At 35.7% G+C, this 141,297-nt stretch overlaps 16 protein-coding genes and 1 non-coding gene across 43 annotated transcripts in view; 7 read left to right on the top strand and 10 right to left on the bottom strand.

Annotated features, from left to right (window-relative positions):
- The window catches only part of LOC112733632 (probable methyltransferase PMT11), a 4,293-nt gene extending 903 nt beyond the window's left edge, over window positions 1–3,390 (bottom strand). Inside the window, exons 1-7 of the mRNA XM_025782665.3 lie at window positions 2,414–3,390; window positions 2,054–2,203; window positions 1,685–1,955; window positions 1,379–1,489; window positions 1,086–1,245; window positions 350–607; window positions 111–233 (exon numbers count right to left, since the gene is read on the bottom strand). Coding sequence (XP_025638450.1) covers window positions 111–233; window positions 350–607; window positions 1,086–1,245; window positions 1,379–1,489; window positions 1,685–1,955; window positions 2,054–2,203; window positions 2,414–3,016 — 1,676 coding nt within the window. The 5' untranslated portion in view covers window positions 3,017–3,390. The remainder of the gene's footprint in view (window positions 1–110; window positions 234–349; window positions 608–1,085; window positions 1,246–1,378; window positions 1,490–1,684; window positions 1,956–2,053; window positions 2,204–2,413) is intronic.
- A 5,509-nt stretch (window positions 3,391–8,899) lies between these two features.
- On the top strand, window positions 8,900–11,595 carry LOC112733633 (BTB/POZ and MATH domain-containing protein 3). Its single transcript, XM_025782666.2, has 4 exons — window positions 8,900–9,475; window positions 9,723–10,068; window positions 10,380–10,656; window positions 11,099–11,595. The coding sequence occupies exons 1-4, from the start codon at window positions 9,111–9,113 to the stop codon at window positions 11,314–11,316; spliced, it is 1,206 nt and encodes a 401-aa protein (XP_025638451.1). The 5' UTR covers window positions 8,900–9,110; the 3' UTR covers window positions 11,317–11,595.
- Window positions 11,596–26,109: 14,514 nt separating this feature from the next.
- Window positions 26,110–31,660, top strand: LOC112733630 (ultraviolet-B receptor UVR8). 2 transcript variants are annotated; one of them, XM_025782664.3, is made up of 11 exons: window positions 26,110–26,842; window positions 27,696–27,769; window positions 27,856–27,940; window positions 28,116–28,247; window positions 28,424–28,648; window positions 28,730–28,969; window positions 29,362–29,405; window positions 30,042–30,224; window positions 30,447–30,537; window positions 30,873–30,916; window positions 31,108–31,660. In XM_025782664.3, exons 1-11 carry the CDS (start codon window positions 26,647–26,649, stop codon window positions 31,228–31,230), a joined length of 1,437 nt encoding a protein of 478 aa, XP_025638449.1. In that variant the 5' UTR covers window positions 26,110–26,646; the 3' UTR covers window positions 31,231–31,660. The 2 variants fall into 2 exon arrangements, with proteins under 2 accessions (XP_025638449.1, XP_025638448.1); XM_025782663.3 differs by having other exon boundaries at window positions 30,417–30,537.
- A 2,587-nt stretch (window positions 31,661–34,247) lies between these two features.
- On the top strand, window positions 34,248–36,775 carry LOC112733629 (wall-associated receptor kinase-like 20). Its single transcript, XM_025782662.3, has 3 exons — window positions 34,248–35,092; window positions 35,220–35,279; window positions 35,461–36,775. Exons 1-3 carry the CDS (start codon window positions 34,306–34,308, stop codon window positions 36,522–36,524), a joined length of 1,911 nt encoding a protein of 636 aa, XP_025638447.1. The 5' UTR covers window positions 34,248–34,305; the 3' UTR covers window positions 36,525–36,775.
- A 1,421-nt stretch (window positions 36,776–38,196) lies between these two features.
- Window positions 38,197–42,011, top strand: LOC112733628 (mannose-1-phosphate guanylyltransferase 1). 3 transcript variants are annotated; one of them, XM_025782661.3, is made up of 5 exons: window positions 38,197–38,610; window positions 40,021–40,162; window positions 40,563–40,625; window positions 40,717–40,956; window positions 41,030–42,011. In XM_025782661.3, exons 2-5 carry the CDS (start codon window positions 40,052–40,054, stop codon window positions 41,699–41,701), a joined length of 1,086 nt encoding a protein of 361 aa, XP_025638446.1. In that variant the 5' UTR covers window positions 38,197–38,610; window positions 40,021–40,051; the 3' UTR covers window positions 41,702–42,011. The 3 variants fall into 3 exon arrangements, with proteins under 3 accessions (XP_025638446.1, XP_072068716.1, XP_072068717.1); XM_072212615.1 differs by having other exon boundaries at window positions 38,274–38,610; window positions 40,030–40,162; XM_072212616.1 differs by having other exon boundaries at window positions 38,359–38,610; window positions 40,036–40,162.
- A 286-nt stretch (window positions 42,012–42,297) lies between these two features.
- LOC112733627 (histone acetyltransferase type B catalytic subunit) lies at window positions 42,298–45,525 on the bottom strand. Its single transcript, XM_025782660.3, has 9 exons — window positions 45,204–45,525; window positions 44,642–44,751; window positions 44,481–44,549; window positions 44,295–44,333; window positions 44,136–44,212; window positions 43,891–43,990; window positions 43,677–43,758; window positions 43,415–43,575; window positions 42,298–43,283 (listed from the first exon to the last, which is right to left on the bottom strand). The coding sequence occupies exons 1-9, from the start codon at window positions 45,322–45,324 to the stop codon at window positions 42,621–42,623; spliced, it is 1,422 nt and encodes a 473-aa protein (XP_025638445.1). The 5' UTR covers window positions 45,325–45,525; the 3' UTR covers window positions 42,298–42,620.
- A 14,721-nt stretch (window positions 45,526–60,246) lies between these two features.
- On the bottom strand, window positions 60,247–61,047 carry LOC140177744 (uncharacterized). Its single transcript, XM_072210901.1, has one exon. It carries the CDS (start codon window positions 61,045–61,047, stop codon window positions 60,247–60,249), a length of 801 nt encoding a protein of 266 aa, XP_072067002.1.
- Window positions 61,048–68,444: 7,397 nt separating this feature from the next.
- LOC112733624 (delta-1-pyrroline-5-carboxylate synthase) lies at window positions 68,445–74,240 on the bottom strand. Its single transcript, XM_025782656.2, has 20 exons — window positions 74,035–74,240; window positions 73,833–73,904; window positions 73,615–73,718; window positions 73,384–73,486; window positions 73,085–73,246; window positions 72,370–72,647; window positions 71,971–72,121; window positions 71,695–71,859; window positions 71,518–71,595; window positions 71,121–71,210; window positions 70,791–70,877; window positions 70,578–70,664; window positions 70,321–70,417; window positions 70,118–70,221; window positions 69,956–70,031; window positions 69,623–69,773; window positions 69,408–69,476; window positions 69,220–69,286; window positions 69,064–69,134; window positions 68,445–68,812 (listed from the first exon to the last, which is right to left on the bottom strand). Exons 1-20 carry the CDS (start codon window positions 74,092–74,094, stop codon window positions 68,734–68,736), a joined length of 2,151 nt encoding a protein of 716 aa, XP_025638441.1. The 5' UTR covers window positions 74,095–74,240; the 3' UTR covers window positions 68,445–68,733.
- Window positions 74,241–75,975: 1,735 nt separating this feature from the next.
- Window positions 75,976–79,121, bottom strand: LOC112733623 (uncharacterized). The gene is made up of 6 exons (XM_025782654.3): window positions 78,862–79,121; window positions 78,701–78,740; window positions 78,509–78,598; window positions 77,731–77,896; window positions 76,776–77,040; window positions 75,976–76,381 (listed from the first exon to the last, which is right to left on the bottom strand). Exons 1-6 carry the CDS (start codon window positions 78,916–78,918, stop codon window positions 76,190–76,192), a joined length of 810 nt encoding a protein of 269 aa, XP_025638439.1. The 5' UTR covers window positions 78,919–79,121; the 3' UTR covers window positions 75,976–76,189.
- Window positions 79,122–80,213: 1,092 nt separating this feature from the next.
- LOC112733622 (folylpolyglutamate synthase) lies at window positions 80,214–86,501 on the bottom strand. Of its 22 annotated transcripts, none has more exons than XR_011869998.1 (17): window positions 86,291–86,501; window positions 86,178–86,206; window positions 85,898–86,019; window positions 85,729–85,794; window positions 85,309–85,418; window positions 84,988–85,048; window positions 84,261–84,344; window positions 84,092–84,148; window positions 83,918–83,978; window positions 83,453–83,499; window positions 83,019–83,096; window positions 82,432–82,596; window positions 81,725–82,325; window positions 81,466–81,640; window positions 81,187–81,339; window positions 80,925–81,079; window positions 80,214–80,696 (listed from the first exon to the last, which is right to left on the bottom strand). XR_011869998.1 is itself a non-coding variant. In XM_025782647.3 (17 exons), the coding sequence occupies exons 1-17, from the start codon at window positions 86,413–86,415 to the stop codon at window positions 80,637–80,639; spliced, it is 1,743 nt and encodes a 580-aa protein (XP_025638432.1). In that variant the 5' UTR covers window positions 86,416–86,501; the 3' UTR covers window positions 80,214–80,636. The 22 variants fall into 22 exon arrangements, 4 of the variants coding, with proteins under 4 accessions (XP_025638432.1, XP_025638433.1, XP_025638434.1 ...); XR_011869997.1 differs by having other exon boundaries at window positions 80,925–81,076; XR_011869995.1 differs by having other exon boundaries at window positions 80,925–81,102; window positions 81,562–81,640.
- Window positions 86,502–97,822: 11,321 nt separating this feature from the next.
- Window positions 97,823–98,389, top strand: LOC140177743 (uncharacterized). The gene has a single exon (XM_072210900.1). The coding sequence runs from the start codon at window positions 97,823–97,825 to the stop codon at window positions 98,387–98,389; it is 567 nt and encodes a 188-aa protein (XP_072067001.1).
- A 631-nt stretch (window positions 98,390–99,020) lies between these two features.
- LOC140177742 (uncharacterized) lies at window positions 99,021–99,848 on the top strand. The gene has a single exon (XM_072210899.1). The coding sequence runs from the start codon at window positions 99,021–99,023 to the stop codon at window positions 99,846–99,848; it is 828 nt and encodes a 275-aa protein (XP_072067000.1).
- Window positions 99,849–114,316: 14,468 nt separating this feature from the next.
- LOC112733618 (protein DA1-related 2) lies at window positions 114,317–117,409 on the top strand. The gene is made up of 12 exons (XM_025782641.3): window positions 114,317–114,648; window positions 114,841–115,007; window positions 115,087–115,174; window positions 115,256–115,376; window positions 115,484–115,619; window positions 115,711–115,794; window positions 115,877–115,996; window positions 116,074–116,286; window positions 116,385–116,447; window positions 116,543–116,658; window positions 116,732–116,790; window positions 116,880–117,409. Exons 1-12 carry the CDS (start codon window positions 114,597–114,599, stop codon window positions 117,215–117,217), a joined length of 1,557 nt encoding a protein of 518 aa, XP_025638426.1. The 5' UTR covers window positions 114,317–114,596; the 3' UTR covers window positions 117,218–117,409.
- Window positions 117,410–117,515: 106 nt separating this feature from the next.
- LOC112733617 (protein NRT1/ PTR FAMILY 5.6) lies at window positions 117,516–120,207 on the bottom strand. Its single transcript, XM_025782640.3, has 4 exons — window positions 119,924–120,207; window positions 119,632–119,849; window positions 118,888–119,432; window positions 117,516–118,447 (listed from the first exon to the last, which is right to left on the bottom strand). The coding sequence occupies exons 1-4, from the start codon at window positions 120,069–120,071 to the stop codon at window positions 117,616–117,618; spliced, it is 1,743 nt and encodes a 580-aa protein (XP_025638425.1). The 5' UTR covers window positions 120,072–120,207; the 3' UTR covers window positions 117,516–117,615.
- Window positions 120,208–124,033: 3,826 nt separating this feature from the next.
- LOC112733616 (protein NRT1/ PTR FAMILY 5.6) lies at window positions 124,034–127,032 on the bottom strand. Of its 2 annotated transcripts, none has more exons than XM_025782639.3 (4): window positions 126,330–127,032; window positions 126,004–126,221; window positions 125,297–125,838; window positions 124,034–124,986 (listed from the first exon to the last, which is right to left on the bottom strand). In XM_025782639.3, the coding sequence occupies exons 1-4, from the start codon at window positions 126,466–126,468 to the stop codon at window positions 124,140–124,142; spliced, it is 1,746 nt and encodes a 581-aa protein (XP_025638424.1). In that variant the 5' UTR covers window positions 126,469–127,032; the 3' UTR covers window positions 124,034–124,139. The 2 variants fall into 2 exon arrangements, with proteins under 2 accessions (XP_025638424.1, XP_025638423.1); XM_025782638.3 differs by having other exon boundaries at window positions 125,297–125,841; window positions 126,330–126,600.
- Window positions 127,033–127,547: 515 nt separating this feature from the next.
- On the bottom strand, window positions 127,548–129,363 carry LOC112733619 (ras-related protein Rab2BV). 2 transcript variants are annotated; one of them, XM_025782642.3, is made up of 3 exons: window positions 129,159–129,363; window positions 128,795–128,996; window positions 127,548–128,213 (listed from the first exon to the last, which is right to left on the bottom strand). In XM_025782642.3, coding segments are annotated over exons 1-3 (693 nt in total). In that variant the 5' UTR covers window positions 129,161–129,363; the 3' UTR covers window positions 127,548–127,724. The 2 variants fall into 2 exon arrangements, with proteins under 2 accessions (XP_025638427.1, XP_025638428.1); XM_025782643.3 differs by having other exon boundaries at window positions 129,071–129,240.
- Window positions 129,364–132,124: 2,761 nt separating this feature from the next.
- LOC112739506 (small nucleolar RNA R71) lies at window positions 132,125–132,228 on the bottom strand. The gene has a single exon (XR_003170441.1). It is a non-coding gene; the product is annotated as a small nucleolar RNA R71 (small nucleolar RNA).
- Between the last annotated feature and the right edge of the window lie 9,069 nt (window positions 132,229–141,297).

Genomic DNA, 141,297 nt, shown 5'->3' with positions numbered 1-141,297 from the left:
ATTTGGGAGAATTGATATAGAGGCTCTTTCAGTACATGGAATTGGGAAACCTCAGTACTACAAGGTGAACATTTGTATTTAATATATCTTAAGTAAGTTTTGTTAAATACCAGTCATGCATAACTCCCATCAATCCACGGTCGTAGATAACTGGCAAGGTATTTGTGCTACTAACAGGAACAACATTCATAACCCAGCAGTCAAATTTCCGACTAATCAATGCTGCTGCAAACCTGAGAAAGCACTCAAATATATTGAAAATAAAAATTAGGAACTACCAAATACTAGAGCAATTAGGAATAACTACATGTCTATTCATAAAAAGAAAATAAAACGATAGAAAAATTACCCTCCAAATCCAGCTCGCATGTCCATAACATTTCTCATTCTCATCTCTTTCCAGCGTAAAGTATCAACATATTGTCCTATTATCTCATTCCAATATTTCGACTCTGCCTTAAAAAGCTCTGCTCTGGATGTGAAGGCATCAAATTTTATGCTTTGAAGCCTATCAGGCGGAGTTTGCAAACGAGCAGGCCATTCTGTAACATTTGTTCCATAGCCATTCTTAGGTAATCGAGAGATGCATGCTTTTAGATTAACATACCTACATAAATTAAGTAATGAAATTACCAATAATGAGTCATTAAGAACCAAAAATGTTATTTGGACAACCATTGAAAGCTCTCTACACCAACCAACTTTTAGTTGGTAATTCATGCAAATAGTTTGCAGCTTGCATTCGAAAAATTGGAAACTGCCAAAAAGTTTCTAATTTCTGGAAAGCAAGAAAAAATAAAGTTGTGAGAGAAGATGAGTGTGACACACACCATAATTGCTCTAATATCAACAACTTTTAGTTGTCCAAATAACATTGTAACATTATCCAAACAATCAAAAGTTGTTCTACATCAACCCTTTGAGTGCAATTATGGTGTGGGTCTCATTCACACTCTCAAGTTTGGGGTGTTTGAGCCTACATATTGGCAAATTGCATTTATTTTCTACTCTCTGATTCTATCTCGCAGAGCTCTAACAAACATATAATAATCATAACGAAGATCAAGATGGCTTCAACACAATACCAAACATTGTCTGGGTCGTCACGTGGGTCACACAGTGGAGGTTTAGTCCCTTCCTCGCGGTTTAGATAGCAGCTATTGTTAGAAGGTTTCTGCCATACTGCAATATACCCATCTTTTTTCAAAAAATTCCAGCAGAGTCGAGTAGTAAGATTAAGCATCTCTGGAGATAACAAAAACCCAAGTTACGCACATGATAGGCACAGACAGCATTCTTAATAATAAAGAAAGACTTAAGCAAATCCTAGCAAGTTATTTACTGTACAACTCTGTTCAATCTAAATGTGTAACTATACCTTCCCATTGTTCTTCTAAAGCTTCCTCATGTTTATAAACTGGCTGGGCAGCCCAGACAAAGTACCCTCCTCCTCTTAGCATCCTATCAACTTCAGCTAGCAATATCCCATCTTCAACACAAAGTAAAATAAAGTGTTAAGGCTCATAACATAAATAAAGGCATTTGCTATCATAAGCAAGAAAACTAGCATATCAACATGCACTCAACTGGTTGATTAGCTGTTATATATGCTCCTGTTCATAATATTTTGCTTCTCGTTATTACCAAGAACTATTGCACATTGTAAAAGAGAGGAAAACCATACCATCCCTTGTCCAGTTAATTCTACAGCGTGAACAATGTATCAAGTCAAAAGCTTGACTTGGATATAACAACCGTCTAGTAGCAAACACCGATGCCATTGCTGGCACACCACGCTCAAGAGCAAATTGGATCTGATTCTCATGAACATCTTTGGGAGCTACAGACATGGTGAGGACATTCCGTGACAGTAAATATGCGCCAAAGCTAGCTACACCACAGCCAACATCAAGAACAACCCGTATATGCCGACCAAAAGTAATTTCAGGGATCATCTAACAAAACAGAAAAAATCCTGATGTTCAGCATCGAGTTACCTATACTGTCTAAAAAGAAGAATTGGCGAAACCAAATTATATACACATAGAAAAACCTTAGCAATGTGGTCCAGGTATTCATTTGCCCCATGGATAAATTGCGTACCACCTCCTGGAAATTTGAACTTGTCTTTGTCTCTGGAAATCCAGTTTTGGCCACCTTTGTCTTCTACAAGACGATTGTGAGGAACATTATTGAACCATACCTACACCAGCCAGAAAGAGAAAGAAACAACAAAAACCTATCCATGTATCAGTAATAACAACGTATTTACACAAACTTAATAACACATTTAAAGAAATGCCATTGAAAATAGAAAAAGAAATCCTTCAATCTTAACTCAACTAAAAACAATAAAGAGAACTTATTTTTAAGCATTCATTTCTTGAGAAATTAAAACAGAATAGCAAGGAACCTCGTCTCGGCTTTGGGGCCATGGAATTGGGGTACGGTACCCTTTGGGTGCAGGAACCAAGCAATTCAACCCACGACCTTTTTCGGGGCAATAGCGCTGGAACCTCTCTCCTTTCTCAGTGGAAGGAAGCTTCTTAATCGCTTCCTCGTTATCCAAACACGGTATATACTCGCTCATGTTCCGCGGGCACAGACCAAACCTCTTGATCACGAATCTCGTAGAAGAACCACCACCGCCGCCGCCGCCGTCGTCGTCCTCAGTAGAGGCAACCTCCGTCTCGTTCACCCACTCATTCCCCACCTCGAAATCCTCCGACATGGTCCCATTCTCGCTCACGATCCCGAATTTCTTGACCTCCGGCTGCGGCGATTCTAGGGCTACTTCCGGCGGTGGTTGGAAATCGTTGATGAGGGCGGAGACGTTGAATTGTTTGTCGAAATTGGGGGATGTGGAAACAAGGCGGTTGGGGTTAGGGTCTGAAAAGAAGACGAGTTGTTGGTAGCCATCGGACCAGTGCATTCCCAAGTAGAAGAATGTGACGGCGATGAAGAGAGAGCCGATGATCTTCAATGCAAGGGAACTTCTCAGCAGATCCAAGCTCATTTTGGATCCACCAATATTGGGTGTGTCTCAAAACTCCTTCTTTTTCTTTTCTCTGTGGCTTTGTGATTGTGCCAGAGCTTATTACAACAGAAGAAGAAGAAGAAGGGTGACTAAGAATTTTTGTTTGTGCCTCGCGGACATTGATAATGACATGATTTAGATTTACATTACAGCTACTACATTTTGTACACGCTTCTCAGATCCGCTTTGTATCACAATATCAGTATCACCATTACCCTCGCATTACCAAAAATAATAATAAAATAAAATAGAAAAGAATATTTAATTTTTGTAATTAACTTTTTACTATTGAGTGTTAGAACTTAGAACACCTAATTGTTTCCTAAATCAAATGTAGCCTTCTCTCAACATTTTGCAGGATTCTACTTGCCCTTTGTCATTCAAGTGTCTCATGTTTTGTTGTTAGGTTTCATCTCGACACCCTCATCACTGATTATTTGGATAAAATGTGCTAAATTTGATTAGTTTGTGTAGATAGCTCTAAAACTAACAGAGAAGAATAGGAACTAGGAAGAAAATAACATAATTCAACATGAGTCAATTTGGTTTAATCCAAACTGGAATTGGCTAGTTTTTTGTTAAGATAGTCTAATGATTCAAATCTCTCTTTAAAATGCTTTTCTTGTGTTTAATTTACTGATTAGATCAGGTGGATCTTAATCACCAAATATAAAAAAGTGCATGATGCATTATTGCTAACAACACACATTGCTGAAAAGCTTCTTGTACTAATGTATCAAACATATAATTTGCACCTCTTTTTATCCATTCAAACTGGAATTTATTCCGTTAAAATATTTAGAATTAGATCTTCATTATATATACTAGCGGCTCACCAGGCACTAGTGCCTGTTGAGCCGCTTTTCTATTGAGTTTAAGAAATTAATTTTATATTTTTATTTTAAAATTATAAATTTAATAATAATTAAAAATAAATTATAAAAAATAAAATATCTTAAATTATTTAACATATAAAATATTAAAAAAACAAATTTAAATTAAAAAATAAAATTAAAAAATATTAATTTGCTATTATCTGTAATAAAATTAATAAAAAATTTATTGATATTATTTAAAGATTAGTTATTTATAAATATTATTAAATTTATTTATTTTTTCAATCCTATTTAATTAGAAGCAAATTTAAAAATTTATATCCAAAACATTTTTTATCTTCATCCATAATTCTAATAGATAAAAAATTATATTTTTTTAATTTTATCTTGAACCTCTTTAATTATCATTAATTTTATTCTTTTTAAGATTATTAATTTTTATTTTAATTATATTATCTCATCATATTATACACTATCGTTTCTCTTATCATTATTATTATGTTGCCTTTTTTTTTTATTCATCCCAATCGCAATTAATTATCACCGTATCATTATTCCAACTCTCATTTTTGTTTATCACTCTTATCTATAACTACCATGGTGTTAACTTTTGAGTTATTACAAATTTGCTAAAGGAATTTTTTTCTTCTTTGATTTAGATATCTAGATGTATACTTATTATATAGATCCTTATTATTTTTCAGACTTATTTGTTAAGTCATATTTTATTGCTTTCAGACAAAATTTAAGATATCAATGATTCAGATTTTTTTGTTTATCAAATTATAAAATTTGTCAACAATTATAAAAAAATAATATCAAATAGTTTATATCTTCTTAAAAGAGTAATATTATATGAACACTACTATTTTAGTTACTATTAACATATACAATTGAATATAAAAATATTACATTATTATTGAACATTTCCCCTATTCTTAACACTTATTTGTAATAATTCTTAATCTTTCTCTAAATCTAATATGTCAACTTCTATGTCTCTAACTAATAAAATTTTTAAGATTTTCATAAAATTTCATTTAATTTCAAAATAAAATTGTAATTTTTATATTGTTATTTTTTCTAATATTTTCAGAAAATTAATTTTTATGCTTTTTAAATTATAAATTTGAGATAAAAAATAAAAATTTTAATAAATAATAAATTATTAATAAATAAAATAAAAATTTTATATGTTATTTATTTTTTAATGTATAGAATAATAAAATTTAAATTAATTTAAGTATGATACTAAAATTATTATGTTATTTTTATATGTAACAATTAAGATAAAGATTTATAAATATTTATAAATTTATTTATTTTTTTAATCTTATTTAATTTAAAGCAGATATAAAAATTTAAATTTAAAGAATTTTTTTCTCGCATAATTTTAATTGCTTTGTTTTATTTTATATTCAATATGTTAAATTATCTTTTGTTTCATTATTTTTTTAAAAAAATTAGTTTTATTTTTATTATTTTTTACCATTCTCCATACACATATTTATTATTATTTTCTTAATTAAGTGAAATAAAGATAGGGAGAGAGTACTACATGTACTCCATAGAATAAAGAAAAAAGACAACATGAGTAGAAGTTATGTGTAGAATAAAAAAGTAACTATAAAAAGAACAAAGGAAAATTAATTAATAATTATATTTTTGACCAAATTTTAAGACGAAAATTATATTAAACACTATTTATCAATAAAATTAAGATAGAAAAGTAAAAATTGGACACTAAAATCTCCTATTCCCTTTATATATTGTTATAGATATTTAATTTAAAGTACATTAAGATATTATAATAATATCTATAACAATATTATTTAGGACAATTATGGAAGGTTTATCGAATCAAAACTTAAGAAAAAATAAATTATTATTATTTAAATAAATATAAATATACAGAATTCTTACCTATATTTGGATCATTCCGTCTATTTGGACCAACTTCACTGTTATTATTAGTATCTGAATATTTAGAAAATTTATTATTAGCATGAAAATATATTGTAAAAGGTAATTCATATTAAATGATATACTAACTACATAAATTTATTAATGGATGTATAACGCACGTCTGGCAAGGTATTGCTGCCTCTGTTCTTCGCTCATGTTTTGTCTTTGTCGCCAGACATAGTCTTGCCAAGTCGGTCCACCACTTCCATTGGTATACTGTCAACGGTAATTAATCAAAACAAACATATAAACATAGTTTCACACTTTTATTTAATGACGAAAAAGAAATTATATTAGATGAAATGAGAAAAATGCATGAAAAGATGGATGAGAAATGAAGTTTTTCTAGTAAAAGCAACGTGAAGTGAGAGAGAATAAGGGAAGAAAGAGATAATTATTATAGAAGTTACGTGGAATTATAAAATAAGAGAGAACGTGAATGAAAATGAGGTAGTGAGAGTATTGTAATGCGAAATAACTAACGTGGGCTAGGTTATTAAGAAGGATAAAAATGAAAAAAAAGTTTTGGACACCAAAACAGGTTTTGCCATTATATATTGTTATAGATTATTATATTACCTTGTTCTCCTTTCTCGTTTTTTCTTTTTCCTTCCATATTCTCTTCTGACCGTCCGTAATTAATTATCACCAAGTATTATTATTGCAAATTTTAATTTTGTCTATCACTTTGATTTATAACCATCTATTCCGTTAACTTTTATGAGTTGTTGAAGTTTTGCTAAAAAAAGTAAGACATAAAGCATTTAATTTTATATTTAATTTTTAAAATTTTTAATTTTTAATTTTTTAAATATTTTATTTTTATTTTTTAATTTTATATTTAATTTTTTAAATATTTTTAATTTCATTATTTTTCTAAATTATTAACTTATAATTTTTATTATATCCCCTTACTATATCAAACACTATTCTTTCTCTTATTATTATTCTCTATACACATACCTATCATTGTCTAATCGCTGTTATCATATTACTTTGTTCCTTCTCGTTTTTTCTTCTCCTTCCACCGTCTCTTCACCCCATCGTAATTAATTATCACTATTTATATGTTACATCTTTTATATGTTAATCAAATAACCAGTGCCATATGCCAAACAAATGATATTATAGAAGTCAAAATAAATTATATTTTTGTAATATAATTCATTTATTTTAGTTTAATTTAAAAATAAATATTCATGTACTCAAATTTTAAATATAATATTCTATATAATTAATAATTTAAAAATTAAAAAAATAATATTATCACATATGAAGTAATTTAAAAATCCTTAAATTTAACAAAATATTAGACTTTTTCAATTCATCATTGATAGATACAGACATATTTAAAAAAAATACATATAATTTGAAAAAAATTAGTTCTTCCTTGATAAGAAAAAAAGATAAAACACTATCTTTTGTACGTGAAATATTGGAACAAATTAAAAAAAAAGTAAAAGAGCCATGAAAATATTAATTAGATAAGTAAATTAAAGAGAAAAAAAATATAGGTAGAAGTTATACGTGAACATAATAACTGCAATAAAACTAAATAAAATTTGTAACGATGGATGTGACGAAATCGATAGCGTTGAAGGTAAAAAAATAATGGCAGCAAGAGAAATATAACAAAGTGTATTAGGAGGTAAAAAAAAACCAGTAAAATAGATGAAATTATAAAAAAAATAAAAAAGATATATATTTTTTATGATTAAAAAAAATTTAATAGAATAATTAGAATGAGGCTAAACTAATGGACAGACCATCAGAGTACAGTACTCACAGGTATACTTAAAACAACACTATACAAACAAAGACTAATATAGAATTAAACAAAACATAATTTAAATGAATACCTCCCAATATAATAAGATCTATACAAAAAAAATATTTATCACCACTGATTAAACACTTGTTGGCTTCTAATTATTTTTTTATTTCATATATGGCCACGAAAATAAATCTTTTGACATCGTCTTTACCTAGTTTAAGATGTCAAAAAAACTCATTTAAATAATTGTGCGGTACAGAGAAGAGTTTATAAGATAAAGAAGAATCAGACAAAAAAAAAGAGAGATCGTGGGAGTAAAGAATTGAATAGAAGTTACGCGTGAGTTTTTGTTGTATAATATTTTTGAATTATGTTAGTAGGGTTAAAACAGGAAATAGAAAATTGGACACCAAACCTCCATGTTTTGGCATTATATATTGTTATAGATAAAACAGAAATTCATATAAAATAAACTAAAAGTAAGAGAAAAAAACTTACATATGTGTGTCCTGCCAAGAAACCAACTAAGATATAATTAATAGTTAATTAGTTGAAAAACAGGTCTATTAACAAAAAAATAATAACTTCTCACTATCTTAATTTTTTGAATTTTAAAACTAAAAATAAAAAGAATTGATTTGAGTTAGTTTATATGGCTCCCTAAATTTTTTCTATGTATAATTTGCATTTTAAAATCTAAAAAAAAAAAGACTTTTACCAAAAGAGACATATTAAATTAAATTATTTAAATGCAAAAATTTTATTTTTTTGCTTAACTCTTAATTAAATATGAAGACTGAATTTGTATAGACAATGAGATAAGAATACAAAGATATAAAATTATATTTAATAGATAAAATATAAATATATAAATTTTATCTTGAGATATTAAATTAATATATTTTATATATTTTTTGTTAATATTTCTTATTAAAAAAATACAAAGACACAAAATATATGAATAAAAAATAAAATTTATTTTTTTATTATTTCTATTAATTTTTTATAATTGTATATTTTATCATTATTTTTTTCTTAAACTTTTATATAAGAAATATAGAATAAATTAAACTTGATAATTTATTCTTTCTTACATTTAGTTTATTAATAAATAAAATATAAGATCACAAGTGTTTAGCTTTTATTTAAGACAAAAAAATTTAAATTAAATTATTTTATTAGTCTTTGGAACGTTACTAAATTTATAATTAAATCTATATTATTTAAAAACTTCCAATTGAATTTTTACATTATTTTAAATTTTATAATTAATTTATTATCGTGAAAAAAAAAAGATTATGTTCGAAAGAAACAGACGGGAGGGAAAGAGAATGAATGATTGATACATGATGATTCTTCCGTTTCTCTCGGTTCCCTCTCTGCATCAGTTTCTATATCCGGCGTCAGTTACTTGGCCCAAACTAAATTGATTTAATTTGTTAACACAAGGTCGGTTAGGGGAGAACGATTCATACCTCAATTCTCTTCCCACTGCACCATGGAGTCGTCGTGGTCGTGGTCGCGGTCGATCACCGAGACTGTGAACGGGTCCCACCAATTCACTATCAAGGGTTACTCCTTGGCGAAAGGGATGGGTCCGGGCAGGCACATTATGAGCGGCACCTTCAACGTGGGTGGTTATGATTGGGCCATATACTTCTACCCTGATGGCAAGAACCCTGACGACAATTCCATCTACGTTTCGGTCTTCATAGCACTGGCCAGCGAGGGAACCGATGTCAGGGCGTTGTTCAAGCTCACGCTGCTCGATCAGACCCAGAACGGGAACCATAAAGTGCACAGTCATTTCGATCGCCCACTAGAGAGGGGCCCTTACACCATCAAGTACAGAGGCAGCATGTGGTACTGCTTTCTTGGATTTCTTTTCACTGTTTATGTATTTGAACACATGAATTTGGGGTTTACACATTTGAACTTAGTGAGTGGTATCTGACATTGGGTTTGAGCGAGAAAAATGTCTCCCATGGAAGCAATGTATCAATATTTATTCTTCATTTTGATGGGGAGGGGGTGGGAGTGGGTTGAAGGTTTTTGTTGTCTCTTATGCCCTTAGCATTTATTTCATTTGGCTTTTGTTGGTTCATTTCAGGGGTTACAAACGATTCTTTAAAAGAGCGTTACTGGAAACATCAGAATATCTGAAAGACGATTGCCTTATCATGCAATGCACTGTAGGTGTTGTGAAAACCCGTCTTGAGGGTTTTAAACCGGGGCTCATTGTGCCATATTCAGACATGGGCCGAGACTTTAAGGACTTGTTGGAGTCCGAAATTGGTTTTGACATAGTTTTCAAGGTCAAGAGTGAAAGCTTCAAAGCTCATAAGTTGATACTTGCTGCCCGATCTCCTGTCTTCAGAGAGCAGTTTTCTGGAGGAGTTGGGGATCCTAGCATAGATGAAATAGTGGTTGATGATATTGAGCCTTTTGTCTTCAAGGTAATTACTCCCATTTGTGAATTGTGATATCTGAACTTTGGTGAAATTTTTATCATTCTTATGGTATAACTGTGTAAGAAATGGTCTTCTCACCCCATATCTGAACTGTGAATCCTTAAGTATCATTAGCATTATTTTTTGATAATATATTTCTTTGCAAATCTTTAACCCAGTTGTGCCTGCTTTTGTTTGTGAAGCATTATTCTGTTATTTTATCTGCCTGCTGAACTTCTGGCTGAATACTCATTTTTCTTTCATTATTTTGTGTTATGTTCTGGCCAAGTGAATATTCATTTTATCTAGTTTTTCAGGCAATGCTTCTCTTCATTTACACAGACAAACTTCCTGAGATGTCCGATATTATGGGCTCAATAAATATGTGCTCGTGTACTGTCATGGTGCAGAATCTGTTAGCTGCTGCTGATCTCTATAATCTTGATCGTCTAAAACTACTGTGTGAATCAAAATTGAGTGAAAAAATCAACACTGACACTGTTGCCACAACACTTGCCCTGGCTGAGAAACATCATTGTCCGCAGCTTAAGGCGATCTGTTTAAAATTTATTGCAAATCCAGTAAACATAGGAGGTGCGTACTATTTTAGAAGTTCTATGGTTTTTAAACTTCAATATTTTTTCAGCATAAACTCTATTGCCCTCATGATGCTTTCTAGCACATCCTACACATTTTGTGTTTTAAAGTTGTTTTGGTAGATATTTGGTATGCTTTATGGTCAAATACCATAATGAATGGCGAGACTGTCATAGAGTTTCTAAGGTACTTTAGCGGAAAGAATCGTTCAAATGTCATTCTTTCCCCTTTTCATGCATTTCTTATAGTTGGAAGATTAAACATTTGAAGTAACAGTCATTCAATTCTCTATTTGGATGCTACACATTGAACAGAGAAAAATTCAATGTGTGATCTAAGAATATGGACAGCCACTTATTTTTCAATTTGTGCATTTTGTGGAAGCCCTCATATATTCCACTTTAAGACTCAGTCGTGTATTGTTTTATGTTGTGTGCAGTGGTAATGCTGTCGGAAGCTTTTGAACATTTGAAAGAAGGTTACCCTAAGATGCTGTCGGAATTGCTCAAGACATTTGCAGCAGGAGATGATAATTCAAGCCAGCCATCAAGCAGGAAAAGAAGTGGCAGCAGAATACACCGGCAAGATTTTGTGGATGGTGCTCCTGCTGAATCTGTTAATCCAAATGGCAGGTCTCTCAGGAGGCGTACATGGTGATAGAGTAAAAACCCTGAATGGAAGTGCAATATAGCTATGGAACTTTGCATGTGAATATGAGTGAATTCATCATTTCGTTTCACCTGCTCCTATATATAGCTCTCTCTTGAGTCTCAAGTATTTGGCCTTGACAACATTTTGAATGGTAGTTTGACATTAGATCATATCAGTTCTAGTGTAGGGTATAATACTATAATCATGTTTGATGTCTTTAATAAAAAATAAATAGGTATATATTGAAACCATTGAATTTAATCTACCATGATAGACTTTTTTTTACTGGTCGTTCTTACCTGCCTCTGGTGTATATCGCTATTATACAAATTGTCTTAAGATTATAAACAGGGCTAGTGGTCGAATTAGTCCTTGAAAGATGGGTTATTCTTTAAATTTGTCCATAAAAAAATTTATCAATCAAATTAATCCTTCAAACATTACAAATTAATCATTTTTGTCCTTCTGTCACTCAATTAATAATTTCCATCAACGATTGATGATATAAAACATTAACTTATAACATACATAACACCTATCTTATCTAATTAGACTTTGAACAAATATGTTTATGAAAATCTATCAATATTTATTTTTCTAATTATATTAACCATAATTCTAATATAACATAACCACACTAAATTAATAAATTTTCATAAATATATTTATTCAGTGTTTAATTAGATATTCTAAGTGTCATGTATGATGTAAGTTAATATTTCATGTCATCAATCATTGACTAAAACTATTAATTAAGTGATTGAATGATAAAAAAAGATTAATTTATAATTTTTGAATGACCAATTTGATAGATAAAGTCCTTTAAGGATAAATTTAAAGAACGAACATCTTTTAAGAACTAATTTGATTATTAATATATTGCAAGCAATTATTGGTTATGTTGATTATTAATCTATTGCAAGTAATTATTGGTTATGTAGAAGCATCTTCAGATAGATTCCTTCCTCCTCAAGGAAGAATTATTTTGCCTTACACAATCTTGTTGGGAACATGAGAGAAGAAAAGATGCAAGATAAAAATAAAAGAGAAAATGATAAATAGGTCTCTGACCTTTTTTTCTGTAGACATTTTCGTCCCTAATTATTGAAAAATACATTTAAATTCCTGACGTTCTTAAAAGTTGGACAGATCAGTCCCTCCGTCCAAATGTCTCCGTCAGACCTAACGGAAAAGTCTGACGTGACTCCCGTAATGCTTGTCACGTGTACGCGTGGGTCACGCGTACGCGTCGCCTAACAGACTTTCCTTTCACGTGTACGCGTCGCCACAAATTTAGCAAATCCTCATTTTTTCATGAATTCTTCACTGTGCATGCCTTTTTTTTTTCAATTTCTTTCAAGTAATTCTTGCCTTCAAAACTTTAAATCACTCAAACAAACATACCAAGGCATCGAATGGGAGAAAAGTAAATTAAATTTAGCAATTTAATAGCCTAAAAAATATGTTTTCAATCATTAAGCACACTTAGGAGAAATTCATAAAACCATGATATTTTAGTGAATAAATGTGAAAAAAATTGATAAAATCCACCAAATTCAATACAATATAAACCATAAAATTGTGGTTCATCAACTTTCCCACACTTAAACATTAACATGTCCTCATGCTAAACTCTTGTGGTTCATAAACTAATATGCAAAATGCATCTACCTACTTGGTTAAAAATGAATCAATCTCTAAGAACATATATGAACAAGTAGGGCTAAGATAGTATGATGATTTTTGAATTCCACTAATTCAAATCTCAAAATGAAGTATAAATATACTTGCAAGAAGAAAGCTCGTGAAAGTAAGGAACAATGAATTGAGCATTGAACCCTCACTGGAAGTGTTTGCACTCTAATATCTCTAGTGTTTAAGGGTCGATTCTCTCAATTCTCTACTAATCTTGCTTTCTAAGGCTTGCTCTTCTTCTACCAATCAACATATATATAATGCATGGATACACATATCAAGAGGTCTTTTCAAGGGTTGTAATGAGGTTATGGCTAAATTTAATTTATTTTTCTCCCATTCGATACCTTAATATGTTTGTTTGAGTGATTTAAAGTTTTGAAGGCAAGAATGGCTTGAAAGAAATGGGAAAAAAACATGCAAAGTGGAGAATTCATGAAGAAATGAGGATTTGCTGAATTCATGGCGACGCGTATGCGTGAAAGGGAAGTCTGTTAGGCGACGCGTATGCGTGAAAGGGAAGTCTGTTAGGCGACGCGTACGCGTGACAAACATTACAGGAGCCACGCGCCAGACTTTTTTGTTGGGTCTCACAGAGGCATTTAGACGGAAGGACTGATCCATCCAACTTTTAAGAACGTCAAGAATTTAAATGTATTTTTCAATGATTAAAGACAAAAATGTCTGCAAAAAAATATCAAAAACCTATTTGTCCTCGTCTCGAAATAAAATAATAACTGAAATAAAAATATTAGTGCCCGCACGACAAAAATTTAAAATTTAACTTGGTAATTTTAGTCTGAATAATTGGTATTCCATAAAAGAATAAAGTAATAAATAAAAGTCCCCTTCAATTGAAATGAAGTCGTTAAAGTTTGTTGGCATAATTGTGCACTATCACCGAGCACATGATCAGTTGGGCAACAAATAGCGACGTACGTCAATTTACCCTTAAACTTAAAAGGATGATTGATTTATATAATGAAATTAAATTATTATTATCTGGTAATGTGCGTTGTCAACTTGTCATTGTCATTCTATGAACCAAAACCCCATCTGAAAATGAAAGTTAATGTAAGCTACATGATGCGTCAACTTAAATAATCCTAATGAAAAGTACTTCATAATGTTGAAATGAATTTCTCGGCAAATAATAGAAGCTAATAATAACTAATTTGGGTTGATCGAGTGATCACCTCACTTGTTCACTTAAGTAAGTGTTGGGGATTCAAATTTCATTTTGTGCATGCAGTAATTTATTGGCCAGCCACAACCTCTTATCACTAACAGATGTAGTAGATGAGTTTTGTGAGACAAATAAAAAATGTGTATCCACAAGCAATCTTGACCGCAAGTTCGAATTTTAAGGATGTAACTCTTGTCACAATATAGTATAACCTTGTGCTTCTTCAATTCAATAATGGGAAATAATCTCGTATACATCCACCTCTTGACACACACAAGCTTGTTGGTTGGGTAAAGAAAAATCCTATCCTATAAAAATGACAACTTTAACGATGAATAATTAAAAGTTTCAGTTTATAATACCCTAAAATTTATACTCGCATTCATATTATGAAATAAATTTATTTATTTTTAACTTTTAAATATAATATATGTTAATATTTATCAAATAAAAAATAATAATATCACATGATAATTTATTATTTATTGTTCTTATAATAGAACTTATTACAACATCTTGAAAACATCTCATAATTGTATAAACACTTAAAAAATTAACTAAATTAGAGAAATACAGAAATATGTTAACAGTGATGGTTGTTTTTAATTAATATATATTATATATATTTTTTATTATTAAAATCAATGATTAAAACTAATGGAATAGCGATAGCGATGTTTCTACTTGAAATTCTTTCAAGAGAATATTATATAATACATTTTAATTATTCAATTAATAATATATAAAAAATTCCACGAAATATACAAGTTATTAAACGATACACGGAAGACTTTATCAAACAAAATAATTGACAGGCATTAACAATAACAAGTGATAAGATGACACGAACACACACTAAAATGGACCCTTTGGGGTTACGTCAACCACATCCAATCCACACGATCTCACTCTCACACCCACCTAAAACACATTGACCCCATCCAATGATTGTCAACAAAAACATCCAACGGTTCTAGCTGCCTTATAACTTGCACTAACTACTCCATACAACACCAAGAACCACCAATTTATCATGGGCCCGACCCCATCAAATAATTACCCTGCCATTCTCAACCACAGGGCTTAGTTACAGAGCCTCCTCTTTTCATGGGCCCATACCGTACACTAATTCGTCATTAGAAGGTGTGTGTTTTTTATTTTTTGGGTCACGGGCTCTCGGTTGTTATAGAGGAGGTGGTTAGTTAACACCCATGCCATGTGTTGTAGTTGTAGTGTGTTTTGCTTTCGGCCACAAAAATTATTTGTGGCTAATAAAGAGTGACGTAGCTGCACGTTTTATTGGGCATGGTACTTGGGCCGAATTTCCAATATGGATCCAATTGGTGGAAATGCAGGCCAACTTAGAATTCTGTGACTCTGAGGATCCAATTTCTTTATTAAATTTATGAATTTAATAACAGAATTTTTTTATTTAAATTAAATAAATATAAAAATTACGGAAATATATATAATATAGAGTAATTATTCAAATACACAAGGTACTATATCTCAGATACTAAGAGAAAAATTAAAAAATACGCACATCTTAGATGCTGTAACCCGCATTACGCATTTGAGCGTATTTAGGATACGAAGACCCTAATAAGTGTTTAAACGCATTTCAGTTGTTCAATACCCATTTTTCCATCTTGCGTCACAGAATGGGGTTTGAGTACTCGAAATATGCACATATTTAAATTTTTTTCTTAATACTTGAAGATGTAGTATGTTGTGTATTTAGATAATTACTCTATATTTTATATATTTTTGTAAATTTTATATTTATTTAATTTAAATAAAAGAAATCGTTTAATAGTTTTCTAAAGAAAATTCGTACTAATTGAAATTATGTGATTATAGCTTACATGTCAATGTCATTATCTAAGTCTCTTTATTCAAATGGCGGTGGACTGATGGTGACATATCTAAATAATGTCTCTAATTACTGATTAGATTCTTTTGGGCGTTATTGTTTATAGTATTATCAGCAGGTGAATTTGTTATGTACATAGAGATATTGAATTTATAAACAAGGTATTAATTGAAGTTGATTAAAATAAATCGTAAAGATTCTAGATGGAGACTATGTGCTACTATACTCCTTGTTGACAATTCTACTTTTCAGTTAACTATGTATTTGATTTACTAATAAAAACATTATTTTACTAAAAAAGTAGTTGCCATAGCAGACATTATTAGAAAGTAAAAACATTGATAAAGTTTTTAAAAATGCTATTTTTGCACCTAAAATTAATCATTAAAATTAATTATTATGTATAAATATATGTGTAGTTAAATTTATTTTTAATGTATATTTTATATTTTAATATTTATTCTACATTAATAATTAATTTTAATGATTAATTTTGGTATATATTTAGCATTATTGAGAATTAATACACCAATGGCATTTTTTACAATTTTTCCATTGAAGTGTATTCCATTTTGATGTTAACTTCTGGTTGTGGTTGGTGATTAAAACCTTTGATGATGACCTGAAATCGTTACACAACCAAGCCTTAAATAGCTTTCTTGGTTGTACCTCAAGTCACAAGAAATGGGAATAATGTTGTTTGAACATTAAAAATTAGAATAAAGTATTATTTTTGTCCCCAACGTTTGGGGTAAGTCCTATAATTGTTCCTAACGTTTCATTCGTCCTATTTACGTCCCCAACGTTTCAAAGCTGATTCAATGTGATCTTCCCGTTAATTCCATTGACGGAATACTAACGGAGCTGCCTACGTGGCTAACTTTGTCTACTGTGGCAAACATTTTTCTTTGTGACCGTTACTGAGAAATTAAAAAAAAAGGAAATACTAATTTAAAAGGGTGAACCCTAATTTGAGAATGCCCCTCTTGAGCTTCTTCTTCTCACCATCGCCGTCTCTGTTGCAGTCGTGGGTGACTCCATGGCTTCGCAGGGCTCCCAGGCGGTGCGTAGTAGCAGTGCTTCGGGTCGAAACAGCAGTCAAGGAAGGCGACGGAGAACAACTTGTTATTGTGGGGAGAGGCCAGTGCTTGCGACTTCATCAACGGCAGAGAATCTTGGACGGAGGTTTTAGGGCTGTGTTAACTATGGGGTAAGTAGAAAATGTAATTGATGGGGGTGAATGTTGTTTGATTATCTGATTAAAATTTTGTTTTGGTTTGGTCTAGATTGGAGAAGAGTGTGGGTACTTTGTGTAGGCGGAAAAGGAGCCAGAAGTTGCTCGATTGAAAAGAAAAATCACAGGCTTGAAGGGTAAAGTGAAAACAGTTGAGAGGATGTTGACAATGGCAGTAGCAGTTGCTCTGGTTGGATGGACATATGCTATGATTTTATTGTGTGAAAAATTGTCATTGACAAGAAATAGGAGGTTTTTTCTGCAATAAGACTGCAGAACATAGTCGCTAGTGTAATGTCTTGGCAATATGTTGTATGTATTTTGGGGTGTGGCTGTAGGGATTGAGTTGGATCAAATGTAAGTTGTTGATTGCATGATTTTGAATAAAACTTCATTGTTGCCCAATTTTATGTGTTCAATTTACATTGTCATGTAACATTATTGAAGTAACTATCTGCTGATATGATTAAATGAGACAGTGACCCAGCAATAACATAAAGGATTAACCTTAACATTAGGCCTATTTAGGCAATAATTCAGAACTTAACCAACATAGATGTTATGTAGATGTCAAACAACTGAAAATATAAATCAACCTAGATGCTAAACATTGTTTTTGAAGTAGCAGCACCTCCAGATACAAAAAGTGAAACCAACAACCATAGTTTGTAACATGATACAAAATGCAAAATACAAAAAGCATCACAAGTCATAGAAATTCACAAGTGTCAGTAAATCACTCCACATTCTTCCATGCTGTTGGTGGAATCTTGGCCCTGAACCTAAGCTGGGACTGGGTGACCTTCTTCACTGGGCTTGGCAGAACCCTTGGAGTTGTTGGGGGCTGGTGCAGAAGCAGTTTGTGAATGATCCACTTTAGCCCTTTTCGAAAAAGCTTGTGATTGCTGGGAGCTGGCAGCTGACTTTCTCTTTGGGTGTGAGGATGGTTTGTTATTGTTTCCCTTTTGCTTCCTATTTTCACTCTCAGTAGTCTTACTAGAAGCTGTCTTAACAAAGAGTCTGACACTTTTCTAACCCCTCTCCGTGACCTCCCCTTTGAAGTAGAATTAGCAGCAATGTTAACCTGCGCACAAAACAGAGCAGCAAATAATTGAATGACCAAAATGATGAAGACACAAGTAAGCACAACAACAAATTATGAATGAGATAGTCTTACAGCAGGAGTTGGGGTGACTTTGCACTTCTTTGGACAACTCCTTTTGTTATGACCAGAGCATAAACAATAGGAACACTTTTGTTGCTATCCTTCACGAGACAGTCCAAACCTATTTGATTGCTCATCAGCAGCTCGTGTCCTCTTCTTCTTTGGCCTTCCAATAGGTTTTCTATAAGTGGGAGGCAACACATCATCGAATTGAGTTCTGTCCCAGAGGTTGGGTCCATTAACAGGGAACACAACATGTTGGTAGCAGAAGATGTATGCAGCCTTCTTATAGTAGTCAGCCACATAGGTATCGACGTTGAAGCACATTTTTCTTATACAAGTCATCGCATGTGCACAAGAAATCCCAAACAGTTGAAACTTCCTACACGAGCACTCGTGATTCCTAAGATCCACCACAAATTTTTTCTTCCCCCCTGAATGCTAACCACCTCATATCTATCACGTCCAGCATACACACTCACCCAATTCCCACTTAGTTCAGCTTGTTTTTCTACTTTAATTCTAATACGTGGTAACACATCTCTGTTGTAAGGCATTATCCTATCCCTATTGTCAGCACAGCGTTTCGTTATATAAACCCGGATATCCTCTATCATAGTCACTATTGGCTTCTCCCTAGCCTCAACCAGAACAGAATTAAACACTTCACACATATTGTTAACTAAACTGTCACACCTAGGTCTACACACAAACCTATGACGACACCAGTATTTTGTCGGTATCTCCATTAGATAGTTGTATGCTCCTTGATCCACCTTTTGTATCTCACTCAATATCTTCAACTGGATCCCTAGATATCTCTTTTTGAAATTTGCATACAGATGTCTAACACAAAATCTATGGTCAATCCCAGGCAGAAACTCCTCAAAAGTTGGCACTAAACCCTGTTATGAATACACAAAGGACGAGTATAGATTATTCAATGCTAACTACAATACTTGTACATTAAGGGGTAGAGAAAAAGACATGTACCTTCTGTTGGTCAGACATGAAGGTGCAGGTCCTGATCTTGTCAACTCCCAGTTCATCACATAGATGCTGGAGAAACCATGTCCATGAGTCCTTCGTTTCAGCTTCAATAACTGCGTATGCTATCGGCAGGATTTGATCGTTTGGGTCCCAACCTATTGCAGTTAGGAGCCAGCCTCCATATGGTGTTTTCAGAAAACAGCCGTCCAACCCAATCATTGGCCTGCAAGCCATGAAACTCCTCCTACAGGCATCTAACATCACATAGATCCTCTCGAATCTGGGTCTTAAATTTACCCCTGGCACTGGTCTTTCAGAAGCAAACTTAGGAGGCCTCTGGACTTTCAAATGCACTGATGACCCAGGGTTAGTCTTAAACAACTCATGGCAGTAGTCATACAACCTTCTATACTGCTCTATGTATGTCCCCTGCACCTCATCCAGAGCAAACTGTCTGACCCTGGAAGCCTTAGATTTGGTCAACTCCACATTCCACTTTGTGTATGCTTTCCTCATTAGTGTGGTTAACTTAATCTTCGGGTTCTCAGCAATTTTGTTCAGAAAAACTTTACTCAGCCACTTTGCATGCATGATTCCAATCTTCAACTCCCTGGAGCAGTTGTGCTTGTTGTTACAGCTCTTCAACTGCCAGCTTCGCTCATGCTTCATCTTTCCACAGTATGCGTACCACTCACAGCCCTCCACACACTCCACTTTAACCCTCTTCAGATCCACCTTAGAGAATCTAAGACTCCTTCCACTACTGACAGCATATGCAGTGGCACATTCTTTGAACTCCTCTCTTGACACATACAAGGTTCCCACCTCCCACTTGTATTCACTCATGTTCTTCAAGGGCCTGTGAATCGGGTACCTCTTTCCCATGTAATCTTCATCATCACTCAATGGAATATCTAGAAAATTCTCACTATTGTAACCTGCATCCTTATCACCAAATCTCCCTACAATTTTTTCGTTTCCAACATTTGGTGCAGCTAGTTGTGAAGATTGACCCTGTGACTGACTAGGTATAGACTCTTTTTCCCCCTCTTCCGTGATGTTCACATCAACTAACCCTTCAGCACCCTCCCTGTCATCATCACTGTCACCAAAGTCAAGACTATCAAGACTGTGATATGATGCATTCTTAGCAATTGAATCAGAACTCCATGAACTTTCACTCCCCCTAGGTTCATAGTCATCATCATCAGAGGTCTCACTAAACTCCTCCTCTTCTTCAACAGCAGCACAACCCCTACCATCCTCACATGATCCCTCACTAATGGATCCAACCTCATCCACTTCAGTGGGCCCATCAGTAGCTGCCTTTGACCCAAGCCCAACAACTAGGCCTTCATACACAACAATTGGGCCAGGCCCAGCCTTATCACTTCTTTCAGCAGGAGCAGTAATTTGCCCAGCCTGCACATCTTCTCCCACTTCACTTGTCTTGTGAACAACATAAACCTCAACCATATCATCCTTCACCTCAATTCTTGCCATATCCATTGCATCTTTGTCATTTTAAAGCATGGTCAATCCTTTCTCTAACCCAGCATTCACAGCTTTATACCACATCGCAGCGATATTCTTTTTCAAATATCCCTATCTACTCACTATTTCATACACCTCAATCAAACTCCATTCATCCTCATCACAGTAGTCTACAATGGACGTCTCCCTACCCAAATACCTAACAGCACCTCCTGTAAGCCGAAACCTCCCTTGGTGATAAATTTTTACACTAAAGTTACTCATGTCTTCCGCTACTTTTCCTATTACAAGTTTCAAAAATCATAAAACCACAGTAATCAATGTGAAGGGCAGAAAGTGTAAATCAAAACATTAAACTTACATCAATAACCCCAAACCCCAACAGCAACAACATAACGACCACAGAAATCCTATGCATACTCATCTTTACTTGCATGAACTATTCCCTTCAAATGAAAATAAAACATTGATTCAACATACCTTTTCATTCTGTGCCGTTTCAAAGTTCTTGGTACCACCAACACGGGGCAATGCTGTTCTGTGTAGGGAATATAGACCACACCAACCCGCTTCAATCCGTCTTCTTCCTTAGTAATCGAGGGCGAAGAACATGCGATCAAAAATCGATAGGGTTCAGGGACTGTGGGTTGAATGTGAAGTGTTACGTTTTTTGTTCCTCTCCTCTGATTGCAAGCGTTTCGTATGGTTAAAGAAAACATTACGCACGAAGGGAAACTCGTGTCAATACACACGTTTGGGGTTACCAACGTGTCCTGTCCACGTAGGCAGCTCCGTTAGTGTTCCGTCAGTGGAGTTAATGGGAGAATCATATTGAATCAGTTTTAGAACGTTGGGGACGTAAATAGGATGAATGAAACGTTAGGGACAATTATAGGACTTACCCCAAACGTTGGAGACAAAAATAATACTTTACTTTTAAAAATTATTATATAACATTTATAATGTATAGTTTAAATAAGATCATAGAATATTAGAATTGAAATAACACAAGTATGCCATCAAAATTTAGAAATTTATAAAATATATATCGATACAAAATACGAATAGTCCAAAACACTTTAAGAAGCCATAATGCTAGAAAAATAATAATTTAAAATGATTTTATTTAATTTAATATCTATAATAATTAAGGAATATAAAATAAAATACCTTAAGATTGTTTTATCCTATTTTTTATTGTCAGACAAACATGTTTATTTAAGGAGTATTCATATGTGTATGACATCTTTATCAACTAATTAACAATTATTCCATTCTCAAACTACCAAACTATTTGTTGACCTTTATTTAATGGAGTTTAGAGAAGGGGTTGGAAAAGTAATATCAACGTAAGTGTCACGAGATCTTTTGAAGCAATGAGAGTTGGAGGACCTCACAAAAAAGTAAAGGATTTTGTGCTTGGAACTCTCACAGACGGATTGTGAAAGTGAAAAATGATGAAAACCACTCACAAGTGTTATGTTTGTTCATATAAAGTAGTTCGTAGAGTTGGTGGAGCATGGTTAAATATGAAAAAGGCAGAGGGTAAAAGGAAAAGTCAAAAGTTAATTAGAGCATATGCTCAAAACGGCTTAATGTACCAAAATTTCCTTACAAGAAGGGAAACTAAAAATGGAATTATTAGAGAGCAAGAGAAAATTGGCTTTATGTGTCAGGGGGTGTTTACCTATATTTTTCATTTCTAGTACTATTTGAACGCAATAATAGCCCATTATACTTTTCAACGGACGTACTTTAATATCAACGGAAAAAAAAAAGATGGTAATAAAAACGATATAACAATATCATATAAAAAGAAAAATATATATAATGTTGTACTGGATGTTTCCGGTACGGGTTGAGAGATGGATCGAGAACTTGCGGGTCGAAGCGGATGCCGGATTATTTGACTGGAGCAATTGGGGGTGGTACCTGCAAAGACACTCCTACGCTCAAGTCAGAATGGATCTGAGAGGTATAAGGTGTGTAGAGTGAATGACATACCTAAAGGGGCCTGGAGCTCCCCTTTATATAGGTGATGAAGATAAGGGAGGTATTTGAATTTGATTGTTGGTTAGAAGCTCTAGTGAGCCGGTCTCGGACCTTCTAGAAGGGCGAAGCGGGTCGAACCCGAATAACTGAATTCAGAAACTGTTCCAGGTGTGGGATCCGTGGGCCGAATCCGTAACAAATGTATATGTATATCTAAGATGTGTATCCAATGCAAAGTACACCAACATGTAATTTTATAAAAATATTAAAAAGATAATAGAAAATTAACTCAAATAGTCTAATAAAATTATATTATTTAACATTATTTTTTAATTATTGTTTATTTTATTTTATATTTTTAATCATTATTAGAATATATAATTAAATAATATCAAATATAATAAATATATACTTACGAAGGTTACATACATAAAATTTAATAATTTTAGATTATAGTCTTCCGAATATTAAAGTAAATAAAAATTATAAGTTTTATTAAAATCATATTGTTTACCCATTATAAGAGAATTCTTTTATTATTTTCAATTCTGAATTTTTATTTTGTTTTTTTATTAAAATCAAATTCGATCAAATTAGTTACTTTAAAAGATAACTACTTAATTTTTTTTATTATATTACTTATTGAACTAATAAAATAAAACACATCTCACATGAGACATAATATAATTTTTTTTTACGCCACAATCATATGCCTTTTTCCCTTGTAAATTCTCTTTGTAAAGTGAGAATATTATTCGATTTTTCTATGAAACTTTTTTGGATATCCGAATGGAATATTTCGATTAAGCTGAGAAAACTATCGTATCAAGAGCTAATATATATTGGTATTTCCTCTTACGTAGCTCTCTTTATGTTTGTTTGGTAAATACCAAACAATTAAACATCAAAGTTATCGTTTAAACCTCTCGTGTATTCAAAGTTACAGTTTTTCATGATCTATAAATCATACGTTTAGCTTATAAAATGTGTTTTTGAAACTTTATATACCTAATTCTTAATTTATCTTGTCTGATTATATGTCTAACGTAAAAGTTTTGAATATATATATAAGACAATCAGACTCACTTATTAAAAAAATATTATTTACTTTCTTGAAAATAGAACATTCTGGTGTTTTCCTGATGTTGGGTCAATTTGTTAAGAAGAGTTGAAATTAATGAAGACTCAATTTATCACTCAAATGTGTTTTCCTAGTATATTTTGTCACTCAATTTTTTAAATTAAAAATGCACTAACAAGTAATAATATTTTATAGTTAATAAAAATTCAAAGATTAGAGATAATGTATCATAGCAGAAAAAAAAAATTTATCAAATGCTGGATGAGTAATTAGTAAAAAAATGATTTTTTTATGGCACATATAACAATGAGTAAATTATGAAATACAAACAAAGATAAAATAAAATAGAAAAGAATAGAATTGTGTTTTTTTAATAAATTAAAAAAATATTCACCACCATATAATTGATGGTGGGTATATAACTATTATTAGACAATAAATATAAAAAAATATTAATAGAAATATTAGATTTGATATTAAAATAAAATATATTATCAATGAATAAAATTATGAAATTTAAAATCAAATTAAAACATTTAAGTGTTAGATATTTTATAAAATTCGTAATTTACGTACCTCCAACCATTATCAATAAATTGTTTAATTTAATTTAAAATTTTCAATTCTTGAATTATACAGTCAGATAGAATCAATGTGTGTTTTTTTTTTTGTTCCATGATCATAATTGGGAACCCAAATTTTATAAAGTTTATGATGAATAGTCGTATTCTTTCCATCAAAGAACAGACCAACTGCTAATATAATTAATGAATAATTACAACACCATCCAAACTAATTTCTATATTAACAAATTGGACTACAATTAGAATAAAAATTCTAACATTAAGATCAGAAGAAAATGAAAAAAAAACTTTTTGATAAATAACATTCAAATATTAACGTGATAATAAATTAAATAATTAATATAATAAATCAATTATATATAATTGCTTAGTTCAACGAAGTAAGTTAAATATATAAAAAATATCTTATAAATATGTCATTTAAAAATGATAACATTTTTAAGAATTACTAATTAAAATATATAAGACAAAAAAATAATGCAAATTAAAACAAAATTAATTCATATTCATGTCAAATGAAATCATTAATGTAATTTATTGGTTATAGTTAATATAGTCAAACAATATATTAAACAATAATAATTAATAAGATTAAATAAAATATTAAATAATTTGATATTTATCTTAATTAAATAAAATAAATAATTAATTATGTCATTCTTAAAAATTGTTAATTAAAATATATAAAACAAAAAATTTAATGTAAATTAAAATAAAATTAATTAATTTATTTCAGTTAAATTAAATAATTAATGTAATTGAGTAATTATAGTTAATGTAATCAAATAAAATATTAAATAATATGATATTTATTTTAATTAAATTAATTAATTAATTAATTAATTAATTAATACATTTAAATGAATTAAATAAAATAAATTAAAAAATATATTAAAAACATGCTGCGAAAGAATTCGATTTTAATAATATATAATAGATAATAGATATAATAGATGTATATACTAACTATAATTACTTGCCTAAATAAATAAAAATTACTTGTCCTTGTAGATAATATAGACACGAAGGTTGACAAAAATCCATGTTACCAATAAGATCGAAAAGAAAGAAAAGATGAACTAGTGGCCGGTTGAATAAAATTTGGATACGTAATAAAGTAATGGCTCACTTTTCAAAATGAATTTCGCATACATGCACACCATTACACCAATCAAATTAGCACAAATTGTTTTTTATTTAGTTATCACCAACTAACTCCTCCCATACGGAACACTATATTTTGGTTAATCAATTTTGATTAGCAAATCTAATTGTCCACATTTCAACCATCTTTGTCACCCTATTATAACACCAATAACAAAACCCTTCAAATATTTGTCAAACTTATCAAAAATTAAAAATTAAAATTTAATTTTTAAAATATAAAAATAAATAATTATTAAATATTAAAATTTATCATAAAAAATAAATTAAACAAAAATTACACACGGCCGAATTCACCCCCTTTCCGTTAGTTGAAAACTTAAAATTCCAAACATCATTTCACACATCAACATATCACATCGCGTAAATCAGTCCCAAACCATTTTCACATTGCCGTAGAGACACACACGTTCATGACGTGTTGCTTTTCTGGAGTCGACACGTGGAAACTCATAATGATTGGAGACACCATGAGGGCCCAACACGTGGCCAAAACAGAAGCAGACACCGTAGCTGCTGTTTGAAGGGAGAGAATGAACAGAGGAAAAAGAAAATAAAGCAGAGCTTCCAGAAAGTTCCGCCGTACTCGTGGCTAGAAACTGCCGAATCAAGTAGTGGCTAGAAATATGCCATGTGTACTTGGCACCACGTGAGCATCCAACGTGGCACCCGCATTCTCGCGGAAAATGATACGCCCCCTTTTATGCACCAAGCTGAGCGAAAGCAAAAAGATTAGGGCACTTTCCGCCACTCCAAAAATCGCATTTTTTTGGAGAGCTTACCAAACGGAAACACCCATAACCAAAAGAATAAGAATAGCACCGTAATCTGAGGGGTAAAAAGTTTGGAACTTTGTTGCATTGGGTGTGTGATTCGCCATGAATGGCGAGGGGAGCGAAGCGGCATTGGAAATGGTGGCGAAGGATAGGTTGGTGTACATGTGGGGTTACCTGCCGGGAGCTCTGCCGCAGAGGACGCCGCTTTTGACGCCGGTTCTTGCCAGGGTTCCAGCACCCGGTCACTCCTGGAGGGATGTTTGCGGTGGTGGTTGTGGATTCGCTATGGCCATTTCCGGTGATTCACCTTTTTTATTAAAAAAAAAAAAAGAAAATTCTTTATTTTGTTGTTTCGAAACCTCTTTTTATTAGTATTATTTTGAGTTTTCGTTGTTGGTTGGAATTCGAGAATTAAGCTTAATCACTTTTCTTTTCTTTCGCGGGGGGGTAGTGGATTTTTGTTTTAAAGTTCAAGTTGTGGAAGGAACCGATAATCCATTGAATTTCCTTTATTTATTTATTTTTTGGGTCTGCTACTTTATTTATGTTCTTAAAAAGTCTTGAATGTTGCGTTTTTCATTTTCCATTTCGACGAAAGTAGAAGAAACTCAACTTACTGAACTTGGTTCAGTGGACTAAGCTTGACTAAGCTGATGCTGATGATGTTATCAGTGAATTGCCTTTTTCTTTTAATTTGCTAGCAACCCAAGTTGTGTTTTTTAAAATCAAAGAATTTTTCTCTCTGTTACCAGCAAACACAGTTTATTGATTTGTCTATTTACAAATTTCTGTTTGAACTTTCAATCTTGTTATTTGCTCCAGCTACACCATAAGCTAGTCTTTTTCCTTTCCTTGTTATTTTGTTAGATTGTTGAAACTTGAGGGACAGAGTTTTACCCTCTTCGTATTTGTTTTTCTTTTAAAGAGAAAATATATTTATCAATTTCTTCTCCATTTACTCTCCGATGGAATACATTGTTGTTCTTACTTCTTTATGTTGCTGTCATAATCAACTAAACTCTATTTGTTTGTTTTTATTTGTGAGATGATTGTATTCGTAATTTACTTTTAGTTTTTGTATATTTGCTTAAATGATTTATCATTGCTCTTATTTTATTTATTTATTTATTTTTAATTCTTTCCTTAATCAGATTCTGGAAAGCTCATAACATGGGGTTCAACAGATGACTTAGGTCAAAGCTATGTTACATCTGGGAAGCACGGGGTAATGCATAACCATGACACTGTTCTCCTGCAGTCTTTGTTGCTTCTTTGTTAGTCAACTAACATTTTCTTGTTTTTCTGCAAAAGGAAACTCCAGAGCCTTTCCCTCTTCCGCCTGAAGTGTCTATTGTAAAAGCTGCTGCTGGATGGGCACATTGTGTTTCTGTAACAGGTAACTTTGATCTCCCTTGTTTTGCTGGGACTGAAATAGAATGAGTAAAGGAACATTGAATGTGTAGTATTATGTCGTTGGAGTGGAGTAAAACTGGGGCTAAAGTTACACATGAATCGATTCATGTGTAAATTTAACCCTCATTACAAACACATCCTTTGATGTTTCTTTGCAGAACGTGGAGAAGTTTACACATGGGGATGGAAGGAGTGTATTCCCTCTGGGAAGGTATTTGGTGAACCATCAACTGGGGTAAGTCCTGAAAAAGATGTAACTGGAAGGCAGAGTTCATTTGTGACGGAGCAAGGTATGTTTGATCTTTCTTGAAATGGCCTAATAGTGGGGGCGGCAGGGGACTGCAGCTATGTAGGATAGAATGTTTGCAACCAAAAGAAAGAAGAAAAGAGTGTTGCCTTTTACAATGAGCAAAGAAGGATACTTAGCCTTTATCTGTCTTACTGATGTAGAGTGGTTTTGCTACAGTGAGCCCTCGGTCTCAAGGCTCAAAATCTACTGGTGGAACTGCCTCCAGTACCAGTGGAGAAGAAACTACAAAGCGAAGGAGAGTATCTTCAGCAAAGCAAACAGCTGAAACATCATCTTCTGGTGATGATGTTCTGACTGCATTGCCATGTCTTGTTACACTTAACCCAGGGGTGAGGATAGCAAGTGTTGCAGCTGGTGGACGCCATACCCTAGCATTGTCAGGTATTGATTTCATTATGGACAATCTATAAACCTATGCCAAAATATTGCACATCATTTATTCTAATTTTCTGGAAGTTACAGATATGGGACAGGTGTGGGGTTGGGGCTATGGAGGTGAAGGGCAGCTTGGTTTGGGTTCCAGAATACGTATGGTGTCCTCTCCTCATCTTGTTCCTTGTATTGATTCCTCTCCTTATGGTAAAGATAGATTGTCATCGCTGGCTCGTGGGAGCATGGGTTCGGAGGGACATAACTTTAGAGTTCCTGGAAGTTATGTTAAGGGAATTGCCTGCGGAGGTCGACACAGTGTGGTAATCACAGGTACTTGTGTCTGTCTATTCATTGTCACACGTGAAACCAGAAGAGAGAATATCCAGATGCATCATATATGATGCAATTTGCCTAGCTGGTATCAGGATTGGTTGCTTGAAGGTGTTTTTAGAAAAGGAAAATTAACAGATGCTACAATCAGACTAGGAATTGTATTATTTGATGAGATGAAGAAACATTATGCTTAGATTGGTCCATGAATTTGGGAAACATCTATAACGTCTATATATGGCATGTCATTCTTAATACCAGATTAAGAGTTGGATAGTTACAATACAACTTTCTTAGTTTCTTATTTTCTTAAGTTAAAAATTTTCTCATTTTTTGGGTCCTCCATAATTCAGATATACTGATATTCCAATGTTTGTCTATTCAATATGCAGATGCTGGAGCGGTGCTTGCTTTTGGTTGGGGACTTTATGGACAGGTAATTTAAAATGATCTATGGATATCATTGGAGCTTTTGGTTGCGTATCCTAAATGGAAGTGAATTATATCTAAATACCTGTGCATTCCCTTTTCGTTCAGTAAAAAATTGTTAAGGTTGTTCATAAATAAATTCTTATGTCTTCTAACCCATGGTAAGCTTGCTTGGTTTAATATTAGACAGTGTTTTCATCCGTCTAAGAGCAGCATATGTGATTTTCACCTCCTCGAGGCCTCGAAAAGATATATAAACAAAAAAGACAATTTATTGATTGGGATACGTGTTTTCTTGATATGTGATGTATCACTATCAGCCACAGGAGTTGCACCTTCCCTTCGATAGCTGCTCTTAGGTGTTGAATACTCCCATGCACTTCCTTTCCACAAGATTCTAACCAAACTAAGCCAAAAATCTATTCATGTACGCCAGTGTTTTCATATTATCAACTGTTAACCTTCTTTAAGATCAACATGTAGGTAAAGTAGAATATGGTGGACAACGATGTTGAAGATGAAGTTCACTCTAACAAGGGATAATCTGTTCTATTCCTTTACAATGTTTACCTTTGTAATCACTATTGGTTGATGCAATCATATACTTGTTATACTAAACTAATGTCATCTTGTTTTGGAGAAGTGTGGGCAAGGAAGTACAGATGATGAATTGAGCCCAACGTGCGTATCTTCTTTATTGGGTATGCAAATAGAGGGAGTTGCCGCAGGACTGTGGCATACTGTCTGTATATCTGCCGATGGGGATGTATATGCATTTGGCGGGAACCAGTTTGGGCAGCTGGGAACCGGTACTGATCAAGCTGAGGTGCACCCTTGATATCCATTCTCCACTGCAATTGCCATGAAAATTTAAAAATGGAACATAATGATGTGATAACTTTATTCCCTAATCAACTACAAATGCTGTTTAAGGATTAAAAAAAAAAACTACAAATTCTGTCACCTAAAGCTCTGTAATGTTATGTCATGCTCCTAACTTCTATGGTCTGTTATACAGTTTCCCTTATGTTTGGAATTTTTGAGACAGACAATACCAAGGCTGCTAGATGCTCCGAGCTTGGAAAATGTGAGCGTGAAGAGGATATCTTGTGGGGCTCGTCACACTGCAACAATTACAGGTATAGTTTAACCTTCAGAGCTGTGATAGCATTCTTATCCCTGCATGGGAGAACCTAGCCTTACTCTGCTGAAGTCATGTTACTGAACTCTAAACACTGACTTGAATGTCTGTTTGAATGTTTGATTTCTCCAGTTTTCTTCACTTTCAAAGAAGTTATGTCTATGCCTTCCGTTTTGGCCTAAATCGTAGTCTCATACCTAGTCACGTTCTTGTATTTTGATTATATTGGTAGTTTATAAACATACTGGAAATTCATGTTCCTAACATTAACATATTCTCATTAGTTTGCCTTTTGTTTTTGTTTTTTGTTTTTATAAATTTTTTCACTGACAGAGAATGGAAAAGTCTTCTGCTGGGGATGGAACAAGTATGGTCAGGTGCTTATTTTTTGCACTCCATTTTTCATGTGTTTTCTTTATATTTCAATGCTCTATATCTATACAGTCAATAAATATTGCTGAAGTTTTTCTCTGCGAGTCTATAAAATGGCAAGGATGTATGTAATGCTTTATGAATTAGCTGCACTCTTACCACAATGTTCTAAGTAGTAATTTGGGGTGTGTGGCAGCTAGGACTCGGGGATGTGATCGACCGTAACATCCCTACAGAAGTAACCATGGAAGGTTGTGTAGCGAAGAACGTGGCATGTGGGTGGTGGCACACACTTGTTCTGGCAGAGTCGATCACCTGATTGAAGTCATGGCTTCTTCCTTTGAGGCTCATTGACCCCAATTTTGGTAGTTAGTTAGGCACCATCTTTTCTTGATTTAGTTATTAAGCTATGGTAAGTCATATGTATATGTATATGTACATACAGTAGTAGTGGTATACATATGCATATGTATACGCTTTGTATTCTTTCATGGTGTGAATATCTGAAATCACCATGACCTACTGGCTCTTAGCATTTAACAACATCCCATAGTGATTTCTGTTTTGAAAAGGAAATAGTGGGGTTCCCTTTCATCTTATGATGTAACATTAGTCTTCTTCATAGTGTGTATATTTTATTCTATTGTATAAAACTCTGCCAGTGTAATTATATATGTATGCTATGCTGGCATCAAGTTGTGGAGTATTGGATTAGTATATATGATATGATGTACATGTTATCCTTGGAATCCGTATCAAATGTACGGGATTGATACTTGATATTGATGACAATAACTGCATAAACAGCGATTTTCTCAATTATTTGTTTCTGATAAGAATGGCGGTGGAAGCATGGCAATAATTCTTATGATTTCTCGTCATTTTCATGTGCGACGTGGTTTTCACGATTATTCTGTTCTTGGCCTTTTTGAGTCGAATATGACTTGAAAATGAATTACAAGAATGATGTTAGTCACACTTAATTGTAGTTAACACTGATTTCAACATGGATCGAGCTAAATGTATAAAGATTAGAAAGTTAACAAATAATTAATGGTTGGTGCCAAAGTCAAATAGCAAAGGTGGTTTTCCGCATTATTTTGCGGGTCTTGCCAGTTGCCATACATCTCATCTTATCTGATCCTAGTACTCTATTTTTGTCTCATGGCTAAATACCAAACATTTGAAACAAAAACTAAGCTAATGGAAGCTGACTCATTGTCGTAAAAGTCAACATAATATATTTATTGACAAGTTGAGAATTGGGATTAAGGTTATTCATCTTCATGAATCCATTAGTTCGTGGCGTTTCTAGATAGCTGGTATATGGATCTTATTTGCATTAACCCTAAACCAGCACATTGTTTTCATTTTTGTACGCTACTGCCTACTCTATATATTTCCAAGTCAACCCGCTTTATTTGAATGTTACCACTTTTTCGCTTTACATTTTGGTTTGACACGTAATAATGCCTTTGTTAGTTATGTGTTAATAAAACCCCTGTTTTATCCCTTTTCCTGAACAAGTTGAAACTTTACCTTATTCTCTCTTGTCTGATTCTCGCTTTGTGGCATTGACCTATTGCTTCACTTCCATCTATAAAGTCAAAGTCAACGGTAAGATAAAGAATATCAACAAATATACAAAATCATGTTTAGGTGGGAAGATATTCTTTGCCATTCATTGCATTTTAATTAAGAACACAGGTAGTAAGTAGTAACGCCCAAGGGAAAAAAAAGGTATCAGAAACTTCAGAAATATGAGCTGTGTTAGGCTGGAATATTTCGTATAGAACATTCAAATATATATGAACACATTAATATTGAATCTTCCTGTATTACTCTTTTTCCCTCCTTAATCTGCCAGCGCTGACATTTCTAATAATAATAAAAAAATAGATACTAATAGATGGATGCAATCAAAGGGGAATTGTGTCACATGTATACGTGAATGTACGTGAGATCACGAATTCATGATATCTTACCTATGCACTTCTAAAAGAAAATACAAGTTTAAATTTATTCATTATTAGCTCCATGACATACTCGATTTCTCTTTTCTTATGATGAATAAACGAAAGTAAATATAGGTAAACAACTTTTAATTAATCAATTTTAAACAACTATAATTAATATTTATTAATTTTATATTTTTGAAAAAATAAAATTTAAATAATTACTAAATAATGGTAATTTAAAACAATCAAGATTACTAATTAATAACAAATTGATTGGTAATTAGCTAGTTGGACGTTGATTACCCAGTAGAATTTCTAAATGAATAGTGTGACACTGTGACTACATGTAGTGTTTACCCTTAAGATGACCTGTAGTGATAAGCGAATACTCTAATTATTACTACTATATTGCGATCCATGATGGATACATCTAATTTATAATAATAAGATAACGTTGCATGCCTAATCAATTATTTTAACAACTGAAAATCCCCAAATGTATGAACCTAAGCTACATTTATGAAGTTTTTTTCATGGAGAACATAATTAAAGAAGAAAAGAAATCTATCTTGCTTTTATTTTAGTTTTGTAATTTTAATTTTTCTGCTCTAATATTTCTATCTTTCGGTCTTCGTATTTATGTCAAAGAAAATATAAAATGGGTAAAGTATTAAATTGGTCTCTTATTTTTACAAATAATTTTGTTTTGGTCTTTAAAGTTTAAAGTGTCTTATTTGAATCAAAAAATTTTATTTAACTTCAATGTAGTCTTACGGTGTGGTCAAAGTTAAATAATTAACGAGCTGTACTACATAACAGCAGTATAATACGGAGAATAAATACAAGTTCCAGAGGCACATAATCAACCGTAGATGTATTAATACATTTATTTATCATTTTTCTTACAATTTAAATAAAATATTTTCTAGAGAACTAAAGAGAATGATAAATAAATGTATTAATACATTCACGATTGATTTTGTGTCTCATTCTCTACATTATCGATCTTGTTCTTGTAGTGCTGTCATGTAGAATATTTCGTTAATTATTTAACTTTAACCTCGTGGTGGAACTACATTGAAACTAAATAAAACTTTTTTAAATTCAAATGAGACATTTTAAACTTTAAGAATCAAAACAAGATTACGCACCAATTTATTATTTTACTCGTATAAAATTAATGCTTTTGTCATTTGTACACTAATTGATTTTTTCCTTTAAGTTTCTCCCCTCCTCCCATAGATAACAACAACATTTTTCGGTGAAATAAATATATTTAGTGATCATCAAAGTCAAAGCCCTCAGTATTGAACAACGACAAAATAAAATAAATAAAAATGAAAATAGCAAAAACTATAAGTGGCGCCATATATACTAACAATACCGTTAATGCAACCCCTTCAGTTTGTTCGTTCTTCATTGATCTCCCGCGCACAATGGAGGCCACCCCAACCAACCTCCTCCTCTTCCTTCTATCATCCCTTCTTTTCATCTCACATGCTCCTCACGTGACACCAGCAACCCCATGCCCCCGGTGCGGCAACGCCACCGTCCCATTCCCACTAAGCACCACCCCGACCTGTGGCGACCCCGCCTACAAGATCCGCTGTACCTCCAACACACTCGTCTTCGACACGCTCAACAACTCCTACCCGATCGAGTCCATAAACCCTCAGTCCCAGCGCCTCGTGATCCGTCCTGCGCCGCTCGTGCCGAACAAGTGCGTCACCACCGATAAGGTTCACCAAGGGATCCAGCTCAACAGCACTCTCCCTTTCAACATCACAAGCTCCAATACCATTGTTTACCTCAACTGCACCCAAACGCTTCTTATGTCGCCGCTTAACTGCTCCTCCTCCAGCCTCTGCCATACCTACATCAACGCCACCGCATCCGCCTCCGTATGTAATAACGGACCGCTCTGTTGCACGTTCCGTGCCGGCGGCTCTAGTAACTCCTACCAGATTCGGGTTAGGGATGTTGGTTGCAGTGCCTATTCGAGTTTTGTGAACTTGAACCCGGTTCTTCCGGTGAACCGCTGGCCCCAACCCGGTTTGGAGATCCAGTGGCTGTCGCCTAGGGAAACGGTTTGCGCGTCGCAGAAGGATTGTGATTCTGCCACGTCGGCGTGTGGACCAGACCCTAGCTCTGGGAGTGGGATTAAGAGGTGCTTCTGCATCAATGATCTTGTGTGGGATCCCATTAATGGGGTCTGCGCAAAAAGTAAGTTGTACTTGTACAGAATCGTTGAACTTTTTTCTTATCATTTTTCTTTTTTCGAATTATTTCTCTTGTAAAAAAAAAATGGAACCGTTGACTAATATGTTGAGTTTGATGTTGACTTGTGCAGAGGTTACTTGTGAGGATCCGAATGGCTGTGGAGGAACCGATAGAACAGCACTAATAGCAGGTATTGATAATTAAAAGTAGAGAAAGCTTAATATGGTTGAAGACTGCACAATTTATTTGCATTGAGATTTTCATACAATAACTGACACATACACACTGTTTAAGGTACTGATATGCACACTAATAACTAACAAAACATATACATTTTAACCATAGAAGATTAACTTAATTATCTGCGGCAGGTTTAACATGCGGGATCGGAGCAGGGCTCATCCTGGCCGCAATCTTTGTCCTGCTCTACAAGCGCCACCGGCGTATTGTGGAAGCGCAAGAGCGCCTAGCCAGAGAGCGCGAAGGCATTCTCAACGCCAGCGGTGGTGGAAGGCCCGCAAAGCTCTTTAGCGGCAAGGAAATCAAGAAGGCCACCAATGACTTCTCACCGGACCGCCTCCTCGGAGCAGGCGGCTACGGGGAGGTCTACAAAGGCACCCTCCAAGACGGCACCGTAGTGGCCGTGAAAATCGCCAAGCTCGGCAACGCCAAAGGAACGGACCAAGTCCTGAACGAGGTCCGCATACTCTGCCAAGTCAACCACCGGAGCCTCGTGGGCCTCCTTGGTTGCTGCGTGGAGCTCCAGCAACCAATCATGGTCTACGAGTTCATAGAAAACGGAACACTCCTCGACCACTTGCAGGGTCAATTAAAAAAGGAACACAGCCTTTTGACATGGAAGCACCGCCTTGGAATCGCGCGTGACACCGCTGAAGGCCTCGCTTACCTTCATTTCATGGCTGTTCCTCCTATTTACCACAGAGACGTCAAGTCCAGCAACATTCTCCTGGATTCCAAGCTTAATGCTAAGGTCTCCGATTTCGGTTTATCTAGGTTGGCCCAAACTGATATGAGCCACATTTCAACCTGTGCTCAGGGTACTCTTGGCTACCTTGATCCTGAATACTATAGGAACTACCAATTGACGGATAAGAGTGATGTTTATAGTTTTGGTGTTGTGCTGCTTGAGCTTCTCACAGCGCAGAAGGCCATAGATTTTAACAGGGATGCGGATGATGTGAACTTGGCTGTTTATGTGCAGAGGATGGTAGAGGAAGAGAGGGTGCTGGAGGTGATTGATCCGGTCTTGAAGAATGGGGCTGGTGCCGTGGAGATTGACACGATGAAGGCGTTGGCGTTTCTTGCGCTTGGATGCTTGGAGGAGCGGAGGCAGAACCGTCCTTCCATGAAGGAGGTGGCAGAGGAGATTGAATATATCATTAGTATTGCCACTGCAAAGGATGTGGAGAATTGAATGTGGTATGTAAGTAAAGTTGTGTTCACTTTCCTTTATTCACTTCATTTATGTCTTGTTTCAGGGTTTTGTTGCTCGTTTCTTAGCTTTTTACTAATTAAATCGAAAGAGGTTGTGTTACAGAAAGAACCATTTGTTAATACATTATTCAATCTTAACCCCTGCTGCTTATAAGGACTAAAGAAATGCTCCGTGTATCATCTTACATTCTATCCATTTGAATGATTATTTCCTTAACATTTGAAGTTTGATATGCTTTACGAAGCCCAGTAGCTCTGTTTTGCACTTTTGCTTCTAGTTTGTAAAATGGACACTCAACTAGGTTTTGCATTATTATTCATCAAAAATGTTATTTGATACTCTGTATTTATATATAAATATATGTATTGTTTAACTCATTTTTAATATGTATTTTTATATTTTAAAATATATTTTATATTAGTAACTCATTTTAGTATACAAATAATATAGTTGATTATTGATGTCTCTAGAAACATTTATTGACTTTTACCTTTATTTTTAGGAGAATTCTATGATGCCTAAAGTATTGGTGCCTAATTTGCTTAAAAAATGAGAAGAAAAAGTGTGGATCTCATTTTTTATATTTATATGATGTTGTGTAAAAATTACTCATGATAGAGTGTTTTGAAATTTAAGATAAAAAAATATAATAAAAAATAATAAATAAATAATTGGAACTGAATAAACAAATAATGAGAGAGTGCTTTGAAGTTTAAGATAATTTATGTAATTTAACTTAAATATATAATTAATAAAAATTTTAATAAAATAAAGTTATTTTAATGTACTATGTTCGACCTTAAATCCTGATCGTTTTATAATTTATAACATCGGCACGGCATTACATCAAGCATTTGTGGAGTCCATTCATACCAGAAGAGAAGGCAGCAAAGTTTGTAATGAATTGGTTACTTAAGTCAAGTCATTCAACTTATGTTGTTTCATTACGAAGATCTAAGAGTTTTTTTCTTGTTGGAAGAAAAGGCAGGCATAAACTATAGTAGGCCAAAGAAAAGAAAAGCATAGACAAAGCATGCGGCACTAAAAATGGCAAGGGTAATGTTAAGGAGACCAAAAAAATAGCTAGAATTTGTCTTATTTAATATTAATAAATTAATTAATGTTAAATAAGACAAATTATAATTTTTTTAGCTGATTTTCTTTAGTTACCAAATATTTTTGAAATAACAAAATGTATGGAATTAATTAAGGTGTGCGCTGGAAAACCAAGCGTCTTATAAATGACAGCTTACCACACGTGCCTAAAAATGGAAGCATCTACATGTGCTTGAAACGTGTTCCTATCTCCTCTGTCCAAATAGTAATTAATCATTAAGTGGCACAAATAATTATGGACTAATAGTAATAATAGCGGACATATGTTTGCATGATTGAAATCTCAAATTTTAGATGAGATGTCTTGGCCGGACGCACAATCTTAAAACTAGTAGTCTACTAGGGCTGTTGCCAAATTAAATGACTCAAATGTGTAAAATGATGACCAGATTTTTTACAAAAGGGAAAGGCTCAAATGACATGAATCCCTTGGAGGTTTTGACTGCAATTTAAAGAAAGATAAAAAGAAACTTTACTCCTTAATCCTTATACACGAAGCTTTGATGTATGTTCTTTGTGTTGCTGATATAACATTACTGATAAAATAACCATGTAATAAAGAAAAGGAAAAAATCATATTTCATGTTTAAATAAGCAAGTTAGTAACCCAAAGTGGAGAAAGGCCTAAAACTAAAAGCTAAGACCTCACCGACGCTGCTCCGCCAAACAAGGCCTTACTAGCTTACCCTCCCTTGAAGGACTAAAAAGGAATAAATCAGTTTAACTGTTAAGTATTCTAGAAAAAGAAAAAAAAAAAAGGTGATATAGTTAATTAAAAACAGAAGATGACGATTGACGAAGAAGACAGGATCCACCAACGCCATCGCAACACAGTGTGTCTAAGGGGTTTGGTTGTTTCAGCCACTTCCACAACCCACTGATTCACCGTCTTCACTCCCTCCATTTTCGCCTTTCGGATCTCTCCGATCTCATTTTATTTTTCTTTCAGGTCAATTCAATTCCACTCTCCCTCTCTCTCTCTCTCTCTCTCTCTCTCTTACTTTTCGCTTGATTCAGGTTAACGTCGAGTTATCGATTTTTCTTGTTCGTATTTTTTTGTTGATATTAGTTTCCTGCATTGATTGATTGAGATGAGGCTATTCTTACAATAACATTGTTTATGTTTGTTCCGATTATGAATTATGCTTTTCATGTTTGAATTCGTGATTGCTCTATATTTCATATTTTTCACGTGGTGTTCGTATTTGTAATGTGGATTTGTTATTCACTTTGTATTTAACAGGGTAAATGAAATTCATTTTGTACTAGTCAGATCTGGTGCTGCTGATGTTACTGTTTCTTAAATTTTCTGTTTTCTTTTAGTTATTGGATTGCTTTATCTGTTTAGTAGATGTCTTTTCGTGTTCTTGGATTTTATGCCTGGTGCATTTGTGATGTAACAGAATAATTCTGACGTAAAAAAGTCCTGATGTGATGTGTTTAGTTGCTCTTTTGAGAAATCTGTGTCCGAAAACAATGTAAAGAAGAAGCCTTTTACCCCATGCCCTGAGCTGAACTGGCCTGACTCAATCTTGTGTTTGATTTATATAATAACCATATTCTTACTAATTTCTTCTTGTTCAAAATTTGTTGGCAAAGTTAGCAGTGTACCAAAATGTGTAATTTGGAACTAGATTATTCCTATGGATTTCTTTCGATAGTAGTCGAACTTAACTCCCTATCTGTAGCATATTTGGTTCTCTAATGCGTAGTTAATGCAATTACTTTAACTCTTTTCCAGTGGACATTTTGTCATTGTGAAAGCTATGTAGGAAATATTTTAGAACTGAAATAAGGAAGCATCCTTGTACTATAAATTAACAGCACAATACTGAATTTTACCTTGTAGTATGGTTACGCTTTAGATACAATGCCATTTAGGAATCAAGCCTCTCCTGAGTTAAACCATTTTTTGTCATTCTCACTGAAAGTTAGTGCCTATGAATAGCTGGATTTTGTCTTTGTTTCCACCTCCAGATAAACCTTCTGCATCACTCTTACTTCCCTTTATACATATATGATTCTTATTAAGACGCATAACCTGATCTTTTTGTTGGTTCTTTTGGATGCGTATTAAATATTTTCAGGTCCTATGTCTTAAGCTTAGTTAACATACTGTTTTTCTCAGTTTTTTTTTTTTTTTTTTAATATCTCAGTCACTATCTTTATGTGTATTTGAGTCACACTCCCAAGAACACCTGCTAGCTGAGGTGCAAATTCTTTTTGTTTTTTTACTTTTGCCAAATGTCTTAAGAAACTTCTTTCTTTACTTGGATGTATATTTATAAGACAGGGCAGAATCTCTCACATTTGAGGTTGTGTTCTCTGTTGACCTTTATTGATCTGATTCTAAATTTAGAATTTGTAGGAATAGCAAAAGGCATATAACAATGAAGGCGCTGATTCTGGTTGGTGGGTTTGGAACAAGGTTGAGGCCATTGACACTCAGTGTTCCCAAGCCTCTTGTTGATTTTGCTAACAAACCCATGATTCTGCATCAGGTAAGGTTTTCTGATTCCTCTTTCTGGAATTCATACCTCAGTTATGCCTGTATGAGTAAATTAGTGATTGGGCTTGTTGAGTAGCACGTGTGCTATCTCTAATGTAGTTTCTTCAAGATATCATGGATATGTCATCTTTTCAGAAGTTTGTATAAATAAGACATTTCTGATTTTTATATTTTGGATACACGAAAGCTATATTATAGCCTGTTAGATGGATGAATGGTCCCTACCTACAATTTTTATCTTATCCAATAACCAACCTCGAGCATGTTTTTAAAATATGTGCATGTGCATGAGCCAAATTTGTATTTATGCATCTCCTTCTTGTATAATTGTCTTAAGAGGGATTAATAGACCATCATAGTGATTTACCTTTTTCATTTTATTTATTTTACAGATTGAAGCCCTTAAGGCTGTTGGAGTCAGTGAAGTGGTACTAGCTATCAATTACCAACCGGAGGTTAGGATTGTAAACCCTCCTTATCACACTATGTGGTCAAGGCTTCCTTTTTTTGTTTCTTTTCTGAATTTGGCAATACTTTTTCTTGTAGGTAATGTTGAATTTCCTGAAGGATTTTGAAGCAAAGCTCGACATCAAAATCACTTGTTCTCAAGAAGCTGAACCAATGGGGACAGCAGGTCCCTTGGCTCTTGCCAGAGATAAGTTGATAGATGAATCGGGAGATCCGTTTTTTGTTCTCAACAGTGATGTTATCAGTGAGTACCCACTTAAAGAAATGATCAAATTCCACAAAGCCCATGGAGGAGAGGCTTCCATAATGGTGACAAAGGTAACCGGATTTAAAAATTTGAAGTATTGGAAACATGCCAGAGTCAATATCATTTTTTAATATATTTTTGTAGGTTGATGAACCATCCAAATATGGTGTGGTTGTGATGGAGGACACCACCGGGCAGGTTGAGAAATTTGTAGAGAAACCAAAGTTGTTTGTTGGTAATAAAATCAATGCCGGAATCTACCTATTGAACCCCTCAGTTTTAAATCGGATTGAACTGAGGCCCACTTCAATTGAGAAACAGGTGTTTCCAAAGATAGCGGAAGAGAAAAAGCTCTATGCAATGGTTCTGCCCGGATTCTGGATGGACATTGGAATGCCAAAGGACTACATTACCGGCCTGAGACTCTATTTGGATTCATTGAGGAAAAAGACTCCTTCTAAGTTGGCCGCTGGTCCCAACATTGTGGGGAATGTCATTGTGGATGAAACTGCCAAAATCGGCGAGGGGTGCCTCATTGGACCTGATGTTGCCATTGGCCCTGGCTGCATTATTGAGTCAGGTGTCAGGCTCTCAAACTGCACAATAATGCGAGGAGTTCGTGTAAGAAATCATGCTTGCATATCAAGCAGCATCGTTGGTTGGCATTGCACTATCGGGCAATGGGCTCGTTTGGAGAACATGACTGTCCTTGGAGAAGATGTCCATGTATGCGATGAAATTTACACCAATGGTTGCCTTATTTTGCCCCACAAGGAGATCAAGTCAAGCCTTGTGACACCAGAGATAGTCATGTGATGTTGATGTCTTTCAAATTTTTCTTCTTTTAAATGAGTGTCAACTAAATTCTTAGCATGTGGCTTGGTGGTAAGTTATTAAGTCTACATTTTGTATTTTGGTTTTATTTGGCATCCATTTGTTTCCCTTCATCACACTTCTTTTCTCTTTACCTGCATTTATACACGTCAGTTTGTCTAGAAAGAGTCAATGCCATGATTAACAAATGTTAAATGGCATAAAGTTAGTCATGCTTCAAAAGTTAAAAGTCATGTAATTTTCACTGTGTATAGAAATTATTTATTTAGTTGTTTCTGAATTCTATCTAAAATCGTTCGTATAATATTATGAGCTAGAAATAGAATCAAATCTAGCTAGAAAACAAAATAATTGATGCGACATTGTCCCGAATGGGAAACACACACTACGATTTATCACCTCTGTATTTCTTACGTTGGGACCAACGTGGCAGAAGGAAAATTTTTTAAAAATTGATTAAATAGAAAAACCATTTATCACTTGGTGCTTTAGATTTTATACAGAACAATTTAGTGTCAAGTATCCGGTCCTTATTTTCCACGTATAAAATATAATATTAAGCTGAGCGTCAAAGACCATTTTTGGTTTGGATTCGTCTTTATGTCTACGATATAAGAAGTTGCTCAACAGCACTGGATTTAAGTATTTAACACAATTTACTCCGATCAATCCATCCCTTCTCTCATGTCCGCTACATGCTTGTAAATCCTAAAAAGCAAAAACTACGTCACACTGGTTCCTCTACAGCCTAGAAGGAAAAATTTTCAAATAGAGCCTACTAAAAAGAACCACAAACAATGTTGATTCTGGTTCCAGGGATGGATTCAGAAATGCCTACCAAGGTAAGCATAAGATTTGTCCAGAAATAAAACCTCCAATTGTCCACCCTGATGCCATCTTGTCAATTAACAGCAACATCTGCGCTCTTGCGATGCAGGGATACCTTCTCCGCAATCGACTGTATTTCTTTCACCCTTTCTTGAACCAACTTCTGCAGTTGCTCTTCTTGATTTGGCTGACTGTCATCCACCTGCACAGCATTATCTTCGTTCACTCCTGATTTGAACATGACAAATGACATCTCCTCTGAAAATTCAGTTGGAACGTCAATGAGTTGCTTCCCAGAAGTGCCAGAATCTTTTCCTAAGATGTCATACTTTACGCGGTTGCAGATAACGCTCAAAAAGTTATCCATGTGCTTTTCAACAGGATTAAGGCCAAGGTAGAGCAAAACCTCCCAACATTGGAGAAACTGCTTCCTGTTAATTTTCAGAGTTTTCCTGGCATACTCAATGGCACTGGGAGGTGGCATTAGTCGTGGACGATTAGTCTTCTTTGATAGTCTTCCTTGCTTTAGCAGTGAAACAGCAGCCTTGACTGACTGCTGGATTGGTTCACAACAAAGCAGGCGTGGTATATCCAAACATGTGCGGATGTGTTGAAGGTTATCTAATGGCTCTTCTATTGTGATGTCAAAGACATTTTCAGATACGGCAACATCATTTAGCACTTCAAGAATATATCGGCCATAGCCTTTGTGCTGGTAATGAGGCAATACAAGTATCTGCCATGCCATCAACAGCGGATATCATATAAACAGTACCAGAAAGAAGTGTTTCAGCATATTATGAAAAAGCATGTTGAAATTGGTTGAGGGTCCAACAGCTATTAGTGAATTTCAAGAACACAACAAACCTGGCTAAGTCGCAATCGAGTACCACCAGGATAGTGGTAAAATCGATAGATAGCAGCAAAACCAATCAACCTACATTGAATCTCTCCCTGTTGATCAGTTTCATTCCGGGTTACAAGATACAATTCCCAGTGTGGATCCGCAACATCAATTGGACTGCTACCTATATGATAAATAAACAGAACTTGTTAAAAACATTTATATGAAAGATGAATATCCCCTATAGACAAGCAATACTATGATATACTAATGGGTGAAAATTACCATCGACAAGAAGAAGCACAAGAGGTATTAGACGACTGTAAAGGTGCCCAGTAGCCATGCTGCCTACCACCATACGAACAACCTACTTCAGGAGATATATATCAAACAACACACAGTTTCAAAATATTACCCTAAATATGCATGTGCATGACTAAGCAACTAAGCTTCTGCCATCAGCATTGACAATATATTAAACCTAAATTTAAATTACAACCTCAACTTTAGATGTCGCTGAATCTGCATCCGTATTAGAATCACTGATCTGCCCATTAAAAACTTTCTGCTGCAAAACCTCGCCACTTGAGATAGTTGTTCTGCAAACCAATAAAATTTAGCAATATCATCCCCAGTAATACAGTTTTAAAATCCATTTTTCAATTAATATATTAAAACATGGAAAGGCTTCAGAGAGAAAATGTGATATTTTAGAGCACAAACAAAGTAATGAACATATATTACCTGATAAAATCCTTATCTGTGATAAAAGTTTGAATGAATTCATCTTTGCTCTCAACAAGAGTCTCAGCAAAAATATTCTGTGAAAAAAAAAAAATAAGCCACACTATAACAGGTAAAAGGTACACAAATAACGGTCTCACAATGGATATTGATGCCAACCTGAAGAGCAACTTTAAGGTCTGTGATCCCCTTGCCTCTCTTGAAAGTTGAAACATTGAATGGTAAATTTACAGAAAGTGTCAAAAACAATTCACAGGAATACAAACAACAGAAAAATTGTAAATTTTAAACCACCGACGAGGTACCATCCATTTTCCCTCAAGAGTCTATGAATTCAGCACTTACATCAGATGAACTTTGGAAGGTAATATCAGCATATGCCCGAAACGATATGCTACTAACCCAGATATTAATCTGCATAAATAATTATAGAACGATAACATCATATACCATGATGAAATGTTCAGAAAAGATTATAAGAACGTTTTACAACAAACATATCTGACCTTTAACCCCTCGTATCCATATATTTTTCCATCATCACCAAAAAAGGCATTCAAATCCACAGGCTCAATGGCCGAACTCTCTGGAGCCAGGAATTCCTCTTTTTTTGACACTGCACATCAATTCATAGAATTCAATCATATGAAGACTGAAAACGGGAAGAAATAATAAACCAAATAAATGCAAGACCGTGTAACAAACCCAAACAACCAAACATTTCATATTTGCAAAGATATATAAAACAAATCAATTGAATAACAAAACCCAGATAAATAAGTGCAGAAACTACACCAACAAAGGCTCCATGCCTCCATCGAACCCACAAATAATGCTTAATTTCATAGTCAGCTTCTTATATACATTAAAATGTCCAACTTGAACAAATAAACAATATAACATATCCCTGGAAACCTATAATGTTAAAAACACCAAACTCACTCTGAAAAAGTGAGAAGCTACTAAACTAGACCCAGAACTAATCTCTTTAAACATTCCCATTTTTCAAAAGGTAAAACCGTTTCGCGTCAGAAAGTGGAGACGGCCAAATCAAAAAGCAGTGAGTACCTAGGAAGATTCTGATGCAATGTTTGGCTTCAACACCGTCGTCTTCGGTGGAGAACCCAACGCGGCGTCGCTTCTTGGGTTCGATGTTGGGATCTGTATTATGCTGCTGCTTCTGCCCCATGTTTCTGAGTTGAGAGAGAAGAGAGAGGGGTTAGGGTTTTGTAGAGCGGGAAATGAATTGGGAGGGGAAATTAATTTGGACCATTTTGTAATTTATTATACAACTCAATCCTCAATAGGTCTAGGACCAAACTTCATGTTTCGGTCATCCCTCCTTTTTTTTGGGTAAGCTTTCATTCTCTCTCCCGCAAAAACTTATAAATAAAATTAAAAAAAAAAAAAAAAACCAAACTGAAATATATATATATATATATATATATTTTACCATTATAAAATTCTAATTAGTGCCTTTATTAACAAGATATTCTTTAGTCTTTACACTTCTTACAGTTTCTCAAATTTTCGTTTAGGTTTTTAAGATATCTCCGGTGTATTATCAGCAATGATATAATTCACAATTTTTTTCAATAGTTAATCTATTTTAAATTTGAAGTTTTTTTTTTTTTTGAAAGAAAGAGCTCAACACTCAAGGTGGAGCGTACATAGACTTAGATAAAATAAACGATTAATCAGCTCTTATGTCATCTCCAGCATAGCCATCAATATCATGAGCTAATTTTCACACCATTCCGTAGCACAAAGCACTGATTGTGTCGCACACTCTACAACTCCTGCTGTTTTGTTCTGGAAGATTACATCATTCCTCCGTAGCCAAATATTTTATATAATTGAAAAGAAACCAACTACCCAGTACTTGCGTACCTCCTTTCTCATAGGAATTGATCTCCAACTCTCAAAGTGATCTTTCAAGGTGCCGGGAGCTGTCCATACCTGACCAAATTCCGTGATCAATACACACCACACCTGCCAAGAAAAATCACAAGCAACCAATAGGTGATGAACACTTTCAACTGCTTTTTTTACACAACACGCATATATTCTCATTTGGTTCCAGAATTTCTAACCTACTAAGCCGGTCATTTGTGTTTACCCGGCCAATCAGAGCAAACCAAGTGAACAACTCAATTCTAGGCGGAACTAAACCTCTCCAAATTTCTTTTGTGAACCTGTAACTCAGAATCTCCTCGTCCAGAGTCGCTTCCTGCAAGACCTGCACAAATGAGTTAGTAGTATAAACGCCTTCCTTATCAAATTTCCACACCACTCTGTCTTGCACTTCTGCTATCAGTTTAACAGATTGTAAGGCATGAAGCAACTGGTCCAATGTTTCTGTTTCCCACTGGCGAAGTTCCCACCTCCACTGAAAATGCCAAACACACTCTAACCTATCCCAAAACCCACAATCCCCAATAGGTGATCCTTTTTGGCTTGAAATCAAGAAGAGTCTCATATAAGAGTCCTTCAACTTTCTTATTTGGAGCCACGTATTGAAGGTTGTGGTAGGCTTAGAGAAGGGGGGTTGAATCTATGCCTTCCTTTTAAGTTGCTGTTATGACCCTTTTAAAACAAATTTGTAATTCTGATTCTGTTTGAACTCAGCAGTGGAAATTTATGAGACAATTTATTTTTGTCTCATGATTATCAAAAAACAGAACACAGCAGAGAAAAAAAAAGCTAACACCAGCATATATCCTGGTTCGGTTGCCTTGTGCTATGCAACCTACGTCCAGTCTCCTCCACAACTGTGGAAGAATTTCACTATAGTTAACTGTATTATATACACCAATTTTACAGGATTGACCCAATCCTTTCACACTCAAGTTCTAACCTAACTTGACATTGGCTATGCTAATACCTAACTATTCCTCTTAGTGCTAACCCAACTAAGAAAGAGATACCTTACAAGTACAAGACACAAGACACTTAACCAACCTAAAGAAATCAGAAAATAACTCTAGGCTTTTCTCTCAAGTGTTTTTCTCAGCCTTTTTCCACTCATGGCTTTTTCTTAAGCTTTCTCACACTGCCTTTTCTCACAAGAAATTACAGAAAGATAAACTTAGAAAAGTACATTACAATCAGTAAAACATGAAGGAGATTGATTTCATCAGCAGCCTCTTTGCTATGTGCAAAACCAGATTCGCAAACCTCAGCTTGAGTTCTTCAGTATTGGCCGAATGCTTCTTTGAAAGAAAGCATTATCAAAGTAGAGGAACTTCTTTACAGAATACTGTTTTCACACTCTGGTTTTCTCTCCTTGCTTTCTGAATGAACAGCAAGCTTCTTTTATCTCCTTGCATGTTGCTTGGTTCTTCTTCCAAGGTCAACACCTTGAGCCTTGAGCTTCACCAACCCACTGATTCACTCCTTAATCCTAAGAATAGAAACTTTCCTTCTGATTTCCTCACCTTGACCGAAAGCCATAACACAGCAACCATAGAGATCTTCTCATGGTCAACATGATCTGAACCCTTGAGAACCAACTTGGTCCCCAAGTCTTGTTTAAGACCGTAGATACACAGCAGAGAAGAACATAAATCCTCTTTCCCTTGTATCCCATTTCGGATAGAGCAGAGAGTTGGGAAGAAGAGATGTAACCAAGTTGCATGTATGAGGAAAAGATTTACCTATAACCTAAGCTTGATTTGGTTTGGATTTGTTGAGATGACTTCTGCCTTTCAAGCTTAGTTTCTCTTTCTTGCTTCTTTGGTGACTATCTTGGTGAAGAAGCTCTTTCTCTCTTTCTCTTTCTTACTTTTCTGAAGTTGTGATTTGACTAGGACAAAAGAGAGATAAACGTGCACTTTGAAAGAGAGAAGACTTCAATCTTACAAGAGAAGCTTTGTGGGATGGATACGGGCTTGGATTGGTTTTCCATTAAACAACCCGTTGGTGCCTTGCCTTGCTTCTTTGAAGAAATTTTGCTTGAGATGAATGACTTGGGCTTGTCTTTATTTTCACTTACCATTCAGCCCATTAGCATAAATCTTTTGTTTGATGTTGGGCTGCTGTAACACTTGTTTTTAGCCTGCATCACTTATCAAGAATAATCAAAACTAATTGGGTGATTAGCCCACTAATCAAATGTTTGTCATCATCAATTCTATTAATTAATTTCTTAACTCAACAATCTCCCCCTTGATGACAAACATAATCAAGCAATGATCAAAGGAATTTAAATTTTTAGTAAGGTTAGAAAACTTCCCTTTGATGTTTCTTGCTTTAGTGTTGCTCCCCCTTTCTTTTTTCAAGATTAGCTCCCCCTGAATTTGTGCTTTCCTCTTTGTTCCTATTTTTCTTTGATCTTAAAGAGAGCACAATAAAGAGATAAAATACATTTATCTTGGCTAAGGGATATCAGATAAGCAACATCACATAATCAGCCCAACAACAAGCTAATTACCATCAGCAAACTGATTCAGCATGTGAAATCAAGTATTAATGCAGCAAAGAATATTCAGCATGCAAACTCAAGTATTAATGCACCAAAAATCCCAAAAGAAGTACTAGGATCTATTATCCCATTGCTATTACTCCCCCTTTTGTCATCAAGGGTGGATAATAAGCAAGTTCAACAAAAACAGAGTCTGGCATCCTGCAGAAAAGAGTTAGTCTATAGTGCAAAGTACTGACTAAACTACCAAAGGTGCAGCAATATCTAGAGTTATTATAGTCATCCAAAATGAAACAGTTCAAAAGTAGCTAAAGAAACAGAATTCATGAGACAAAAAGAGAGCAGCAGCAGTTTTTATGAGACAAATCCTAGTCATCAGAACCATTCCCCTCCGAAGCAGCTTCCTCTTCAACATCAGTGGCAATGTCTTCATCATTTTGTAGGTTATCAATGAAAGTCATGAGCACAGCCACCCTATCCCTTGATTTCTTCAGGAAGTTCTCATGCTTGCTAGCAAGCTTCCTTTGTTCCTTGCTCATGGCAATCATGTGATTTGATTGGGAAACAAATTCTTGAGCGACATCCTTGACTACATTCAGCAAAGTAGATTTCTTCCCAGTGGAGATGGAGGTATCCTCAGTGGAAGGAGCAGGAGAATCTTCAGGGACAAAATCATCATCTTCATCATCTAGGACAACTCTTTCAGATCTAGTGGGTCCTTTGTTCTGTTTCACTGAACCACCCCCTTTTAGGTATAAATGTCTATTTTCATAGTTCTCATTGGTCAAGTCAACACCAAAAAACTCAAATATGCAAGTTAGAAACATGCCATAAGGAAGTGCTTTGTCATTTTCACTCCTAACAGAGTCAAACATATATCTAACCATCAAGTATGCAAATGAAATTTCAGTTTTGGTGAGAAGGGCATATAAAACAAGAGTATCAGTGTAGGAAACCCTTTGATATGAGCCGCTTTGAGGCAGAATAATATGATTGACCATTCGGTGCAGTTGAGCACGCTCATATCCTAGGGCTTTATGAGTGGGTGTAATGCCATCAATTAAAGAAACATGTTCACAGATGTGTGCCAATGCATCATGATAAGAAATTCCAACACCTTCATCCCACTTAACCGAGGTGTAAGCACAAGGCCCAACATCAGTATACTTCAAAGCATCACTGATAGTTTCATTATTTAAAACTATGTCTCGGCCCTTTACATATGAGTGAGCAGTGCCTTCATGATAAGTCATGTTTGCATAAAACTCTTTGACCAACAAGGGATAAACAGGCTTTTTGATGTCAAAAAGGTGATTCCAGTCCAGAAAAATCAAGTTATCAACAAATGGAAAACCTTTTCTTTTCAAAGATGGCAAATCAGCGAGAAAAGAGGGACAGAGGGTACGATACTGGATAACCCCTTCAAAAAAATCATTATTCATGGCAGATTTGAATCTATAGGGATTATAGTTCGAGTGAGAGGTCAAATAATGGGCTTTGTGATCAAACGGTCCAATGTCTGGTTCTTTCACATTTTTGAGAGGGACTCGAGTGTTACCTCGTTGAGAGCGCGCAGGAACCGACCTGGATTTGGGTTGCGTTGGTTCGTGAACAGGTTCCTCAGTCGCCGGACGTTTGCCCTTGGAGGAGCTAGGCTTCGCGGAACCAGGTTTTGAGGAGTCTGGCTTGGAAGGTGTGACTTTCGGTGGTGGTGTCGGCTTGGCAGAGGCAGGGTATCTTGGAGTATTTTTGGTCCGAGCCATGGGGTCGCACCGAGGAGGAGAGGTAGGAGGAGAAGGAGATGGGGTAAATGTTCGGTCTTGGGAGCGAGTGGAAGGTTTTGTGGGAAGTTTGTACACCTTTTCACGAGGAGGCCTTTTAGCAATGGTTATCTTCCTCATTTGGCTAGTTTCAGTCTTTTGAGGGAAGAGAAGCAGTAAAGTGAGTGGGAAGTAACCGAAGAGATTGAGGAGAAGTTATGGAGGGAAGAGAGGAAGTGTTGGTAACCGTACCCAAAAAGAAGATTTCCAAAACCATGCAACTGCATCACCATTTGAAAAGACTTGAAAAGACATGACTTCATACAAAAAAGATTTTATTTAAAAAATAAAACAGGAAATTTATTTTAAATTTTGAAAGACAACAAAATTAACCTGAAACACTTTTTGGGCCAAAGAAAAATTAAATCCACTTGAAAACCTTTTGGGCCACAAAACATTAGATGAAAACCTTATAAGAAAACTTAAATACACAGGCCATCAAAAACAACAAACAAAATTGTAACATTCATGTTTGGGCCTCAGAGATGGTTGGACTTAAGGAAACACATTTGAACCACTCATGATCTGAAATTTGAAGTTGGTCCAGATTTATTTTCACTTGAAACAAGCCCAGATCACGCTGATTAAGGGGGAACGCTCTTCTTCTGCCCAGAATTGTCTCATACCTGTTTATGAGACAAAAAGCTCCAGCAAATACATCAGCATTTTTTAAATAAAGAATCATAACTCAAAATTCCTAGACAAGTCCTAAGCATGCAGAATCTGTCCTCAGCTAATGGTTTTGTGAAAATATCTGCTAATTGTTCCTCTGATTTGACAAATTGAATACAAATATCCCCCTTTTGGACATGTTCTCTTATTGAGTGAAATTTCACTTCAATATGCTTAGTCATAGAGTGCAAAACTGGATTTTGAGAAATATTAATGGCACTCATATTATCACACATCAAGGGAATATTTTCAGCATTTAATTTATAATCAGCAAGCTGTGTTTTTAACCATAAAAGCTGAGAACAACAAGAAGAAGCAGCTATATACTCAGCCTCTGCAGTGGATAAAGCCACAGTTGGCTGTTTCTTACTTGACCACACATTTAAGGACTTCCCAAGGAAGCAACATAAACCAGAAGTGCTCCTTCTATCAACTCTATCACCAGCAAAATCTGCATCACAATAACCAACTGCAGAAAAATCATCAATCTTAGGATACCAAAGACCAAAATTGGATGTGCCATGAACATATCTAATGATCCTCTTAACTGCAGAAAGATGTGACTCTTTTAGTTTGGATTGGAACCTAGAACACAATCCAACACTTTGTACAATATCGGGTCTAGAGGAAGTTAAGTACATAAGAGAACCAATCATTTCTCTATACCTAGTCTCATCAACATCTTTCTCAGTTTCTCCCTTATCTAATTTAGAACTAGGATGCATGGGAGTTCCCATGGGTTTGGCATTTTCCATACCAAATTTCTTAACTAATTCCTTGGCATACTTTTCTTGATGAATGAAAATACCTTTTTCAGTTTGTTTAATTTGCAGCCCAAGGAAGAAATTAAGTTCACCCATCATACTCATGTCAAATTCACTTGTCATGAGTTTTTCAAATTCAGAACAAAGGGATTCATTGGCTGATCCAAAAATAATGTCATCAACATATATTTGGACTAGAATAAAAGAATCATTAGAGTTCTTGATGAATAGAGTTGTATCTGTGGTGCCTCTTTAAAAACCATTTTTCAAAAGAAAAGAACTAAGTCTCTCATACCAAGCTCTAGGAGCTTGTCTTAAACCATAGAGAGCTTTAGACAATTTGAAAACATGATCAAAATGCTCTTTATTTTCAAAACCAGGAGGCTGCTCCACATACACTTTTCTATCTATCACTCCATTCAAAAATGCACATTTCACATCCATTTGATATAATTTAAAACCACAAAATGCAGCATAAGCTAAGAGAAGTCTTATGGCTTCCATTCGGGCAACAGGGGCAAAGGATTCATCAAAGTCTATTCCTTCTTCTTGGTCATATCCTTGTGCCACTAGCCTTGCCTTGTTTCTTGCAATGCTACCATCTTCTCCCAACTTGTTCCGAAAAATCCACTTTGTGCCGGTCACTTTCTTTCCACTTGGCCTTGGAACCAAAGTCCATACTTGGTTCTTTTTAAACTCAAGTAGCTCATTTTCCATAGCTTTAACCCACGATGGGTCACTAAGTGCTTCCTTGACGTTTTGAGGCTCTATTTGTGAAAGAAGGGCAATGTTTGATCCTTCATTTGCCTTTCTAGTGGAAGACCTTGTTTGCACACCACAAGAGACATCCCCAATGACAAATTCCTCAGGATAATTCTTCAAGAACCTCCATTCATGAGGTCTGGTGGATTTGGTGGTAGATTCAGTCACCAAGGGATTCTGGGTGCTGCTGTTTCCAGGATTTCCTTCAGATTCATGAGACAAAATGGAATTGTCTCTTGAATTTTCAGCAGTTGCAGTTTCTGGTTCAGTTTGACCAGAATTTCCTTTTTCATTATTTTGAGCAGTTTCATTTTCCTTTTGAGCTTGATTTCCTACATCACAATCTTCCAAAATGCTTTGCACCAAGTTAGTATCACAAAATGTAACATGTATGGACTCTTCAATAATCCTAGCATCTTGATGATAAACCCTATAGGCTTTACTAGTTGTGGAATATCCTACAAACAAACACTCATACGCCTTTGGATCGAACTTACCCAAATTTTCTTTGTTATTCAAAACAAAACATTTGCATCCAAAGACGTGCAAGTAATCTAAATTTGGTGGGTATCCTTTCCAAAGTTCATAAGGGGTTTTCTTCAAAAATTTCCTTATGATTGTTCTATTTAAAATGTGGCAAGCTGTGTTAACTGCTTCAGCCCAAAGGAATTTTGGAACATTACTCTCACAAAGCATAGCTCTTGTCATCTCTTGTATGCTTCTATTTCTTCTTTCCACAACACCATTTTGTTGTGGTGTTCTTGGATAAGAGAAGTTGTGAGATATTCCAAATTCCTCACAAAAGGATTCAAATAAATTATTTTCAAATTCAGTTCCATGATCGCTTCTTATAGAAGAGATTTTCAAATCCTTTTCATTTTGAATTTTCTTGCAAAAAGGTTCAAAGGCCGAAAAGGCTTCATTTTTATGTGCAAGAAATAAAACCCAACCAAACCTAGTGTAGTCATCCACAATTACTAAACCATAATGTTTACCACATAGGCTTTGAGTTCTTGTTGGACCAAATAAATCAATGTGTAGCAACTCAAGTGGTCTTTTAGTAGAGATGTCTTCCTTTGGTTTAAAAGAACTTTTTGTTTGTTTTCCCATTTGGCAAGCATCACAAGTGATGTCTTTGTCAAATTTTATCAAAGGAAGACCTCTTACTAATTCTTTCTTAACAAGTTTGTTTATTTGAAACATACTTGCATGGCCCAATCTCTTGTGCCATAACCACTTTTCAGATTCTTTAGAGTGAAGACAAGCTACATTTTGATCTTTCAGTTCATCAAGAGTAAGTCCATACATATTATTGAAACGCTTGGCAACAAACATCACTTCATTTGTCTTTTCATTAACAACACAGCATTCAAGCCTTTTGAAAATAACTAAATACCCTAAATCACACAGCTGACTTATACTCAAAAGATTGTGCTTTAAACCACATACCAAAAGTACATCATCAATAAAAGTAGATTGCTCATTACCTACTTTTCCAACAGCAATGATTTTACCTTTACCATCATCTCCAAAGGTCACAAAACCTCCATCATACTTATTTAGTTTGATGAAGTAGGTTGACCTTCCAGTCATGTGCCTTGAACATCCACTATCCATGTACCACATGTCCTTTTTGTTCTTGGATGCTAGGCAAATCTGCATGATGAGTTTCAAGTAGCCTTAGGTATCCAAATTAATTTGGATCCTTTGAAGTTAATCCATCTTGGTTGCCCAAGTGCATTGAAATCACAAACAACATTGTAGACTTTGTTTCCTACAACTCTCTTTTCAATGAAGCATTGTTCATATGAGTGACCAACTTTCTTGCAATTAACACAATGATTTTCTGATGTGTGTCGCTGAAATTTAGGTGAGTTAAATTGCTTGAAGTGATTAAATGGTTGAAATTTTCTGGTTTTTGGAGGAGACGCATTTCCTTTAACAAACTGATTTTTGTTATAATTGTTCCTCTTTGCAAAAATGTTTTCACCTGAATTTTTAAAACTCTTTGGATTTTTCGAAAATGAGGTTTTGTTATAGAAAAATGGTTTCTTGAAAGCAGCCTCATTTTTCGAAATATAACCCAAACCTGGCCGGTTTGAACTTAGATCAGTTCTTGGTGAAGGCTTAGTTTCACTTGTGTATACTTCATCAAATTTTTCTTCAAAAGTTGAAGCATATCCAATACCCGATTTGTTTGGTATAGGTTTGGTATTTGATGAAGAAGCCACAAATTTTATAGAGGAAGTGTTGGAAATAGCATCTTCCTTGGTTATGTAGCCTAAACCAGATTTTTCAAACAATGGTCTTTGACTTGCAAGTAATTTGTCCAAGTTACTAGAACCTTGAGCAAATTTTGCTAAGTCACTATTCAGCCTTTTAATCATATCATTTAATCTTTCATTTTCAGCAATTAACTCATGAGAAGGATCCATAATGTGCTTTCCTTTTAATTTTTCAAGTTCAGATTTTAGAAATCTGTTTTCTTCAATGATGTCCAAAGCACATTCAGTTTCCTTCACCTTTTCTTTTAAAAAATCATTTTCAGCTCTTAACACATCTCTTTCAGATCTACATTCATTGTATTTATCAAGCAGTTTTGATGTGTTTAAAGTGAGATCATCAATAATAGCATGCAAGTCCTCAATGGTCAAATCATAATAGTTTACCTCATCAAGATTGTTGTTTCCAGCCATGAAGCAGTCTTTGTCATCTCCTTCAGATTCTTCTTCTTCATTTGAGTCATTCTCAAGATCCTCCCAAGCTGCCATGAGTACTCTCTTCCTTTCCTTCTTGCCTTTGTCCTCCTTCTTGAGCTTTGGACAGTTTAGCTTGAAATGTCCAGCCTCCTTGCAGTGATGGCACGTCACCTTGCTCAAGTCGATCTTGTGTTCCTTTGAACTTGAACCCTTGTAAAACCCTTGTTCTTCATCATCCTTCTAAATCTCCTAGCAAAAAACAAAAGCTCGTCATCTGAAATACCATCACTAGACTCACTCTCTTTTGGTTCTATTTGTGACTTGAGGGCTATTCCCTTTTTCTTTGAGTTTGTGTTTGTGTGTGTGACTTCATAGGCAAGGAGTTTTCCTCTCAGCTCATCATAGGTTATGGGACTTAGGTTGTTACTTTCGGTTAGGACAGTGGCAGTGGTTTCCCATTCTTTTGTGAGGCTTCTAAGGAGTTTTCTCACCAAGGTTTGTTCTGCATAGTTTGTACCCATAGCATCAAGGTTGTTAATTATGATTGAGAATCTCTCAAACGCTTCATCAATGCTTTCTCCATCCTTCATGCTAAACATCTCGTACTCTTTTCGCAGCATATCAATCCTCGTTTCTTTGACTTGTTTAGTGCCTTCGTGTGTAACCTGGAGTTTTTCCCAGATTTCTTTGGCTGTCTTGCATCTAGACACCTTCCAGTACTCTTCAAAGCTGATAGCACAGTGAAGAAGGTTGATTGCTTTGGCATTCAGCTCTATCTTCTTCTTATCATCTTCATTCCATTCAGCTTCTTCTTTTGGAGTCACCACTCCATCAGCACTTGTTTTTGTTGGGATCTTGGGACCGTTCACAACAATCTTCCATATGTTGTAGTCAATGGATTGGATGAAAATCCTTATCCTTTCTTTCCAGTAAGAGTAGTTCTTCCCGTTGAAGAAAGGTGGCCGGTTGTTTGACTGGCCTTCAGTGAGAGTGTAGCCAACTGTGGTTGTGCCCAGGTTGTTTGCCATTGGATCTTTGCTCCAAGTGGTTAAGCTTGATTCTTGAGACCTTAGCTCTGATACCAATTGAAGGTTGTGGTAGGCTTAGAGAAGGGGGTTGAATCTATGCCTTCCTTTTAAGTTGCTGTTATGACCCTTTTAAAACAAATTTACAATTCTGATTCTGTTTGAACTCAGCAGTGGAAATTTATGAGACAATTTATTTTTGTCTCATGATTATCAGAAAACAGAACACAACAGAGAAAAAAAAAGCTAACACCAGCATATATCCTGGTTCGGTTGCCTTGTGCTATGCAACCTACGTCCAGTCTCCTCCACAACTGTGGAAGAATTTCACTATAGTTAACTGTATTACATACACCAATTTCACAAGATTGACCCAATCCTTTCACACTCAAGTTCTAACCTAACTTGACATTGGCTATGCTAATACCTAACTATTCCTCTTAGTGCTAACCCAACTAAGAAAGGGATACCTTACAGGTACAAAATACAAGACACTTAACCAACCTAAAGAAATCATAAAATAACTCTAGGCTTTTCTCTCAAGTGTTTTTCTCAGCCTTTTTCCACTCATGGCTTTTTCTTAAGCTTTCTCACACTGCCTTTTCTCACAAGAAATTACAGAAAGATAAACTTAGAAAAGTACATTACAATCAGTAAAACATGAAGGAGATTGATTTCATCAGCAGCCTCTTTGCTATGTGCAAAACCAGATTCGCAAACCTCAGCTTGAGTTCTTCAGTATTGGCCGAATGCTTCTTTGAAAGAAAGCATTATCCAAGTAGATGAACTTCTTTACAGAACACTGTTCTCACACTCTGGTTTTCTCTCCTTGCTTTCTGAATGAACAGCAAGCTTCTTTTATCTCCTTGCATGTTGCTTGGTTCTTCTTCCAAGGTCAACACCTTGAGCCTTGAGCTTCACCAACCCACTGATTCACTTTTTCTCCTTAATCCTCAGAATAGAAACTTTCCTTCTGATTTCCTCACCTTGATCGAAAGCCATAACACAACAACCATAGAGATATTCTCATGGTCAACATGATCTGAACCCTTGAGAACCAACTTGGTCCCCAAGTCTTGTTTAAGACCGTAGATACACAGCAGAGAAGAACAAAAATCCTCTTTCCCTTGTATCCCATTTCGGATAGAGCAGAGAGTTGGGAAGAAGAGATGTAACCAAGTTGCATGTATGAGGAAAAGATTTACCTATAACCTAAGCTTGATTTGGTTTGGATTTGTTGAGATGACTTCTGCCTTTCAAGCTTAGTTTCTCTTTCTTGCTTCTTTGGTGACTATCTTGGTGAAGAAGCTCTTTCTCTCTTTCTCTTTCTTACTTTTCTGAAGCTGTGATTTGACTAGGACAAAAGAGAGATAAACGTTGCACTTTGAAAGAGAGAGGACTTCAATCTTACAAGAGAAGCTTTGTGGGATGGATACGGGCTTGGATTGGTTTTCTATTAAACAACCCGTTGGTGCCTTGCCTTGCTTCTTTGAAGAAATTTTGCTTGAGATGAATGACTTGGGTTTGTCTTTATTTTCACTTACCATTCAGCCCATTAGCATAAATCTTTTGTTTGATGTTGGGCTGCTGTAACACTTGTTTTTAGCCTGCATCACTTATCAAGAATAATCAAAACTAATTGGGTGATTAGCCCACTAATTAAATGTTTGTCATCATCAATTCTATTAATTAATTTCTTAACTCAACAATCTCCCCCTTGATGACAAACATAATCAAGCAATGATCAAAGGAATTTAAATTTTTAGTAAGGTTAGAAAACTTTCCTTTGATGTTTCTTGCTTTAGTGTTGCTCCCTCTTTCTTTTTCAAGATTAGCTCCCCCTGAATTTGTGCTTTCCTCTTTGTTCCTATTTTTCTTTGATCTTAAAGAGAGCACAATAAAGAGCTAAAATACATTTATCTTGGCTAAGGGATATCAGATAAGCAACATCACATAATCAGCCCAACAACAAGCTAATTATCATCAGCAAACTGATTCAGCATGTGAAATCAAGTATCCTCCCAAAATCTAGTGGTCCTGCCATCCCCTACCTCAATAGCAAGGCCATCAATCATTTTCCGCCTTACTTGTTGCTCCTTTATTTGTAGTTGGCATATGTCTCTCCATGGACCCCCTCTCACCGGTAAAGTCTGAGTAGATAGCAACTGATTTGGGTTCAGTCTATTGCATGAACACACAATCTTCTTCCACAACGGACAGTTCTCCTTTGAGAAGCGCTACCACCATTTAAACAATAAAGCAGTATTACGTACCACTACGTCACCCACTCCCAGCCCTCCTAACTTCTTTGGTGCTTGGATCATCTCCCACTTCACAAGAGCCATGCCAGGTCGTCCGTCTTCCTTCCCCCAGAAGAACCTCCGCTGCAGAGAAATGATTCTTCGTGTAACCGCATTTGGTATCTTATACAGGCTCAGGTAATAAACTGGTAGGCTGTTTATGACAGACTTGATGAGTACCAGTTTTCCAGCCTTACTTAGGACCTTCGCTTTCCATAAGCTGAGCTTCTCTTCCACCTTATCTATTACCGGCTTCCAAGTTTTTACTAGTCTCGGATTTGCTCCTAGGCTAATACCAAGATACCTCACCGGTAGAGCTGCCTCCTAGCATCCAAGCAAGTGACACATCCTACTAGTCCACTCCTAGCTACAATTCACTGGTATCAAGCTAGACTTCTCAAAGTTAATGCTAAGCCCCGACATAATCTCGAAGCACCTCAGAAGTCTCTTATAATTTGTCACTGTCTCCTCCTCTGGCGGACAGAATAATATTGTGTCATCCGCAAATTATAAATGCGATAACTCAATATCATCCCTTCCTACCAACAGTGGGGATATTCGACCGTTTCTCACTGCCTCGCCGATCATTCTATTGAGCACGTCCACGACCAAGACAAACAAGAACGGCGATAACGGGTCGCCTTGACGAGTCCCCTTTCCATTCTGAAGGCTTTCGAAGGAGACCCATTAACCAGAATAGAGATGGATGCCGACCTTATACGCTCCTTAACCCATGCCCTCCATGTACTACCGAAGCCCATCTTCTCTAAGACAGTATCAACAAAGCACCATTTAACTCTATCATAGGCTTTGTGGAAGTCCAATTTGATAATCGCTGATGCCTTTCTTTTTAGATTTAGCCAATGCACAGTTTCGCATGCAATTAATGCTCCATCATGTATCTTCCTTCCTTTTACAAAGGCACTCTGGGATTCTCCAACTAGGTCTGGCATGACACTCCTCATTCTTCGCGTCAGCAATTTGGAAATAGCCTTATAAACACAACCAACCATGCTGATTGGTCTAAGGTATTTTATCTCCTTCGCCCCAACGAATTTTGGTGCCAACGCTACCCATGTGACATTGGAGTCTGCTGGTAGTCTTGCATGCTCAAAGAAACTCATCACCGCTTTAGTGAATCCTGATCCAATCTCCCCCCAACAATTTTTAATAAAATTCATGTTGTACCCATCCTTCCCTGGCGCTTTCAAAGATTCACAGTCTCATACCGCCTCTTTCACTTCCTCTGCTGATGACATCACCTCTAAGGCTTCAGCTTCCTCCCTCTCCAGACTGTTTACTAGACCATCTCTAAAACTCACCGTTGGGGAGGCTTCTTGGTGGTACAGGCGTTTATAATAGTCTCGAATTGCCACCTTTATTCTTGCTTGATTCCTTATTAGTCTCCCATTAATCACCAATGACTCTATTCTGTTATTCCTTCTTCTTGCCGAAGCAATATTGTGAAAATATTTAGTATTTCTATCCATCTCTTTAGCATACCGAGCCCTCGACATTTGTTTTCAGTGGACATCCTGTCTCACATACCACTTCTCACAACATCTCACTAACGCCCTTCCTCTTGACTCCATTGTACCATCATGCAAACCACTACTCACCATATCATCCACCTTCTTGATCTCTTCTTAAAACTTCCTTTTCCTCTCAGATATATTCCCAAAGTGCTGCTTGTGCCATCTCCGAACTGGAACTGACAGCGCTTTCATCTTGTCTAGGAATTGTATATCTCCTAACTCCCTCCACTCGTCCTTCACTATCCTTAGAAAGCCTTCATGCGTGAACCACGAGTCCAGGCTCCGAAAAGGTCTTGGGCCATCAAACGTTCTGTTCTCTTCCATAATCAACGTGCAGTGATCTGATAATCCTCTTGGACCTCCCCTTAGTCGTGTCCCCAGATACATCTCTAACCACCCCAAGGTAATAAGGCTCTTGTCTATTCGACTGCACGAGCTCCCCCTAAACCATGTATACCTCCGATCATTCAGCGGCAAGCCAACCAGCTCCATATCATTTACCCAAGCTCTAAAGTCCTCCGCAGACGCTGATAGGGTAGTCGATTCTTTCCTTTCTTCCAAATGCATAATTTCATTGAAATCACCCAAAAAATAGAACGGCACCTGACACAACCCTGCAATATAGCTCAACTCTTTCCACACTACTATCTTCTCTGATCTCACACGTGGTCCATATACCAGACAAATAGCACAGTGAAAATTATCTTTCATCACAACCCCTTCTACACACAGCCATCTATCTCCTTTATAACAATTTGTCAATTTGAATATTGATTCATTCCATATTAGCCATAAGCCTCCTGAAGCCCCAACTGAACTTACAAACTCCCAACTAGCTCCATCTCTACCCCAAATACGCATAACATCAAACTTAGTCACCAACTCCTTTTTCGTCTCTATCAACCCTAACATTTCTAATCTATACTTATTTTTGAGATTCTTTAACATACTGAATTTTCCAGCACCACCTAAACCTCTAATATTCCAGGAGCTTATAATTATTTAACATTAATAGCACACACCTGGTTGCGAGCTTTTGGCCGACTTCTTCGTATTTTTTCTTTTTTCTTTACCTGTCGCCGCTTTAAAGCCATTGCCTCATTTTGCTCCTGCATGATTGCCATAATATCCTCCTCATCACTGCACTGAGCACCGGACTCTACAGCTAATTTCCAAGCTTCTTTGTTCTCTGCCATCTCTTCTTCCCAGCTCCGCCTTAGTTCCTCCCTGTGAGGCTCATTTTCACTCTCCAAGCTAGCCTCAGCCTCTGAACCTGCGTCTGTACGACTCTCATACTCCTTCTCTTGGCCCGTGTCGTAGGCCCCTGTCCCACCTTCCATCAATCCATTCATATCTTGCCTTCTGCATCATACCCGAACCTGCAAATGTCGTTGGTCTGAGCATTGCGGTGTGTTTCAGCTTCAGCCCCCGCTCTGTAACCAGGAACCACTGTATCTTCTTCAACCTCCATATCCGCATTTTGAACCCTTCCCTCAGCCACCTTGTTGATGACCGTTCCACTTCTCCTATGGCTAAGCCCGTTCCCTCGAGTCATAACGCCTGCCCTCATCGTCTTCCTTCCAACAGAGCCCTCAACCATCGTCTCCCGTGTGACCTCCTCAGTCGTGAGGAACTGCCCGCCATTATCCATGGATATGATCATCTCGCCGTCCTTTGTGCCATCCACCCGGTCAGGCTCATCGCCCAGAGCTTCTCTAAAATGGTGCCGTCCCTGCGGTCGAGGAGCTCCAGCTACCGCTACCTCGCGAAGATGCACGCTTCCTACCGCAGCAGCCCACGTTACATCCCCTGCCCTGATGTGTCTCGAGATCGCAACTATTGGACCGCCCGCAGCCCAGACTTGCTTCCCTTGCCGGGTCATGGACTCAAGCTCTAACTCAACCCGGTTTGAGATCCACTTAGGACCACCCCTCTCAAGGCCCAAATCAAGCTCTCTAGACAGGGGCTCCTTACCCTCCTTATTGGGCTTTGTTACTCCCAGCCCAATATTCTTACTTGTAGCCTCATCAATTTTATTTCCACAATGCTCCCCGTATTCAACTGTTACCATTTTATCCAAGTCAATCTCCTCATTAATGTCTAATGATCCCTGAGAATCCTCCGTTCCATTAGATGCCAGATAATTAGCCACACCATAATGTGAATTCAAATTCTAATTATTCCATTCATTCAAATTTACAAGTGATTTTACAAAACTACCCTTTTCAAATTCATCATTCCTGAACCTTGCCGACATGAGCTCAACCGCTAGATCCCGGTCACCAACTAGCCTTCCGCCACCATACTTCATTCCTTCGCCATTTTCCTCATGTTCCGTCTCTTCAGCATGTAATGCTTGTCTGTCCCCTAATTCCCGGTAGCTCTCCTAAAAGCACTCCTCCCGATATACCTCTCCTCTCACTTCTCTTACGAGGACGTCAAATCCGCTTGTACCTATTGTAATGTGAATCCTGTCGTTAATCATATCAAAGACACACGTATCAATCAGAACTCGACCAACGCTGAAGGATCTACACGACTCCATTAAGTTATCAATCTGAACCACCTCTCCCCATTGCTCCCCTATCATGCGAAAGGAGTCTCGTGACCATGCACGCAATGAAACTCCATAGCATTCCAACCAAACTCTTCTAGATTCACTTTTCTCCGTCTCATCCCATCTCCATACCATAGGGAACAGCCTTAATAAATCATTCATTCAAAATGTGTACGCTTCTTCAGCGCTCAGCATAGTGTCAAAGGTTATCATAGCTTTATAAGCTCCCAGCTCCCTTACTTGTGTTACTCCCGTCCATTCCCTGTGAATCTTTTCCTAGAGGGCGTTGAACTTGATCGTCTTCTTTGTACCTCCCACGATACTTCTTTGCAACCAGACAACATTCTCGTCCGATATCGGAACTTCTATTTTTTTTTACCTTATGTTGTATTGTGGATCCTTGATGAGTGAATCACTCGGATTCAATGCCTCTCTTACTTCAACTGCCCTTACGTTTGTATTCGTTGGATCACTTCTTCCTGCTCCTTGTCTTGCAGTTTCAGTAACCTCCTTACCGTTCTTGTTCCTACCATTCCTAAATTGCATTACATCTTCCCTTCTATATTTCACTTCTCCTACAAATAGTCTTCTACCTCGTAGAACCCACCTGTTCATATCCGTAACAGCCTTCAAAGCTCCTCCTTTCGTTGTATACCGTATGAAAGCAAAAAGGTAGATTCGGCCATTTTTAGTCTTTCGTGACAGATATATATCGATGATTTGACCTGTCTATTTGAACATGTTGAAGAGCTCCCGTTTTGATATATCCTCCGGTAGATTGTCGACGAAAACCGAGAAGGAATCAAGTTCTAATTGTTGAAACTCTTCTTTATTCCAAATCCTATGATATCTCTCTCACTCTCTCTCTCTCGTGTGAGAAGCATTTTTTTTAAAGGAACCTTTCTTGGATTAATCTAAATATTAGGGGACATGACATAATAATTATATTATATATGATCTGTTCGTTATAATTCAGTTGAAAACTATTACTGATAATTAAATTTGGATTACAAACGGCTTTATATAATGTTATAAGTCAATATGAATTTAACGATCAAATTATTTTATTATAACTTAATTCTCATTGACGGCCAACTAAACTGAATAATCATCGAATTTATTCTCAACCCACTTATAAAAATTAAAAAGGGTTCTAAGAACAAAAAATAGTGTGTATTTTTTATAAAAAAGTAATATCAAAATTCACTTATATTGACTTGATCGTCAAGTATCTTATGCACATACCTACATTCTTTATTCTTGGTGATTCGAGTTATATCTCAATATCTCATCTGGTGGAAAATAAGATCATCTCAAATATCTATACAAGATCAATATGAATGAATAATTTCCCTTGCTTGACATGCTTTGACGGCAAAGCAAATGAAGCTAATAAAATTGTGAAAGAATAGGAAAATAAAAGAATTGTGAAAGAAAAAGATGAAAAAATTTTATTGATTGTTGATTGAATAAATTGTAAACTATGAAGGTAAAATTAAGTATATATAGAGTATTGGCCTATGAAAGATAAAAGTAGATAAAGATAACTATAAGATAAGATAAAGACTAAATTATCATTTAATTTGTGTATTCTGTTGGGCTGAATTTGTGGGCTGTGAGACGTCTTTATTGTTGTCATGGGCTAAGGTAGAAGAGTGGTTTAATACGCCCCCGCAAGCTAGAGGATGAAAGATGTCAAGAACACTAAGCTTATTCAGATTAAGATGGAATGGTTGAGGAGACAAAGGCTTGGTGAAAATGTCAGCTAGTTGCCCAGAAGAGGGAATTGGGAGAAGTTTCATCACTCCAGCTTGAGCTTTTTGTCGAACCAAGTGACAATCAACCTCTAAATGTTTGGTTCGTTCATGAAAAATCGGGTTAGCAGCAATATGAAGAGCACTCTGATTATCACAATATAAAACTGGTGGGCGGATAGGAGAGATGCATAAAAATTGTAACACATTTAGTATCCATTGAAGTTCACAAGTTGTGTTGGCAAGTGCACGATATTCTTCTTCCGTGGAAGAGCAGGCAACGGTGGTTTGTTTCTTAGTCTTCCAAGAGACTAAAGAACTGCCTAAGAAGAAACAATAACCTGTTAAAGATCGCCGAGTGTCAGGACATCCGGCCCAATCAGAGTCACTGAAGCCGAGAAGCTGAATTTCTGATTCCCTTGGAAAGAAAAGTCCTTTGCCGGGACTAGTTTTCAGATATCGTAACACATGCTTGGCAGCTTGAAGATGAGATTCAGTAGGAGATGCCATGAATTGACTTAATTGTTGAGTGGCATACATGATGTCCGATCGAGTAGTGGTGAGATAGATGAGACGGCCAACCAAACGACGATATACAAAAGGGTCGGATAGCAATGGACTTTTGTCTTGATATAGTCTTGTGGTACTATCCATTGGAATAGAGGCAGGTTTAGCACCTAATAAACCAGAATCATCCAAAAGATCAAGACAATATTTTCTCTGAGATAAGCAAATTCTCTTCTCTGATTGAGCAACTTCAATACCCAAAAAATATTTTAATGGGCCCAAGTCTTTAATTCGGAAGTGTTGGTGTAAAATAGACTTAATGGCAGCAAGTTTAGAAATGGAATTACCAGTGAGAACAATGTCGTCAACATAGACTAAAAGGATAGAAATTTGATCACCAATGAATTTGACAAATAAACTATAATCAGATGAGGTCTGCTGATATCCACGAGATAGCAAAAGATGAGAAAGTTTGTCATACCACATACGACTAGATTGTCGTAAACCATACAGTGACTTTAGTAGCTTACAGCATTGATTCGGTTGAGGAGATATAAATCCGGGTGGCAGAGTCATATAAACATCCTCAGAAAGATCCCCATGTAAGAAAGCGTTATTGACATCCAACTGATGTATAGGCCAATGCTTCATAGAGGCCAATGCCAAAACTAATCTGATAGTGGCAGGCTTGACAACAGGGGAGAAAGTTTCCAAGAAATCAACACCTTCAGTTTGAGTGAACCCTTTAGCCACAAGGCGTGCTTTATATTGATCAACTGAACCATCAGGCTTGCGTTTGATGCGATAGACCCATTTACAGCCAACCGGCTTAATCCCTACAGGGCAATCAACAAGACGCCAAGTTTTGTTCAGCTCAAGAGCATCCAACTCATCTTTCATAGCACTACGCCAATTAGAGTGTTGATTGGCGTCCTTAAAAGACTTTGGCTCAACGTCAGAATGTAGAGATAAAAGAAACTTTTTATGTGAAGATGAAAGAGAAGAAAAAGACATGACTGAAGATAAAGGATACTTGCACTTTGAGGGAGATTGATTTGTAGAGATGAGAGAGGAATTACACAAGTAATCAGAGAGATATGCTGGAGGTCGGTGAGGCCGGTCGGAATGACGAGGATGGGGTTGCTCAGGTGGTGAAGAAGGTGACAGGGGATGAGAAGGTGATGGTGGACTGGTGTCTAGTGTTGAAAGTGATTCGGTGGTCATGGGTTCAACTTGGTTAGGAAACGATAGTGAGGAAGAAGGAGAGGTTGTTGGAGAAAATAAAGAACTAGGTGGAGTTGGGTCAATAGGTATAGGTGAGGGTTCAACTGGAAGACTAACTGAATCTTGTTTTTGAGAAGGTGTGTTTAGCAATATTGGGCTGGGTGTCTGGAATTGGACATTTTTTGTGACTAAGGGCAAGATCTTTTCATAAAAAATCACATTTCTAGAAATCTCAATTCTTTTATCTTCTAAAACATAAACAATATACCCTTTAAAACCAGATTGAAAGCCAATAAATACAGCATTTTTGGCTCTTGGATCAAATTTTGATCTATTTGCCATTTGGGTAGAAACAAAACATAAGCATCCAAAAACTTTAATGTCATGATAATTTGGTGGATGATTGAATAAAATCTCAAATAGTGTTTTAAAATTAATTGCGGATGATGGAACTCTATTAAGTAAATAAACAGCATGTCTAACAGCATAAGACCAAAAAGATGATGGTAAATTAGATTAAAACATAAGAGCACGAGCTATATTCAAAATATGTTGATGCTTGCGTTCTATCCTTCCATTTTGTTGAGGAGTTTCAACACAACTACATTGATGAATAATGCCCTTTGAAGCATAAAAATCAGGTAAAATAAATTATGGTCCATTATCGGAACGAATAGTTTTGACTTTGGAGTTGAATTGTGTTTCAATTAAAGTAATAAAATTTTTTATTTGATTCTGTACTTCTCCTTTTGATTTTAATAAAGTAACCCATGTAAAGCGGCTAAAATCATCAACAATAGTAAAAAAATATTTATGATTATGAATAGAATTTTGTCGAAACGGACCCCAAATATCAAAGTGTAATAAATCAAAACTTGCATTGGCTTTGTTAAAACTTTGAGAAAATAAAAGTTTCTTTTGTTTAGAAAGATGACAAATATCACAAGCCTCATCATGATGCATAGAGATAAAAGGAAATTGTTTATGTAAATGATTAAGTCTTTGCCCAGAAAGGTGTCCTAAACGAAAATGCCATATATTGGAAGGTGTAATGGGTGGAGAATGGATGAAATTTATGGAGTGTGTAGTGGATGAATTTTTACCGAAATTGGGTTCAAAGACATATAATCCCTCTCTCATTCTGGCCAAATCAATTGTCCCCAAATTGTTGCTCTATAGAGTGCAAGAAGAAGATGAAAAAGTGAGTTCACATATGAGTGCTGAAGTAATTTTTGAAACAGAGATAATATTAAAGTTGAAATGAGGTAAATAAAGAACATCATGAAGAACTAAGAATGGTGAAAATTGAACGATGCCTTTATAAGAAACAGTAGTTCGAGAACCATTTGGTAAATGAACAATAATAGGAGAAATTTGTGTGTAAGAAATAAACCAAGACAAATTTGATGCAATGTGATCTGTGGCACCAGAATCAATGATCCAAGTATTCAAGAATGAATCTCGATTTGAAGAATTGTTAACAGTAGAAAAGGTATTGAAAGAACAAAGATAATGAGTAGTTGGACTTGGCAGAAGCTCAAGTTGATTTGAAGGACGAGCTTCTTCATTGAAAGGAAGTGCCATGAAAGAAAAGTGTTGGGCTGACGAAAGGTCCAAAAGAGACTCCGGATGAAGTTGCTGGTGTGCCCTTTCTCCTTGATCCATGGATGTCAACAGAGCTCAAGAGGAGCTCTGATACCATAATAAAATTGTGAAAGAATAGGAAAATAAAAGAACTGTGAAAGAAAAAGATGAAGAAATTTTATTGATTGTTGATTGAATAAATTGTAAACTATGAAGGTAAAATTAAGTATATATAGAGTATTGGCCTATGAAAGATAAAAGTAGATAAAGATAAGATATAGATAAAGATAAAGATAACTATAAAATAAGATAAAGACTAAATTATCATTTAATTTGTGTATTCTGTTGGGCTGAATTTGTGGGTCGTGAAACGTCTTTATTGTTGTCATGGGCTAAGGTAGAAGAGTGATTTAATAGAAGCTTTATGCTATTATTTAAACAAAAACAACAAAACTTTATCCTACCAAATGGAGTCGACGATATAGATCAAACATCAAACAATGCCAACTATTTATACTTATGAAAGAGTGTTCAGATCCGTGACGGATTAGTTCACGGATTAGTTCTTATTTTGTCAGGTTGGAAAATACCGTGGATAGCAAAAAATAAAAATAAAAGTTTTGATTTAATCCACTTCGCTCTTTCCCCCTCTTTTCTATCCTATTACAAACCAAACCTTCAAGAGCAATAAAATCATCTTTTTTATTTGCATTAACAAACAGAGCTATTATCATGTCACTTGAAAATAATAAGAATAAAAAGAATCCTAAACAAAGAACATAAATTTCCTAACAATGCGTATACAACATAACACAATGAACGGATAAGCAACAATACATAACACAGATATCCCGCCCTCCCTCCCTCTATTGAATTATACAATTTCTGCCACACTCTAAAGGACAACCCAATCGCCTCCAAGCATCCTATCCCTTCTTGAGAATGATGTGAATTTGTAGCTACAACTACAAATCAAGTAGCAGTAAGGTCTCTATGAGTGTAACTAACTGCTTTGTCACCATCAACTATTTGTCCACTCCCTTTTAGAATCCTGCACAACCAAATTAATAGTTCCAGTATCAGTTATGATCTTGTATAAGCCTATCAGGTATGTTTGTTATATATTCATAGCTGATAAATCTACTTCCCAATTTTCTGCACCTTCCCTAAGTTTTAGTTCATGTCCTTGAAATTGATCATACTAACTAAATAAGAGGGTAACTGAGTGAATGCAATTGCTAGTTGTAAAGAAACTATAATCTTTTTTACTCCATAAGTATTATATTGATCATCAATTCATACCATCTGGTTGTTAACAAGCCATCAACTCCTACAGGGCCCCGAGCATGAATCCTGCTTGTACTTATTCCAACCTATCGATACATGAAAGAATTATGCATTGTTCAAATCAGCAAACTTAGTGTCAGAGATTATTCAAAGAATAGAAACAATATGAACCTCTGCGCCTAATCCAAATCGCGCCCCATCACTGAATCTTGTACTAGCATTGTGAAAAACAGCAGCACTGCCAATATATAGCAAAAATTATTTGCAAGATACTTATTACGAAACTACACATAATAATGGCATACAGCAAAGTAGATAACTTGAAAGGAAAAGCAAAATACAGATGTTCCAAATATTACCTGTCAACTTGGTGTAGAAAAGCATCAGCCACTTCATGATCTTCCGCGACGATGGAATCAGTATGCGCACTGCCACAACGGAGAAATTGCAACAAAATTTTCATGTAAGCTCACTGAATTACCACAGATCTAATTTGAAGTGGAACAGAGGGAAAATACACAGAAATAAATTATGATTCAACATGTTTCTTATCAAGAAATAAGGGGTAACATGCCTTCCATAAAGATTTATATGGTCAATAGCTGCATACACATCATCCACAATTTCAATAGTGCAGGCCAACGAACTGTACTCATGATGAAACGATCGTGCCTGTGGAATATTTAACAGAGAGCTTGCCTTGGGTCCTCCATATAATGTAACACCTGCATAAATTTTACATCATTTAGCCATTCCAGAGACAATTATGAATCACAAAATACACTTGGCAGTTGGAATGATTGCAATTAAATGGACTTGAAGAAACCACCCTTTAAATTTACAGAAAAAATAGTCAGTCATATAATTTAGCAGTCTAATAAAATGAAATATTCGCTTGAGGTCCTACCTTCTGTTCGCAAGTCAACAATAATATCATTGAGCCAATTTTTATCTGCTAAGTCCTTGTGAACAAGAAGTGTTTCCTAAAAGTTCAAATCAAACAGTGACAAATGAGAAAGAAAAATAGGTGGCAAATCAAGTTTGCATCATCCTCCAATACACAAATTACCATGGCATTACAGCCTGCTGGATAATCTATTTTTGCATCCAGAACAATCCGCCTTGCCATCTCCAAGTTAGCAGATTTATCAATATAGACATGACAAATTCCATCTGGTTGGCAATGACGAGGGTTTATTATGATAATCTCTTGAATTCTTTACGCCTACCAGAATCAGGAATTTGCTTGCATATCAAGTAGAAAGTCCTTACCAGCATGACCTAGAACAGGAATTTTAGTGGAACTCTTTATCTGAGAAACAAGTTGGTTGCTGCCTCTAGGAATCACCAGATCAATTACATCATCCAGCTGAAAGATAAACAGAGTGCAAGTTGCCAATTCCAATTTTAGATAATATTGCCAATCTTTACAGTAAGCCGCCTTCTTTTTTCTTTTTCTTTTTTTTTTTTAAAATACAGTAAGCAAGTGTATAAGGAAACTCAGAAATTAATCTCTATTGTGTACTTGCCTTAAGTAGCTCTGGGATCTCTGCTCTTGTTGTAACGAGTCCAATAAGTTTTCCGCCAACAGTATCAGGTATGGCCTCAGTAATTACCTGCAGTGTCAAAGATGTTAAATTACGGGGTAAAAAAAGGAAAAGAAAAGAAAAGAGAACTGTCAAACAAAATAGAAAGTTTAAACTAAAATAATTTGCAATAATCATTTAAATTTGAAACCAAACTTTGTGTAAAATTGCATTTGATCGCTTAGCCTCCTTGCCTCCTTTCAAGAGAAGCCCGTTACCACTCCGGATTGCCAAAGAAGCTATCTGCTCGGGTGAGGCCAGCAGCTTAGAATATGCATAAAATAACATAAAATCTAGAAACTGCTTAAATCTAAACAAGTTCAGATGATAAAGAAAGTCCTGGTTGCCACTTATGTAATCGTTTTAACAGCCCACTAAACAGGAATGACACATAATAACAGCCATGACCAATTGAAAGCGACAACGATTAAGTAGGTTCTACGAGAAAGTTGGGAGAAAAATTGAAAAAAAAAATGTTCAATTCACCTGTACAAGTGCATCAGGGCGAGATTCAAAAACAATTAAGAGAACTCCTATAGGAGATGATGTCTTCTCTAAAATTAGCCCATCTGCAAGCTAAAAGGCAAACAGAAGTTTTAAGAACTCAGACAGACCATAAATAATTAACTATCATTAAAATTTTGAACAATCAATGGTATCCATGAAAAACTTGGTCTAAAAATCAAAGCAGTGTCCTTTATGACCAAGCAAAAATCACGTTCACATGATTTGGATATCTGCCTTACACAACTGCAAATAAAACCGGAAACTCTAACAATTACAATAAGTCGAAGGCAACTGGTTCTACTCAGAGTGACCTTGGAAGAATAATCACATTCACAATAGCCAGTAATGTACATTTCCAGAATAGAGTTGTCATTACCTCGGTTCGTTTTAACACTCGACCAATTGGATCGTCCATGTTTGCAATAGTTCGCATGTTGTTTGCAAGGCTTGTAATCTGTTAGTTAACATATTTATCATCAGGAATTGTAGTTTGCTAAGATTCAAATAATTATACAGTATTTAAATAATTTTTTCTTTAGTTGAATTGTCTTGCCTTCCCAGGTTTTAAGACCAGCCTAGCAACCAAGGATTTCTCATATCCTGCTTCTTGTGCAGCAGCAACATCAGCTTCATTTTCAGTCCTGATTTCCTTTTCATTTGCTTCCAAGGCATCAGCTATATTTAACATAATTTGTTTCCTCTCCTCTGAAGGTAAGGCCTGTAAAGTAAGATCATTAGATTATAATGCTGAACTGGGAACGGTACACTAAATCTAGTAATATCCATGATTTATCACACATTTCGCTGAATGTGAAGATAAAAACGAAACCTGAAGTCGTCTGGAACAGTCCCGAGCTGCAACTGCCATTTCCCGTGCATCCACCTCTTTAACTGGTGCCCACTTATGTGCATCTTTATGGAAGAGTGTTCCAATACGTTGTCCTTGGAGAACTTTAATGATATTTTCTGCCGCATACCCACTGAAAAGATAAAAAAGGTAGCAGAATCAAGGAAAAACAAAATTCCAAAGATGAGAATAAAACAGAGTAGGTATTAAGTAGCTAATACAATAGATTTCTTATTGTTTCTATTGTTTGAAAAATTAGTGTGTTCACAAGTCATGACTTCGATAAAATATTCTTACTGAAATGGTATTATTGAAAATTGCCTATTGCCTTCAACAATGATACTTTCAAAAAATAAAATAAACGAAACAGAAATAGTGTACCTGGTAATAATCACAGGAATGCCAGCTTCAGCAGCATGAACAGAAGCCTTCACTTTGGCTGTCATTCCACCTCTTCCCACCCTAGACTTGTCTCCGAAAGTAATTTCATTTTGGTGTTTTTCTTTGATGTATGTATGAATGAGCTTTGACTGTGGATCACTTGGAGGCCCACTGTAAAGACCCTCTACATCACTCAACAAAACAAGAAGATCAGCTTTTAACTCCAAGGCCAACAAAGCTGATAAACTGTCATTATCCCAAAATATTCCAGAAGAATCCTGCAGGAAATAGTTGGTAACATTTTAAGTACTTCAATGGCATAAATGATACAATGGTACAAGTATAAGGCATTTATATGGTATAAATTTAATACAAAAGTTTGAAGAAATCGCCGGGAACTCTAACGATTTAATTTTGATTATATACAGGTGGTATTAAGCTTGTGGACAAAATAGTAGATAACTTTTACCACACAGATGAATCCAAAGAGAACCCTGGATATAGGATCAATATATAAGTCTAATATAAAGCTCATGAAATCAATGAATGGGAAAATAAACACAATTCTAGTTTCAGATCCTTGCTAGCATAAGCCTAGTTCTATATTAAACTTACAGCCACTAGTTGTGCATAACAGAGCAAAGCATGAAACAATCAGATCCGGGGTTAAGTTCGGCATAGTCAACAAATTTTGGCAAGAAGGAGAATAACAAACCTCATATGGAGCTTTCCTAGTACTGACAGCATCATTCTCGTTGAAAACAGGAATAACTTTAAGTGCCAACAATGACTTCACCGTTTCAGTAAGTTGCTTTCTAAAATCTCTGTCTCTAAAATCGTTGTCTGTAACAAGAAGCTGAGCAGATGTGACATCCAGCTGCAAGGCAAGTAGAGAAAGAGTAACACAACACAACAGAACATCGTTGAATTGTCAACTTGACCAAATTCATATAAATACCAAAATGAAATGGACAGTTATGATCATACATTAAATGAACACCAATCATTAATTACCTGACTAAACAAGGAATCATAAATAGCCATGAGGCTGCTTTGTCCAACTGCGGCACACGCCTTGCCATCAAGCTCAAGCTGTGGCTTCTCAAGGTCAGCAAAGCTGCAAAGAGCTCATAAAAGAGCACCCATGTAAATGAACATCTCAACCACCTTCAAGCCCCAAAAATTATGTGGCAAATAATAACAATGATGAAATTTGTAGCCACAATTTGGAACAGTTTAGCTTACCTGCTATTAACTAATTTCCTGTATTTAAGCCTTTGGCGTCCAAGGCCAACAGCACCAGAAGAGACCAAAATAACCTCATATCCCAGAGAGTTAAGTTCCTTAATCTGCCATTTGTTAATAAAAATCCAATTTTTAGTTCTCAAAAAAACAAAACAAAAAAAAAAGGAAGATGGCATAAGTGTAGGATAATGCATGGAATTAGAGATTAGAGAAGTAACCTGTTCACAAAGTGCACCTAATTTTCCAACTGCCAAGCGTCCATCTTTGCGGGTAACAACAGCAGTTCCAACCTTACAACAATGGAAACAAAGGAAACCTTAAATCCCCATTTGCATCGGCAATGGTTGCATGCTTGGGCCTATAGCATTGCCCCGTGATAATAAACAGAGATGAATGAAGAGAATCGAGTGAGAGAGGGACCTTGATGACTATGCGCTTCACGTCTTTGACAAAATCTCGCGAAGGATCCACGTTCTCCATTTTTGCAGCCACCAAAGTGTGGTTCAGCGCCTGCTCCACACAGATAAAACTCCAAACTCCGAAGAGAGAGAAGAGAGAAGAAGAAAGAGAAAGCAGTCGCGGCTATCACCAACTACAACACGGGTGAATCAATTTTCAATGTGACTAAATTTTCTTATGATATGTATTTATAAATTACAAGGGTGTAACTGCAATTACAGAAAATAAACCATATTTACTATTTACTCTCTTTTTTTTCTCTGACTGTTGCATATGATTTAAGCTGCGCTTGTTTATTGGCATGAAACATGAGATGGAGACATAGAGGCATAAGATCCTGTCTCTGACGAATGAGATATAAATATAGAAATTATATTTAAAGATACTTAATTAGTATATTTTATATTTATTTTGATAAAAAAATATTAATAAAAAATATTATTTTTTAATTTTTTTATTATTATTAATTTTTTATAATTATATATTTTTAAAATTTTTTAAATGAACAAAATAGAATAAATTTGACTTTGATAATTTATTTTAATTTATCATAAAATAAAATATAAAAATATTAATTTTTGTGTCTTTATTTTTTATATTTTATTTTTAATTTTGTTTTATTCTATTTTTAAAACCAAACACAATCTTATACATCATTACTTTACTGGTAATAAATCAAAATTAAATATAACAAAGTTTGGGGGGTTTTAAATTTTAATTTTAATATAAAAGCATTTTATTTTTTAAGCATAATGAGCTTTTGAGTCAACACCGTGTACGTTGTTGAGCCAACTGTCATAATAAGAAATTATAATTCATCCATGTTATTAAACTTGTACAAAAAACTATTCATTCATGTATATATAATACAAGTGGATGGAATTTCAGAATCTTTTATTTATTTGTAAATCTCTCTCAGTTTTTTTTCCAAAAAGTCTTTATTAGAGGAGCTTGCAATCATTCTAATTTCTCCGATTCAAACGCTCGTTATTATGCACATTTTATCTCATAATTATTATGTGCCTAACTACATACTTTAGTTTTACTTGGGAGCCAAGTTAAGTTGGTAAGACGACAAAATATAAACGTTGATTGAAGATTCGAAGTATATCTGCCATCACCGTGTAAAAAAGTGGGCTTGAGTTCAAACCACACTCCGTAATACACATGTTAAGTGTTAAACACTTCCATTCAAGTTCCAACATCTAAAGCAAAGTTTAAGATAAGATGACTAGTGAACGGTGACCACCTTGTTTTGTTTTGAGTTGATGAGATCATCATTGTTAAATCTGCTACCATTTTAATAGGCATAATTTAATGTCTATCACATCATTTTAGTTTTTAAAAGTTAAAAGCAATGAATCCTTTCAAAATTTTAGTATCTGTGATACTTAGAAAACTCATTTTGATATATCTTCCTTGCTTTGACGTATGGAATATGAATAGCGATAGATATTCCGTAATATAGGACCCTCCCTCCTCACATTCTTGTTAACAAAAATAATAGATGTTATTTGCGTACCAAATTTGTTGTCTCTTTAGACATCTTTTAGATTTAACAATGGACAAGTAAAATAGATGAATAACAAATGAGAAAATTCTACAGTTTAATCTAATGATAGTAAAAATGGTGTTTAAATATATATAAATTTATATTGTTCTAAAACAATTGTCTAAAATGAATGTGTATTACTGTTTACCGTGGCAAATTTGTGCTAAAACGAGAGACATTTACATACATTTTAGCTTTCACCAAAGACATGAAATTAAATAAGAGATCCGATATGTTTACAAAAAGATGGAAACTTTTAAATGCAAATACTACACACCCACAATTGTTCCCCCCCTCTCTCCTCCCACAAAAAAATAAAATAATAAAATAATAATAATAAATAGTAATGATTGGAAAAAACAAAAACAAATAATATTGTAGAGAGCCCAAGAAAACTTCTTTGTAGCTCTTCTTGCATCCATCATCATCCAAAATACAAAAACCAATTCTGATGATGCAGACAATTCCAGTCATGTGTTAAAGAAAGTTACTCAGTGGAGTAGGCTAACAATGATTGTTGTTTAATTTGGGGGTATTATTCTGCAGCGCTGCAGCCCCATTTAGCTATGCAAAGAACCGAACCTTGATGAAGACTGCTAAAGCTATTTGCAATCCAAATGCAGCAATTACAGCCATTGAAAGATCATTTTCTTGGATGAAGGATTTCAGGTTCAAGGCAACAAAGGTAGCTGAGGCACCACCAGAGGTGATTATTATCATCCACCGCAGAACCCCAACTGGGATAAGCAATAAAAACTGAAAATATCACAAGTAATGAGCATTAGAAACATGGAAGACAACACATCTCAAATCATAAGTAGCTAGTTAATTACACAAAAGTTTCTGTCACAATGTACATTTGAAGCTTGAACATTTAAGATGATAAATAACAATGTATCATGAAAACATTTTATAATATATAATAAAATAAAATGCATGTCATGGCTATCCAATCTGAGCCTTATAGCTATTATATTGAACAGAACAGGAACATGAACTTGTACTGAGAGAAACTTTTCCATATAGGATCACATCTCCAGCACCCGAAATATGAATTAGTACAAAAGGGGGTGGGGGGTGGGGGAATCTCAGCAATGGTGCATACAAGATTAATTACACAATATGCCATATGTAGAAAACAGAAACTTACAGAGGACATGACGAAAATGGTAAGGGAGTATCCCCACAGGCACCAAAAGCGTACAAGGTTAGTATTTGAACGCATGTACTGAAGATAGAAGTGGTATGCCATTGGGACCACTAAGACATAGCCGTATATGGACCATGCAGCTGAATGCACATAACTGACATCAAAGTTCCAGTCATTAGCTTTTTTCACTGAAAAGTATGTAGCAAGGTTTCCCACTGAGGAAAGAATAAAAACCAATGTTGTTGAGATCCATACCATTCCATACCTACAATAATAGAAAAACATGGCATTACAAGATGCTCATTTAACGTGGATCTAAAAGAGGGAAAGGCCATTGCCTAACTCCACAGTCTAAGTCCATATCATAAAAGGTTAGTATCCCCGTTAGGCATACAAAACTTTAATTTATCAAGGTGGTTATTTTAAGAACTGTACTTTCATTATTCCTTTTTCCATGAGTGGCAGCATATATTTGTGAGTGGTAAAATTTCAACTGTGTCTGCTTCTCTGTGATGGGATGATAAGGACAAGTAGAAAGTGATGCGCTTATGCTTTATGGGCTAGGGTGATGGGAAGGAAAAAAATGTATGTTTTCAATCATAGACCATCAGTATTCAAAAAGCAAAATATTCTTCCCATAATTGAATTTATTGTGTATTTTTCGTACGTGACACCCATTTTTCCAAACCATGGTTACGGAAGTGAATGGTTTTGACTTTTGACATTTATTGTGGGCGAGAACAAGGCACACACAGGACCAAGATGAGGAAATGATAAAATGAAGAGAAAGCAAATGGCAGAAGCAAACAGGCAGCATTCTCCCAGTAAATGTTATGGTAGCAGTTCTATTTTTGCTTGATGCATAATATTTTCACATCTGAACCAAACCGGTAACTTAGTTTTGATTATTGAAATCATAGCAGGAGTGCTGCACGAGTCAAAAGTCAAAACTCACAAATCAGGGTTAGCATCTATCTTGCTGAAAAAATCATCACGGACTGGATTCAAGGAACATATCATTCTGTCTACAACAACATCCGTGTCCACATTGAAATACTGTGAGTAAGATGAGACACTAAAAACTCCCTGCCAGTTAGTTGTTGGCTGCTGCTCAAATGATTCTGCACCGATCAACAAATTAAAGATCAGTGAATGGCATTTTTTTGGACAGGAATGAATGGCACTATTATGAATTAAGTTGCAATAAAAATACAGAATTAGAATCAGTCTTATATCTGACTGCAGCATAAATCAGCAGTATGAATCTTCTCTAGGTCAACCGATACAACAGAAGATTACTTAGAATCTAGAAACGAGGTTAATTAGTTGGGATCCATATGCTCAAGTTCACCCCAACTTTTCAGACTCCCAATCTCATCCTTGGCCAAACACATGGAAGAGTGACAGATTTGGAAATGACAAATTCCCTCACAATTCAGAAAAAGGGTAACAGATTAATCCTAGCATAAAAAACTGAATGATGAAGGACAAATTTGTTACTTTCAAATCCTGAGGAACTAATTTGATGTCCATGTTTTTGTTTAGAGACAAGATTGAGGTTTACCTTTTCTCCTTTGATATAATCCATCCGTCGACAAAAAAATACTGAAGACATACCAAGGTATGTAGCATGTCAATTGTCAAGAATATAACACCAGAAAACAAGAGCTACAAATAGAAACATGCATCTCATATTTGGTTGTAAAGAAGTATGATAGATAAGATTGATATACCAGCAGTTTGAGCTGTAATAGGTTGATATACTTGTCCTCTTCTTCCTCCTGCATTGCTGGAAGGGAATGTTTGCATATTTGCCAAAGGGGCTGCATCCATTATCAGGGGAACCAAGCTTCAACGCAAGGCATTACAATAATACACAGCTCCAATTGAAAAAATTTAAAAAAATTAATGCTATAGTTACATACCATCTTGTTTCGTAGTACTCTTTTCTCCAGCTGTGACAGCCTGATTCTCAAACAGGAATAGTGATCAGAAAAGTTCATTGGCATCAAATAACTTAATAAAATTTAATTCCAAATTATATAAAACCACTTCAACTGCTAGGAAGAGGAGAAGGAGGACTCACCGGAACAGAACCGGCCAAATGGCTGGTGGGGAGGCCGGTGGTGTATGACTCTTCCATGGAACGCAAACTCACAGCAGCAACGTCTCGCAGCTCAGTCTCACGGTGGCAGCGCCAATCATTGGGGGGAAACGGGAAATGCGACTTGTGAGGATGATTGGTTTTGGATCAGAATTCTGAATCCCTAGATTCGGATTTGGGATTATTCTATTGCACTTGAACAAAAAGTCAAAAGCTCACAAAACCGTTGCTTTTCAACGGTCAACGTCTCTAACTGAAAACTAACTCGAATCATATTGGGCCATAGTTTGGAGCCGAGGCCCATTACTTTGTTGTAAGTACACATTAGTCATTGTAGAGTGAAAACTCTTACTATAGTTTTCTGTTTTCACTTTTCATAACTTCAGCAATTAGCTCTATCTTTTTACAATGAGTAAAACCCCTCCCGAGTTCCTAACTATTTATGAAAAGGATTTGATGCTCTTTGACTATTAGAAAATAATAACGCAGTCCTTATCCATTCTCTCCGTGGGATCGAAAGGCTTTTTCGGCGCCTCCTGGCAATTAGGTTCTTCCGGTTATTTTTTACCCAAAGACTGACAAGAGGATCCTTTCGATTACACAGAGAGAATGGATAAGAACCGCGTTGTTATTTTCTAATGGTCAGGAGGTACCAGGTCCTTTTCATAAATAATTAGGGACCGGAGAGGACTTTTACTCTTTTACAATTAGTTAATTTTGTTCATAGCAGCAACATAAGGTGTTTACCACAAGACCCTCCAGAAAAGCCAATAGTAATCATTGACAGAGCCTTTGAAATTATGCTCGAAAAAAAGTTATTTTCTTATACGATATAACCTACCTTGTATTTATCGTCTTTTTATTGTGAAAGTATGATGAACATAGATAAATAAAGATAAAAATTTATATATGAGAATATAAAGAATTGTATCTTGATGATATTCTCAGTTCCTCACAATATAACACGTAGTAATTTATGAGAATATATTTTCTATTACACAAAAATGTTACACAAGAATTCAACATTAGAATTAAGATAATGTAAACTTGTAAACTTGTAAATTTGATGTGTCTTGAAACCTTCTCTTTAGGATATAAATGAAGGTTTTGAATTAAATAATAATAGAATATTATTTACCTAACCTACTTACTAATTAGTGAAAATACACTATGAAAATTCATGCTTCATTAATTGATAATGTTTCATACTCTATTATGTATGATAATGCTCCATACTCCATGACATCCACAATAGTATCATTTTATAACATTTTTATTTTTATTCTTTAGTTTCAGCATCTTTCAATATATATATAACACAATCACAAAGGGCATTCTTGTAAAGAGTTGGCATTATGAATCCAAACATGTTGATTGTTGAAAGCATTAGTATGATAGTGACAACTTAATGAAGTTTATGTGCAAATAAGACCCTAGACTAGGTAGGTGGATTATCTTTTATCCATGTTCCTTAATCCATCTTTCACCTTTTCAACTACAAGAATCAAATTAAAAAAAATTGAAAGACATCCCACTAGGAAACCCAAACCAGCCTCATCTTGAAATAAACCACCAAGCTTCATCTACAATAAATTGTCCAAAACCAAGATGGTTAGTCGGTTGCTTGTGTTGAAAACATTGTGTTAGCAGTTTCCAACGATGTGTGATAGCTCTTCAAATCCTCAATGGATACTGAATGATTGAGAGGGATCTCTTGTGGGACAAGATCTTAGAATAGTTGGCACGGTGGCACTTGATCACTTCTTGATTAATTTCAACACGTCACCAACAAGATGTATAGAACCAGTTACAAGTACCTGATGTATGTATTGTATTATTTACCACACAAATGTTGCAGTTACATCCTATACTATGTATAAATAATAAAATTTGAAAAATAAAAATTGACAATAACACTAGAGTTGCATTTCAACTATTACTCAAGTCTTAGTATCAAACTCGAGCAATCATTTTCGTTAAGATAAATCTCAGTATACATGCTCATTTGTATAAGCTATTCATGAATTATCAATGTATAGGATTACCTGAAAACGAGTTGATTGATTCTGTTGTACTCTATCCCTAAGCCACTTGATAGCCACCGGCAACGAGGGAAACACTGCGCTGTGTTCGAAATTATTGGCACTCATCCCCATATCATCTTTTAATTCCTCTGAAGCGGCATCAGTACTCTTGCCTACTAAGCCAGCGGATCAGAAGCAACTTAAGAGTCAGGAAAATAAAAATTGTCATTTCCCAAAACTTGGAAACGAAACTCAAATAGATGTTGTAATTTGTATCATATACCTTTGTTCCCTTGCATGAGACTTTCCCACACTCTTTGAAGAGTTAACTGCCATGACAGGTTAATGTTAGTATCGGTCGGGGTTAAAGCATGAGATCCAACTTTGTGGTACATTGATAAAGCAGGCACAAAGAGAGCCTTTCTGAAGTAGACACCTATAATTTCAGTTTAGCTCTTTAGTTCTTAATCATAATGGTTGGTCATATAAAATATTCAGCATCACATTTTCCTCCATATGGAACTAAATAATCACAGAACTAAATGAGGAGAAGATCACTTACTTACTAAACATTTTTTAATTATGCAATCTTAATCATAATTGTTCATGTTATATATCATGATGTAACCATATTCTAGCAAAGTCCAGATTTGCGCACCATGATCAGCACATGTTTTCATCAATTGAGGAAGAAGCAACTGTGGATCTCGAACAGACATACAATTGAACAGCAAAATCTGCATAGAATTCAATGATTTAAAGAAGTTCCATGTCACAGCAACAATATCAGTCAAAACATTAGCATTTACATCCCATCTCACCTGATCTTTGTATTTCTTATAGACATGCTTTCGGTAATTGAGCCATGCAATTTGCTTCCAAGAGTTTTATGCTAGCATTTTTTTTTTCTACAAAGCAACTTGTTCTACAATTTTTCATTTTAATGGCACAAAGACATTTGTTGAATTTGTGTGCATGGCAACGGGATATGTTCAAGAGACATTGTGAATCAGATTTAACCTTTTAAACTATTTGACAGATATCAAACTTTGACTGCAAATTTTTAAGCTTGTACTTGCTGAACATCAATAAGAGATCATTTTGAAAATATTTAAAATCAATATACTCTACCTGTGTGGATTTTTTATGGTCTCTTTCACCTATATTCATCTTCACCATTCCTGTAGAGAACTTAGAATTATCCAGTTTCTGATGAAACGAAGTCTGGTCCTGGCCCTTAATGGCAAGAGTAAACCACCTTGCACATGCTTCCATGCTTTCAGGACTATGAGCCCCATCTAGAAAGAAGACAAGTTCATTTGAGGCTTCATTGTTGACGTGTTGATCAGGAACAATCTGGGCCCTTCCTTGCAGACTTGCAGTTGCTAACCCTTTTATGAATGGCTCTGGCAAAGTGTGTTGCTTCATGCATGTAGGTGAATCACTTCAGCAGCATGAAAAGAAAGGGCACAAAAAGGAAAAGAAAGTAAAGGGTCAAAATCAAACTATTTTCTTGTTAACAACTCACTGTTTGTTCCAAATTAGTGTCTTGAAGATGCCCGGTCATCTTCAGCCACATAGAGCATAACGCGACAGCAAGACCAGCATTTGTATATTGATGCTCACCTTCAAGCCCCAGTGTTGAACCATTTAGCAATTTGGCATCTACCGGGTTAACCACTTGAAGAGGTACCTATAGTTAACAGGATCTTTTGAGCTGATTGAACATGAGAACCAAAGAGTAAAGCTACACAAAAAAGGACAACCACAGTTCTATATGGTATAACAATATATCATCCATTTGACAGAGCAAGCAGATGTACCAACACAATCATAGGACGCATCTTTGGGCAGGGCAATTAAGTCATGTACATATAAACAGATAGTTCAAGATTCAAGTACATGGGATAAAAAACAATGACGAAATTTGCTTCCCAAATTTGGTAAGGTTACAAGTAATGCAGCCAATTAATAAACATAATTAAGTTGTAATATTATTGTAAAATAAACGTTCACCAACTAATATCCTCTTATCGGAATTTCATGAGACAAACTCATGTTTAGGTATTAGTTGTTCTGATTAAATTCTGGAGGAACATAGAAGAATTTACTTACATTTAACCGAGAAGCCTTCTCTTTAAGTACATGCATTGCTTCATCAGGCTGAGGCACAGTAAAAGCTGGAATCCGATGCTACATTAAATTATAAAATGTGTAAAAAAAAATTCTTTAGGATGAAAAGATTCAAACTCAGCATTGGGTATTACATGGAAAGGTAGGAAAGTATAAAGAAAAGAAAGATATTATCACAGGTTTGCTGCACATGACAGAGGACATTGTTGATATAAACTTCAAATGGAGTTGTTATTTTTTCTTTACAAAAAGAAGGAACCGAAATGGTGAAGGGCTATGATGAGTCCTTTATCAGCTGGGTATGAACACAACTCTTATTAAAGTAGATGGTTTACACTCTTGATAGCCTTGGTTTTTAGCAGCAGGCTCTCCTCTTCATTAGAAAAGAAGTAGAAACTTTTTTATTCTAAACTTACCTTGAAGATACCGGCCTTCTCACCAGCAATTTCTCCAAGAGTATTCCCTGTTAATGGAATCCCACAGATAACAGTAAACCCAATTGGTTAGACAAAATAAGTAGCTATGCAACATGAAGTTTAAAAAATAATACTTCACACATACAATAAAACTTCTTAAAAGGTCTAATTATTTTCCCATTTTCTTGCAGTCGGACATACCATCACTTAGGTTAACAAATTAAATTCCAGCATATGATAGTAAATATTTGTCATTAACAGGTAAAAAGGCATCCCATCATTCACCTATGTAACTTGTGGCAAGTTACATATTTCACCAGCAAATGAGATATTAGGCTGCTCAGTATGGGAAGGCAATGCATATCATGGCAAATATAAGTTGGTTATTATATCTCATGCTATTTCATGATTTTCATTAAAACACATCAAATAGCGGTTCCCATATTATAAAAATATAACACTTACCAAGAATCTCCATGTGATCATACCCAAGGGATGTTATACCACACACAACTGGTGCCTGCACCTGAAATATCGACACACCACATGATCTTGTTCCAGAATAGTAACTATTCAAACAGCTTGATAGTGGCAATATTCTAGAAACCAACAAATTTCTGCTGAAATGATTATACATACCACATTTGTTGCATCATACTTGCCACCTAAACCAACTTCCATTATGGAAACATCTACCTACATGAAATGTGATAATAAAATAAGTTTTGTTCATTTGTAGGAAAAATGTACACATATTATTATCGGTATGGAGCATTATGTGTAGCAATTCAAGGCAAGGTAATGAAACCTGCTCAGCTGAAAATATCTTGAAGGCAAGTAAAGCAAGGAAGTGGAAGAAAGGAGGCATTGGAACCTTGTCATCAGTTTTCTCCTGTACATCCCGAAATAAGACTCCAGCTATGTTAACACTATAAGCAAGCACATCTAGATATAAAAGTTTTACCAGAGTCCGAAAACATCATTTTGAAGTGAACACTTTGATGATCAGGCATGTATTAGTTTAATAGTATGGTATTGTTGTCATGCAAATTGAAATTGGGACTATGAAAATAGAAGATTTTATTGAAAGTGCGGAGAACAGAAGTTGGCTGTGCTAGGATTATCATACTTGTAATTAAACCATTTCTTTTTTATTGATCCAGATGCACTCGGATAATAAAATATTAACATTAATCACTTTGAGTAATATCAACATGCTCAGAAAATCATTGATCCTCCAAAATCAATGAAATGATCCAAAAGTAGTAAAAATAAAATTGCTTCAAAACTTCAATGCATTTCACAGAAAATATCCATCTTTTCGCTCTTAACAGTTATAAATAAAGTAGTTCATAGACTGCAAGGATAAATCAGAAAATGTACCAGTAGTTCAATGGGAGTAGAAAGACAACTTGTCTGGTTCAGAATATAAAGAGAACAAAAGAAAGAAAAGCATAATCTTGTTTACACCTTAAAAGACCTTCTACGATAAATATTTTAAATTTTTAATCAAGTATTTACTCACAGAAAGATACCTTTAGTCTATCATAACACCACCAGAAGTATGCCAAAAATTTCTCTTCAGAGATTTCCAGACTGCAGAAGCAAGAATAATGCTAATAAATTAGAGTGCACTAGTTATCTGAATTCAAATACATCATACAATGTAATTTAGTAGGTATATGAAATTGGATAAAAGCATAGATTTCAAGGGTGATGATGTTATGGTAAAGTAATTACCGAATAGCGATGTAAAAGGTAAGTTTGTTACAAAAATCGTACTAATATGCATAATAACAAATAGACTTACTCATAGTAAAAGGAAAGAAATCAATCTGTGAAATTGAAATACTCACCCATCTAAACGAAATCTTTCTCGGATATCAATTAGGTGAGGAGAAGTAAAGAGCCCAGTGCGAAAACCACAGTTTCGTAAAATAGACTCTGTGAAAGTGCATGTAGATCCCTGTGAAAACACGGTGTAATTCATTACAAATGCAAGAGTAAACACTAAAAGTACAGCTGGATAAAGACTAGAATCCATAGCTAGACCTCGGTTTGAGACCACAAAATTCAACTTCTCACTGAATAGAATACAGCATAAATTCCAAAACTATATAAAGTTAATTATCAAAAGCAGTTAAGTTTCAAGTCTTAGCAACTTTAACAGATAAAAGAAAGTAGAGAGAGCAAGTGAGCATCAAGGCAATGAACGATTCAAGTGCCCTTAACATGCCTTCAGTCCCGAGCAACCATCAAAGTAAAAAAGAAAGTACCTTCCCTTTAGTGCCGGCTACATGGATGATCTTCATATTTGAAATCGCCTCCTCCAAATCTAGCATCTATGCAATCAACGGCACGCCATTTTGTCAACATCACCAAGCAACTAAGCATGTCCCAAGAAAATGGCCAAGTATTTCAGAAGCAAATTCACAAACACCATACCTTCACGTACTCAAACAGCACGTTGAATCGTTCCTCTAAATTGACATCACCAACACGAGTGCGTCTAGTGATCAGAGAAGACAAGGCCTCCAATGCTTCTTCATAGGGAGTCATTTTATCTCCTTGTGCAAAGAACATAAAAAAAAAAAAAAAAACTACTTTGAATTGAAGGCAGAGCACATTGACGTATAGAAAAGAAACACCCAATGAAACAAGTAGATGAAAACAACCCACGTCTGAAATTCAAGAATAGGCGTAGAAATGAAAGGAAATATAATACCTTGAGACATGGGTATTGTGGAGTGAAATCTGAATAAAAGAGAAGCCAAAAAAAGTGAATTGGGTTACAGATAAACGAGATAGAAAGATAGAAAGATAGGGAGAGAGAGTTACAGGGTGGAATGGAGCTTGAAACGGAGGAAAGTGGTGCTGGGATTGAAGGAATGAAAGATGGAAGGCGTAGTGTATGGGGTTGGTGAGAGTGAGAAGGAGCAAAGACATAACAATGGCACTGCCATTTCTTTCTTCTCTTATCTCTCTCTCTCTCTCTCTCTCTCTCTCTATCTCACAGGGTATTTGCGGTTGGTGGGGTTGTCATAATGCCACGTCACACAATCATTTTTGTGTATTTTTTTAAACAAATAAATGCTATTTGTACATTAAAATCAGCCACTAAAATCAGCCATAGATGTATTTATGTATAAATACATGTATGGTTTACACTGTTAGATGATTTTTGAGAGAGTGACAAGTGTCTTCCAAACCTTTTCTTTCTTTTGTGTTTCGCTCTTCAACAAAAAGCCAAAACCTTTTTACCTGGTGAAAGGTTATTAGAGAAGATCTTTGTCCAATTGTTTGAAGAGAGTTAATCCGGCAGCAATTCCAAAACCACCATTTAGGGAAAAAAATGAAAATGCTAGCTTCTGATTAGATGATTAGGGTAAACAATGGATTGAGAACTCATTGTCCCTCAGGTAATGAAGTAGAACACTCTTTGCAGCAATTTGATTGCGATCTTTTCCTTTCAAATCAGGATTTGAACACCAAATTTTGAGCGCAATTTTTTCATTTGAAATCAGAGTTCAAAATGACATCCTCAAATGCCTCTACCACACCGAAGATGCTCCTCAAGGTCTTTTCACTCACAATTTTTGTTTCAGTTTAGCTTTTGAGAGATTTATTATTAACATTATTAATATTCTTTTTGTGGGTTCAGATATGATAGAGATGAGGGCAGAAATAGTGACGATGCTAAAGTCGCTGTCGCTGCACCCCTGGCGGCATTCCTTCATACCCGGTTGGATGTGCAGGAGTTGAAGGCTAACAAGGAAGAATTGCGAGTAGAAAAGTTAAAGGACAAAGAGGAAGTAGAGGACTTAACTTAGGAAATGGCTGAGCTACGGTATCGAACTCTCATCCCTAGACCTCAAGCTTCATCTCTCCAATTCAAGTAATCGGTACACTCCTATTTTATCGATACCCCATCCCTCATTTCTCTCTATTTTTTTATAAATTTGGTTCCAATTTTACTTTTTATGATGTTGGGTACCCTTAAAGTTGATAACTTTTTTACCTTTTTACATTTTGCTCATTAACTGTCTGTGACGAGCAATCCCTTGTGAGTGTGTGATCATTTATCCTTCACTAAATTCATTAAAGAAGATGAACTTCATGTTGCTGCTAAAACCTGAGAGGTTATTTTGTCGGAGAAGTATTTTTATTGTGATGGTGTTGTGTATTCATTGTATCACCTTTGCTTATCATTTAGCTGCAATTTAATGATACTTGCTTGCTTTATGATCAGTTGGCAGGAATGGACCTTTGGTGGATGGATGGAAGTGGTCAAGGCCTAATGGAGGGCATGCAGGACTAACATCAGCATTGAAGACATAAAAGATTTAAACAAAACAAGGTATACTCAAAACAAAACTACATTTTATTTTTTTTAAAATATGTTTTCTCAAAACACCTTTCTTTTTGGGTGTTAATCATAGGCCAAAATGATTAAGTTGAATTTGTCATTTTTCTGTGAATGATATGGATTGAGTTCTACTAATGTTTGGAGCAAAATTTATGTAAAATTGATGATTATGTCCAAGAACTAATATGATTGCTACCTTTTAAATTGATAATATGCTATCATAATTTTTTTCTCAACTAATAATTAAAATTAAGAAGTGTTTTCTCTTTGTCCCCAAATTTTAAAATAGGGAGAGAAGAAGTATGATATAGAGGGTGTGAATTTGGATGAAAAATATAAAGATTGGCAAAATAAATTGCATTCTGATTTTTACATTCTTAGGTCGGTCTGTTGGGATAATCTTCTTTGTTTTTCTTGCACTTTTTTTGCTTTGCCTCTCTACTCTTTGGTGAATAGTTTAAAAGTTTGTATATTTGAATGAGTTATAGGAGAAGCTAATATTTTTTGTTTGATCATATCGTTTGTTTTGAAAGAAAGGGATTTCGATGCTAAAAAATCTGCAAGGGTGATTGATGCATACTATATGCTTAGCAAGCCTTTGACTACTAATTATATTGTTGTTATCTTCTTTTGTGAAATTATTTGCTGAAGATTGGTAATGAATTGTTTGATTATACTTAATGATGACCAATTAATTTTTTTTGTTTTATTGAGTAATAATTTTTTCTTTCTTTTTTTTACGTAATAAATGTTTGATATCTATATTTTAAAGCAAATATCACTGTCCCTTATATTTTACCGAGTGTTTTGCAGATTTTTTATGTTTGGTGGACAGAATAATAGAAAAGAATTGGGTTGCTTTGGTTTCATCCGATGATAAATTAGGTTACTATATTGAGTGATTAAATGTAAGTGTAATGGTGTCTATTGCATAAATTTTTTGTGTATAGATGTAGTTGCATGTGTTTTATCCCTTTCTTTTTCTCTTTTAAAGGAAATGTAAGTGTGTTTGTTTGAGTAACATTTACTTACTACACATGATTCTTTGAGGCTAAGTTTATCCATTTTCCTCCATCATATATATAAAATTTTAAATCATTTTATTGTGTTGAAATGACTTTAATTCTTTTTATCATATAGGATATATATGTGTGCATTCTTGAGATTTTTATTCTTTAAAGAGATAAGATACTCTAAAGAGTACTTGAGTACTTTAAAGAGTACTTGGCTATTCTAAAAAGATAAGATATTCAACATTCATGAGAAATATTTCACTCATTTTGTTCTGTTTTGACAACTTCTTTTAAACATTCATTATTTTCGTTGTAACATTTTTTCTTTGTGAGAGAAAATTAATTGCATCCAAAATTTTGATTAGCTCTTCTCATAATAGCTTAGTATTTTTTCTTTCTTTCTTTTTGCTTAGTGTTTTATTTTTATTTTTCTTTAGTATATAAAGTGGATGAACATGATAATATATGTTAGGGTAAAGTATACTTTTTGCCTCTGAAGTTTGACAAAAGTTTTAAAAATATCCTTAAGTTTTATTTTGTTTCAATTTTATCCCAAAAGTTTTCAATTTGTATCAAATATATCCTCGACGGCTAAATTTTCAAAAAATTTAAGACCAATCTAACAATAATGTATGAAAATTATGCTTGATTTGCTTGTGTTGAGGGTTGTTCTTATGAAATTGTTATTGAATTGGTCTTAAATTTTTTGAAAAATTAACCGTCAGGGGTATATTTGATACAAATCGAAAACTTTTGGGATAAAATTGAAACAAAATAAAATTTATGGATATTTTTAAAACTTTTATCAAACTTCAGGAAAAAAAAATATACTTTACCCTATATGTTATTATATGATGTTTGTTTTATGTATAAAAGAAATTTTATATCCAAATCTGTGCTACATAAGATAAGTGAGGAGTGAGGTAAATCAGTTTAAAAGAGCAGAATTTGATATTCACAAAAGGTTTAACATCCTTATATTGATAAAAGTGACATTTTTTATCCTAATTAACTCACAATTTGAAGGTAAATATTAAAAGAGTTTGCAACTGGATGATTCCTTTTATTTAAACCCTGACGGAAATAATTTTCATAAGTATCATAGAATTCCTAATTCTAATCATTCACTTGATAATTTTTATTTTCATTTCTTCAATTACAATAGCAGAAGAAAGATTTAGTCTTTTCCATTTGAGAATAACTATTACATGACTATAATTCAAGTAATAGATTGCTGACTAACATTAGAGTAGGAGATGCCTGTATCTTGACCATAGCAGTTATTTGTTCACTAGAGTCCCTTTTTTCTTCTTCTTCATATTGGTTTATAGCTTTATTGGATCAGTAATTGAAGTTGGGCAAACTTATAACGTATATTACTATATGTTTTTTTAATATAATTGAATTCACCAATTTAGTCAGTGTTTGGTTATGAGTTTAGTTGCTGCTTCAATTGCAGGTCTTTTTGCGGAGGGAGAAAACATTCAGTCAAGGCAGAAGAAGAAAGGGGCAGTAGTTTAAAATTGGCCGGTGATTCAAAGGTTAGTCCATATTTTTATTTTCATTTCTTCAATTACAAAAGGATTAAAAAAGATTTAGCCTTTTTTTTTCTTTTTTTTATATTGGTTTATAACTTTATTGGATCAGTAATTGAAATTAGCCAAAACTTATAAATAATGTATATTTTCATCTTTTTTTAATATAATCAGAATTCACTAATTTAGATTAGCGTTTGGTTCTGAGTTCAGCTACTTCTTCAATTGCAGGTCTTCTTGCGGAAGGAAAACGGATCGGCCAAGGCGGAAGAAGAATGGGAGGCAGTTGGAATTAAGAATTAGAATTATGATTTATGTTGTGATAAGAACGAACAACGTGGATGCCCATTCCCATGTAAAACTCACATTTTCAAAGAAGAAATGACATTAAATGCATGTTGAAATTAAGCTCCCAATATATGTATAAATAGAGGCCTTTGCCTCTGAGAAAAAGACAAGCATACAATTACAAATATTTTCATTTCTCTCTCTTTCTCTCTTTACAGTAATAAAACAAATGCAATTCTCTCTCTCTTTACTTTTAATACTTCTTTCTATCTTTACATATATATACATATTACAACATATAATATTAATGTATATATATAAATTATTACTGAGCTAATTATATTAATGCTAGAGTCTTCTATTTATATATTTTATTTTATATTTACATCTTCCTTATTTATTTAGTTGTTTTACAACACGTTATCAGCACGAGACTCTGATCAAATTTTTAGGAAGACTCAGGTAACAAATTTTCATTATGTCGAAGCTCTCTCATCTTGAATTTCATGCTCTTGATATATCTGGAAACAATTATTTATCATGAATATTAGATGCTGAAATCCATTTTGATTCAATGGATATTGAAGATACCATTAAGGCTGAAAAATAATGCATCCCAGAAGGATAAAGCCAAAGCTATGATTTTTCTTCGTCGTCATGTTGACGTATGATTGAAAAATGAATATCCCACATTAAAAGATCCTGCAGATCTGTGGAAAGACCTTGAAGAAAGGTACAATCATCAAAAGACGGTGATACCTCTTCAAGCCCGATATGTTAGAGAAAACTTTATCGACCTTCCATGCCTCGAATGTGCTCCTGCAATAGCAATCGAGAAAAATAATTTAAAAAATATTTTGAGCTAATTTCTTGCTTTCTTGTTGCTGAACGCAACAATGAGTTGCTCTTAAGAAATCATGAAGCGCGCCCAGATGGCGCCGCCCCATTTCCTGAAGCAAATGCGACAAATTATAACCCCAGAAGAGGTAAATGGCAAGATTTTGATAATAAGGAAAAATATAGAAGGAAAAGAAATTATGCTCACAAGAAAAGACCTCACCAGAAGTGGGATAAAGAAAGAAACAATGGGCAAAGTAAATCAATTGAGGATAAATGCTTCCGTTGTGGTGGAAAGGGCCATTGGTCACGTACCTGTCGTACCCCAAGGCACCTAGTTGATCTTTATCAAGTATCCTTGAAAAAGGATGACAAAGGAAAGGAAACAAATTTTGTTTCAAATTATGAAAATTCCACCATTCATTATGATGTATCTAATTTCTTTGAGGATCCTGAAGAAAATATTGGCTATTTGATCAATGATGGAATAGTTTGATATATGTATGTGTTTGTTAAGTATTCATGTGAATAATTTTACTGTACATGTACTTCTACTCATTTTATTATCATTTGTTTTTTTCTTTGAAGAGAAATGGCAAGGACATATTCTGAAGATATTTGCCTTGCGGATAGTGCGAGTTCACACACTATTCTTAAAAGTAATATATATTTTACCCATCTTGTGCCAAAAGATGAATATGTTAATACTATTATTGGCTCGGGCAATGTGATAGAAGGCTCCGAAAGAGCTATAATTTTGTTTCCTGGAGGAACAAAATTTATAATAAATAATGCACTATTATCTACCAAGTCTCGAAGAAACTTGTTGAGTTTTAAAGATATTCGCCGAAATGGATATCATATTGAGACTATGAATGAGGAAAATCATGAGTATTTATGTATCACAACTCATGATTTAAATAAAAAGGTTATACTAGAAAAGTTACCCTCACTTTCATCTGAATTGTATTATACCAAGATTAGTGCAATTGAATCACATGCCATTGTAAACCAGAAGTTTACTAGTCCAAATGAATTCATAACTTGGCATGATAGATTAGGTCATCCGGGAACAACCATGATGAGGAGAATTATTAAAAACTCTCATGGACATTCACTAAAGAACCAGAAGATTCTTAAATCTAGTGAATTTTGTTGTGCTGCATGTTCTCAAGGGAAGTTAATTTTAAAGTCATCACCAGTAAAGATTGGATTTGAGTCTCCTGAATTCTTAGAAAGGATTCAAGGTGATATATGTGGACCTATTCATCCACCATGTGGATCTTTTAGATATTTTATGGTCCTGATAGACGCATCTTCGAGATGGTCACATGTGTGCTTATTATCTTCTCGCAACCTGGCGTTTGCGAGATTACTGGCTCAAATTATTCGATTAAAAGCACAATTTCCAGAAAATCCAATCAAAGAAATTCGCCTTGATAATGCTGGTGAATTTACTTCCCAAGCTTTTGATGCTTATTGTATGGCTAATGGAATAAGTGTTGAATATCCAGTAGCTTATGTTCACACACAAAATGGGTTAGCAGAATCACTTATTAAGTGCCTCCAATTAATTGCTAAACCCTTGCTTATGAGAACAAATCTCCCAACCTCGGTTTGGAGGCATGCAGTTTTACATGCCGCAGCACTTATTCTTTTGAGGCCAACGAGTTATCATCAGTTCTCTCATATGCAATTAGCTTTTGGCCAGCAGCCAAATATTTCCCATTTAAGAATATTTGGGTGTACGATATATGTTTCCATTGCACCACCTAATCGCACCAAAATGGGACCCCAAAGAAAATTGGGGATATATGTTGGATATGATTCTCACTCTATAGTGAGGTATCTTGAGATACAAACGGGAGATGTGTTTAAAGCCCGGTTTGCGGATTGTCATTTTGATGAATCAAAATTTCCAACATTAGGGGGAGAGAATAAGCTTCCTGAAAAGGAACTTAATTGGAATGCATCATCGTTGATGCATTTAGATCCTCGATCAGGACAATGTGAACTAGAAGTTCAAAAGATTATACATTTGCAAAGAATAGCAAATGAATTGCCTGATGCATTTTCCGATACAAAGAGGATTACCAAATCTTATATACCAGCGGAAAATACCCCAATTCGAATTGATGTCCCAGTAGGACAAGTAGCCGCTGAAGCAAATTCACTCCAGAAGCGTGGTAGGGCGGAAAATGTTCCAATTCGAATTGATGTCCTAGTAGGACAAATAGCCACTGAAGCAAATACAAGCCAGAAGCGTGGCAGGCCTGTCGGTTCCAAAGATAAAAATCCTCGAAAGAGAAAAGAGGTAAATACTATTCCTGTTGAAAAAGACATTGTAGAGACACCTGCAGTTGTCCAAAATTCTAATATAGTTTTAACGCCAGAAGACGTTCAGGTACCTGAAAATTGTGAAAATGATGAGATCTCGATAAATTATGTCTTTACAGGAGAGAAATGGGACCGAAATAAGACAATTGTCAATGAAATATTTGCATATAACGTGGCATTAAATATCATGCATGAAAGTAAGGATCTTGAGCCAAGATCAGTCGAAGAATGTCGACTAAGGAATGATTGGCCAAAATGGAAAGAAGCCATGAAGGCTGAGTTAGACTCACTTGCAAAACGTGAAGTCTTTGGACCTGTAGTCCGTACACCTGCAGATGTAAAACCTATTGGATACAAATGGGTATTTGTGAGAAAACGAAATGAGAAAAATGAAGTTGTGCGCTATAAAGCCCGACTTGTGGCACAATGTTTCTCACAAAGGCCTGGTATAGATTATGAAGAAACGTATTTCCCTGTAGTGGATGCGATAACATTGCGTTATTTGGTCAGTTTATCTGCATATCATAAACTGCATATGCATTTAATGGATGTGGTAACAGCCTATTTATACGGCTCATTAGATCGGGATATCTATATGAAAGTCCCTAAAGGACTAAAGATATCTAAACCATCCAATGAATATTCGCAAGAGTTATACTCAGTCAAATTGCAAAGATCTTTATATGGTCTAAAGCAATCTGGACGAATGTGGTATAATCGTCTTACTAAGTATCTGGCCAAAAACGGATTCAAGAATGATGATATCTGCCCATGTATTTTCATAAAGAAAACTACATCTGGGTTCATTATAATTGCTGTGTACGTTGATGATTTAAATATTATTGGGACTCCTGAAGAGATTCCAACAATTATAAAAACTCCAAAAGAAGAGTTTGAGATGAAAGATCTTGGAAGAACTAAATTTTGTCTCAGCCTGCAGATCGAGCATATAAAAAATGGGATCTTTATTCATCAAACAACATACGTAGAAAAGATCTTGAAGAGATTTTATATGGATAAGTCACATCCATTAAGTACCCCAATGATCGTAAGATCTTTGGATGTGAAAAAGGATCAATTCCGTCCTAAAGAAGAAAATGAAGATATCCTTGGTCCTGAAGTACCATATCTTAGTGCCATTGGAGCACTAATGTATCTTGCTAATAATACGCGACCTGACATATCATTCGTGGTGAATTTACTAGCAAGATATAGTTCTTCTCCAACCAGAAGACATTGGAGTGGAATCAAACAAATTTTTTGATATCTTCATGGGACGGTTGATATGGGATTGTTTTATCCCTATGGATCCAAGTCACAACTAGTTGGCTATGCGGATGCTGGATACTTGTCTGATCCATACAAAGGGAGGTCTCAAACAGGATATCTGTTCACATATGGTGGTACAGCTATATCATGGAGGTCCACGAAACAGACGATAGCAGCAACCTCCTCGAATCATGTTGAAATACTGGCGATTCATGAAGCTAGTCGCGAGTGTTTTTGGCTGAGGAGTCTGATTCAATATATTCTGTCATCATGTGGACTGATTGATCATAAGATAGCTCCAACTGTCCTGTTTGAAGATAATACAGCATGCATTGCTCAACTTAAAGGCGGATACATCAAAGGCGATAGAACAAAGCATATTTCTCCCAAATTCTTTTTCACTCATGATCTTCAAAATCAGGGGATTATTGACGTCCAACAGATTCGATCAAGTGACAATCTGGCAGATTTATTTACAAAGTCACTCCCAAAATCGTCCTTTGAAATATTGATACATGAGATTGGGATGCGCCAATTTCGAGACATTAAATGATGTCGGCAAGAGGGGGAGACTGTACTCTTTTTTCCTTGGTCAGGTTTTTTCCCATTGGGTTTTTCTTGACAAGGTTTTTAATGAAGCAGTCCCCATCACAAAGGATATTGTATTCTTTTTCCTTCACTAAGATTTTTCCCACAGGGTTTTCCTCTAGTAAGGCTTTAATGAGGCAATAATCCTAAATGGGCATCCAAGGGGGAGTATTGTGATAAGAACGAGCAACGTGGATGCCCATTCCCATGTAAAACTCACATTTTCAAAGAAGGAATGACATTAAATGTATGTTGAAATTAAGCTCCCAATATATGTATAAATAGAGGCCTTTGCCTCTGAGAGAAAGACAAGCACACAATTACAAATATTTCCATTTCTCTCTCTCTCTCTTTACAGTAATAAAACAAATGCAATTCTCTCTCTCTTTACTTTTAATACTTCTTTCTATCTTTACATATATATACATATTACAACATATAATATTAATGTATATATATATAAATTATTACCGAGCTAATTATATTAATGCTAGAGTCTTCTATTTACATATTTTATTTTATATTTACATCTTCCTTATTTATTTAGTTATTTTACAACAATTTAGAATTATTAGTTACATTATTGTGATCATATTTCTAAGCTCAATAAATGTATATAACAAACTTATCATAATCCAATTTCTATATGTTCTTTTTATATTTTTGTTATTAATTTCATAAACTCAATCACCCACCCACGCGTATGCGTGGGCCTCTTGCTAATTTTTAATATGTATTTATATTCCAACATGTATTTTATATCGGTGAGTGGCTGATTTTAGTGTACACGTAGTATAACCCTTTCAAAAATTACTAAACCATTATACAAATGATTTGCTTTACTTGAAGAGGAAATCACATCTAAACACGCCCTAAATATTATTACTAATAATTTGGATTTTGAAAGTAATATAAAATACTATAAGTTAGGATTTTCTTGGCCATTTGTTAAGACTATTTTGCTAAAAATTTTTAATAAATTTTTTACACACATTAGATATTTTAAGAATTTTAAATACTTAGTCTTTCTAACACAAACTTTCTATATTTAACACTTTAACAAATGTATAGCTAAATTCTACAAGTGGTCTAGTGAAATATAATTTTCTTGCATGTTTTTTAGGTATATTTAATAGAAAATTTTTTTTAAATGTTTCTAAAACACTAATATTTTAGTAATTTTAATTATTAATTTTTAATTAATATATTATATATTTTATAATTGTTACGGCCTGACTCAAACATCATATGGGCCGACCCGACTCACGAACCACCCGACCCGAACGGTCGGGTGCGAGGCGTTCAAGTATCGACCCGAACACGCGTCCTAGATAGCTCTCTACTACAACTGTATGGGGAAGCTTCGAGGAAGGTGGGTTCTGTTCTTGTGGGACCCGCCTCTGACATGGTATATATGTGGAGGGTCCCACCCCTCCCCCAAGGTACGTCACATACCATTCTCTCATTTTTCGCCTGCACACTTGACTGACTAGAGCGTCGGAGTGTCTTTGCAGGTGACACCCCCCTCTCCACACGAAGAGCTCGGGAAGTCGGTTACCCCTCCTCCAATCCAGCAACCCGGAACCAGGCAATTCCCCCTCTCATCAACCGAAGTACCAACCCGAACCGTCCGGTACCCGACCAACCATACATTGGCGCCATCTGTGGGGATGCCTGAATGGACGTTGTACTGGGCCCTGGAGGGCAAGGCCGCGAGGCCGAGCACAGAGGGGAAGCCTCCGTGGCTTCCTCCCGGGAGCGCACGAGGTCCCCTCCACGAAATCGCACCGAGCCGACTACACGATCTCGAGAAAGACGCTCCTTTGGGGGAACAGGCAACAACAGCGCCAGAATAATGCAGGAACTGCGTCACAGGATGCAGAACCTGTAGCGCCAGCTGGTAGATCAGGAACATCGTCAACAAACTCCCGAATCAAGCTACTCCCGTTCTCCTCCGAGAAGCCACTCCCACCGAATACCCAGCCCACGATCTGAGCCCGAGAGCACCCGAGAAGAAGGACGCCCAAGAAGACGCCGCGACCCCGTCATTTACACAAGGCGGGAAAGGAGACGCGCCTCAGGACAAGACCGGGAAGACGGTGAGGGAAGACCAAGGAGAACGCGGAGACCAGTGATAATGGGCGCAACCCCGTTTCATAGTTCCATCCTCGAAGTCCGGCTGTCAAAGCACTTTGACAAGCCAATGGACATGAGGTACGACGGAACCCAAGACCCGCAGGAGCACCTTACGGCCTTCGAGGCCAGGATAAACCTGGAGGGAGTGAGAGACGAGGTAAGGTTCCGCGCTTTTCTGGTCACTCTGGCGGGACCGGCAATATGGTGTTTTAATAGCCTCCCGCAGGGCTCGGTGGCCAAATTTTTGGACATCGGCCACACTTTTCTAGCTCAATTCACGACCAGAATTGCAAAAGTAAAACACCCGATCAATTTACTCGAAGTGATTCAGAGGTTCGGCGAGCCGACCAGAAAATATCTAGACCGGTTCAACGACGAGTGCTTGGAGATCGACGGTCTGACCGATTCGGTTGCTAGCCTGTGCTTGACGAAAGGACTTCTAAACGAGGACTTCAAAAAGTACCTCACCACGAAGCCGGTGTGGACAATGCAGGTGATCCAAAGTGTAGCTAGGGAATACATTAACGATGAGGAAGTCAGCCAAGTCGTGGCTGCCAACAAACGGTAGCCCTCCTACAATCAAACCCAGCAGCTCGGTAGCGGGGAAAGGCAGAAGGAACACGCTAGAGATGGCGGTCCGAGCAAGACACCCAGGCCGTTTTCTCGAGTCGGAAAATTCACCAATTACACCCCCTCACCATCCCCATCACAGAAGTTTATCAGTAGATAGCCAAGAAGGGAATTTTGTCGAAGCCCCGACCTCTGAAGGACCGAACCGGGGGAAACAAGAGCCTCTATTGTGATTATCACAAGGGCTATGGACACAAGACACATGATTGGTTCGACCTGAAGGACGCGCTAGAACAAGCGATCCGGGACGAAAAACTGGCCAAATTATCCCATCTCATCAGGAAGCCGAGGAGGCGAGATCGCGACCGCGAGGGAGATGACAAGACCCACGCGGTGAAGTGACGTCACGAGCCGGAGGACAACGAGCACGACCTTACCATAGTGAACGTGGTAACAGCAAGAGACGCTCCTCCAAGGTCGAGGTCGGCACACAAGAAAGACGCCAAGGTCCTGGTGGTTTCCTCATCTTCTATGCGAAGCTCCAAGAGATCCCCACCCATCTCATTTGGCCCGGAGGACCAATGGTTCGATGAGGCCGCGGAAAACCCTCCCATGGTCATCACGGCCAGATGGGAACCGGCCTCATCAAGTGGATCCTTGTGGACACCGGGGCTGACTCGAACATCATGTTTCGCAACGTGTTCGACGCCTTGAGCCTACGGGATGCCGATTTAAAGACGCACCAGCACAGTGTCGTAGGCTTGGGCGACCACTTCATCAAGCCAGACGGAATAATCTCCCTACCTGTATCAGTAGGACAAGGCCAAGGACGGAGGTCGGTAATGGCAGAATTTGTGGTTCTGCGAGACTCCACGGCCTACAGCGTCATCCTAGGGAGAAAGACTATCAACGACCTCAGGGCAGTAATCAGCACAAAGATGTTGGTAATGAAGTTCATCGCTGATGACGGATCTGTGGGATCCATAAAAGGAGACTTGGAAACGGCAGTCGCTTGCGACAATGCCAGCCTCTCCTTAAGGAAGAAATCTAAAGAGGCATCGGGAGTGTTCCTCGCCGACTTGGACGCTAGAGTTGACGACAAACCGAGACCTGAACCGGAAGGGAACCTGGAGAGGTTCAGAGTCGGTGACACGGAGGAGAAATTCACCTTTGTGAACAGAAACCTCCCACACGACCTGAAGGAACCTCTAATGGAAATGATCAGGGCTAACGGCGACCTATTTGCTTGGACGCCAGCCGACATGCCGGGAATAGACCCCCAACTCATGTCACATCACTTGGCCGTCAAGGCGGAAGCCAGACCGGTGGCTCAGAGGAGAAGGAAAATGTCACAAGAAAGAGCAGAGAAGGTGGCCAGGCAAACGTCCAGCCTCCTCAAAGCGGGATTTATTCGAGAACTCGACAACTCGACTACTCGACATGGCTGTCGAATGTAGTTCTAGTGAAAAAGCACAATGGAAAATGGAAGATGTGTGTGGATTACTCCGATCTCAACAAAGCATGCCCCAAGGACTGCTACCCCCTGCCCAACATTGACGCACTCGTCGACGCAGCGGCAGGATATCGGTACCTGAGCTTTATGGACGCTTATTCTGGCTATAATCAGATACCGATGCACCGGCCTGACGAAGAGAAAACAACGTTCATAACGCCGGGAGGGATATATTGCTACAAGGTAATGCCGTTCGGCCTGAAGAACGCTGTGGCAACGTACCAAAGGCTAATGAACAAGATATTTAGTAACCTCATAGGCAAAACGGTGGAGGTGTATGTAGATGATATCCTCGCAAAGACCACTCGACCTGAGGACCTCATAGGCGACCTGGGAAATGTGTTCGCCTTCCTCCGACAACACGGCATGAGGCTCAACCCACTCAAATGCGCCTTTGCCATGGAAGCAGGAAAGTTCCTAGGGTTCATGATAACCCAAAGGGTGGTCGAGGCCAACCTAGAAAAGTACCATGCAATACTCCAAATGAAGATTCCGGGCTGTGTCAAGGATGTTCAGAGGCTGTCGGGTAGACTTACTGCCTTATCCCGTTTCCTTGGAGCGTTGGCTGCCAGGGCGCTGCCATTTTTCAACCTTATGAAAAAAGGGATAGTGTTTGAATGGACCCCGGCGTGTGAGGAAGCGTTTAAACATTTCAAAGAGATCCTCGCAAAACCGCCCGTGCTCGGGAAGCCCAAGATCGGAGAACCGCTCTACCTATACCTAGCCATAACGGAGGAAGCGTTGGCGGCGGTTTTGGTACGAGAAGAAGGGAAGGTTCAACAACCAATTTACTTTGTGAGTAGAGCACTGCAAGGAGCGAAACTTGGATACAACAAATTAGAGAAGCTAGCACTGGCGCTGCTGACCTCTTCCCGCAGGCTACGGCAATACTTCCAGGGTCACCAAGTGGTCGTGAGAACGGACCAGGGAATTCGCCAGGTGCTCCAAAAACCCGACTTAGCGGGAAGAATGATGACTTGGGCCATCGATCTATCTCAGTATGACTTGCGATATGAGCTCCGACATGCGATTAAGGCGCAAGCAATGGCAGACTTCTTGGTTGAGGTAACGGGGGACCCAACCGAGGAAGCGGGCATACGGTGGAGGCTCCATGTGGACGGGGCCTCCAACCAAACGTTCGGAGGTGCCGGGATCATCTTGGAAAGTCCTGCCGGGGTCATATACGAACAATCAATCAAGTTTGAGTTTCCCGTATTGAACAACCAAGTGGAGTACGAGGCCCTCTTGGACGGCTTGATCCTAGCTTGGGAAGTCGGGGCTACGAGGCTGGAAGTGTGCAGTGACTCACAGGTCGTTACCTCGCAAGTAAATGGAAGCTACCAGCCAGAGACTCGCTATTGCAGAAGTACTTGGAGAAGGTCAAAGAGTTGAGCAAACAATTTGAGGAGGTCGCGGTCCAGCACGTTCCGAGGGAAAGGAACACACGGGCAGACCTCCTATCCAAGCTAGCAAGCACAAAACTGGGAGTCAGCAACCGGTCCCTCATTCAAGGCATGATAAAAAAAACCAGCAGTCGCCCTTCACCTAAAAAAGATAGGCCCCTCCTGGATGTACCCCATCACTGATTTCCTAGAAAACGGCAAACTCCCTGACGACAAGAAGGAAGCTAAAGCGTTGAGAAGGGAGGCGGCCAAATATGCGATCATACAAGGTCAACTATTTAAAAAGGGACTCAGCCAACCCTTATTAAAGTACCTGCATCCCGACCAAACGGACTACGTACTCAAAGAGGTCCACGAAGGATGCTGTGGTCACCATATCGAGGGCAAAGCCCTAGCAAGAAAGCTCATCCGAGCTGGATATTACTGGCCATCATTGATGATGGACTCCAAAAAATTTGTAAGAAAATGCGTCAAGTGCCAAGAGAACGCCAACTTCCACAAAGCACCGGCAACCGAGCTAAGCCTATTGACGTCCTCCCGACCTTTCGCACAGTGGGGAGTCGACCTACTTGGACCTTTCCCGGTTGGCCCGGGGCAAGTCAAATACCTCATAGTTGCTATCGACTACTACACCAAATGGATAGAGGCTGAACCACTGGCCAGCATATCCTCGTCCAATTGTCGAAAGTTTATGTGGAGGCAGGTGATAACTCGATTCGGCATCCCGGAAGTTGTTGTCTCCGATAACGGGACACAATTCACTGACAAGAAGTTCGCAGAATTCCTCTCCGGTCTGGGCATAAAGCAGAGATTCTCCTCTGTAGAGCATTCCCAGACGAACAGTCAGGTCGAGGCCGTAAACAAGGTCATCTTGCTGGGCCTCAAGAAGCGGCTGGATAACAAAAAAGGTGCATGGGCCGACGAACTCGCCTCGGTCCTCTGGTCTTACCGAACAACCGAGCAGTCGTCCACAGGAGAAACCCCTTTCCGCCTGATGTACGGGGTGGACGCAATGGTACCCGTAGAGATCGGAGAGCCGAGCCCACGATTACTTCTGAAGGGAGTAGAGGAAGCTGTGGAAAAGGACCTAGCAGATGAGGCTAGGGAGATGGCCTATTTGTCAGAAATAGCACTAAAGCAAAGAATGGCCCTGCGCTACAACGCCAAAGTGCTCAAGAGAATTTGAACAAAATGACCTCGTCTTGCGGCGCAACGATATCGGGCTGCCGACCCAAGGGGAAGGTAAACTGGCGGCAAACTGGGAAGGCCCCTACAGAGTCAAAGAGGTGATTGGCAAGGGCGCCTACAAATTGGAGAAGCTCGATGGCAAGGAAGTCCCGAGAACTTGGAATGCAAGTAACTTGAGAAGATTTTATTCCTAGCTCAAACACGCCGACTAGGCGATCTGACGAGCTCAGTGATTTACTTTTGTTAAGTACTTATTATGGCAATAGACTTGCTTAACTATCGATTAATGTTTACTTGTCAAAATTACCCTCCCATTTACTTTTCTCCATTTACGCATCCCACAACAACAAGTTCCTTATAATACATGTTAAACGGGACCACGATACGGTGCCCCGGGACTGATCACCCTGGGAGCCAACTAAGTTAAAGCCATAACAAACGGCTACAGCAATAGCAAAGCCACGACTTGGCTTCGCCAAATTACCAACACAACGGTAAACAAACATGAGCGACAAGCCAATACCAACAAAACGGTAACAAAATAGAACGAAAATGCTACCAGACAAGCAGAGAAAGATGATAATCACAAGCCAACACCAAGCGACTATTAAAGTATATCAAAAAGTAAGTTCCACAAGTTCTACAACAAAATCACAAACTCCATACAAAGATACAAGAGATCATTTCTTGGGCATAACGACAATCTTGCCATCCTTGATTGTCTTAAAGACCCCGATTGCCGACGTGTCGAAGTCAGGAGCCACGATCTTCACCTGGGCCTTAAGAGCCTCTTCAGTCATTAGGATCGCGCCTTTTCCCTGCTTCACGGTCTCTTTATACTTCTTCTTACACTCTTCGGCTTCAGCTTGAGCGGCCTTAGCCGACGAGATGGCCACATCACGTTCCTTCTCCAAAGCGACCATCCGACCTTGCGCGGCATTGAGCTGACTTTCCAAAGTCATCTCCCGCTCGGTTAGACGGGATACGGTAGCATCAGAGGTCTTCAATTTTTCCTCGGCAGACGCGGCCTTCTCCTCGGCAGCCTTAAGCTTCTCCTCTGCCTTGGACAGCTGCTCCCGAAGCGTTTCAACTTAAGTTTTGAATTGATTATTGGCTGTAGCAGCAGATTCGAGCTTCCTACGCACCGACTGCATCCCCGACAACTCGAACTCGGCCTTCCGAGCTATAGCAGCACCGCGGAGGAGGGTAAGGTACATCCACCTCGCCTGTCCCGCAAGGTCGGAGCCACAGAAGTGCTCCTCCGTGCCGAGAAGCAACTGGGAATCTATGAAGGTCCCGGCGTCAAAGTTCCTCTCCATCACGATGAGGGCTCCTTCAGGGCTGGAGAATGACCTCTACCTCTTAGGGCGAATGACCTTCAATTCATTATCATCATCGACTTGTTGAGCGGAGGTCGAATACCCAGTACCGGTCGCCTCCTCATGAATGGGAGAGACGCGCCCCCTGTTAGAATGTTTGTCCGACATCTTGGCATCACGGGGCGAAGGCACCGCCTGATCCTCCTTATTCTCAGGTGGGGCCTCCGGCTTCCCGTCAGCCTTTTCTTCATCGCTTTCCTCCAAAAAAGTCTTGTACAAACTCTCAAGGCCTGTCACCTCGGCAGACATTCCCACTGCAACAAATAAATAAACAAGTTAGTCGTGAAATCGGCATAACCAATCAAAGCAATAGTAATGCAAGAAACATAAGTCAGAGCTGCTCACAAATATAATTTCTGGCGACCTCCTGGTCACCCATAAGAAGGTGGAGATTCACATGGTTTCTCCCCAAAACGGCCAACAACACGTCAGCAACCTTTTTGTCCACAGCGGACATCCCCTTGTAAGTCACCTTAACAAAGGTGTTGGACCCCGCCCCGAAACTCCAATACATTGGGATGAGGTGTTCTCCTTCTAACGACAACCAGAAGGGATGGCGGCCTTTGACTGGGCGCACCTTAAAATACTTGTCCTTATACTCATGGTAAGAGTCCTCGAACAAGCCAAAAATCCTCCGACCCTGGGCAGATCGGAAGGACATGAACCCTTTCCTTGCCTTCCCTTCCTTGGAAGGATTCGTGAGGTTGAAGAAATAAAGGAAAACGTCTACGGACACCGGCAACTCTAGGTATTCACACACCATCTCGAAACAGCGGATGGAAGCCCAACTGTTCGGATGCAGCTGCGACGGTGCCACGGAGATCCAGTTAAGGAGCGCCATTTGAAAGGCAGAAAAAGGAATACGAACCCCCACTTGGGTGAACATGGACTTATAGAACCAAATCCAATCGGCAACCCGGGGGGAGTGGAAGTTGAGTTCGTATAGTCGTTCGCCAGGGGCGTGAATGAAAACGTCGTAGTTGGCCTCCTCGTCAGTCCCACCGCACAAGTACTCGGCTTGGCGGAACTCGGTAAGCTCCTCCTCGCCCATCTGGTTCGGGGAGTCTTTCACGTCGGAAGTCACCCAAGCGTACGGGTCGTAACCCGCGGCGGAGGTGGAAGCTCGTGAGACGATGCGAGGCATACCTACAGTGGGGTACCACTCGGTTAGTCTACGAGGTCGGGAGCTCGGAAAATTCCAGAAACTATATTTAGCCTATTCAGTAACTAAAATTAATCATGGCCGAAGCAGAATCCAAGTAAAAGCCTAAAAAGCTAACACCCTGGAATGGTAACCCCCCTAACGCACCTACTTAACACTAAGGCCATCTGGCATACAAATCAAACAGGAAGCATGCATACAGAAGAACTAATGATGAAGGTAAAATGGACATGAAGCAGAGAGCGAGGAAATGAATGCTTACCTAGATTAGTTGCGAAGATTCGAAAGAAAAGGGAAAGGAGCGAATGCACAGGGATGCAGAAATGATGCTCTGGGAAACTTAAGAGAAAAGAAGATGGAGATGGAAGGAGTAAAGAAATGAGATGAAAACAAAAGGCAAAACTGGTTAAAACTGCCAGACTCAAGAAGCGCGAAAGGCCAAGGGGCAAAATAGTCTTTGCGCGCGGGGTTTTGAAATCATTTAATGCTCAGCGCGAGGAACGAGACGACGAACGGTTATCCCCAGCAACGAACAGACACGCGCGCAAGAGGCACGTCCTCTCCACGAGCGGCCGACCTGGCGACAACGCACGAAAGAAGGGACAACACGCCACCAAGACCCTCACGATCATTGCTGGCGCGTTGGGAGCACTGTTACGGCCTGGCCGACCCACGAACCACCCGACCCGAACGGTCGGGTGCGAGGCGTTCAAGTATCAACCCGGACACACGTCCTAGACAGCTGTATGGGGAAGCTTCGAGGAATGTGGGTTCTGCCTTTGTGGGACCCGCCTCTGACACGGTATATATGGGGAGGGTCCTACCCCTCCCCCAAGGTACGTCACATACCATTCTCTCATTTTTCGCCTACACACTTGACTGACTAGAGCGTCGGAGTGTCTTTGCAGGTGACACCCCCCCTCTCCACATGAAGAGCTTGGGAAGTCGGTTACCCCTCCTCCAATCCAGCAACCCGGAACCAGGCGATTCCCCCTCTCATCAACCGAAGTACCAACCCGAACCGTCCGGTACCCGACCAACCGTACAATAATTAAAATCAACAACTAAAATTATTAGAACATCGATGTTTAAGGAATATTTGAAATTCTTCGTATTTAATATATGTTTTAACAATATTTTCAATAACGAATTTTTAATTAAAAATCATTACTGTATGTAAGCAATTGAGCTAGCTCAAGTTTAATTTCTTAGGCTAATCTTCACTTTCCTCAATATCATGAATTCGATATTTCCCATGGGTCAAGCCCATTACTGAGAAGTGAGCTAGATACAAACCCACCATTTGTCAATAAAAATCTTCTTTGACCTAAATTTGGGCCTTTTGGCCCATTTTGGTACGACTTCACTTTATGATTGATGGGTGGATTGTTAAAGCACAAGAAAAGCTCGACCAAAAATATTGTAGCTGATCCAACTTTTATTTAATTTTCCACCCTACCAAAATATGAAAACTACCTTAGCTTATGCACAAGTTTCAAGATGCTAACGTGGTTTTTAAATAGAAGTGTGTTCAAGGTGCTCAATATTAACATGTGATCCGGTAGGATGTTATATATGCTTTTCTTACAAAGAAACTTTAAAGCTAATAAACGGATTATTAGATAATATATAGATAGATATTTGAGGAAGATAACTTTTCTTCTTTATTTCCTTGCTTCCATTAATTATATATATAAAGGTAAAAGCTTAAGGCTGCCAAGGCAGATTTCTCTAATTAACTTCTATGTTTCAAAACTTTTAGAAAATATACTTAAATTTATTAGGTATATATATATCAGACCATACATAGATTTTGAAAAAGAAAGCTGTATTGATATCAACTTCCAATATATATACATATATAGAAGACAGCAATCCGCTATATCTTCATCATGGAAAATAAAACAATGGGTTCAGAAAAATGCTGATTTTTTATTATGCATATATGCATGCATTGCATATATTGTTGAAAAAGCATGCACTTTGAAAAAGAGCTACGTACTCCAAGAATCATATGGATTTTCTATCAATCAATTAATAATCATTTTTAGGAAGTAAATTAACTTATGTGATCTGAGCACTATTACTGCTACTAGATATTATTAAAGTCTTAGTACGGATATATGCTTTGACGAATTCTCTTGTCGTTTTTCATTTTTCTTAAAAAAAATTCTTGATGACTAATAATGAATGGTGTGGAATAAATCAGTTACTGTAACATCTCCCACAACAAATTCGTGTGCTTTTTTATATAAATCTTTTACTGTTAAGCATTATTCTTATAGTACTACGTACTGATGAATATATTTTTCTTTTTTCAATAGATCAATTAAAATACAATTTAAATTAATTAATTTAATTTCTCAATATAATTGGTTCCAACTTTATGGCTGCATATATAATTGGTTTCAGGCGCAGAATTAGGTTAAATTTTATTAGCAAGGGGCAAAAAATTAATTTTATAATAAAAAATAGAGTCAATGTTCTTTCCAGTCTTTAACCATTTGTTTTATTGATTTCACACCCCCTAACAAATATAAAAATCTAAATCGGTCCCTATCTACTCTGATATATGTTTCCGTCCCTGCAATTAGTTTCGAGCAGATCACTTACTGATGTGTCAGTAACTTGTTCACGTAATTTCAATTTGTCTTAATTATGAAGGAGAGAAACCCACGCGAACAAATTACTGATATATCAGCAAGTGACCTACTCAAAACTGGTTGCAGAGACTGAACGTACATATATCAAAGTAGATAAGGACCAATTTAAATTTTTATATTTGTTAGAGGGTGCGAAGTCCATCAAACAAATAATTAAAGACAAAAAAGGACATTTATTCAAAAAAGTAAAATAAAACTTTTAAAAGAACTAAACTAAAATTTTTATACAATTTATAAAAAAAAAATTAAAATTTGGGGCCTTACCCTCTTTTTATTGCATGAACCTCTCCTCTTAATTAATTTCAAACACAATATAAAAACTTAATTTAATATTTATTTCTTAATTTTTATCTTTTGGTCTCGATCTCTTTTTCAAACACTACCATAACCTTACAATAATAAAGGCTACAACTAGTTGTTTTGGTAAATGGGATCTGTAGAAGCGCCTATGGTATAATTTGGTAACTGAAAAGAAAGCCATGTTCATAAAAGGTAGAGGAGCATGCCTCTAAGTTCTAACTAAAATGCTTCTCTCTTTTCTTTTTTTATCCTTTTTTTTTTTTTTAATTGAAACTCCCTAGCTTTCAGTGCCCCACCCACTTTTACCACTGACTGATTTACAATGAAGATCCTGTCTTTGTAATTGGTGAGAATTGAGAACCACAGAAAGCCCTTTTCTTTTTTCTTTTTATTATTTTTATTGATATTGCTTCCTTTTACTTGGTGCAAATTAAACCTTTAAACATATGTAAAGCCAAAGTAATTTAGTTTAATAAATTAATAGATGGTTAATGTACAACCCTAATTTTCAGAAAGATTCTTTTCCGAAACTTTGGAATAAAGCTAGATCTGAGTAACATAATTAAGAATTAGTATTATTTTTCTCCCCCTCTCACCGATCAGCATTTGTTCCTTGGAAGAAATAATAATGTACTATTTCAAATAAAGTTCTGTGACTTCACCAACTTGCATTGTAAGAATTTGAATTAGAATAGCAGCCAAGCCATCACAAAATAAATATGATGCATTTCTTGGCCGTCCAAATTTAGGAATAACATCATTTTCTTCTTTTGTCACCGCTTACACAGATATTTTTTTAGGATAAAATATATTTTTTATTTTTAAAATTTATGTTGTTTTAATTTTATCCCACAATTCGATTTGCTTTAGGATAAAATATATTTTTTATTTTTAAAATTTATGTTGTTTTAATTTTATCCCACAATTCGATTTGCGTCAAATATAATCATAGCGGCTAATTTTTCATTTAAGATTAATTTAACAACAGTTTATAAAAACAACTTTTAACATAAATAAATCAAAATAATTGTCATGCATTGCTGTTGATTTAGTTTTAAATTTTTTGAAAATTTAGTTATCAAGAACATATTTAATGTAAATAAAAAATCTTTAGAACAAAACTAAAAAAAAAATATTATGAGTATTTTTAATTTTTTTTTAATTTTTGAGAGAAAAAAATATATTTTATCATTTTTCTTATTAATATAATTTGCTATTACATGATCGCTTCCAAAAAGGGAAAATTATGCTTCTAGGCATGTTGAGCTTATGTTACATCACACTATTACATTAGTAACCGCAATTTATTTACACCATTCATCCCTTAGCTTCATCATGTTATGGGTTTTTTATTTAAATAAAATATTTGGACTCCTATATTACCTGATTTCTCTAAATAATTTTTTTGATCGTGAATCCCCTAAATCATATAATATATAAATTATCTTAGGATTGTGTGTTTTAATGAATATATAAATCATTGTATCCTGGGACGATTTATGCATGAATTGCATAGGTGAATAAGGCATAAATCGTCTCAGCCTACTGTGTGTTACGAATAACACGTAAATCGACATATTTTAGGATGATTTATGCATTTTAACTTAAAACACTCTACCCTGGTACGATTTACGTGCTTCTTCCTAACCCTCTACCCCTATCACGATTTACGTGCAAATTCCAAACCCACAAGTCCTAGGACGATTTTTATTTGTATTTAACAATAATTTTTTTAATTTAAAAATTAATTTCTATTCAACATTTAACACTTGATTATTAGTAAAAATTATATATTAATTTTATAAAAAATATAAAATAATATATACCATTTTTAAAAATTAATCATTTAATCTTTGATTTTTCATAAAAAATAATTAATTAATACAAATAATATTTTAAAAACTTAAATTTTGGAAACAAAATAAAATTATTTTAAATATTTTTACATTTTAAAATATTTTTTTAGTTACAAAAATTCTTATATTTTGTGACAAACAAATAACTTGTTACAAACAATATTGAATTTTGTGACAAATTAATTTTTTATTACAAAATAATTAGAGTTTTTAAAACAAATGAATATTTTGTTACAAAATATTTTGAACGTTTGTAACAACACACCGATTCGTTACAAAAACCAAAATAATTTGTAACAAAAAAATCAAATTATTACAAAATATCAAAACGTTTTGTAACAAATTATATTGTTGTTACAAAAATATTATTATTATGTAACAATCACTAATTTTTATTACAAAAATTAATTTTTTGTAATAATTTTAAATTTGTTACAAAATTTGTGTTACAAATATTTTATTTTCTTATAGTATATATATAATCAAGCCCATAATGTGATTTACATAAATATTTGTATAGTAGAATATTCTAGAACAAATAAATAAGTCAACACAATATAAATTTGATGAATAAATATATGAAAATTAACTTTAATTAATATTAGTTTATTTTTTATTGTAAATTAATTTTTTATTTTTATTTTTTTAAATTTAAAATTTAAAATTTAAAATTTAAAATAAAAATAAAAATAAATTAAAAAAATTGTAACTTAAAAAATTAACTTCTTAATTGAACTCAAATTTGATATAGTAGTAAATATGGTGTGATTGCATAAAAAAAATGGTTGTCATATATTAAAGAAACACATGTCTTTTTACTCTAGATGAGTTAGAATTCGAATTACACATAAAAGTTTTTACATAAATCGTCCTAGGGACTTGTGGGTTTGGGATTTGCACGTAAATCGTGTTAGGGGGTAGAGGATTAGGAAGAAGCATGTAAATCGTGACAGAATAGAGTGTTTTAGGTTAAAATGCATATATCATCCTAGGCTAGGACGATTTACGTGTTATTCGTAACACACAGTGGGTTGAGACGATTTATGCCTTATTCACCTATGCAATTCATGCATAAATCGTCCCAAAATATAATGATTTATATATTCATTAAAACACACAACTCTATGACGATTTATATATTATATGGTTTAAAAAATTCACGTTCAAAAAAATCATTTAAGAAATCAGGTAATATAGGAGCCAAAATATTTTATTTAAATAAAAAACCCTCATGTTATCTGCAATTCCCACTTCTTTTTTTTCTCTCTGTTAGCTTCCATGAGGTGATATATTAAAAATGTTATTTTGTATACTAAAATTAGTCACATATATAGTGATAGATTTAGAAAATTTATGTTAAGGGCAAAAATAATACATATTACTATCAAAATATATATTAATTTAATTTAAAAATATAAAAGTATTAATGATTTGAATATAAAAAAAATAAAAAATTATATTAGTTGTTAACTTTTTTTGCTTCAAATCTTGAAGGTACTTTTCTTCTTGTTTTCATATTTTGAAAATATTGAATAATTGTTTTGTTATCAACTTGATTGAATGTCTCTCTTTCTATATATGTAACCAAACAATTATTCAATCACTCATCTCCTATTCGATTACGAAGTCGACTTTTTATTTTGGATTGTTGTCCAGGATCAGCTACTAGACTTTTCACATTGAATTCTAAGAACTTCTTTTTATTAGAAGAGACTAATAGAGTGACTTCAGAATCTAGTGGTAACTTTCTTCTGAAATATTTGTTTATTACTATTTCTATATATATATATATATATATTCTAAATTAGTAAATTGATCAATTCACTTTTAAAATTTATATGCAACATAATTACATATAATAGAATAGAACGAAAGATAAACAAATAAATAATAATGATCACTAAATTGTGAATAAAATAAAATATATAAATTCATGAAGAGAATAAAAAAATATATTAATACCTAAACTATAATTGTTTGAATTAAAATTTTCAATTGAAAATATCAAAAAGAGAAACAATGAAATTGAAAGATATATAGAGTCATAGATAGCTATATAAAATAAAATAAAAAATTTAAAATTTATCTTTTGATGATGAGAAGATGACCACTAGATAAAAAAGAGAAAAAAAAGGTTAAAAATATAAAACTAAGAAAAAAGGTTTAAGAGAATAAATGAGTAATGGCTGGAATTTGATAATAGAATAAGACTAAATTTAATTAGATTAACTAATAGTCAAAATGATAGAAAGATAAAATGGGTTTGAGCTTTTAATAATTGGGTTTAGTTTATTTATAATAGGGTCATTTAAAATTTAAAATAGGAACATATTATTTATATATATAATTTAAAATAGTGCCTCCATTAATATTTATGGGTCTGTGTCTCTACAAATATATTTGTGTATAAATATATATGTGATTTAATTTATTTTTAATATATATTTATATTTTAATATATATTTTATATTAGTAGTTAATTTTAATAGCTGATTTTAGTATACACGTAATATAATCAATAATATATTACCCGTGTTGATTAGTTGACCATTATTTCATGTGTGTATGAGTTAAGAATGATGAAGGGAATTTTTTTTTTTTTCTTTTTTGGTTGCTTGATTGTCATGTCAAATAGAAGATATAAAATAGAAGAAAAAGGGTTTGTTTTGTTATAAGGAATAAAAAAGGATAGCGATTTATATTCGCAACGTAGTAGGAATGGAATATGGAAAAGACATGGAAGTTGTCAAGCGTTATTATTACCATAAATAGACATACATCAAAGTCCAACAATAACCATTTTTCTCAATTTGTTCTATAAGAAAACAATTGATTTACTTAATTATTATTAAGTATACACAAGTTCATACTTAATACGTAGGACTACTAATATATGCTTTAGTTTCATCGTGATCATATTTCATTGACTTATTAAGTTATTATTATGAAGCAGCATAAATTAAGTAGCTATATTTTTGTTTGATGTGACGCAAGAGAGTAATAATTGGGTCAAGCTAGGTTGGGTTTAAGGGTATTGCTTTATTAGGGATGTTTGTATTTTTCAAAAGTATAAGATAATATTTTATGTCTAATAAATTAAAATAATATTGTTGTGTTTATGTTTCTACTTTTAAGAATTAGGGAGTTATATGTGATGGTATTTTTTTTTTCAATTTTAGAGCTTCTCTGATAGACATTATTTTTTAAAAGCCATGGTAGTTGTGTTTAGTAAACAATATATAAGTTAGTATTTGGGAAAAAAAAATTAGAATGATTAAATAGACATAAATATATTCAAGTGTAATTTTTAATTGGAAACCAATTTTTGTTGTTGCAAGAATTAACTAACTAAATAAAAAATAAACAAAGATTAAAGATTTGAATTGTTATTATTATAAAAGAAAAAATATAATAAATAAATAAAAAAAGTATACCTAACTAATTTTTAATTAGTCAACCTTAATATTTAAGTTTATAATTTAAGATAAACACAATAATTTAAAAAAAATTTAACTCATATTAACAGAAAAAAATTAGTTACTTAATATTACTCATAAATAAATATTAAGCGGTTAATTGGCTAGTTTTGTTTGAAAATGAATTTGAAGAAAAGGAGTTTGACATGGAATCAATTCTACGTATGAAAGCAGAAGAAAGCCATCAGACCACTAAAGAGACCTATTGATTGAATTGAGTTCCATTCCAACTCAGGACTGAGTTGAACAGAATCCATGGCTTCATGATGACTCTTTTTTCTTGTGAAAGAGGAATAATATACGGAAAAATGTTAGAATTTATTATTTTTAGTCATCACTTAGTCATCAATTTAATTTTTTCAGTCTAGTTTTTTTAGTCTAATAATTCAAAAACATATATGATTTTATAATTTAAACATTAATAACTAACTGATGACTAAAAATAATAAATTCTAATGCATCTCGCTCTAATATTTTTTTGATATATAATAATATCTATGCTTAGTAGATTAACGCAAAAGATGAATAATTCTGCAGCTAGCTACCTATAAGCTTAGAAAACGACCCTTCCCTCCCTAGTCCCTACACTACACAGTTGACTTCACCCAACTTCCTTTTACCGCCAAAATATAAAAGGAATGCTTCCAAATTCAAACCTTCAAGCATATCATGGATCACTTTAACCCTCTAAACACGTTACTTTTTTTTATATTCGATTAAAATATATTTGTACCACTCATTTTTTTCCCATACGTGTAGATATATTTTTTTTTAATTGTCCATGGTATTTTTCAATTTGACAGGTTAATAATTAATCCGTCGCGAATTATAGTTCTATTTAAGAGTCTGCAGCTTGCTTAAGCTGATGAATGAGTTGACTGATCGACTAACCCAAATTAATTTTATAGAAGATGATTTTTTCTGAAATAAAAGTAGCATGATATTTAGAAAAAAAAAGGAGTGATGTTATTACCCGTTAGAGTTTGATTGTGTGGAATCCAGCGTAAGTTAATATTCTGGTTCGATGAGGAAAAAGAAGCTATCCTAGCTTTCTGCCATTCTTTCTTTGTTCATTTACTTTACAAGCGAAGAATCTCTTCTGCCCTGTGCCACTTCCCCTCCTCCTGAGATTCCTCTCTTGTTTCTCTCACCCTCTTTTCCCCACTATTAACCATCTCTAATGCACCCTTCTCTCTCTATCATTGTCTTCCTTTTCCATCCTTCTTCAGGGCTCTAACATACATAACAAGCTTCCCTTCATCCTTATGGCTTCTCCTTCTTCTGATATCAACCATCTTTCACACCCTTGCATATATGGTACTCTTTCTCTATTACACTTTCATCTTCATTTTGGAAAGTTTTGAATAACCCCACCAGCTACTTTTTCAACTTTAAGTCCTTTTGGTTTTGCTGAATGGATATGCGAATTTGATTTGTTAAAGCATGTAAATATAGTATAATGATAATGGATTAGAATTAACTGGTGTTGTATGATTTGGTGGGAAGCAGGGGATTTTGTTTCTTCATATTCAGAGAGAAAGTCTGGGTTTATGAAATGGTTTGGTAAGATTTTCAAAATTGGATCATCAAGTAGAGGAAGGAGTGATAGTAGTGGTCGTCATCTACAGCAGCCTGCAGAGGAAAACATGGTTTGGCGAGCACCTTCTAGATCATTGGTAAACACCACCATTTCTTTGTTACCATACCAAAACATTCATTTATGTACTTGTTGATGACATTGTTGTTCTTGATTAGGATGACCGTGCTAGATCCCGGAAGGATGAAGAGGATTTGAACCGAGCAATTGCACTTTCTTTAGGTGAAAATTTCAAGAGACCAAATGGTAGGTACTAGGTACTGCTGAAGTTTCTTATTGTGAAATTGATCAAATTCTAAAGCCCCTTTTCCCCACTTGCTCAACAAGGTTATAGATGGCACACAGGCAGTGATGATATTGATGATTACTCAAAGGCCCTTCAGGATCGCATGCACTCATCTGCACATCCTCCATATACACCTGCACCTTTATATCCCAGAGGATATAGGTCTAATAATCTTGCATTACCATCTCCATATCTGCTTTCAAAGATGAATCAAGTGTGTATATATCAGAAAATGTGATTGCATATGTTTTCAATGAATGTGCATGCAGTTTGGCAAATGTAAGAATATGTGGAGGGTGCAATCAGGAGATACTATATGGAAATTGTTTGGGATGGATGGATACTTATTTTCATCCAGATTGCTTCCGTTGTCACTCTTGTCGCCACCCTATTACTGAACGCGAGGTAAGTTCATCCTTTTAGGATGGATTTGCATATACATATGTAATTATATATGCTTATCTTATTCATGTCTTGTTCTTTTTTTCTTTTTAAGTTTTCTTTGTCAGGGAGCCGTCCATATCACAAGACTTGTTTTAAAGAGTTAACACACCCTAAATGTGAAGTTTGCCATCAATATGTAAGACTAATTCATCTGGAATGATTTTACATTCTACTCATTGTATATATATGCACTTGGTTCTGATATATTTCACTCTCAGATTCCAATAAATGCAGCTGGTTTGATTGAGTATAGGTGCCATCCCTATTGGTACCAAAAGTATTGTCCATCACATGAGTATGATAATACAGCTCGCTGTTGTAGTTGTGAAAGATTAGAGGTACTCACTTCACTCTTGATTTCAACAACTTTTCCAACTTGTTTCCTTTCTCTGATCCTTTGTTTTCCATCTCAAAGTCGCGGAACGAAAAGTATTATAGACTGGACGATGGACGGATTTTGTGCTTCGAGTGCATGGAATCTGCTATAACGGATACTGGTGAATGCCAGCCTCTATACCATGCCATCAGAGATTATTATGAAGGGATGAACATGAGAATAGATCAGCAAGTTCCTATGCTTCTTGTGGGTAGAGATGCACTTAATGAAGCCATTGTTGGGGAGAAGAATGTAAAATTAACTATCAGAATTCACTCTTTTCTTTTTTTTTTCTCAATCATAGAATTAATTTAAGTCCTCTTACTCTATTTTCATTTATCTTCTTGCAGGGTTTCCATCATTTGCCTGAAACAAGGGGTTTGTGCCTCTCAGAAGAGCAAACTGTCACCAGTGTATGTTTAGAAACACTTGCTTGTTTATGGTTTTATCTTATTAGAATGTGTTTATCAATCTCTACTAATCATGATTTTGTTACTATTACTTTCAGGTACATAGATGGCCAAGAATGGGAGGGCATAGATTCATAGGAATGAGAACTCAACATCAAAAGCTGACTAGAAAATGTGAAGTTACAGCTATTCTTGTTCTTTATGGTCTTCCAAGGTAATTAACAAAATCATACATACACATATTGGACAACCTTGTAACAGTTGTTGACACTATTCACCTGACACAGGTTACTCACAGGTGCTATCCTAGCCCATGAGTTGATGCATGCTTGGTTGAGACTTAAAGGTAACATTATTCAACTTAATTGATTCTCATTATTACATGATGTGATGTTCATATGATAAAATCATCACTTGCCTTGACATCAATCACAGGTTACCGGAACCTTGATGCGGAAGTAGAGGAAGGTATTTGTCAGGTTCTATCATACATGTGGCTTGAATCAGAAGTGATGCCAGGGTCTAGTAGATACATGCCATCAACATCATCAGCATCTTCATCTTCTTCCTACTCCACATCATCATCATCATCAAAGAAAGGAGCAAGGTCTCAAGTTGAGAACAAGTTAGGAGAGTTTTTCATGAACCAGATAGCCAATGATTCGTCACCAGCATATGGAGGTGGGTTTAGGTCTGCAATTGAAGCAGTTAATAAGTATGGTTTGCGTTGTACCTTGGATCATATTCGTTTGACTGGTCATTTCCCACTGTAATAAGTTAAGAGAGGATGAACATGAACATGAACATGCATGTTGATGTATTGTATGAGTGAGTGGGAATGCAGTGTTTGAAGTTTGATGTAGAAGCTGGTTTGGACAGTTAGTCCCTCTTGTTATTTCAGGGTGTTCCTATAACTATAGTCCAAATTCAGATAATAATATTCATGCTTCATTCCCTTGTTTCGATTTATGTCTCTTCTTTATTCTACTAGTGATGTTGGCATATGTAGAGAAGATTCAGACTCACATTCACATTCTTATAAAAGCAAGTTTACTTGACAAGATGATAAGATTAAAGCTAGAAGTATGTGTAATAGATTTATTAGATCACAATCCTTGATAAACTTAGAAATTGGTACACTTAATAATGAGTAGTTCTCTCATTCCATGACTCATGGAATGATCTCAACTCCATCATTTGGCAATGTTCTCCTCTGCACAGTCTTATAAGTATACCTTCTTGCCAACAACAGAAACAGACACAAATTCAAACCGTTTATAACTGCCAGCATCCAATAAAACCTATCCAAACGGCTTGAATTTATGTCCTTCCCAATCCAAGCCTTACCATCTTTTCCTGTGACATGGTCCACAATTATGATCAGAAAACTGCTCACGAAGCTTCCAATTCCAATCACACTAAGATACAATGCCATTCCCAAACTCCTCATTGAATCAGGTACTTGGTCATAGAAATACTCTTGCAAACCAACTAAGGAAAATGAATCTCCAAATCCAAGTAACAAGTATTGTGGTATCAGCCAGAAAACACTACTAGTAGTGTTTTTCTCTGCAGCTCTTAGCCTCTTTGCTTCAACTAATGCTGCAACAACCATAACTATGACTGTGAATGTTAGGCCAATGCCAATCCTCCGAAGGATGCTGATCCCTCTTTCGTTCCCAGTGACTTTTCGCAGAACCGGAACAATGATCTTGTCATAAATTGGGACTGCTACTAAGGTGCCGAAAGCCGCGAACGAGGCAATGGAAGCTGGAGGGATTTTGAAACTGTGGGTTATGTTTAGGTTCATAGCAGCTGCTTGCTTCACAAAGAGTGTTGAGCCTTGTGCTACACAGATTCCAACTGTTACTGAAGTTAGCCAAATGGGGATAACATTGAGAAGAAGCTTTGTCTCTTCCACTCTTGTCACTGTTGCTAATCTCCATGGATTCTCTTTCTCCTCACTGTTTTTGTCTTCTATTATTGCAGCCTTGTCAAGAAACCTATTCATTGAATTAATGAATTTCAGTATTAATTTAAATCCAATCAACATTGATAGGTTCAACTCTGTCCTTCTTTGTAAAATTGACATTCATTAGAAATTAGCACACATGTATGTTCTATTGATTCAAATCAAGAGTAAACATTCAATTTAATCCTAAAATTTCAAGCTAGCTTAATTTTAATCTCTGATAAGCCAATTGTTAGTTATTTAGTTAACCTTCACTATTTTGTTGACGTGTCATGTTAATGATAGGTGGCATGACACATTCTTGGTCTACTAATAGTGATGATTAACTAAAAATTGATTGACTAAAAGCTACAATGATCTACAAAATATAACTTTGACAAAATAATAAAGCACATTTATAATTTTTAGGGACAAAATTGAACTTTTTTGTAACAATTGTAAGTATAAGATGTTAGTGTGATAGTGTGATACCTAAGTCTGCTAGTATGGCTTAGAAGCCTCCCTTGGGACTTGTCTGACTTTGGAACTTCATACAACAGAGAAGCACTTGAAGGATTGGTTAAGTTCCTTTTCCTTATGGCTGCAACTATGACCTGCAAAACTTGGGTTAAAGGGTTCCCTTCTGGTCTCCTATACCTGTAAAATGGCTTCCCCACATAAAATGCAATCACAGTAAGAGCCATAAAAATAGTGAGTATAAGGCCTGCAGCTCCCCAACCAACATAATCTTGAACATAGACAATCACAGTTGCACCAAGCAGCAATCCAAAGCACAGTGCAAAGTTCCACCAGTTGAAGAAAGACATCTTCTTCTTCCTATCTTCCGTGTTATCGTCGTCGAATTGATCGGCTCCAAAGCTCTCCAAGCATGGCTTGTATCCACCAGTGCCTAGGGATATACAATACAAGGCAAGGAAGAAAACCACTTCATGAACCTTCCTAGGCTTTCTACATATGCTACTTTTGCATGGCTTGAGACTTGGTATGAATTGAGACATTGTCAGCAAGCATAAACCCTGTTGCATTTCATGTATACACAAAAAAAAAAAAAAAAAATCCTATGTATCAAATTGAGTATTATGTTTTCTGTATTTCTTAAAAGACTATAAACAGTGACAGAAAATATTTATCTTTGTCTCAGAGACTAAAGTAACATAATGTTACTTGGTTATAATTGAAATACTTTGCACATAGATAAGAAATTTAAAGATTTACCATGAGGTATACAAAGGAAGAAAACAGAACCATAAGAAAACGGCCAGTGTAGGCATCAGCAACAAATCCACCTATAAGAGGCATGAGTGTTGATGTCCCTGTCCAATAATTTACATTCTTTGCTGCTGTGTTAAGATCTTCATGAATCACTTTAGTTAGGTAGGAGATGAGATTAGTGGCTATTCCAAAGAAGCTTATCCTTTCACTAAACTCAATTGCTGCACCAAAATTGAAACATCTTAGTTAAAGGAGTAGACAATTTTTGTCATAGTTTTTGGTTCATATATCTTACTGAGCACAAAGAGAGAAGCTTTCCATGCACCAGTGGAAGCTCGGAGAGGAACTCTTCCTTTGTAATCTTTAGATCCATCAAGCACCCATTTCTCTTCTTCTTCTTCTTCTTCTTTTTCTATCTTTCTCTTCTCCATTTCTTGCTCCATTTCTACTACTATTTGCTAATGAATGAGTAAAAGGAGCCTCACCAGTCACCAGTATGCTATGTTAAATAGAAAAATAAAAAGGTGATTTATGTATGTATTGTGTGGTTGTTGGATTCATTAGTGGCATTTAAATTCATAGTTGTGAAGTGGAAATGTCAAAACACTATTTTCTGCATTAGAAACAGCAGCATAATTAGGTGTACTTCTTGTCAACCAAATTAACACCACGGAAAAAAAATTAATTGTAGCATTAACTATTATAAGTGGTCACTAGCTACCATCTCATTTTGTCTAACGGTCATGATTCTTTTTCAACATGTTAATATCAAAAATTTTATTTGTATATTAAAATTAGCTACTAATAAAATTAGTTATTATGTATTTATAAATATACATTTAATGTATAAATAATATATATAATTTAATTTATTTTTAATATATATTTTATACTGATAATTAATTTTAATAGCTAATTTTGATATACACCTAATATAAGTGTTAAAATATCTATCTCTCCTTTAACTACTTTATTGAATTAAGAAATAGTACCATTAAAATATATTAAAATTAATTAGCATTTAATTAGATTTTTTTTTGGTGACTAGCATTTAATTAGATTTAGCATATTTAGTTATATATTTATTATAAAATATTACGTTTTTATTATTTTGATTCTCTTAACATCTATAAATACTTTTATAGATTAGATCATTACACACAATTTAAATACATACAAATCTTTTCTCTATTATTCTGTCTTATCTTTTTAACAAATACAAAGAAAGTCATGTAAAGAAAGGCTATTAATAGGGGTGGCAATGGGTAGAGTAGGGTAGGGTTTGGACTTTGGAGTCAACCATAACCCTACTCGCGGGTTGAGAATATCTCAATCCTAATCCTACCCGCTCTTAACCCGCGTGTACCAAACTCTATCAGCGGGCTACAAAAAAAATACAAAGTTATTATATAACTTGATGATAATTTAAAATAGAACTGACTTTTATGTAAAAAAAAGTTTATTAAATTATCAATTAATGATCTTCTTTTAATGACTAAGGATCTTTTGTATTTAGTGAGAAGTCTTTAGTTCAACATCCACTTAAAATATATTTTTATATAAGTATATAACATATACATATATAGGGTGCGGGTTGGTCGGATAGGATTGAGGCTCAACCCGCACCCTATCCGACCCGCACGAAAATCCTACCCGCACCCTACCCTACTCGCTGCGGATCGGATTGGCAATCCTACCCGATCGGGTGGGATCGAATTGGCTACCCGCGAATAGGGTACATATTGCCATCCCTAGCTATTAACTTGACAATTAAAAAAAAAAACTTAATAATAAAAATTTTAAATAAATTCAGTAAATCTAATTTAATTTTAAAATTTAGTCCAAGTAATACGAAACTTGTAATATATTTCCTTCTCTTCATGATAGGATTGAACATCTAGAACGTAGTATATTTCCAAAAGCAAAAATTTTTAAGTGATCGTTTAATTAAGTGATGATAATCACATGAAAAATTATAATTTAAGATTATTTTCAATGATATTTATATAATTGATACATTTAACTCATTTAGTACCCTTTTTAACTAGTTTATTTAAATTTGATTTATACTGATTAAATAACATTCTCTCTCAGTTCTCAAGTCTTTCACAAAATTTAAAAGAATAATACTTTACCTTCAAGTATTATATATTAGTACAAAGAAAAATGATATTTAAATAGATATTTTCTTTTCATTTATTTTTTTTCTACAGTACCTATAATCTAAAGGCCTTTTTAATAACAATTGTCTAATCAGTATTGTCTTCCTGATAATACAAAATATGATTGGTGTCATTATATTAGAAGTAGGGTTATTAATGGTTAATTTCTCACCAAGAAAGCTTTTGTGTTCTATATTAGAGATTCCTCAATAATATCATAATTAAATGCACGCGTGTCCTTCCTCCAAATTGAATCAGATTCTTGAGATAAAATTTAAAGCACTTCTGCACTTGTACAATTTAGGGTCTCTAAGTCATTTAAAGCACATAGTACCCACCCAAGTCAAATTATTCTATCATTATCATTAATCATGTAAGATTATTGAACTTTGCATATATATCAAAAAGAAGCCACTCACATATAAAGCCGTCTAAAACATCTTTTTTTTTAAAATATATTTTAATAATTAAAATTTAACATATATAATTGATTAAATCGTGTTATTTTTGTTAAAATTAGGTCAAAAAAATTAATTTGATCGAAAAATGATAAATCAAATATTAAATCGATCTAAATTAATATTATTTTTTTTATAAAAAATTACTATAATCCTTATTATAAAAAATGACTAAAATACTCCTATATATATATATATATATAATACTACACATCCAAGTTTTTCTATTAACTAAGTCCAACCAAGTTGGTTTAACATAACAAAAATTAGTTATGGCTAACATTATTTCAAATTTTATTGTTTAGTTTGACTTAGTTCATAAAAAAATTTGGATATATAATATTACTTTTATTTATTTATATATATATATTTAAAAATTATAAATTTTAATCCTATGATAGCAGAAAAGTAAAGAGTTAGAATTTAAGATTTTTAAAATTAATATATATATAAAATAAGAGTATTTTAGTTATTTTTTATAATAAAAATATTGTAGTTATTTTTTATAAAAAAAATAATATTAATTTAAATTAGTTCAAGATTTAATTTACTATTTTTTCGGTCAAATTAATTTGACTGGCCTAATTTTAACAAAAATAACACGATTTAATCGATTATATATATTAAATTTTAATTAATAAAAAATATTTAAAAAAAAAAGATATTTTAATCGTCTTTACGTGAGTGACTCCGATATATAAATCATCATTATATTAAGAAAATATGTTTGAATGTTAATAGTAAAGTATCGAACTTAATATGAAGGTTATAACTTATGATCATGCAGATACGAATAATTAATAAAAGATGGGAACCAGCTTTATAAAAGAATATAATAACGCATCTTGGAACTAATAATAAGAGTATTATTTTGATCGTGGAAAACGAGGAATTTAAGGGAAGACATAATATATGCAAGCTTTTCTCTTTTGCAAGTTGCGAAGAAGTAAAGAATATATATGGAGGGGAAAATTTTAATAGCTATTCATCTTCGCTCCTAAACTTTACGTTTGTCAAGAACCTAATTCTGCTGAAATTTAAATGCATGGAAAAAAATAGTTTTAAATTATTCAGCAAAATCCAACGCATCTCGTCTTCACCGTTTTCATCGGCTAAAATTTTATATTCTTAATCTTGTTCTTTTTCTCATAATTTTTCTTCTCATCTTTTTTTCTTTTAAGGTAATAAAGTTAATCTATGAGCTTTTTCTAAATAGACGCTAATTGTAATTAACATATGAAAACAATTAATTTTAAAATATTTCATTATATATAGTTTCAGCTAGGAAAATTATCTATTTAAAGAGGGAGGGAAAAAAAAAACAATTCGTCATGTTTTAAACCCCAAAACGTTCCCAAGTATTTTTGTTTATTTTTTGTTTACAGTCTACACTATATTATTTTTGCTTATATATGTAAAATACAAATAGCCTTAAGAGTTAAGACTCACTAGAATGTATCATAGCTTGTGAAAATTGATTCTAACCAATGATGAGTATGAAGTATTTTCTGATAAGAAGATTTATTTTATATATATATAATTTTAAATTGTTAGTGAAGTAGTTAAGAAAATAGTAAAAGTAGTATTACGTACTTTTAAGATGGCATGCATGCTATATTATATTCAAAGCCCTAGGAAAAATAGTAGTGGAGTTTAATCATCACCTTAGCTTGTCCATCATGTCAGAGATCTTCTTCGTCAGTTATATCTAAATCGGTATCACATAATTGAACAATCTTAATCATATTATACGTTGTTTGTGGATATGGATAATATATAATAATCTGCATTTAAATAAAGTAGACACAATAATATATATTCAAGATATGGTTCAAGTGAAAATACAACATAACATAAGAGATGACATGAAGTTGGTATGTTATGTAATGAATCATGGCATGATGATATTGATATCCACGTCATCATTTTCCAATGTTCTCCTTTGAACAGTTTTATAAGTGTACCTTTTTGCCAAAAACACATACACACACAAATTCAAAGCACTAATCACTGCCAGAAGCCAATAAAACCTGTCCAAATGACTTGAATTTATGTCCTTCCCAATCCAAGCCTTTCCATTTTTGCCAGTGACATGATCCACAATTGTGATTAGAAAGCTGCTCAAGAAGTTTCCAACACCAATAACACTAAGATACAAAGCCATTCCAAGACTCCTCATTGAATCAGGAACTTGGTCATAGAAATACTCTTGCAAAGCAACTAAGGAAAATGAATCTCCAAATCCAATTAACAAGTATTGTGGTATCAACCACACAACACTCATGGTTTTTTTCTCTGTTGCATCCATTCTTAGTCTCTTTGATTCTACTAATGCTGCAACAACCATGACTATGACTATGAATGTTAAGCCAATTCCCATCCTCTGAAGGATGCTGATGCCTCTTTCATTGCCAGTGACTTTCCTCAGAATTGGAACAATAATCTTGTCATAGATAGGGACAACTATTAAGGTTCCTATGGCTGCAAAAGAGGTAATGGAAGCTGGTGGGACATTGAAACTGTTGTTGCTTATCTTTAAGTTCATAGCAGCTGCTTGTTTCACAAAGAGTGTTGTGGCTTGTGCTACACAGATTCCAACTATTAGTGAAGTTACCCAAATGGGGATAACATTGAGAAGCAGCTTTGTCTCTTCCACTCTTGTCACTGTTGCTAATCTCCATGGATTCTCATTCTCCTCAACATTTTTGTCTTCGATTATTGCAGCCTTGTCAAGAAACCTATTCATTGAATTAATTAAATTTGAGTACTTATATTCCAGTTAATACAATAGGTAATGGTCTAATCTTCATGGTAAATTAACATTCATTCAAAAAGCATGTGCTTTCTCTGTTGTTAGACCGGGTTTGGTAAATGTTTGGAGCAGAAAAAAAAATCTATATTTCTGTCTACATGATTGAATCAATGTATCTCGATACAAATAAAGATATATAGAAAAATAACAATAATAGATAGATAAAAGAGAAGAGAATAGAGAGAGTGCATTCCATTGAGTTGTAAGCATTGAAAGTGCAAGATGCATTTTGATACCTGAGCCTGCTGGTATGGCTTAGAAGCCTTCCATGGGACTCTGACTTTGAGACTTGATACAACATGGAAGGACTTGAAGGATGGGACAATTTCCTCTTCCTTATGGCCGCAATTAGCACCTGAAAAACCGGGGTTAAAGGGTTCCCTTCTGGTCTCCTATACCTGTAAAATGACTTCCCCACATAGAAAGTCATAACAGTGAGTGTCATAAATATAGTGATGACAAGACTTGCAGTTCCCCAGCCAAAGTCATCTTGAACATAAACAACCAATGTTGAACCAAGAAGCAATGCAAAGCACAATGAAAAGTTCCACCAGTTGAAGAAAGACATCTTTTTCTTCCTCTCTTGGGTGTTGTCGTCATCATATTGATCAGCTCCAAAGCTTTGCAAGCATGGCTTGTATCCTCCAGTTCCCAAGGAGATAGAGTACAAGGAAAGGAAGAAAACTACTATATGGAGCTTCCTAGGCTGGTGACATAGATTGATGTTGCATGGCTTTAGACTTGGTATGAACTGAGACATAGTTAACAGGCTTAAACCCTGCTTTGACAACAATAAATGAGAGAACCCATTTGAGAAAGTATCATTTCTTGGGAAAATCTTGATAGTAAAAGAAGATTTATGAAGACAGGATCCTTGAATCTTGAGGTGTAATAATAAATATAGTATGGTGCATACTAAATGGATAAGACACTAGAGATATACCATGATGTATACAAGGGAAGAAAGCAGGATCATAAGAAAGCGGCCAGTGTATGCATCTGCAAGAAATCCACCTATAAGAGGTATGAGGGTTGTTGTTCCTGTCCAATAGTTTACATTTTTTGCTGCTGTGTTGAGATCTTCATGTATCACTTTAGTCAGATAGGAGATTAGGTTAATGGCTATCCCAAGGAAGCTTACCCGTTCACTAAACTCAATTGCTGCTCCAAATTGTAACACAATATTAACACTTGAAATAACATAAAAAAATGCTAGAAAGAAAGAAAATGCATAGAGAAAACCGATATGAAGAGGTTTATATATCTTACTGAGGACAAAGAGAGAAGCTTTCCATGAACCAGTAGAGGCACGGAGAGGAACTCTCCCTTTGTAATCCTTAGAAGCATCAAGCACCCATTTCTCTTCTTCTTCTTCTTCTATCTTTCTCTTCTCCAATTCTTGCTCCATTTCTAATGGATGATGTAGAATTATTGAAGGAGCCTCACTAGGAAGCTATGTTATATAGACAAGGAAAAAGGAAAAAGTCGAAAAAGTAACACGCATTTTATGGTTGGTACTTGGTAGCCTTTATTAGTGGCATTGAGATGCATGCATTGAAGGAAACTATTAACCAAGTTAGCAAGTTTCTAGATTTAAGAATATTGCCATAATTTAGTTGTAATTTGTGAGATTGATGTAAAAAAGATCATTGAATCTTGGATTGTAAATGACTCTACCCTTTATGTTCATCCAATTCTAGCAAATAATAATGGCGATCGGTGTGATTCAAATGACCATCGATCTATGCAGAATTGAATGAAACTGTGCTGCCATTAAAAGTACACACCTTAAATTGAATCAGATTCTCTTGATTGGAGTAAAATTTAAGGCACATAGGGCCTCTACACCATTCAAAGCTCACAGCAAGTCAAAATACAGATGCAAGCAATTAAATCATAACCTATAATGTAAAAAACAAAAAATACTAGTGGTAATTATAAAAAAATCACGAGTTACAAATTAAATTAAAATGTTTCAAGACAAGGTGAGAATTTTATGTATTAAAAGTCATGGAAAAGCATAAGTTCTCTTTGCTTGCCAATGGTTCCAGCCTTCACATTTTTGAAGGTTATAAGATGATCGTACGTACCATGGTATCATCTTGCTGGGACAGATACCAAAAAGGGGAACCATTGAACCAATAACTGGTATTTATTATGCAGGAAAAAAAAAGGTGCTGCAAAGCTATCACAGCCATACCCAAAATATCACATCCAATTAGAAGTGAATAAGGCATGGTTTATAAAGCTGTAGCTGGATTCTCTATTTTAAGCGTTTCCTTTATAAACCATGCTCTTAGATTGAGGCAGATGCCTATAAACATCTTCTGGATAATAAATACTTTTACCTCACATCACACTATCAGTACCCAACTCCAAAACTAAAATTGTTTTTAGTCATTTGAAGCAGATAAACAAGAGCATTCATACAATTTGAGCATTAATATGCATTTTAGAAAACAATACAGCAGAGCTGAGGATACAAAATTGTTAAAAACAGTGTGATATATATATATATATATATATATATATAGATTCATTCTGAGCTGTGTTTGTTACAGAGACTACTATTGCAACTATTCCTCATTGTCTCTCATTAGTACTCTTTACAGTTACAAAAAAAGGAAAAAGAAGAAAAGCAAGAAAGCATGCTTGGAATGAATGTTAATTGGAGCAACACGTTGATTTGTTTTGGGCATTAGCGGGCATGTTAGCAGAAACATTAATGGAAGTGCCCTGAGGAATGGTAGAAGAAGCTGCTTGCTGTGCAGCCAAGGCCTTCTTGCTGATAATGTGATAAATATCAAACAAGATGGTCTGGAAGGCCTTGTCCACGTTGAAGGCCTCGAGGGCGGATGTCTCGAGGAAGGCAAGGCCTTCCTGCTCAGCTAAGTTCTGAGCATCTTCAGAGGAGACTGCCCTGAGATGGTTGAGGTCGTTCTTGTTTCCGGCCATCATGATAACGATGTTGGAGTCAGCATGGTCCCTCAGCTCCCTTAGCCACCTCTGCACATTGTCGAATGTTTGCCTCTTTGTTATGTCATACACCAACAATGCACCAACTGCACCTCTATAGTATGCACTTGTGATCGCTCTGTACCTCTCTTGTCCTGCTGTGTCCCATATTTGTGCCTTCACTGTCTTCCCTTCCACCTGTGTTTTGTGTTATTATATATGCCTTATTTCCAACCTACACTATTCACTCTTCTACCTTCTTTACTAACTAACTTGTTATCTACCTATTTCATCATGCTTAAATTGATAGGAAGACACTATCTTATTTAACTTAATATTTATAATTACATACTTATTACGTTTATTATTACTCAATTATTCCAACAGTAATTAAAGAATGCAAAATAAGATAATTTTGTGATGCTTTGAGCTGATATTATGTTCCAAATATTTTTGTTCGACTATGCTATATGTACACTAAAATCAGTATAAAATACGTATTAAAATAAATTAAACCATACATGTATTTATACACAAATGTATTGGTGGCTGATTTTGGTGTACGGATCGGATAGCATTTTTTATTTTCGTTTTATGTGATTTTTTTCTTTCACAAAATCATAAAAAACAAAAAAATCTAAAATGAAATTTCAGATAATTGATTTGTTGTTTTGCACTCTGAAATTGAATTGATAGTAACTATTGAAGAATACGGAAATGTTGGACATAAAGAAGAAGAAAAAGGAAGATTTGAAGAGAGATGGCATTAGAATACGTACCTGCAATGTTCTGGTAGCGAATTCAACCCCAATGGTGGACTTGGACTCCAAGCAGAACTCGTTGCGGGTGAACCTGGAGAGGATGTTGGATTTACCAACACCTGAGTCACCAATGAGTACGATCTTGAAGAGATAATCGTATTCATGGTCCACTTTGTATGCCATGCCTCTAATTTCCAAGACCTGAACCACCACCCTAAACCTGCATCCACATCACATCATATATCATATACATAGATCTGCACAAATATGCATGCATTTCCAATTAATTATTACCATAAAATTGAAGAAGAAGGATAGGATGGGGATGGAGATGGATTGAAAATTCAAATTAGAAATTGGGCATGCATTTTGAAAGGCCTACATTGAGTGCCAATAAACGAATGACAAGCCACTTTGGACGGAACCTCAAACTCTCAGCACTCGTGCATTTCCACCTCAACTCTTCAACTAACATTATATTCCTTTTATATTATTTTTATATATACGATAAACTATATCATATCATATCATATCATATGTCACTAAACATCTCATTTGGAAATTTAAGAGAACAACAAAATGAGTACATTCATATCTTTGGGAGTAACTAACTTTACCTAAACGGCTAAACATAGCTCAATCAGTGCTTAATAATTGAGGTTGCCACACAAACTTAATTACTTATACCAAAACATCATTTTATTATTTAATAATATCAACGGTATTGTAATAATAATAATAATATAGCTCAAATGGCATAGTCTCCCCATGTTCTACCATTTAATTTTGTTGTACAAAGGCAGATGAAATATTTGTAATAATTATTCTTATGGTTAATTACTCTATTAGTTTTATAATTTTATTAAATTTACAGTCAGATTTTTATATTTTTTTTATAATTAGATTCCTACACTACTTTTAGTTTTATAATTAGGTCTTTATCAATGTAAAAAATATTATAGTTAAAGGAATAGTTTTCGCAAATTGAAAATATCTACAATTAAAAACCTAATTAAATTTTGACTATATATTTTTTTGAGAGAAATATTCTATTACGTTTTTAACACGAAAAGGATCTAACTATAAAATTAAAAATAGTATAACAATCTAATTAAATATATATATATATATATATATATATATATATAATTAATTAATTATAAATTTGGTAAAATTATAACTAGCAACATATAAATTCCTTATTCTTATATAGGATCATATTATTCTATTTTCTAGAGAAAATAATTGATAAATAAAAATATATTAAAAGTCAGATTAAAACTAGTACATACACTTTAATTTGTTACACAATACCTCCATTTGGATGACTCAAAGTATGATCTATGGTCCTTAGTTCGGAAAACTTTTATATGCGTTGAACTTGAATTATATTTCCTCTGCATTTTCATTTTTCAAACACAATATTCAACCATGCAAGAAGCTCATAATTTATGCCTGCATAGTTCTGATCGGTTACAATTTACAATATTTCTTCGCTGATTCCTTGAAAAAGAAAACACTAGGGCACATTTGAATTTAGCACAGTTGATATAAACTAACTTGGTATACAAACACTAGGTCAATTTCTTAACGAGTTAATTTAGTCAACGAGGCAATCGTTCGAAATTGGAAGGAATATAATTTTCATTTTAAACCAAGATACTCCCTTTTTTTCTGGAACAAAATGTATGATGACCAAAAGTTTGATTAATGAAACTCTCGTTGATTGACTCGTCGGCTGGTTCTCTTAATTAATTCATGACTAAGAACACCAAAGCAATATATTCCACAAAGCTAGTTTGAATATAAATTTATACGATTACTAAAAATATCTTTATATAAAAATAATTATTTAGATAATTTAACATATTTAAGTAAAATACTGACAAAAACTTATTATACTTTAGTTATCATGAAAAACTAATTTGATCAGGTAATTCTCTTCCAAAAAAAAAAAAAAAACTTTGGTAAACAATGATTCCCTTTTCAATTTTTTCTGTGAAATTGATGAACAAATTCAATGGACGCATGTGCAAAGCACTTGTATAATATATTAGTGTAACTTCCTGCAAAGTTCTCGAGTCTGTATTAAATAAGATTGGAATATTTCACTTTCAAATTTCCTACTGTCTAGACTAAGATTGGCACAATGTGTAAAAAATTAAAATAATTATACTATATAATATAAATTTAAAAATATTATATTAAACTAATTTATTTAATTAAATAGTTAGTTTATTCATCCAATATAATTAATTTTGAACAAATAATTTCATCTTTATTTTGGTGTGAATATTTTTCATAATAATTTTGATAGGTAATCAATTAGGATGACAGATAACTGCAGTCAACTAATATATAGACTGTAAAAGAAGTCTAACAAAGAGAAAAATAACTTAAATTCATATATAATTTTTTTTGAATTTTTTCTTTGGAAAAAACTTAAATTTAAATTATCATAAAAAATACCAAAACCAAATGAAAAGAAATATCCAAAATTTAAAAATAAAACATATAAAACCAAATAAAAACAAACATTTAAAATTATTGTGAAAAAAATAAAATAAAAAGAAACATCTGAAATGTAATGAAAAAAATCCAAAACTTAACAAAGAAAAGATATCTAAAATTATTTTTAAAAAATTCAAACTCTCCTTCTTCTTATAATTCGAACCCCCTCCCTCTCTCTGTGTTCAAATTCTCCTTCTTCCCCCTTCTTCATTCTATTCTTCTATTCTTCTACTCACATAAAGGAATCTCTATACTGTGGCATAGAGGACTCCTCTTTTCTGTTCTCTTCTTTTTCATATGAGCAGGAGCAAGGATAAGAACATTCTTGTTGAAGCTGATCTGGAACCTGAAAGGACTCTAAAGAGGAAGCTAAGAGAAGCTAAAGCACAACACTCTGAAGAGGACCTGGCAAGATTTTTCTAAAAAGAAGAAGAGATGGCCGAACCCAATAACAATGGTGGAGATGCAAGAAAGATGCTTGGAGACTTTATTGCATCCTCTTCTGACTTCTGCGGAAGGAGCATCTAAATTCCTGCAATTGGAGCAAACAACTTTGAGCCTAAGCCTCAATTAGTTTCTCTAATGCAGTAAAATTGCAAGTTTCATGGACTTCTATTGGAAGATCCTCATCAGTTTTTAGCTGAATTCTTGCAAATCTATGACACTGTTAAGACTAATGGGGTTAATCCTGAAGTCTACAGGCTTATGATTTTCCCCTTTGCTGTGAGAGACAGAGCTAGGACATGGTTGGACTCACAACCAAAAGATAGCCTGAACTCTTGGAAAAAGTTGGTCAATGCTTTCTTGGCCAAATTCTTTCCACCTCAAAAGTTGAGCAAGCTTAGAGTGGAAGTCCAAACCTTCAGACAGAAGGAAGGTGAATCCCTCTATGAAGCTTGGGAAAGATACAAGCAATTGATCAGAAGGTGTCCTTCTGACATGTTTTTAGAATGGAGCATCATATGTATATTTTATGATGGTCTGTTTGAATTGTCCAAGATGTCATTGGACCACTCTGCTGGTGGATCTCTTCATCTGAAGAAGACGTCTGCTGAAGCCCAGGAACTCATTGAAATGGTTACAAATAACCAGTTCATGTACACTTCTGAAAGAAATCCTATGAATAATGGGACAACTCAGAAGAAAGGAGTTCTTGAGATTGATACTCTGAATGCCATATTGGCTCAGAACAAAATATTGACTCAGCAAGTCAATATGATTTCTCAAAGCCTGACTGGAATGCAAGCTGCATCCGGCGGTACTAAAGAAGCTTATGACCCTGAGAATCCTGTAATGGAAGAGGTGAATTACATGGGAGAATCCTATGGAAACACCTATAACCCTTCATGGAGGAATCATCCTAATTTCTCATGGAAGGATCAGCAGAAGCCTAATCAAGGTTTCAATAATAATAATAATGGTGGAAGAAATAGGTTTGGCAATAGCAAGCCTTTTCCATCCTCTACTGAGCAACAGACAGAGAATTCTAACTAGAGCCACTCTGACTTAGCAACCATAGTCTCTGATCTATCTAATACCACTCTCAGTTTCATGACTGAAACAAGGTCCTCCATTAGAAATTTGGAGGCACAAGTGGGTCAACTGAGTAAAAGAGTTACTGAAACTCCTCCTAGTACTCTCCCAAGCAATACAGAAGAGAATCCAAAAGGAGAGTGCAAGGCCATAAACACGTCCAACATGGCCGAACCTGGAGAGAGTCAAAAGGCAGTGATTTCCAATGAGGAAGACCTCAATGGACGTCCACTGGCCACTAAGGAGTTCCCTAATGAGGAACCAAAGGAATCTGAGACTCATATAGAGACCATAGAGATTCCACTGAACTTATTGTTGCCATTCATGAGCTCTGATGAGTATTCTTCCTCTGAAGAGGATGAAGATATTGTTGAAGAGCAAGTTGCTCAGTATCTAGGAGCAATCATGAAGCTGAATGCCAAGTTATTTGGTAATGAGACTTGGGAGGATGAACCTCCATTGCTCATCAATGAACTAAATACCTTGGTTCAACAGAAATTACCTCAAAAGAAACCGAATCCCGAAAAGTTCTTAATACCTTGCACCATAGGCACCATAACCTTTAAGAAGGCTCTGTGTGACCTTGGGTCAAGTATAAACCTCATGCCACTCTCTGTAATGGAGAAACTAGGGATCTTTGAGGTAAAAGCTGCTAAAATCTCACTAGAGATGGCAGACAATTCAAAGAAACAGGCTTATGGACTTGTAGAGGATATCTTAGTAAAGGTTGAAGACCTGTACATCCCTACTGACTTCATGATCCTAGACACTAGGAAGGATGAAGATGAATCCATCATCCTTGGAAGACCCTTCCTAGCCACAGCAAGAGCTGTAATTGATGTGGACATAGGAGAGTTAGTCCTTCAATTGAATGAGGACTACCTTGTGTTTAAGGCTCAAGGATCTTCTTCTGTAACCATTGAGAGAAAGCATGAAAATCTTCTCTCAATACAGAGTTAAACAGAGCCCCCACACTCAACTTCTAAGTTTGGTGTTGGGAGGCCACCATTAAAGCTCTGAGTCTCTGTGAAGCTCTCTAAGAGCTTCACTGTCAAGCTATTGACATTAAAGAAGCGCTTGTTGGGAGGCAACCCAATGTTATTTAATTATATTTATTTATTTTTCATTGTTATTTTATGTTTTCTTTAGGTTGATGATCATGTGAAGTCACAAAAACAAATGAAAAATCAAAAACAGAATGAAAAATAGCATCAAAAATAGCACACCCTGGAGGACAGGCTTACTGGCATTTAAACGCCAGTAAGGATAGTAGAATGGGCGTTTAACGCCCAGCCTGGCAGCATTCTGGGCATTAAACGCCAGAATGGGCATCTAACTGGCGTTTAATGCCAGGAAAGGTAGCAGAGCTGGCGTTTAACGCTAGGAAAGGTAGCAAAGCTGGCGTTAAACGCCAGAATTGGCACAGAATGGGTGTTTGAACACCAGATTGGTGCAAGGAGCAGAATGCCTTGACACCTCAGGATCTGTGGACCCCACAGGATCCCCACCTACCCCACCTCTTCTTCTCTCCTCTTCACACCTTTCCATAACACTCTTCCCCAAATACCATTAACCAATCCCATCAATAACTCTTCCCCAAATACCTTTCACCTATCAAATCCTACCCTCTTCCCCATATCCTCTTCACCACTCACATCCATCCATCATAAACCCCACCTACCTCACCATTCAAATTCAAACCATTTACCTCCCAAACCCACCCATTCTCACATGGACTCCCTCTCCCTCCTACCCTATAAATACCCCTCCTCACTACCTTCACTTTCACACATCACAAACACTTCTCTCCCTTAGCTGAACTACTACCCCCCCTCCATCTCCTCCATCTCTTCTTCTTCTACTCCTTTCTTTCTTCTTTTGCTTGAGGACGAGCAAACATTTTAAGTTTGGTGTGGAAAAAGCCTTGCTTTTTATTTTTCCATAACCACTAATGGCACCTAAGACCGGAGAAACCTCTAGAAAGAGGAAAGGGAAGGCAATTGCTTCCACCTCCGAGTCATGGGAGATGGAGAAATTCATCTCAAAGGTCCATCAAGACCATTTCTATGAAGTTGTGGCCAAGAAAAAGGTGATCTCTGAGGTCCCATTCAAGCTCAAAAAGAGTGAATATCCGGAGATCCGACATGAGATTCAAATAAGAGGTTGGAAAACTTTCACCAACCCCATTCAACAAGTCGGAATCTTAATGGTTCAAGAGTTCTATGCTAATGCATGGATCACTAGGAACCATGATCAAAGTATGAACCCGAACCCAAAGAATTGGCTTACAATGGTTCGGGGGAATTACTTGGATTTCAGTCCGGAAAATGTGAGGTTGGCATTCAAATTGCCAATGATGCAAGGAGATCCTCACCCTTTCACTAGAAGGGTCAACTTTGATCAAAGGTTGGACCAAGTCCTTAGGGATATTTGTGTGAAAGGAGCTCAATGGAAGAGAGACTCAAGAGGCAAGTCGGTTCAAGTAAGAAGGCTTGACCTCAAACCCGTGGCTAGGGGATGGTTGGAGTTCATCCAACGCTCTATCATTCTTACTAGCAACCAGTTTGAAGTTACAATAGACCGGGCTATCATGATCCATAGCATCATGAATGGAGAGGAAGTAGAAGTTCATGAGATCATATCCCTAGAACTCTATAAGGTGGCGGACAAGCCCTCCACTTTGGCAAGGTTAGTCTTTCCTCATCTCATTTGCACCCTATGCAATTCAGCTGGAATTGCCACAGAGAGAGACATCCTCATTGAAGGAGACAAGCCCATCACTAAGAAGAAGATGGAGCAAACAAGAGAGCCCACTCATGGACCTCAACAAGAGCATGAGGAAATTCCTCATCTAGAAATCCCTAAGATGCCTTAAGGGATGCACTTTCCTCCACAAAACTATTGGAAACAAATCAACATCTCCTTAGGAGAATTGAGTTCCAACATGGGGCAACTAAGGATGGAACACCAAGAGCACTCCATTATCCTCAATGAAATTAGAGAGGACCAAAGAGCCATGAGGGAGGAGCAACAAAGGCAAGGAAGAGACATAGAGGAGCTCAAGCACTCCATGAGATCTTCAAGAGGAAGAACTAGCCGCCATCACTAAGGTGGACCCGTTCTTTAATTTCCTTGTTCTTATTTTTTCTGTTTTTTGAAAATTATGCTTTATGTTTTGTCTATGTTTGTGTCTTTATTACATGATCATTAATATCTAGTGTCTATGTCTTAAAGCTATGAATATCCTATGAATCCATCACCTTTCTTAAATGAAAAATATTTTTATTTGCAAAAGAACTAGAAATACATGATTTCGAATTCTATCTTGAAATTAGTTTAATTATTTTGATGTGGTGGCAACACCTTTTGTTTTCTGAATAAATGCTTGAACAGTGCATATTTTTGAATTTGTTGTTTATGAATGTTAAAATTGTTGGCTCTTGAAAGAATGATGAAAAAGGAGAAATGTTATTTGATAATCTGAAAAATCATATAATTGATTCTTGAAGCAAGAAAAAGCAGTGAATATAAAGCTTGCGAAAAAAAAGAGAAAAAAGAGAAGAAAATGAAAGAAAAAGAAAAAGCAAGCAAAAAAAGCCAATAACTCTTTAAACCAAAAGGCAAGGGTAAAAAGGATCCAAGGCTTTGAGCATTAATAGATAGGAGGGCCCACAGGAATAAAATTCTGGTCTAAGCGGCTAAATCAAGCTGTCCCTAACCATGTGCTTGTGGCGTGAAGGTGTCAAGTGAAAAACTTGAGACTGAGCGGTTAAAGTCGTGGTCCAAAGTAAAAAGAGTGTGCTTAAGAGCTCTGGACACCTCTAACTGGGGACTCTAGCAAAGCTGAGTCACAATCTGAAAAGGTTCACCCAGTTATGTGTCTGTGGCATTTATGTATCCTGTGGTAATACTGGAAAATAAAATGCTTAGGGTCACAGCCAAGACTCATAAAGTAGTTGTGTTCAAGAATCAACATACTGAACTAAGAAAATCAATAACACTATCTGAATTCTGAGTTTCTATGGATGCCAATCATTCTAAACTTCAAAGGATAAAGTGAGATGGCAAAATTGTTCAGAAGCAAAAAGGCTACAAGTCCCGCTCATCTAATTGGAACTAAGTTCATTGATAAGTTTGGAATTCATTGTATATTCTCTTCTTTTTATCCTATTTTATTTTTAGTTGCTTGGGGACAAGCAACAATTTAAGTTTGGTGTTGTGATGAGCAGATAATTTATACCTTTTTTGGCATTGTTTTTACATAGTTTTTAGTATGTTTTGGTTACTTTTTATTATATTTTTATTAGTTTTTATTCAAAAATCAAATTTCTAGACTTTACTATGAGTTTGTGTATTTTTCTGTAATTTCAGGTATTTTCTGGCTGAAATTGAGGGACCTGAGCAAAAATCTGATTCAGAGGCTGAAAAAGGACTGCAGATGCTGTTGGATTCTGACCTCCCTACACTTGAAGTGTATTTTCTGGAGTTACAAAATCCCAATTAGCGCGCTCTTAATTTCATTGAAAAGTAGACATCCTGGGCTTTCCAGCAATATATAATAGTTCATACTTTGTCCGAGATTTGATGGCCCAAACTGGCGTTCAAAGTCAGCCTAAAACATCTTGGCGTAAAACGCCCAAACTGGCACCAGAATTGGAGTTAAATGCCCAAACTGGCACCAAAGCTGGCGTTTAACTCCAGGAACAGCCTATGTACGAAAAAACTTCAATGCTCAGCCCAAGCACACACCAAGTGGGCCCCAGAAGTGGATTTCTGCACTATCTGCACTTAGTTACTCATTTTCTGTAACCCTAGGTTACTAGTTTAGTATAAAAATCACTTTTAGAGATTTATTTTACGTCTTTGACCAGTTTTCACTTTGATACACGTTTGGAGGCTGGCCTCACAGCCATGCCTAGACCTTTTTCACTTATGTATTTTCAACGGTGGAGTTTCTACACCCCATAGATTAAGGTGTGGAGCTCTGCTGTTCTTCATGAATTAATGCAATTACTACTGTTTTTTTATTCAATTCATGCCTACTTCTTCTCCAAGATATACTCTCATACTTAATTCAGTTAAGTCAGAATGAAGGGGAGACCCGTGACAATCAGCCAATCTTCGTTACTCGCTTAGCCAAGATCCGCGTACCTGACAACCATAAGCGGTCTACATGATGTTTAACGTAGTCATTGGACGACAGCCGGAGTATATTCTCTTGGATATCTAATATACGGACCGAGTCCGTGAGATTAGTATCTTCGTGGTATAGGCTAGAATTATTGGCAGCCATTCCTGGGATCCGGAAAGTCTAAACCTTGTCTGTGGTATTCCGAGTAGGATCCGAGAAGGAATGACTGTGACGAGCTTCAAACCTGCGAATGTTGGGCGTAACTGACAGTGTGCAAAAGGATCAATGGATTCTATTTCGACGCTAGCGGGAACCGACAGATGATTAGCCAAGCGGTAGCTGTACCTGGTATTTTTCATCCGAGACGAGCAATCTGACAGTTGATTAGCCGTGCAAAAACCGTAGAGGATCATTTTCACTAAGAGGATCTTACAGCTTGCCATGGAAGGAGGTAACGCATGGTTGGAAGAAGGCAATAGGAAAGCAGAGGTTCAGAAGCAACAAAGCATCTCCAGACGCTTATCTGAAATTCCCACCAATGAATTACATAAGTAACTTTATTTTATTTTATGTTTTATTTATATTTTAATTATCAAAACTTTATAACCATTTGAATCCACCTGACTGATATTTACAAGGATGACCATAGCTTGCTTCAAGCCGACAATCTCCGTGGGATCGACCCTTACTCACGTAAGGTTTATTACTTGGACGACCCAGTGCACTTGCTGGTCAGTTACACGGAGTTGTGAAGAAAAGTGTGGGATCACGATTCCACGTACCAGTCACCGTAAATCAAACATGCGTCGTGAATATAACGCATGACTAAAATAAGAATTATTACCTCATGGCAACTAGTATCTTAGCCGGTGGAAGGGTCTGTTTCGATACGAGCGCAATACACGACATTCGCTCCCATGCCCAAACAAATAACAAATTAAGAGGGCCATCCATCTTCTTTGTATCATATCGTGATGTACGACATAGTGCTCTGTAAAGATGTGCGAGACATGCTGACCCCCAACTATAAGTATGGATCCGTTCGAAATCGCGAAGCAACGGTAGATACTTCACGTGGGTGTATGCGGTCGACTTATCTGCGAATAGGGTCGAACCCAATAAATAGAAAATCTGACATCTGACGTATCTCCTAATGGACTCCTCAGTGTCCAATGGCTCTGCGTCTCTGATACATCGAATCCAACCCATCTTTATATAGGATTTCAAAGAACGACTGACTTCTGGTTCACAACCGAATATCGCGATGCTCTGGCTTTGCAGGAAGTCGACACTACTATCTGTTCATCTACTCACAGGCTCTCTATCAATGGGTAGGCCAAATATATGAAGGACGTCTTCCAGTGTCACTAGAACCTCACCCACCAGCAATACAAATGTGTGAGTTTCTGGCCTCCACCTTTTCAACCAGAACAGCTAATAAGGGGTAAAATTCTCTTATTACCCCAATCCTAGAGACGTGGTAGAATCCCGTGGCGCGTAAGTAATTTTCGACTATCAGGTTCCACGTCTGTGGCGGATCCAATTTACGCACCAACAAATTTCTGTTAGGCTGCTGGTGCACGAAAATTACTTCACACTATGTAATTCCGCACAACTAACCAGCAAATGCACTGGGTCGTCCAAGTAATACCTTACGTGAGTAAGGGTCGATCCCACGGAGATTGTTGGTTTGAAGCAAGCTATGGTTATCTTACAACTCTTAGTCAGGATATTAATTTGTGGTTATCAATTGACTTGCAAATGAATAAGAGAGCATGAATTAAAGGTTACTTGTTATGCAGTAAATGAGAATATGTTGGAGTTTTGGAGATGCTTTGTCTTTTGAATCTCTGCTTTCTCCCTATCTTCTTCTTCACGCACGCACGTCTCTCCTATGGCAAGCTGTGTGTTGGTGGATCACCGTTGTCAATGGCTACCATCCTTCCTCTCAGTGAAAATGGTCCAGGTACGCTGTCACCGCATGACTAATCATCTGTAGGTTCTCGATCATACCGGAATAGGATTTGCTATCCTTTTGCGTCTGTCACTACGCCCAACACTCGCGAGTTTGAAGCTCGTCACAGTCATCCAATCCCAGAATCCTACTCAGAATACCACAGACAATCTTTAGACTTTCCGGATTCTCAAGGATGCTGCCAGTGAATTCTAGCTTATACCACGAAGATTCCGATTACGGAATCTAAGAGATATTCATTCAATCTAATGTAGAACGGAAGTGGTTGTCAGGCACACGTTCATAGGTTGAGAATGGTGATGAGAGTCACGGATCATCACATTCATCACAATGAGGCGCGAATGAACATCTTAGATAGGAACAAGCGTGATTGAATAGAAAACAGAAATACTTGCATTAATTCATCGAGACACAGCAGAGCTCCTCACCCCCAACAATGGAGTTTAGAGACTCATGCCGTCAGAGATTACAAAGTTCAGATCTAAAATGTTATGAGATACAAAATAAATCTCTAAAAGTTGTTTAAATACTAAACTAGTAACCTAGGTTTACAGAAAATGAGTAAACTATGATAGATAGTGCAGAAATCCACTTCTGGGGCCCACTTGGTGTGTGCTGGAGCTGAGACTAAAGCCTCTCACGTGCCTGGGCTGTTTTGGGCGTTCAACGCCAGGTTGTAACCTGTTTCTGGCGTTGAACTCCAACTTGTAACTTGTTTCTGGCGCTGGACGCCAGACTACAACATGGAACTGGCGTTGAACGCCAGTTTACATCGTCTATCCTTGAGCAAAGTATGGACTATTATATATTGATGGAAAGCCCTGGATGTCTACTTTCCAACGCAATTAGAAGCGCATCAATTGGACTTCTGTAGCTCTAGAAATTCCATTCCGAGTGCAGAGAGGTCAGGATCCAACAGCATCAGCAGTCCTTTTTCAGCCTGAATCAGATTTTTGCTCAGCTCCCTCAATTTTAGCCAGAAAATATCTGAAATTACAGAAAAATACACAAACTCATAGTAAAGTCTAGGAATATAAATTTTGCCTAGAAACTAATGAAAATAAACTAAAAACTAACTAAAACATACTAAAAACTATATGAAATTAACCCCAAAAAGCGTATAAAATATCCGCTCATCACAACACCAAACTTAAACTGTTGCATGTCCCCAAGCAACTAGACAAATAAAATAGAATACAAATAAGTCAAGAAGCAATAATATCTCAGAGTTTTTGAGTGAAGCTCAGATTCTAATTAAATGAGCGAGACTAGTAGCTTTTTGCTTCCGAACAGTTTTGGCATCTCACTTTATCCATTGAAGCTCAGAATGATTGGCATCTATACGAACTTAGAATTCAGATAGTGTTATTG

This window comes from Arachis hypogaea, chromosome 13, assembly GCF_003086295.3.
Source record: "Arachis hypogaea cultivar Tifrunner chromosome 13, arahy.Tifrunner.gnm2.J5K5, whole genome shotgun sequence".
NCBI lineage: Eukaryota > Viridiplantae > Streptophyta > Magnoliopsida > Fabales > Fabaceae > Arachis > Arachis hypogaea.
This window is presented reverse-complemented; position numbering and strand designations above follow the sequence as displayed.

Excerpts from the sequence above, each read along its gene's own strand:
- LOC112733633 (XM_025782666.2), top strand. The coding sequence starts at position 9,111 with ATGGAGTCGTCGTGGTCGTGGTCGCGGTCGATCACCGAGACTGTGAAC. Across the intron at positions 10,069-10,379 it reads TTGAGCCTTTTGTCTTCAAG|GCAATGCTTCTCTTCATTTA; the intron begins GTAATTACTCCC and ends CTAGTTTTTCAG. Across the intron at positions 10,657-11,098 it reads AAATCCAGTAAACATAGGAG|TGGTAATGCTGTCGGAAGCT; the intron begins GTGCGTACTATT and ends TGTTGTGTGCAG.
- LOC112733630 (XM_025782663.3), top strand. The coding sequence starts at position 26,647 with ATGAATGGCGAGGGGAGCGAAGCGGCATTGGAAATGGTGGCGAAGGAT. Across the intron at positions 29,406-30,041 it reads GTTGGGGACTTTATGGACAG|TGTGGGCAAGGAAGTACAGA; the intron begins GTAATTTAAAAT and ends GTTTTGGAGAAG. Across the intron at positions 30,917-31,107 it reads GATGGAACAAGTATGGTCAG|CTAGGACTCGGGGATGTGAT; the intron begins GTGCTTATTTTT and ends GGTGTGTGGCAG.
- LOC112733629 (XM_025782662.3), top strand. The coding sequence starts at position 34,306 with ATGGAGGCCACCCCAACCAACCTCCTCCTCTTCCTTCTATCATCCCTT. Across the intron at positions 35,093-35,219 it reads TAATGGGGTCTGCGCAAAAA|AGGTTACTTGTGAGGATCCG; the intron begins GTAAGTTGTACT and ends TGACTTGTGCAG. Across the intron at positions 35,280-35,460 it reads TAGAACAGCACTAATAGCAG|GTTTAACATGCGGGATCGGA; the intron begins GTATTGATAATT and ends TATCTGCGGCAG.
- LOC112733628 (XM_025782661.3), top strand. The coding sequence starts at position 40,052 with ATGAAGGCGCTGATTCTGGTTGGTGGGTTTGGAACAAGGTTGAGGCCA. Across the intron at positions 40,163-40,562 it reads AACCCATGATTCTGCATCAG|ATTGAAGCCCTTAAGGCTGT; the intron begins GTAAGGTTTTCT and ends TTTATTTTACAG. Across the intron at positions 40,626-40,716 it reads CTATCAATTACCAACCGGAG|GTAATGTTGAATTTCCTGAA; the intron begins GTTAGGATTGTA and ends TTTTTCTTGTAG.
- LOC112733627 (XM_025782660.3), bottom strand. The coding sequence starts at position 45,324 with ATGGGGCAGAAGCAGCAGCATAATACAGATCCCAACATCGAACCCAAG. Across the intron at positions 43,576-43,676 it reads TGTGCTTCTTCTTGTCGATG|GTAGCAGTCCAATTGATGTT; the intron begins GTAATTTTCACC and ends TTTATCATATAG. Across the intron at positions 43,284-43,414 it reads CTCGATTGCGACTTAGCCAG|ATACTTGTATTGCCTCATTA; the intron begins GTTTGTTGTGTT and ends ATGGCATGGCAG.
- LOC140177744 (XM_072210901.1), bottom strand. The coding sequence starts at position 61,047 with ATGTTAGGGTTGATAGAGACGAAAAAGGAGTTGGTGACTAAGTTTGAT.
- LOC112733624 (XM_025782656.2), bottom strand. The coding sequence starts at position 74,094 with ATGGAGAACGTGGATCCTTCGCGAGATTTTGTCAAAGACGTGAAGCGC. Across the intron at positions 73,487-73,614 it reads AGGAAATTAGTTAATAGCAG|CTTTGCTGACCTTGAGAAGC; the intron begins GTAAGCTAAACT and ends AGCTCTTTGCAG. Across the intron at positions 68,813-69,063 it reads GGCTTGTTAACAACCAGATG|GATTCTAAAAGGGAGTGGAC; the intron begins GTATGAATTGAT and ends TTGGTTGTGCAG.
- LOC112733623 (XM_025782654.3), bottom strand. The coding sequence starts at position 78,918 with ATGGAAGAGTCATACACCACCGGCCTCCCCACCAGCCATTTGGCCGGT. Across the intron at positions 78,599-78,700 it reads GAGTACTACGAAACAAGATG|CCCCTTTGGCAAATATGCAA; the intron begins GTATGTAACTAT and ends TAATGGATGCAG. Across the intron at positions 77,897-78,508 it reads TATTACAGCTCAAACTGCTG|AATCATTTGAGCAGCAGCCA; the intron begins GTATATCAATCT and ends TGATCGGTGCAG.
- LOC112733622 (XM_025782647.3), bottom strand. The coding sequence starts at position 86,415 with ATGGCAGTGCCATTGTTATGTCTTTGCTCCTTCTCACTCTCACCAACC. Across the intron at positions 86,207-86,290 it reads TTCAAGCTCCATTCCACCCT|ATTTCACTCCACAATACCCA; the intron begins GTAACTCTCTCT and ends TCTTTTATTCAG. Across the intron at positions 83,979-84,091 it reads AGTATGATGCAACAAATGTG|GTGCAGGCACCAGTTGTGTG; the intron begins GTATGTATAATC and ends TCGATATTTCAG.
- LOC140177743 (XM_072210900.1), top strand. The coding sequence starts at position 97,823 with ATGGGCGCAACCCCGTTTCATAGTTCCATCCTCGAAGTCCGGCTGTCA.
- LOC140177742 (XM_072210899.1), top strand. The coding sequence starts at position 99,021 with ATGGGAACCGGCCTCATCAAGTGGATCCTTGTGGACACCGGGGCTGAC.
- LOC112733618 (XM_025782641.3), top strand. The coding sequence starts at position 114,597 with ATGGCTTCTCCTTCTTCTGATATCAACCATCTTTCACACCCTTGCATA. Across the intron at positions 115,008-115,086 it reads GAGCACCTTCTAGATCATTG|GATGACCGTGCTAGATCCCG; the intron begins GTAAACACCACC and ends GTTCTTGATTAG. Across the intron at positions 115,997-116,073 it reads GTAGTTGTGAAAGATTAGAG|TCGCGGAACGAAAAGTATTA; the intron begins GTACTCACTTCA and ends TCCATCTCAAAG.
- LOC112733617 (XM_025782640.3), bottom strand. The coding sequence starts at position 120,071 with ATGGAGCAAGAAATGGAGAAGAGAAAGATAGAAAAAGAAGAAGAAGAA. Across the intron at positions 119,850-119,923 it reads AGCTTCTCTCTTTGTGCTCA|CAATTGAGTTTAGTGAAAGG; the intron begins GTAAGATATATG and ends ATTTTGGTGCAG. Across the intron at positions 119,433-119,631 it reads CTTCCTTTGTATACCTCATG|GGTTTATGCTTGCTGACAAT; the intron begins GTAAATCTTTAA and ends GAAATGCAACAG.
- LOC112733616 (XM_025782638.3), bottom strand. The coding sequence starts at position 126,468 with ATGGAGCAAGAATTGGAGAAGAGAAAGATAGAAGAAGAAGAAGAAGAG. Across the intron at positions 126,222-126,329 it reads AGCTTCTCTCTTTGTCCTCA|CAATTGAGTTTAGTGAACGG; the intron begins GTAAGATATATA and ends AATTTGGAGCAG. Across the intron at positions 125,842-126,003 it reads CTTCCCTTGTATACATCATG|CAGGGTTTAAGCCTGTTAAC; the intron begins GTATATCTCTAG and ends TTGTTGTCAAAG.
- LOC112733619 (XM_025782642.3), bottom strand. Across the intron at positions 128,214-128,794 it reads TCGCTACCAGAACATTGCAG|GTGGAAGGGAAGACAGTGAA; the intron begins GTACGTATTCTA and ends CACAAAACACAG.